At 46.5% G+C, this 142,415-nt stretch overlaps 7 protein-coding genes across 14 annotated transcripts in view; 5 read left to right on the top strand and 2 right to left on the bottom strand.

The window, feature by feature from the left end:
* The window catches only part of ALG8 (ALG8 alpha-1,3-glucosyltransferase), a 16,308-nt gene extending 326 nt beyond the window's left edge, over nucleotides 1-15,982 (top strand). Inside the window, exons 1-13 of one of the 3 annotated variants that reach the window (XM_083170216.1) lie at nucleotides 1-347; nucleotides 1,683-1,761; nucleotides 3,507-3,700; nucleotides 4,710-4,819; nucleotides 5,433-5,500; nucleotides 6,086-6,212; nucleotides 6,314-6,417; nucleotides 6,705-6,825; nucleotides 7,670-7,809; nucleotides 8,408-8,547; nucleotides 10,429-10,526; nucleotides 14,002-14,074; nucleotides 15,603-15,982. The exon at nucleotides 1-347 is cut by the window's left edge and continues 32 nt beyond it. In XM_083170216.1, the coding sequence (XP_083026342.1) occupies nucleotides 3,597-3,700; nucleotides 4,710-4,819; nucleotides 5,433-5,500; nucleotides 6,086-6,212; nucleotides 6,314-6,417; nucleotides 6,705-6,825; nucleotides 7,670-7,809; nucleotides 8,408-8,547; nucleotides 10,429-10,526; nucleotides 14,002-14,074; nucleotides 15,603-15,834 (1,317 nt within the window). In that variant the 5' untranslated portion in view covers nucleotides 1-347; nucleotides 1,683-1,761; nucleotides 3,507-3,596 and the 3' untranslated portion in view covers nucleotides 15,835-15,982. The remainder of the gene's footprint in view (nucleotides 348-1,682; nucleotides 1,762-3,506; nucleotides 3,701-4,709; nucleotides 4,820-5,432; nucleotides 5,501-6,085; nucleotides 6,213-6,313; nucleotides 6,418-6,704; nucleotides 6,826-7,669; nucleotides 7,810-8,407; nucleotides 8,548-10,428; nucleotides 10,527-14,001; nucleotides 14,075-15,602) is intronic. The other 2 variants (XR_014469823.1, XM_083170215.1) reach the window with 2 other exon arrangements.
* A 3,419-nt stretch (nucleotides 15,983-19,401) lies between these two features.
* NDUFC2 (NADH:ubiquinone oxidoreductase subunit C2) lies at nucleotides 19,402-23,242 on the top strand. The gene is made up of 3 exons (XM_083170213.1): nucleotides 19,402-19,603; nucleotides 20,795-20,938; nucleotides 23,059-23,242. The coding sequence occupies exons 1-3, from the start codon at nucleotides 19,465-19,467 to the stop codon at nucleotides 23,106-23,108; spliced, it is 333 nt and encodes a 110-aa protein (XP_083026339.1). The 5' UTR covers nucleotides 19,402-19,464; the 3' UTR covers nucleotides 23,109-23,242.
* A 4,348-nt stretch (nucleotides 23,243-27,590) lies between these two features.
* On the bottom strand, nucleotides 27,591-33,417 carry KCTD14 (potassium channel tetramerization domain containing 14). Its single transcript, XM_083170212.1, has 2 exons — nucleotides 32,926-33,417; nucleotides 27,591-29,246 (listed from the first exon to the last, which is right to left on the bottom strand). Exons 1-2 carry the CDS (start codon nucleotides 33,124-33,126, stop codon nucleotides 28,575-28,577), a joined length of 873 nt encoding a protein of 290 aa, XP_083026338.1. The 5' UTR covers nucleotides 33,127-33,417; the 3' UTR covers nucleotides 27,591-28,574.
* Nucleotides 33,418-40,311: 6,894 nt separating this feature from the next.
* On the top strand, nucleotides 40,312-69,415 carry INTS4 (integrator complex subunit 4). 2 transcript variants are annotated; one of them, XM_083170208.1, is made up of 23 exons: nucleotides 40,312-40,470; nucleotides 48,757-48,951; nucleotides 49,934-50,051; nucleotides 50,253-50,359; nucleotides 52,076-52,261; nucleotides 52,421-52,471; nucleotides 54,427-54,515; nucleotides 55,304-55,424; nucleotides 55,704-55,775; nucleotides 57,180-57,354; nucleotides 59,062-59,267; nucleotides 59,984-60,126; nucleotides 60,366-60,481; nucleotides 60,682-60,815; nucleotides 62,052-62,209; nucleotides 62,859-62,952; nucleotides 64,723-64,803; nucleotides 64,880-65,010; nucleotides 65,737-65,796; nucleotides 66,692-66,851; nucleotides 66,980-67,123; nucleotides 67,660-67,780; nucleotides 68,444-69,415. In XM_083170208.1, exons 1-23 carry the CDS (start codon nucleotides 40,417-40,419, stop codon nucleotides 68,635-68,637), a joined length of 2,910 nt encoding a protein of 969 aa, XP_083026334.1. In that variant the 5' UTR covers nucleotides 40,312-40,416; the 3' UTR covers nucleotides 68,638-69,415. The 2 variants fall into 2 exon arrangements, with proteins under 2 accessions (XP_083026334.1, XP_083026333.1); XM_083170207.1 differs by having other exon boundaries at nucleotides 40,335-40,470; nucleotides 48,754-48,951.
* A 1,701-nt stretch (nucleotides 69,416-71,116) lies between these two features.
* On the bottom strand, nucleotides 71,117-84,401 carry AAMDC (adipogenesis associated Mth938 domain containing). Of its 3 annotated transcripts, XM_083170210.1 has the most exons (5): nucleotides 83,770-83,794; nucleotides 82,741-82,809; nucleotides 76,660-76,797; nucleotides 73,762-73,857; nucleotides 71,117-72,702 (listed from the first exon to the last, which is right to left on the bottom strand). In XM_083170210.1, exons 3-5 carry the CDS (start codon nucleotides 76,783-76,785, stop codon nucleotides 72,562-72,564), a joined length of 363 nt encoding a protein of 120 aa, XP_083026336.1. In that variant the 5' UTR covers nucleotides 76,786-76,797; nucleotides 82,741-82,809; nucleotides 83,770-83,794; the 3' UTR covers nucleotides 71,117-72,561. The 3 variants fall into 3 exon arrangements, with proteins under 3 accessions (XP_083026336.1, XP_083026337.1, XP_083026335.1); XM_083170211.1 differs by lacking the exons at nucleotides 82,741-82,809; nucleotides 83,770-83,794 and adding an exon at nucleotides 84,380-84,401; XM_083170209.1 differs by lacking the exon at nucleotides 82,741-82,809 and having other exon boundaries at nucleotides 83,770-83,915.
* Nucleotides 84,204-126,716, top strand: RSF1 (remodeling and spacing factor 1). 3 transcript variants are annotated; one of them, XM_083170206.1, is made up of 16 exons: nucleotides 84,204-84,660; nucleotides 93,912-94,003; nucleotides 94,955-95,047; nucleotides 97,602-97,807; nucleotides 99,605-99,750; nucleotides 102,683-104,556; nucleotides 113,562-113,765; nucleotides 115,589-115,693; nucleotides 116,007-116,086; nucleotides 116,223-116,277; nucleotides 116,360-116,466; nucleotides 116,696-116,769; nucleotides 118,423-118,630; nucleotides 118,735-118,955; nucleotides 120,071-120,265; nucleotides 121,164-126,716. In XM_083170206.1, exons 1-16 carry the CDS (start codon nucleotides 84,474-84,476, stop codon nucleotides 121,733-121,735), a joined length of 4,419 nt encoding a protein of 1,472 aa, XP_083026332.1. In that variant the 5' UTR covers nucleotides 84,204-84,473; the 3' UTR covers nucleotides 121,736-126,716. The 3 variants fall into 3 exon arrangements, with proteins under 3 accessions (XP_083026332.1, XP_083026331.1, XP_083026330.1); XM_083170205.1 differs by having other exon boundaries at nucleotides 116,696-116,772; XM_083170204.1 differs by having other exon boundaries at nucleotides 116,696-116,775.
* Nucleotides 126,717-133,280: 6,564 nt separating this feature from the next.
* CLNS1A (chloride nucleotide-sensitive channel 1A) overlaps nucleotides 133,281-142,415 on the top strand; it is a 12,924-nt gene continuing 3,789 nt past the window's right edge. Inside the window, exons 1-5 of the mRNA XM_083170203.1 lie at nucleotides 133,281-133,479; nucleotides 134,218-134,354; nucleotides 136,264-136,398; nucleotides 137,801-137,911; nucleotides 140,907-141,080. Coding sequence (XP_083026329.1) covers nucleotides 133,352-133,479; nucleotides 134,218-134,354; nucleotides 136,264-136,398; nucleotides 137,801-137,911; nucleotides 140,907-141,080 — 685 coding nt within the window. The 5' untranslated portion in view covers nucleotides 133,281-133,351. The remainder of the gene's footprint in view (nucleotides 133,480-134,217; nucleotides 134,355-136,263; nucleotides 136,399-137,800; nucleotides 137,912-140,906; nucleotides 141,081-142,415) is intronic.

Here is a 142,415-nt window from a genome sequence, read left to right as displayed (position 1 = left end):
ACACAAGAGCCTGGGAGATTCTAGATGTCAGCTCTTTATTCTGCAAACAGCTTACGCTCATAAGGTGTCTGGGATAGCTGGGACTTGTAGTGGCACCTGGGAGATGCTGGACATATTTTGTCAACAGTTATGCTGATTGGCTGGCTGGGGGTGGAGCTATTCCGTGTGATGGAATTGGGATGCTATGGCTGCCATGCCAACAGGCCCTGCAGCCAGTGCGATAAGCTGAGCTGCTAACACTTCAGTATACTTACAGATGTAACCGTACCATATTATCTCTTTAAACAGGACACACCACGTAAGAATTACACAGGTTCTGTGGTTGATTTAAGCTAGGTGAAATGCAGGTATGAAGCCAGCCATAGAGCCTATGTAATTTATTTATTTATTAACAGTTATTTATATAGCGCACACATATTCCGCAGCGCTTTACAGAGAACCAGTCCCTGCCCCAGCGGAGCTTACAATCTATTTTCCCCACCACACACACAGACATTCTAGGGTTAATTTTGTTGGGAACCTATTAGCCTACCAGTGTATCTTTGGATTGTGTGAGGAAACCGGAGTATTCGGAGGAAACCCACTCAAACATGTGGAGAACATACAAACTCCGCACAGTTAGGGCCATGGTGGGAATCGAACCCATGACCTCAGCGCTGTGAGGCAGTAATGCTAACCGTAATTGACTATCAATGCTGCCAAAACATCGTTGTTCTGGACCTAGTGCTCGATGTTTTGGACATCGATAGGGGCGGTCTAAAAAGTTTTATGACATTGATGGCAAAAAAAAAAATTCCCTGTCGTGACGATGGCCATCCCTATCCTTCAGTCCATCTCCTACATAGCACTGGTCTGGGTCGCACAGTTTGCGGCACTGGGCAGCTGCAACTTATCGTATGCGGCCGGGTGTGTGCACGTGTGCAAAGAGATACTCAGTCATTGCATTCCTCCCAACATGACCCTTTGCTCTTTTTCTGGACTTCCCTCTTAATATATGATTGCTGACACCTGTTTTAAACAGTAAATAGGTAAGAAAGGTGTTACACCACAGGTGATAGCAATAATACATTAAGAGAGAAGTCCAGAAACAGAGCAATGTGTCCCTCCTGGAGAGGGTCATGTTGGGAGGTGTGCATTGGAGTATTTTTTTGTGTGACCCCCTAATAAAATGTATTGCCTGACATTCAGGTGCACAAAAGCAGACCCACCAGTTGCTTCCCAGCATCCTATGGTGCAGCGCGGCTGCATGGTGCGGTTGGCGTAAGACAGATTACAGTAAATGTTTTGTCTACAGTGCATGGAGTTGCTGGTTGCACATTTTAGAGTGTCCCAATCTATCTATATCCTTTTATTTGTTTTAAAGATTTATCAGTATAACAAAACTAGACATTTACCCCAGAATGGGCAACATTTATTATAGATACACTGCATATATTGCAGTATATAAATGTGACCACTGGTAGTTGTGAGGGCATTATAGTCATACCTCCCAACTTTGTATGCCCAGCACCTTTGGGGTGTTGCCTCGTGATGAGAGGGCGTGGCCTTCAAATTGCATCACCCGTGCGAGGCCACGCCCCGGTTTTGCTGCTGCTGCCCCTCTGCCATGCGCACAGCGCCTATTCACTGCTGCCCCCCTCCCCCTTTAAAAAAAAAAAATAATCTATCATTTTAAATTCTAGTCATTCAACAGACTTTGAAGTGCATCGGAATTGGCTGGCAATCACCCACAGTCTGCCCGTATCCAGGTGGTACTATGAGGTAAGCACCCTTATTTTCTTGGTTGTATGTTGCCATGAACTCTGTCCAGCTTATCCTGGAATGTCAGGGGCTCTGTGTCTGGTGGTTTGGGATAAATTGTCCCGCCAGCCATCTTCTGCACCATCCTTCATCAGAAGCTCCTGTTTACACTCCATTCTGCATTCAGTGGGACATCTTTGGTGCAGTCCCCGGTGATCTCGCCGTTCTCCTGTATCATGGTGGTATCACACTCAGAATGCCCATTATTTTGCTGGTTACGTTCCGTCTTTGATACATAAACTAGTAATCATTCTAGCACCCTGCATATTCCAAAACCCATGCAGTTCCTCTTCCCTGTCTGGGGTGTCGCTATCTGCTGCAGTGCCTCTAGCAGGTGTGGATTATTAGAAAAATGGTGCCTAGATAGACCAGGCATGTCCAAACTGTGGCCCTCCAGCTGTTGTAAAACTACACATCCCAGCATGCCTTGCCATAGATATAGCATTCCCTCATAGCAAAACTGTGGCAAGGCATGATGGGACTTGTAGTTTCACAACAGCTTGAGGGCCGCAGTTTGGACATGCTTGAGATAGATATTCAATAGGTCTACACCAGAATGTCAAAATGTTGACACGGAAAAGATAGGCAGATGAAAGTCGACATGAGCTTTTCACATTTTTGGGTTGTCCATTTGACAACTGTTGACATGGACCCCCAATTAGTGTAACATATACCCTTGCATGGCTCACTGTGCTCCGGGCAAAGCAAAGAATATACTCCCTCTATGCTGACACGGATGGTGACGGAAGAACAGCCGTTTAAAATAAAAATAAACAAATTAATGGAAAAATCATGTCAACATTTTGACGTTGTCGACCTATTGCATATCCACATGTGGGGTAGACCTTTTGACTGTCTATCTAGACACTGTAAATCTATCAACCGGAACCGCTTCTAGCTGGGGTCAGTCCACTGTAGTTTTGGATGGTTGTCGAGGCCCCTCCCTCCGTGTATTCCATTCATAGAGTAAAGGTGGCCATACACACGCAGATTTATCTTCAGATCTGGCTGTTTGGAACAAAAACATGGTTATGGATGAGAGCAAATGACAGTTGACCATTTGCTTGGAAATGCAGGAAAACTGCCAAACTGTCACTCATCCATAACCATGTTTTTGTTCCAACCAGCCAGATGTGAAGATAAATCTTACTAGTGTATGGGCACCTTTAGGGTATGAGTACCTGTAAGGCTTAATCAAAACATGCTGAGCAGTAGCTGTGGGACCTTTATTTTATCTCATTGTCCTGCATCAGAACATGCTTGTCTGTTTATGGCAGCACAGTGGTTAGTATTACTGCTTCACAGCACTGGGGTCTTGAGTTTGATTTCCACCAGGGCTGTATCTGTGTGGAGTTTATATGTTCTTGTGTGTTCTCTGATAAATATGTGTTAGGGAATTTAGACTAAAGAAATCAGGGACTGATGTGTTGCCCTAGGACGGCAAATAAGCGTGTCCAAGATGGCTGCCTCACCCTCTCCAAAATATATAAATCGCTTTGATTCCATTTTTTTGTTATAATTGCCTTTTTCTTAGATATTTGCAGCATTTATAACTTCTTGGTTTATGTGTTATGTCTGAGTTCCAAAAATGTCATTTGATCTGTACATGCATAGAGAAGAACAGAACAGGTGAGCTCATGTTAATACTATTTGTATTGGGTCATGTGAATACGTAATTATACTGTATAATTATTGCTGATGCCCAGGTCACCTCTGAGTGGACGTTGGATTACCCCCCATTCTTCGCTTGGTTTGAGTGCGCCCTGTCTCATGTGGCTAAGTACTTTGATCCAGAAATGCTGAAAGTGGAGAATCTGAACTACGCCAGCCAAGCAACTGTCCTGTTCCAGAGGTTCTCTGTGATCCTCAGCGATCTGCTCTTCATCTACGCAGTTAGACAGTAAGCAGCCCCGAACCGGTGTATGTGGCTGGGGAGGTGACCAGTATAATGCTGATTACACCCGGGGTTGTGGGTCTGGGGAGGTGACCGGTATAATGCTGATTACACCCGGGGGTGTGGGGCTGGGGAGGTGACCGGTATAATGATGATTACACCTGGCGGTGTGGTGCTGGGGAGGTGACCTGTATAATGCTGATTACACCTGGCGGTGTGGGGCTGGGGAGGTGACCGGTATAATGATGATTACACCTGGCGGTGTGGGGCTGGGGAGGTGACCGGTATAATGATGATTACACCTGGCGGTGTGGGGCTTGGGGGGTGACCGGTATAATGATGATTACACCTGGCGGTGTGGGGCTGGGGAGGTGACCGGTATAATGATGATTACACCCGGGGGTGTGGGGCTGGGGAGGCGACCGGTATAATGCTGATTACACCCAGGGGTGTGGGGCTGGGGAGGTGACCGGTATAATGCTGATTACACCTGGCGGTGTGGGGCTGGGGAGGTGACCAGTATAATGATGATTACACCTGGCGGTGTGGGGCTGGGGAGGTGACCGGTATAATGCTGATTACACCCAGGGGTATGGGGCTGGGGAGATGACCGGTATAATGCTGATTACACCTCATGTAATCTGTCTGTCTCCCCTTCCTACTAGATTGTAACTCTTTAGAGCAGGGCCCTCTCCCCTCCTGTCGTCTATGCCCTCTTCTCTTCAGATTTCACTCACGGCTCTCTCATACTCAAACACTCAGTGACATCTTTGACCACCAGCCCCTAGTAGTACATATCAAGTCCTCACTACTTACATTAAAGCTGTAATGTGTATTGTACTGTGGCGCTCTTTACCTGTACTCTATTTCTAATATTTATGTACTGTAAGTTTTGTCTCCCTGTACTGTTCCTTTGTACGGCGCTGCGAAACACTTGCGGCACCTTATAAATAAAACAATAATAATATTTGTTTGTGGATGAGATAAGCTCTCAGTAATGTCTCTGTTTGTCCAGGTGCAGTCTGTATGTGGATGGCCGGAAGGATCGGAGGGATCTTCTGGAGAAACCGGCTTTTATCCTCGCTGTCCTGCTGCTCTGGAACTTTGGCTTACTCATCGTAGATCGTATCCTTCCTATGAGTCTGTTCTTTGTCAGCGCTCTACACAGAGGGTCTGACAAAGGGATCAAGGCCAGGGGGGAGTCTCTCACGGCCAATCAGTGCATAATTCTATCGTCATACTCCTCAGTTTTATTAACCAATCAAACTTCAGTTCCTTTATATCGATACAGAAACTGGGCACTTGTCATAGAAGTGTTCGATTCGATGTGTGTTACCATGCTCATCGGATCGGAACCTGTGAAATAGAACCCCCATCTTAGTAAATTCCCCCAATTTATAATTTTGTAGATGATAGCTGGGATTTGATTGGTTGCTAGAGCTAGAACACATTCACTTCTCTCTTGAAGCTTTGATAACATCCCCCCGCCCCCCCATATAAATCACACAGACGCTGTCCGGCAGAATAAATTAGGATAAAGGGAGAGTATAAGACACAATGGCCAGAGAAGCGTACCGGTGGTACAGTCAGTAACGGAGACTCTTATTGGATAGGATTATGGTGTGTTGGCTGGAATACTGGTAGGTATTGGAGGACAGTCTGCGTGTACCCGGCTGGATTCCATGTGGGCAGTCACTATGTCCAGGCAATCGGTCTGACATCCTCAATGAGCTCCCAGATATCCACTTCCAGTACAATGGGTTTCTCTCTGGCATCATGCTGCTGTCTATCGCCCGCATGTATCAGGTGAGAAAGAGGACTTCATTGTAAACCTTGGAGGTCATTCAGGCCTGTTCTGTCCTGCTGATGCGCATGTGCAGCCCAACTTGTGTAGGCGCTGGTCCGTTCACACAGGTTAGTGCGTGTGGGGGGGCGCTTGGCCGCTGTCTGAAGTTGCACCCATGGGAGCGCCCAGCAATTCATGGGCGTTCCCATGGAAATACGTTGGTGATGCAGGTGCCGGGGACAGGCAGCTGACGTCACCAGATGTCATCTGCCCGCCCTCTTTCCGTACAGGGAGCCCGCGGATCAAAGACCAGAGAGTGTCTTAGATCTGCAAGCTCTGGGGAGATCATTCTCTCCCCTTTGGCTGCATGCAAGGGGAGGATTTCTCATACACATCACCTCACATGGCACCGAGGGTATTCGCCGTTTGGGCGGGCAGCGTTAAGCCTCTCGCTAAGCGGCGTATGACCTTTGCGTTGAGAGCGTTACTGAATCAGGCCCCAGGTGTGCACCAGGCTTTAATCATTCCATCGGATGTATAAAATAATTGATTTGTTGTAACAACGCCAAAGACTTCTCTGCTCACTGTCCGTCCTTTCCCGGCAGAGGAGACACCTGGAGAGCGCCTTACTCTTCGCCGTCCTGCTGAACTTCAAGCACATCTACCTGTACATCGCTCCAGCGTACGGCATCTACTTACTGCGGTCTTACTGCTTCACGGGCAGTCACCCAGGTCCGTCTTCCGATGAATGTTACAGATAGTGTGACACAGGAGCTTGTAGGTCCTTATGTAATGGAATAAGGTTCCGGAGTGACCATGTTTCTTGTCCGCAGATGGATCTTTGCGTTGGAGAAGTTTCAGCCTCCTGCGACTCTTCTATCTGGCCGCCATAGTATTACTGGTGTTTGCTGTCTCCTTTGGACCTTTTGTGTATATGGTTTGTTCTGTTTTACTTTTATCAGTCACACCTTTCAATGCTTGTGTATTTTCAATATAAAGTCCATATTATAACAGAACAGTTTTATAAAATAGATCTATATTTATGGGCGGTAAATCGCCATAACGAGGCCTCCTCTGATTGCTCAGATCTAGTCACCCGCGTGCGTTCTGCCAAATGTTGTGGTGAAGCGGAATCAGCCGGTGAATGGAAATATTTGCTGTGATCATTGGAACTGATGAAAGAGTACGGTCTCTTATTTCCCATATATATTTGTTTTCTTGTAGGAACAAATACCACAAGTCCTTTCTCGTCTTTTCCCCTTCAAGAGAGGCCTGTGTCATGCCTACTGGGCTCCTAACTTCTGGTCTTTGTACAACGCAGCGGACAAGGCTGTCTCCATAATAGGTAATGGCGCTACATGTCCTCATGTCTTCTGTGTTCTGAGCATGTGACACTGAAATGTGAATGGTTTCAAAATGTTAGCAAATACCCCTTGTTTATTATAACACTCTGTACCGGTTACATAAGTTACAGTTTGCTTTTTTTGCCTGGGGTTTCACTCTCTGCTCTGTTTCTACTAGCACACGCTGGTCTGTATCTCTGAGATACAGACCACAGTGTGTTAGAAGCATGGTGGCAGAGAGTGGCACCCCAGGCAAGAGGAACTGCACAGGTTTAAGCATGAATTGGTCATTACATGTCCTATTGCTTTGCTGCGTGTTGACTTCTTTAGAACAACTTTGGAGATGTCTCTTACAGAAGGCTTGAATCAGTGGCTGGCTTGTTGTCTCCTAGTTAACAGAAATGTCTTCTAAATGTCAGACTCTAAAATAGGTGCATAAGCAGCGATCCTACTTTTATCTCAGAGACCTTTTTTATGCAATATGGATCTGTTCAGACTTTGGGGAATAATAATAATAATGCCAGTCTGCTCATTACATCATATTGTATGTCATGTGACTGTGGTTACTATGGTAATCTCCTAATAACTGACAAACTGTAAACCATTAAAAGCAGCTTGAAGAAAAATATCAAGGAAAAGAAAACTTTGTCTTTTAGGTGATAACCAGTCAATGTTTTATAGACAAATTAAAAAAATGCAGCTTAATTGTCCTTTCAATGAGTTTCGGCTAAAGAAGCTGCTTGCTCATGGAAAGTTGTAATAAACTATAAATGATGGGTTTTTTTTTTTTATAGTTTATTCAATTTATAAAGAGCTTTGAACATTGTGACGTCTTGTTACCTGCAGGTGTAAATATGAAACTGCTAAACGTGACTGCACTTCGCACAGGATCGATGACGGGGGGTTTGGTTCAGGAGTTTGAACACAGCGTCCTACCATCAGTCCCACCCATGGCGACATTAATCTGTACCCTTCTCTCCATAATGGTAAATGAAACCGGATGCAGTGCCAGATTACATTGCTGCAAGGAAGGAGGTTGTTCTAAAAGCTGTGGGGGGGGGGTTAATTTTGCCATGTCTTGCTCATTAACATTCTAGGTACGTATATGAGGAATCTCAGATTATTTCCTTAAAATCATATTAGGGGGTATTCAATTAGCCGCAATCGGTGCAAAAAAAAAAACTGATGTGGCTATCGCACCCAATTTTGGATTACGGAGGCTGTGAGCACTCCCAATTCCCGCGTTATCCAATTGCAAAAACAAAATGGGTGATTGCTAAGTGCTTTTCTTTTTCTTTTTTTCAATGTTCACATATAGTACTGTGCAAAAGTTGTACCAAGCATCTTGGAGAACCAACCACAGATCTCCTGTGGATGTTGGCTAGTTAATATCAGAAACCGTGTATATGACCAATCGTGTTATATGGGATAGGGCTTATTAACATATACCTACCCACAATTCCTAGAGGCAGGATTTGTTTTATTTAAGTGGGTTGATCAGAGGATCGGGGGGTTTGTCCACAATGCACCTAGGGCTGACGGAGGCCTTGGTGCTCAGTGTGACTGTCTATCGTTCCCTTCCAGCCATCTGTTCTCTGTCTGTGGTTTAGACCCCAAGGCCCCCAAAGCTTCCTGCGCTGTCTGGTCCTCTGCGCCCTTGGCTCCTTCATGTTTGGCTGGCACGTCCACGAGAAAGCCATTCTTCTGGCAATTCTTCCCTTAAGGTGAGGAAATATATTTGTATTATTATACTTTATTATGCAGATCTTGCCATTTTACCTATAGATTACATGATCAGAATGCATCTGTCAAAGGGAAACCACCTATTTCGTGTGTTCTAGATCAGCGCTCGACCTTTTCCACCCTGTTAAATGCCTTGTATGTGCGTTATTATGCCAAATAGATGTAGGGATGGCCATCGTTGCCTTTGCCATCGATAGCAAAAATGCAACAGACCATCGATAGTGTATTTCTAGTCAATGGATGACCATCAATGTTTTTACATATCGATGGTCATCCATTTTCTTTGATTGGCCTGTGGGCCAATCAAAATGTGGGGGCGGAGCTAACTTCTGTGTCCTGGCTCCTTAGTGAAAAAGCAAAAACGAAACTATTCGTTTAAGCTTGACATCGATGGCGGGAAACCATCTGGTTCTCCCCCATCGATGGCAAAACTATTCGACATCGGCCATAAACCATCGATGATTTCTAATCATCGATGGCCATCCCTAAATAGATGCACAAGCAGCTTCTCCTGAATAAATTGATATGCAGCATTCCTATATTCTGTATGTTCTTACAAGTGTTGTGCTATACAGTGTTTCCCAGCCAATTGGGGCTGATTCAGGATCATTCGCAGCAATCTGAATTCGGCCCCTGCACATGTGCAAACCCATAGATGGTCGATGGGCATGAGAGGACATGTGTTCTCGTTACCAAGGGGAATGGTCGAGAGGGGGGGCATTCGGACAGGCATCGTTAAGCTACTTGCTAATAAGCGAAGGCGAGCGATAATGAATTACCCCGATTATTTGTAATGCAGATACAGTCCCAATAAGACAAAAAATACAGTTCTGCTGCATATCATTGTATGCAGCTGTGTGTGCTTAACAAATAATCCCGGGATCCTGCCGATCCCGGGATTGGCCACCTTTGACCTGTATGTGCCATCAAGCATGGATGTGGTACACGAGCTCTACATTCAGAATGTCACTGCAAATGTTGACACATGCATGTCAACAATACTATTTAAATGTATTTTGGTGAGAGGGTATCAACATGCATACTTACTGTGAGGCGTATGAAAATGGGCCTGAATGCTGTGCTGCTAATTTTTTAAGCCCTGCGATCAGGTATACACCGCCAGGGTGAAATTCCACCCAGTGCAAGCCTGCGATTTACTTGGCTCAGCTTGGCTCGGCGATTAGCTACAAATCCATCCGCAATCCGCTCACCATGTAATGATTTCCCAGTGTGCAGTGTGTGTGTAGCCCAGGACTTACTCGGCAGCTGCGATAGATCGGGGCCGGAGTTGACGTCACATGACTTGCCCTCACACACCTGGCCATGCCTGCATATTACCTAAAACTCCCAGATAACAGCCGCTCACCATGTAATGATCCCCCAGTGTGTGCAGTCTGTGCGTAGCCCAGGACTTGATCAGTGGCTGTGATCGAATCAGGCTGATCAGGGGGCGGAGCTGACATCACATGACTTCCCCTCATACACCTGGCCACGCCTGCGTATTCCCTGACACTCCCAGATAACAGCCGCTCACCATGTAATGATTCCCCAGTGTGTGTGTGTAGTCCGGAGCTGATTTCAAACGCCTGGGGATGTATGCGTTTTCCCTGACACTCCCAGAAAACGGACAGATACCACCCACAAATGCAGACTTCCTGTCAACTTGCATAAGGCCAGGGACAAAATAGGTGGCAGGATTTTATCGCAGGATTGTTTGGCGCATACGTACGGCCCGTTAATGGCCCGGCCTGTGAATTCACAGTCTGAATAAGGCCCGGTGTTGCTGCCACCGCTAGCTTGGAATGTGGCATCATGTGAGCAGTATTGTTACTGCAAAAATACTGAGTTTGTGTATTTTGCAGCATCCTCGCAGTGAGCAGTGCAAAGGATGCTGGGATATATCTGATTCTGACTACAGCCGGACACTTCTCCCTCTTCCCTCTGCTGTTCACAGTTCAAGGTAAAATTAGGCACATTATCCAGCCTAGATCCAGCCTGCGTTACCCTTTCTCCTCCATGCTTTTGTTTAACATAATACAAATTTATTGGTAGACTAAGTAAAGGGGTCAACTTGTGGTAGTGAGACAAGTCCCATGCAAACAGGCACCAGTTGCTAGTGCAGTGCAAGAAGGAGTCTAGTGTTCATTCTAGAACCCGCTATCTTTGAAAGCCCATGCAGTTCCTCTTCCCTGCCTGGGGTGTCGCTGTCTGCTGTGGTGTTTCTAGCACAGGTCTGGTTTGCATATCAGTGCAGATACACAGACCACACTGTGTTTGAAGCACTACAGCAGACAGCGACACCCCAGGCAGGGAAGAGGAACTGCGTGGGGTTTCAAAGATAGCAGGTGCTAGAATGAACACTAGGGGCGAAATGTAATGGTTTTTTTGCGTTTTTTTCCGCAAAATATGCTGTTTTCGGGCATTTCCAGAAAATCGCATATTTTATAGGGTGCGATTCGCGGCAAAAAATCACACTTTTTGCCGCGAAATCGTACATATTGAAGTGGTGATTTTTAGTCACACTTCAATTCGCATCCAGATGTTTTCCCATTGGAAAGCATCTAACACGCACACGTAATAGGGTGCAATTTTTGGTAAAGGTCACCAAAAATCGCAAAAAAAATTAGACCAGGTTCTGGCTGGCGATTTTGACAGAACCATGGACAGATCATTGTGATCTGTCCATGGTTCTGTCCAAAAAAAAGGGTTAAAAATAAAAAATGGAAAAAATAATGCGTGGGGTCCCCACTCCTGAGCATAACCAGCCCCGGGCTGAAAGAGCCGGTCCTGGTTTCATAAAATCACAGAAACAAGCAAGTCGGGGTTCTGTGTATTTTAAAAAACCAGCACCAGGCTCAAGGGCCGGTCCTGGTTCCCAAAATACGGGGGACAAAATGACTAGGGGTCCCCCGTATTTCAAGAAGCAGCACCGGGCCCAACCAGCCAGCAGGGTAATGCCACAGCCGGGGGGAGACTTTTTATACAAGTCCCCCCGGCCAAAGCATTGTCCCCCTGACCGGTCAGCATGGGCAGGGGTCCTGGGGAAGTGGGGACCCCCCCAAAGAAGGGGTCCCCCCCCCCCTCCAGAACTTACCTGCCTATGCTGAATCCCGGGGCTGTCCTCAATGCCCCTTGGCGGTGGGCACCGAGCTGATGATTGTGTAAAAAATAGAGAAAAACTATTGTATACTGCTGTGGAACTATGAGTCCCAGCAAGCCTGCACCACATGCAGGGACTTGGAGAACCACAAGTCCCAGCATGTGGGGCAATAAAGGGCCCGCTGGGACTTGTAGTCCCACAGTAGCACAAATAGTTAAATAAATACACAAACACACGTACAGTACAACTTTATTACACACGGAGCCCATTCATCCAATACATACCTATGTTGCCACGAAGGATCAGTCCCCTTGTCCAGTAGAATCCACTGGGGTGCCTGTGGAGATAAAACATACTCAGACGTCTTCAGCGCTTCTCCGGGTGCCCTGCAGCACTGTAATCACGGTCCAGTGTTGTATTGACATCTGGGGCTCTGCCCCCAGACCGGGACTTAGCCCCGCCCACCAGCCAATGATGGTCCAGCATGGGGGTTTTCCTGGACCATGATTGGCTGGTGGGCGGGGCTAAGTCCAGGTCTGGGGGCGGAGCCCCAGATGTCAACACAACACTGGTTTTATAAAATACACAGAACCCCGACTTGCTTGTTTCTGTGATTTTTATGAAACCAGGACCTGCTCTTTCAGCCCGGGGCTGGTTATGCTCAGGAGGGGGGACCCCACGCCGTTTTTTCCCCGTTTTTTTTTAAACTCAAAATCGCATGTTTTAAAATGCGCACATTTACATGAGTAAAAATCGCCCAAAATCGCACCATATATCACTTTTTTTGCCACAAATTTGCATCTCATTACATATGCGAAATCACGGAAAAAATAGCAATTTTTTTTTTTAATGTGCGATTTTTTTTTCTTACGAAAAAAAAACGCACCCTATTACATTTCGCCCCAGGAGTCCATGGGGCCTGCAGCTAGGACAGCACTGCTCAGCCACATAACTGCCATCAGGTACTTGCTGTATGCATGTCTGGATGGACCAGGCCCAACAACGCAGGTCTCCACTGCTGTGCTGCCGGGGACCCTGCTCCTCCCACTATATATGTCAAAGTCTGGGGTATTCTGCTGCCTCCATTCTTCTCCTCACATCGTATCGATGCCCCTGTCACATGCAGCCCTGTCCTTATTGACACTGATCACTTATCTCCTAATATACTCTGTGCTGCTGGGGACCCTGCTCCTCCCACTCTATCACGCTCAGTCTGTGGCTTCCTGCTGCCCCCATTCCCCTCCTCACATCATGCCACTGCCCCTGTCACATGCAGCCCTGTCCTCACTCATCTCCTTATATACTCTGTGCTGTAAATTTACAATCATTCCTTTATTAAACTCATCTGTTTAGGAACGTTTGGTGTATTTTTGAAGACATTTTCTCTTCGGTATTACAAAGCTTCCATGTGTGCTGGATTTGTGTTTTTCGATGGTGTAATCATCCGGATTTGCCAGCAGCCAAATTCTGTTTAACATGAAGTTCACACGCACCAGTTAGATCCGCGCAGTGCTTCTTTGTGTAAATGTTAATGAAAAAAAAAAAATATATATATATATATATATATATATATATATATATAATTTATTTATTTTTAACGCCGTGGTTATATGGTTATTAAGCTTAATCAGCCCTTGGATCTTTGAGCCGATCCTGGATCTAAGAATATTTAAATAAGCAACAATGGGCTCCTGGACTGGTCCTGGTTCCAAAAATACGGGGTGGAATAAAGAAGTTAGGGGTCCCCCCTCTTTTTTATTTTAAACCAGCACCATGCTCCAATAGCCAGGGAGGTAGAGCCAGAGCTGGGGTACACGTTTATACTGGACCCCTGTGGTCGTAGTATTACTCAATCAGCCCTGGCTGGGATCTGGGATTCCCTTGGGAGTGAGGACCCCCTTTGCACTTACAGAGCTAATTGTAGCCTACTGACTACACTGAGATGTGAGATCACACCCCCCCCCCCCCCCCCCCCCCCATAATATGTAAGGTCTCCACCATTATCATTACTAGATTGTAAGCTCCTCCGAGCAGGGCCCTCTTCCCTCCTGTCATCTGAGCCCTCTTCTCTTCACATTTCACTCACAGCTCTCCCATACTCACACCCAGCGTCCATCTTTGGCCACCAGCCCCTAGTAGTATGCTGATCAAGTCCTCACTACTTATATTTAAGCTGTAATGTGTATTGAACTGTGGCGCTCTTTACCTGTACTCTATTTCTGTTATTTATTCAATGTAATTCAAATTATGTCTCCCTGTACTGTTCCTTTGTACGGCGCTGCGAAACACTAGTGGCGCCTTATAAATAAAATAATAATTTCCTCTTTCTCTTTAGAGTTACCTATTAAGATTTTGCTGATGGGGATATTTACAGTGTTCAGCTGGAGCTCCCTGAAGGCGCTGCACAGGTAACCGGGACCAATCACATTATGTCTTATTGTGTACACCGACCCTTCCTATTCATATCACGTGGGCAGGATGGGGGTATAGAGGAGGGCAGGGTGAGAGTATGGGGTATAGAGGAGGGCAGGATGAGGGTATGGGGTATAGAGGAGGGCAGGGTCAGAGTATGTGGTATAGAGGAGTGCAGGGTTGAGGGTATGCGGTGTACATGAGGGCAGGGGAAGGGTATGCGGTGTAGAGGAGGGGAGGGTATGGTGTATGTGGTATAAAGGAGGGTATGTTGTGTAGAGGAGGGCAGAGGGATGGTATGCGATAGAGAAGAGGGCAGGGTGAGGGCATGTGGTATAGAGGAGGGCAAGGTGAGGGTATGCAGTGTAGGCTATACAGGAGGGCAGGGGGAGGGTATGCGGTATAGAGGAGTGCAGGGTATGCGGTACAGAGGAGGGCAGGGGGAGGGTATGCGGTACAGAGGAGGGCAGGGGGAGGGTATGCGGTACAGAGGAGGGCAGGGGGAGGGTATGCGGTACAGAGGAGGGCAGGGGGAGGGTATGCGGTACAGAGGAGGGCAGGGGGAGGGTATGCGGTATAGAGGAGGGCAGGGGGAGGGTATGCGGTGTAGAGGAGTGCAGGGTATGCAGTATAGAGGAGGGCAGGGGGAGGGTATGCGGTATAGAGGAGGGCAGGGGGAGGGTATGCAGTGTAGAGGAGTGCAGGGGGAGGGTATGCGGTATAGAGGAGGGCAGGGAATGCGGTATAGTGGGGGCAGGTTGAGGGTATGCGGTGTAGAGGAGGGCAGGGAATGCGGTATAGAGGAGGGTATGGGGTATAGAGGAGGGCAGGGAATGCGGTATAGTGGGGGGCAGGGGAAGGGTATGCGGTATAGAGGAGGGTATGGATTTATATGGTATAGAGGAGGGCATGGATTTATGTGATATAGAAGAGGGAGGGTATGTGGTATAGAGGAGGGCAGGGGGAGGGTATGTGGTATAGAGGAGGGTATGAGGTGTAGGGGAGGGTTATGCGGTGTAGAGGAGGGTATGAGGGGGGTATGCAGTAAAGAGGAGGGTATGAGGGGGAGTATAGAGGAGGGCAGGGGGAGGGTATGCGGTATAGCAGGAATAGGGAAACTTTGGCCCTCCAGCTGTTGTTGAGCTACACATCCCAGCATGCCCTGCAACCATTTTAGCATGACCAAATAGGAAAGCTGTAACAGGGCATGCTGGGATGTTTAGTTCAACGACAGCTGGAGGGCCAAAGGTTCCCCATCCCTGCGGTATAGGCTATGGATCAGAAACATGGTGAGATCCCGTCTGTAGAGACAGAGAAGGCACTAGACACCCAGAAGCAGATTCAGGCTTCTATTCAGTCTCATATACGTGCGGTGAGCATGAAACGTACGTCTGACATGACGCATTGTTGCCATTTATTTTTCCATAAGTTTTTAGTTTATTTCATGTTAAACAATTTATACATTGAGGGTGTTACCCAGTCTGTTAGTATTCAGCTTTTGTATTCTGCCCCTATGTATTGCAGGAGAGAGGGCCGGTTACTTAGCGGCCTGGAAACGCTGTACCTGTGTGGGCTGCTGCCCCTGGAGCTGATGTGCGAGATCATTTACCCACTGACCCGCTGGCAGCAGCGCCTGCCCTTCATTCCCCTGATGCTGACCTCTGTATACTGCGCACTGGGCGTCGGCTACACATGGATCAGACTGTACATGTCGGCACTTACAGTAGCCACAGCGGCCCGCAGGAAGCATCAGTGAGGATACATGCCATCCTTACACCGGGAATACTGCTGGGCAACCAAACCAAGACAAGCCTTCAGGATACAGACTTGTACAGAAATGTATTTTTATACAGCGTATAATCCGTTTTTGTATATAAAAATCACTTTACCGGTGAGAACTGTCATTCATTGGAGTGTTCCGTGTCTTGTCATCTCTTAGGGATCGTCCGTTGTCACGGCAACTGAATGCGTAAAGGAAATCTAAAACCCCTTTAGCTTTTAATCTGCAATAATAATTTTACTTTTATGGTGCTCTTTTTCCAATAGGCTTAACAGATAGAATGAATGTAAGACAGTACAGGAACAGTGAAGGCCAGAAAACTTTTTCCTAAACAATACTTAAGTGAATTAATGAAATGCTTGAGTAAACAGGAAAGTCTTGAGCCGCCAGGTGATGTCTTGTGCTCAGTAACTCCCCCTACTGACAGCATTGTATTGACAATGATACACAGACGGTACATGGGCTGCAGTGAGATTGTGCCATGCTTGCCTGACGGTGTCCATACAGAAAGCTACTGATCCCCGTACAGCTTTGTCTCAGTCACTGTACTCCACTGAGTTTTATGCTGACCATTTCTTGTCTAGGGACCTTTTACTGTTCACAGTACATAACCCACCAGGGCTGCTGCCCTATCCAGAGCCCCAGTGATCCCAACGGAAGGGATAAGGAACACCAGATTAGGGGGTCGGAGGTGGCTTTATGACAGCAGGATCACTTTGGTGAGGTGGGCACAATGATAAACTGCCTAAGCATATGAATGGTCCTGATGCTGTGCTTTTTGAGTCTAAAAACAAATCCTTGTATTCTCATACGCCTGTTTGATGCTGCTGCTGCTGTATATATGTGGTTCCTAAACTGTGCTGCAGGGTGCTGTCTCTTTTCCGTAACATAGGTGACTAGATCAGATTAGCTGGACTAGGGAAGCAAGTGCCTCAAAACAGGGGTGTGGTCTCACAGGAAGGGGCATGGCCAAACAATAGTACCCCCAATTCAAATTACACCACACAGTAGCATAACCTTATTCACATTGCACCACACAGTAGAGCCTCTTATTCACATAATATGCCATAATGTGAGTATATCTCTGCATCTGACTGTGCAAGGACTGAGACACCCTGTAATACAGGATGTTGTGTATATATAGATCCCAGCATCAGTCACACCATTCCTATGGCACGTGCAGGTTCTTCATCCATGTTTGGCTGCCTGTGTGACAAGCTGCAACCTGCTGTGTAAGCAATCAAATATACCTAAAACCTAAACCGTTAGGGTGCCTCGAGGATCGCGTTTTTGCCGATGTATGTCCTGAGAACAGATTGCTGGATCCTGTGAGCTTCGCCTCATACCAGATATCCTTCGGCGGGATACGGTCATTAGGGCTACACTAAGTAGGTAGACAAGCATTGAGTCGACACCACTAGGTCGACAGGCAGCAACGTCGACATGGGTCTTGGTTGACTTAAGCATTAGGTCGACAGTCAAAAGATGGGAGAATAAAATAGTGTGCCAAGCGCAGCGAGGCACCGTGCCCGAAGTATTGCGAGCGATGCAATGCACTTCAAACTGTGTCCATGTCGACTATGTCGACATTCGGGTAAAAAAACAGTGAAAAAACCATGTCTACCTTTTGACTGTCGACCTTGCCCATATCGACCTAATGCTTGTGATGACCTAATTACCTACTGTCATGTCGACAAGCCATCGATTGTTTGTGTTAGTACATGGTCAGTTGGCACTAGGGATGCCAATCCCGGGGGGGAATTTTTTCAATCCTGGAATTTGGGATTGAAAAATGCCCAATCCCAGGATTGGCTTCCCTAATAAAAAAACTGCCCTCATATTTACCTTTATGGAGCGGGCGGAGAGCTGTGCGGGCGGGTGGCTGTGAGCCCGGAACAGGGGAGTTGGGAGCCTAGCCGGGTAGCTGTTCTGCTGGATGTGCAGCTGGGCCAGGGAGCTGTGGGCAGCTAGAGCGGCTGTTTGGCCTGCGCAGCGTGACCTCGGACCATCAAGCTGGGCAGAGCTGCATGCCAGGCATCGGGATCAGCTGGGCAGCGTCTAAGCAAGAGCTCAGGCACTGCCCCGGCATTAGACTGCTCATGAGCGGTCTAATCCCGAAAACCTGGGATAGAAATCCCCGTATTTTTGGGGCCAAATCACGGGATCCTGCTGATCCTGGGATTGGCCACCCTAGTTGGCACCTGCATAGGCCTAAATTGCATTAATGATTCGCCACTGGGCTCTGCCATTGATATTATACCATTCATTGACCTCATGACTACAGTTACAATGATTCACATTGCTAGTGCGTGAGAGAGTAGGGACATAGATGGGAATGAATATGTAACAGCTGCATTATATCATTGGCATAACAGCGATTTGTACCATTTGATGGCCACCAAGACAGGAAAGCTGCATTAAATGGAATAAAAAAACCATGGAAAATAACACATCAACTACAGATGTTCATCTTTAGGCATGCCAGGGACTTTACTCGCCACGGGCCAAAACCCTCAGTTACCAAACCATGGCCATTGCTTGTGTGTAAGGACTCTGAGGGGATTCCAGACAAGAGGTTACCGGGAAGACCAAACCACGATCCAACCCTAACTCTGTTGTCTCCCCAGTGGTTGTTTGACGCATGCAGTGCTAGACTTCACCTATAGCAGCCTAGTCCAAAGGACCGAGTTAGGCCTGCCCCAACCCCGATGCCAACAGGTCTTATGTAGGAAAACGCATCAATCGAAACTGAGAGATGGACAAAAGGATAACTGACTGAAACCCGTAAAAAGGGTACATAAGGAGAGGGATAGCAGCAGCAGAGCTCTGCTACACCTGGTAATCTGGTTGCCCTGGAGCTACCGGTACATGAGGAGAGGGATAGGAGCAGCAGAGCCCTGCTACACCTGGTAATCCGGCTGCCCTGGAGCTGCTGGTACATAAGGAGGAGGGGAACTTCCTCATCTTCGCGGCCAACGCTACTTCAGTCATGTTAGCTGCTATATTCACCCACCATTGTCCCCCGCTACGTAAGGCTTTTCGGGAGGGAACCGTAACAAATCCTGTGTCCACTCCACCCTCCTGTATCTACGCCACAATCTATTACCTTTAGTAAAGTTGTGGCGAGCAAGCCACCGAGCCCGAAGCGTGACGAGCGGACGATGATGCTATGTAAGTTCCGCAGCATAAGCGGTGGTCACAAAGATGAGGAAGTACCGGAGGAGGATAGAAGTAGCGGAGATCTGCTACACCTGGTAATCCAGCTGCCCTGAGACTGCTAGTACATTAGTAGGAGGACAGGAGCAGCTAGCTGGGAATTACAGAGATCTCCCCATGTAATAACCTTGTAGTACATAGGCCTGGATGTGATAACCTGCTGCCTGGCCAGATCAAGATCATGGATGCTGCAGTGACTGACCCGGTTGACAGGCTGGGAGTGGGAATGATGTGCCAGATAATGTAACAATGAGGAGAATGAGCAGTGAATGGTCACAGGGTACTGGAGGCGGAACCTTCGTGCAAAGAAGCGTTTCCAGGGGACGGGGATAATCGGAACACCAGTGCGTCGCAGATTAGTGTCCCCCGGTGTCCTTGGGAACTGCAGCTATGGGGCTGATGCCGGACGAGTCTCGGGGGTTGCCGCCCCCAAACCTGGTGAACCGGGGCACGGTGTATCTGGGTTTCGTGGGCTACATAAGCGCCATCCTCCACAACGCCATCAACCGCTACCCTGTGCTCAAGGCCGGTGAGAGTCACCCGCTCCCCATTATTTTATATCCTTCATCCCCAATCCTTATTATACCCCCTCCTCCCATCCCAATCCTTATTATACCCCCTCCCTCCTTATCATACCCCCTCCTCCCATCCCAATCCCCATTATATACCACGTCAACCGCTCAATCCTGTCCCTAAAATGGGTCTCTGCACACTATTGGGGTGTTTTTCAGAAAAAAGATACCTCAATCATGTTCTTCCGGGCTGTCATCAACATCAATAACCCTGGCACATCTCACCCTGTCGTGACAATACACCTGTCCTGACCCACCCCCCTCCCCCCTCCTTCTGTGTCCCCCAATATGCTTAATGAGTGAGTTACCTCTCAGCATTACATTATTCCCCCGGTGGTAAAAACAACAACCCTGACCACACTGGCTAAGGGCAGAGAAAGCTGTGGAGAACACCCCCCCCCCCCCCCCCCCCCAAAAAAAAAAAAAAATGTATACATTGTTATACTTCTCTTCCTTATTATGTTCTTATTTATTACCAGTAACTTACATAGTAGTTAAGGCTGAATAAAAACTTATGTCCATCAAGTTCAACCATTGATGCACACTTTTGGCAGCACTTTACACAGAATATTTGGCCATTCGCATCAGTAATAGAAAGCTTACAATGTATGGGGTAATTGTATTAAAGCGGCATCTCTTTACTGAGGTGAAGCGGAAACCGTCAGCTGCCAGAGAGGGAGAGTTAAAATGTCCCCCTCTTGCGGTGCCGGTCAGCGCTTCAGCCTGGAGCTGATGTGCCGTGTGTCTCACTCCCGAGTGCCCTGCTATCACAAGATCTCCCTCGCACAGCCCGGAGCTGATGTGCTGTGTGTATCACTCCTCAGTGCCGTACTATAGCAAGATCTCCCTCGCACAGCCTAGAGCTGATGTGCCATGTGTCTCTCTCCCCAGTGCCCTGCTATCGCGAGATCTCCCTCACACAGCCCGGAGCTGATGTGCTGTGTGTCTCCCTCGCTAGTGCCCTACTATGGTGAGATCTCCTGCACACAGCCTGGAGCTGCAGCAGTCACCACAGTGGCTTTCCACGGCGCAATGACTATCCATTTATGTGTCACTAATAAAATGTATTTGTAAATCCTATTAATAAGCTGTAAAGTGATGATTTGTCACTCTGCTAATGGTTATACCCCCCTTTCCACCCACACTAGGTGTGCATCGCCAGTTACTGTACACGACTATTGGTGTGTTTGTTGGGTACCACATGGTGAAGTATGAACAGTACAAAAACGCAAAGCGAGATCGGGAACTGTTTCAGTACATGAGGCAACATCCAGAGCTGTTTCCACAGGAAGGTACGTTGGATGGAACGTGGGGCGATAAAGGGGAAGATGCACGCACGTCCGTTGTTCTGCCAATTTCAGTTCAGTACCTGGATATTAGTCATGTGACACCAGGATGTGTTTGGAGCCGTTTTATCAGGCATTAGTATGTACACATGGTGCCGGTCCAGGGGCCGCCAATCTCTGTTCAACATCGGCGGTTGTTGGGGTGCCGGCATCTGCTGGCAGGGAGGTAGGGCCAGAGGTAATAGAAATAGACTGTGCATTTACTTATCGACTCTTTCGATCCATTTAAATAGATAAATGTTCATATATATGTATGTACATGTATACAAAGCTTTGAATGTGTTCACGCATATGCGTATATGTCTCTCTTTCCCTCTCCTCAGCCCCCCTCCCTCTCCCTTTAACCAACTTTCATGGTTTTGTATTAATACTGTATTGATCATAAAATACAAAATTAATGGCCACGTGGAATAGTAACTAGCATTATACCCATATTGAGTGTCTTTTTATGTTCTCTCTAATTTCCCAAATACGCTTTCTCAATCATGTATATTGTACTCTAACTTACTATGCATATTGCTAATGCTAAGATGTTATACCTGGTCATTCTCAATAAAAACCTATTGATATAAAAAAAAAGAAATAGACTGTGTACGATTCCAATGCCACGGGGCCACAAATCGGTATTGGGTACTGCGTAGCACGGTGCAACTATATAGTAAAAATCGACAGTGCTAATCACACCGTGTGTACACAGCATTAGAATTCTACACTGTCACGGCAAATAGCCTCTCTCAGCATGCCAGGTCCTGGGAAAGTTGGCTGTGTCCAGCGATGTTCTGTCTCAAAATGTCTCTTATTCGCATATTTAAAACAACTGGGAGCAACAAACTACAATGCTCTAATCAATTTGATGTGTGACATTTGTACATTTTGCGACTGAGGGGTGGATTTATTAAGCTTGGTGAAGTGAAAAACTGTCTGTTTTTTTTTTATCACCGGCTAATCAGCTCTTACCTGTCATTTTTCAAACCAAGCCTGTAGCTTCACAGGTAGGAGCTGATTGGCCGGTGATAAAAACCAGACAGTTTATCACTTCACTGAGCTTAATAAACCCCTGAATCTGTTGTGCCATGACACAGAGATTGCGGCTTGTTCTCACACAGAGTTCCGTTGAGCTTCTTCTGTGATTTTGTACGTGTGTAACACCAACGCTTGGGCGGGTAAGAGCCTGGCACCTGTAGAACGCTATGAGCTGCTTTCCACTGCGTCTGTAATGCAAATAAGACCTAAAAAAATGCATAGAACAGCAGGTATGCTACTAGTCACGGGGTGTTTGTCATATGGCGTACCGACAGTCCAGTTAGTGAATACGCATCTGTGTGCACAACCTACAATACTATGTACACCAGTGAATTCAAACTGTATGTCTGGGCACCCTGGGGTGCTTGAAGGCCCTCACTGCTGTGCCTCGGGTTAGTGGTCCAAGAGCGAAACAAATTATGGTCAAAGTGATAGGCAAAATCAGTGCTGGGGGCTGTCAATCATAGCACACGTACACCCCCACATTCCTGGCCCTAAGGATGACAAGTAAGCACAGTTTAATGTTTTGTTTTCAAAATTACAGTAACATTTTTATCCTAGGGCCGGCGTGAAAAGAATAACTGTAATTTAAGACAGTTATGGAACCCCTGATGTATCGTGATTAGTAGTGTTCATTATAGCACCCTGCACCTTTCAAAATCTGTGCTGTTCTTATTTCCTGCCTGCATGCAGTGTCGCTGTCTGCTTTGGTGCGTCTAGTGCAGTTTGGTCTGTATTGAGATACAGTCCAGACTGTGCTAGAAAGCCCACAGCAGACAGCAACACCCCAGGCAGGACAGAGGAACTGCACCGATTTTGAAAGATGCAGGGCGCCAGAATGAACACTAGTGTATGTAAGTGTAGATGCCTGCCGGGTCCCTGGTGCCGCCAGTATTGGTGGTGAAGGGCATCATCAAGTGTGTATGGAGCTTAAGGTTCTTCATAGCTAGGGTTAATCTGCTTGTTCTCTGACCTGTCTGTTATATTCCCTCTGCTTCTCTTATTCAAAATTTTTCTCTATTTTTTTTTTTTTCTTCTTTTAGAAAAACGAACATTTGCGGAAATTACTGAAAAATTTTACCCGGTCCGCTGAACTTCTGGCTCCCATACTGTCTAGTTACCCGACCAGAATATACTTTGTTCTTCGTTGAAGAAGCTGCATGTTCTCATCGCCTATGTGAAATATTTCTTTATCCTGCATAAACACAATAAATTAATTCACTTTGACTGTTGGTATTTGTAACAGGAACGCGGAATGGAATCAGGAAGTGGGTGTGTACAAACCGTGGTAATCTGCTGCAGGAGTTTGTAGCAGACTTCTGGAGTATAGGCTGTTATATAATGTGCGGGCATTAGTGTGTTTGTTCTTTAAAGCAAAAGTGTCTGACCATTGCTGTGTAACTATTGAGGCCTTTTGCAACTGAAGAAGTCCTCAGGCTCATATGGGCTAATTCAGACCTGATCCCATCAGGCAGCCTCCGCCCCTGTGCGCATTTGCGAAGGCGATCGCAATTGTGCAAAGAGGGATAAATTAATTAGATCATCAAATTAATATCCCCCTCCCCTGTGGGCCGTGTACGCTGATGCTTGTTAGGTGCTGTGATGGATGTGGGGAGATCAGGACTGGTGATGGCATCAGTGTCCCTTCCTCCTAACGACTGCGAGCCGTCTTCAGACACTCCCAGAAAACACAGGCGCGCCACCCACAAACGTCCATTGGCTGTCAATCAGCTAGCGTATGGCCTGCAATCACAGGTCGTCACTGGCTGTGATTGTACACGGAGGTCTCATACATGCGCACTGCAGACAGGATGCATCCACGGTTCTATAATAATCGCTAGAGCTGCTAAGGGGCCCTTTTATCAATGGTTGCGTTTACAATGTGATGCGGGCGGAATATTACCACCCAGGATCGCATTGTAAAATGCAATCCTGATGGCAGGCTGTATCATCCCTTGCTTGTAGTAACAGCGATTTGAAAGGAGCCCATCACTGCAATGTGGTGTGTAGCCCATAGGCTACAATGGGCTAACCCCATCTCAGAATGGCGGTAGCCATGGGGTGTGCTGCGCTGCTGCCCGGTGTTGATGCAACAGGCTGCTTCACTTCCCCCCCCCAGAAACCTATGGGGGAGGTGGCGGTGCGGGAGGCATCACAGCAGCGATCGGAGATTCCTAGTGTTCACGCTAGGCTGTTTTAGCAGGGCACTGCGCCCTGCCCAATTTTTAAAGGGCAAAATGTGCCCTAAACCTCTAGCATCGCCTGGCTAAAAAAGCCTGCTGCCTGTCCCCGCCGGTGTGCACGGAGAAGCCTAGCACCGCCTTAGATGCCCGGTGCTTCCATGGCAGTGACTTTGGTGAGGCCAGGCCGGCCCCCTTTCGTGATGGTAGCGGCCAGACCCGCCCCTTTTTTGTGACGGCGGCGGCTGGGTCCGCCCCCCTTATGTTGCCCCCGTGCATCACCGCCCTGCCCTGCCCAGTTCCTAAAAGGAACACTAGATTCCTGCTGCGGTCCCTCCTGATACATTCGGGGGATACTTAATATTAGCGGCTACCCCCGAAAATGGGTGTTTTTCGGAGATTTAGCCGCAAATATTGCTTGATAAATGCGGCCCTAAGTCTGATGCGGCCCTAAGTCTGATTCGGCCCCATAGCCCAGCGCATATTGCAGTGAAACACCCTGTACATTTTATTAGTGACTTGCAGGCCGATCCTTGGGTCACTGCATGGAATGCAATGAACCAATTGGAATTCAGCATCTCAGGGTTTCTGGCCTAGGGTCATTGAGGAGGCGTTGGGCCCAGTGTAATGTTCTCATACCTGAGATGGTTTTATGCAGCATATGATCAGTATGGCAGCACACACAGGTGGAAGCCATACAGGGACGTGGCTTGTCTTGTTATAGGCTTTTTTTATCACACGTCATTCATGCAGAGTGCCAGCTCTTCTGTTTGGCTGTTATACTATTAGCTTATAGTCTGCAAAAAAACCCCAACAACTATATATTACCTGTGGGCTGAAGCATGATTCATATATTTGACACTACTTCTATCATTTTTCTTTATATTGTTTCCTATGTAGCTGTCATCAGGCATCGGAGCTCAGTGTAAAGTGCCAGGTGTTCTGGTTCCAGTTTACTGAGGCAGAAAGGTATCCAGACCAAGATCTCTTTCCACAGGTGCATTGAATGCTTTATACCACACTGTGATGGGGCCTACACACGGGGAGATTTGCTGAGCATACAGCAGGGGTGGGGAACCTTTTTGGGGTCAAGGGCCGTTCGCATTGGTGAAAAATGCCTCGCGGGCCATATATATATATAAAAAAAAAAAAACACTTACAAATTCACCTGTGGCAGCCGTCCCACGCTCCGGCGGCTGCCGCAGTTTGAGAGTTGCTGGTCTGTGTGGTGCGACGGCTGTGCAGGGAGTAAAGGGTACTTATGTAATATCTGGGCTTCCGTTTTTCTTATGAGACCGCGGGGCTCGCTGCGCTCACCACACTTCAAGCACGGTGGCTCGCCGCACTATATAAAATCAACTCTGCGTAGTTGGATAGTAGGGGTATGAAAAAATGGGGTGCATTTAACATGGGAGCCCAGATAATACATAAGTACCGAGTAAAGTATAGGGGAAATCTCGCGAGAGGTCAGTAGCTCTCACGAGATTTCCCCGGTACTTGACTCCCTCCGCAGCCGCCGGGAGGGTGGGCGGGCCGGACAGACCGGCTGCAGGGGCCGTATCTGTCAGTCAGTGTTCTCCGGTGAGAACACTGGCCCTGACTGGTGATTATAGCTATATATACACAGCATGCTGGATATTATTCGCTATAGCCCCTACACATGGAGCAATGTAGTTAGATTGCTTAGAAAATACCCTCAAATTGCACCGTGTGTAGACCCCATTGCTCATCCACCTCAGTCTCCCCAGCCATGCTTGAAAAGGGCTGTGCTTCAGGTGTCTAGAGGCCACGCCCACTGCATCAACTTTATTGTCAAAGTGATCTGAGGGAGTATTTATCAGCGGGATAACTGATAATGGGAAGAGAATACCAAACAGCTCCAGTCATTTTTCGCTAGTAGAAGGTAAACTACAGGGACAAGTTAAATATGTAGACAACAAATTTGCTGTCACAATTCATCTGCTAGAGCATGGGTCTTCAACCTATGGCCCTCCAGATGTTGTGAAACTACATGTTCCAACATGCATTGCCACATTTTTTCCTATAAGAGCATGCCAAAAACCCTCAGGGCATGCTGGGATATGTAGTTCCACAACATCTGAAGGGCCACAGGTTGAAGACCTGTGCGCTAGAGGATATAGCAGACATTGTCAGGTGAAAGAATTGCCAATAATGAGAAATTTACAATGAAGGCATCCAGGCCTGCGTGCCTGGGTTTTTAGTAATCTCAGAATGAGACCCCGACAGAAGCTGTAGCACGTTTCCACCATCATGCTGCAGCTAAGAACTACAGAAGTCAGCACAGTTTCCCAACCATCCTAGTTCTGCACCAACCTGAATCAGTCCCTCCATTTACTTCTCACATCTGTTTTATTCCATAATTTGCGCATTGATTCCTGTGAGGTGACCGATCCGAGGCCATTTTTTCGATCCTGGAATTCGAGATTTAAAAAACTCAATCCCAGGATTAGCCTTCTGACAGTGGAGCGGGTGGAAAGATGAGGGACACACAACAAAGAGAGTGTGCGGTGGATGCAGGGGGGAGGTGCGTGGCAGTGCAGCATGACCTCTAACATCACGCTGCACACTCACACAGCATGTTTTCTGGGAACCTCCTGAGCTGAGTGCTGCCGTAAAAAAATCCCAGGTTTGAAGGCTCACATCCCAGCTAAAAGTGCCCCAAATCCAGGGATCCCACCCATCCTGGGATTGGCATCCCTGCTTCCTAGTATACCGTCTTCATTAACAGTCAACATCAACAGCAATGTCCCACATTAATGGCCAAAATGTAACAGTGCAGTGCTTTTATTGGCTGTATTCTGCTAGTAAACGCAGTGCTATTTTAGACTTTAATCATAAATATGATTGGAAGCAGACCCTTGGTAAATGGGGGCATGTCCAAACTATGGCCCTCCAGCTGTTGTGAAACTACAAGTCCCATCATGCCTTGCCACAGTTTTGCTATTAGTGAATGCTGATACTATTGCAAGGCATGCTGGGATGTGTAGTCTCACAACAGCTGGAGGGCCACAGTTTGGACATGATTCCTAGAATATCAAAAGGTATGTAGTACATTAGCTTTACACTACTCAAATACGAAGGTTTATTTTTGTCTGTGTATGACACCTATGGGGGATGTGACTGCTGGTGGGGCAGGAGGAATTGGACATTCCGGATGCGGTCCCTCCATGATACATGTGGGGAGGGGGGGTTAACTTATAATTTGCTTCGGGAAATTTGTGTTTCTGCAAATATTCAATAGTAAATGGCCCCCATAAACCTAAAGGAACCACACATTGCGCATCCCAAACCCAGACAAGGGATTGCTGCATCTACAAAATGGCAGAGACAACATGTTTGAAAAAGAAAAAAAAAATCTTTATTAAAATAAAATATTAATTTGCAACAACAAAAAAATACATTTATTTTGTGTGTAAAAGGGACACTATAATCTTATGTGAAATAAAAGGGAAAGAAGGAGCGAGAGAAGACATACATTGACGCACACAAGTTGTAATATAGAGTTTGTGAGGTAGATATATATAGAAGTGACTGTATACAGAACCCTGGAGCAGATGTAGTATTATGTCTGGTAAAGCGGATAATAAACCAGCCAATCAACTCTCATTTTTCAAACACAGCTGATTGGCTGGTGCATTGTAACTTTCCACTTTACCAGGCTTAATACATCAGCCTCATAGCAGTACATTTACTTAGGTGGAAGTTCTATTAATGCTAGGCTGCGCATCCAGTAGTGTGCGAGCGCTTCGCTGTACAGCTATGTGCCCGCAAAATATTGTGTTCGCATCGCGGGGGGGGAGGGACCCGGTGTGTGGGGCGGCCTTGTACTGTGTTGGGCCGCCCCCTGCTGCATTTATCAAAATGACAGCTCCTGCTGAATCAAGCCCTAGGTTCAGAAACCTAGGAACGTTTTTTTTTTTTATTATTTATTAAGTGGCCCCAAATTACTCTAAAATCACTTTTTTTTTTTTTTTTAAGAGCCCCAAATTTGTTTATTTAAATTGGAAAAAAAAATAGCTATCATTAATGGAATGGAATAATCCATCCATTTTAAACCCTCCCTTAAAAAAAAAAATACCCGCAGATTTTGGAGGGAAAAATGGTTGCGGCCATATTCAAATGCCTCATAGCAACCAACTAGATTTTTACCTTCGAACACCAAGGTAGTAGCCAACAGGTGATTGGTTGATGAGAATTTAGGTGTACACAAAGAATCTTTTTGAGTTATTATAAATAAAATATAGGTTAGCCTCTGAGCTGCTGATGTTCTTCGTAGGGTGGCGCCACGTTCTGCAGAAAGTGGTATGATCTATATCTGGCTTCCCCTCCTCAGGAAACCTTCTCCGTTCCCTTCATATTTACCACCACGTGAATAAAAACTTGTAAAAAAAGTCATAGGACTTAAATCTAAATCCTTTGTCGGCCACATGATTCATGAAGGACACCTTGTAGCCTTTGTCCTCTATGTCCACCCTAATACAGTCCAGGAGGTCAGAGATTCCCGGCGACGCCTTCCAAGGCCCAAACTTGACCACGGACTCCTTGTCCATGTCGAGTGTGTTCAGGGCGTCGTGACACTTGGACGCGTCCTCCTCAGTCCTCACAACGCACACAATGACGTTGGAGTAGCGCGACGCCACCACCTCCGCCCTGGCAATACGGATCATCACCTCGATGTTCTCGCTGTAGTTGGGCACTCGCGCCAGGAACTGCTTCCTCCCAACCTGTTCTCCGAAGATCTGAGGTGTCTCCTCCAACTTCTTCACCAGGGGCTGGATCTCGTAGAACAGGGCCTCCTTGTAGACCTCCTGGATGCACTGAGTGGGCACTTGGCCACTGCGCAGGTACTCCAGGATGGGCGCAAAATGCTTCCCCTCTCTGTCAATGAAGTACCTCCCGGCAGAATCCGTGCGGAGCTTCGGCTGCCCGTTGAACATATCAAACAGTTTGGACCCCTGGTACTTCTTGAGCGTTGCCAGCGTTGTGGTATAGACATCGCCGCCGATATTTAGCTGCACGATGGGGGATAGCTGCAAGGAAGATGGAGAAAATCAGACGTTAACCCCAGGATTCTCATCCAAATAGTCATTTATATTACACACCCAATCACAGCATTTACCAAATTAATTGTTTTAGGTTTAAGTTTGCCAGTTTCAGTAAAGGTTTTATATCACCTTGTTTATTTTCCTTGCCCCTTCATATAAAACAAAATTGCTCTATGACCAAGACTATCACCGGCATAGGGCATAGCTTTGGGAAAGATCCGAAACGGAAAGCCGGACAGGCTCCATTCATCACACTTGCACTGTCCACAGGCATGTCCAAACTATGGCCCTCCAGCTGTTGTGAAACTACAATCCCATCATGCCTTGCCACAGTTTTGCTATTAGGGAATGCTAAAACTATGGCAAGGCATGCTGGTCTGTGTAGTTTCACAACTGCTGGAGGGCCACAGTTTAGACATGTCTGCGGTGTAGACCATAGCAACTAGATTTGTGTCATTCATAGAATGATTTTTAGTCTGTAAGCTATTTTTTTTTAGATTGTGAGCTCTTGTGAATAGGAGACACATTGGAAAAATAAAATGATCCTATACATAAATCAAAAATTTCCCTACGATGCTTAAAATAATCTGTCTGGCATGGTCTGCTGGCACTTGTAGTTCCTCTGGAGAGCCACAGGTGGCATGCAGGAATGGGTGTAATTAACACTGTACGGAATGTTTCCTGCCAATAGAATGTTGCTTTTTATGTATTTACAGACTATTTTTCGCATTCTGTAGAAGTCATGCGTAACCTTGTATGGAGGGGACGCAGGTATCTCCGGTCTAGTATTACCCCGTCCCTTCCAAGTCCTTTAGACTATTTAACAAATAAGCATTTTTGCAAACATTACTAATACAAGGAAAACGTATTTTCCATTTCCACGAGAGGCAATGAATGACTGAGCGCCTCATTAAATGTACCATTGTGGTATACTCACGGGAAAAGCATTCAGCAAACAGTGCAGGGACATGTTACACAGAAACTGGGCCCCAACACAGTCGTGTAAGCCGTTCCTCAGTCACACCTCTGTACACGGAGTTATTCATTCCACACAATCTGCCAAATGGATTACTCACAGGGGATAAGGGCCCAATTCAGATCTAATCCCTGCTCTGCGAATTTGCGAAGTCCGGGGCACTACTACTAAACTGAGGGTGGCGGGCAGCAGGCAGGATTACATCTCCGTCGTGGCATCTCTCACTATGATGACGGTACTGGCTGTGGGTACCAGTATGCCACGGATTAATGTTTTTGTTGATGTTGCTACCCGCGGGTTTGCTGCTAGTGCCGGGGAGCAGGCTGCCTGTCAAGCATCAAAGCAGCAGTCAGGAAGTGCGCACATGTGCAGAAGAAGCTAACTAGATCACTCAAAGGTTCTTCTGTGCATGCGCGGCTATTCGATAACAGAAACTATCGCGAGTAGATGATAGAATACTTTATCGCCATCGATGGTTCCTGCTTAAAAAGCCATCAATGGAAACCATCGATGGGGGATGTGTCAATAGCCATCCCTAAACTGGAGTACCCGGAGGAAACCCACGCAAGCACAGGGAGAATATACAAACTCTGCGGAGATTGGGTCAAAGTGGGAATTGAACCCATGACCTCTTTAGATATAGTGGTGGGGGGGGGGGGGGGGGGCGCTGTCGGGGGCTTAACAGTCCTATTACTGCTACCAGCCAGCTACGCTCAGCAAACATTTTTGGGGGAGGGGGTAAATTATCCCGTAGAAGAGTTTCTCTAGCTGCGATAAGTGGCGACAGAAAGTAGGTCCGTACTTTTAAGAAGGCTCCAGTGCTTTAAATTGGTGACAGAATCCAAGGAAACTCATTATTCGGAAATTCGGCCCGACCAAGTTAATCAGGGCCATAGTGTGTAAGGTGCGTCCCATTATAAGTATAGCTACGAGACCCTATATTTAAAGATTTTTGCTGGAAGGAAAAGGGTGTGCACCTTACCACAGCAATTGGTACGCTGTTGCAAATCCGTTCTTTTGGCACCTGTTTCTCATTATATATTTGCAGCATATTCCATTAAATCTCTATACAGGACATATCGGTGCGGACGGTCACTTCACTCCGAACACATCGCAGTGGGTCAATCTGGATACACACCAGCGCCATTATCACTTACAGTACTGTAATGCGATATTAGTTTGAAATATCACACTGCAAATGTGGTTATTGATAAATGGGCCCCTATGTATGACTGTATATCGCAGTCACACACAATTTAGTACTGCTGCAAAAAACTCTGCTCTGCTGTAAGTATTCGGTTCTTGTGTAGTTTCATGGCGTCGTGCTACTTCCGGGTTCTACGCTCGCCAAACTATCTAAAATAAAGTAACTTAATTCCATGCCAACGTGGATAGTTCATACCCCCACTATCCATGTTGGCATGGAGTTGATTTTAGATAGCGTAGCGAGCCACCGAGCCCGCAGCGTGGGCGAGCGAAGCGAACCCCGCAAGGGGACTCAGACGCACGGCGCCATGAAACTACACAAGTACCGAGTATTCTTACACTCACCAACTGCAGGCGCACACGGTGGAAGGTTATGGGGGAGAAATCAGCGCAGTTTACCCTCTTGGTAAATTGTGAGATGCAGAAATAATTTGAGTTTATCTCAGTGTCGCAAATAAACCCCTTAATCACCAAATAACAGTTTGAGGGTTCAGTTTAGGGATGGGGAACCTTTGACCCTCCAGCTGTTGAACTGCACCTCCCAGCATGCCCTGCTACAGTTTTGCTATTTGGCCATACTACGACTGTTGCAGGGCATGCTGGGATGTGTAGTTCAACAACAGCTGTAGAGCCGAAGGTTCCCCATCCCTGGTTTAGGTCAAAGTATGCCACATGTGATGCTCCAGCTGTTGTAAAACTACAAGTCCCATGCACCTGTGGAGGTGAAGTAAGCGTGCAGATGTTGTACATTCAGAGTATGAGGATGCTCTCAGTAATTCATTCAATGCTTAGGCCACAATACCGACGTCCTACAAACCCAAATCTCTGCCATCACATTGTTACAGGTCTCTACCCTCATTTTACCACCCAATCACAGCAGTTAGGAGATGAATGTAACAGCCATCATACAGTACTAAATGGCTGGGGTACTACAGCTTCCAGCATGCCTAGGATGAATTGTCCTTGGTACAGCTTCCTGCCTATGGAGCTGATGTATTATACCGGTTGTCTGACTGGTGGAAAGAGGGCGAAAGTCACAAGAGCTTACAATCTAAAATATTTATACAGAGTACACTGCTTGCTACTGGCATACTGTAGCCTTCAAACAATATGAATAATAATAAAGTCATATATTATTAATAATATCTCTACTGGTGAGTGTGTGTGTGTAATATCTCTACTGGATAGTGTTTGTGTGTAATAAATATATTACACACACACACACACACACACACACACACACACACACACACACACACACACACACACACACACACACACACACACACACACACACACACACCAGCTACAGTAGGGTGTCACTGTCACACACAAACACACACACTGCTGTACTAGTATATAATGTGACATCTACAGTGTCACACATTCCCTATCTGTCCCCCTACTAGCAGGTGCAGGGTCCCTCCTGCCGCCGGGGGCCCCCAGTGAGGGGAGGTGAGCCCCACGGGCACTTATACTCACACTCTGCAGGGCGCTGGTCACCTGTTTGCCCGCACTCTTATGCTCAATGACGCTCATGCTGTCGCTGCTTCTAAGTTGCCGGGTCACAGAGCCCGCAGGAGGCTTCTTCTGCAGGGTCCCTACCTCAGCAGCCGGCCCTCCCGGCCCCACCTCAGCCGGCCCCGCCCTCTCCTGACAGGTGTATGCGGGGCGTGGCCTCATCCAGCGGATGTGCTGTCACTGGCTGGCTGGCTAATACATTGTATTACTGTGCTGCTGCTGCTGCTGCTGCTGCATCATTCAGTGAGTGTGACTGGCTGGGGAGACTGCAGCTGGCTGTGTATAATGTCTGGTGCAGGTATATATAACTGTATATACCCCTCCCCTCTATGCATCTCTCCTGAGCCCAACACCCATTGGACCTTATTCAGGTCCGTTCGTTCGGACCCCTTCATTCGCAAGGGGTCCAATGGTGTGTGTCTGCACATGTGCAGAAGTAGGGTGCGTGCAGCCATGGCGAAGAGATTTCTGCCAGGTGCACGTACCCAAGGCTGCAGCAAAGGGGCAGCGGCGGATAGTCGACTCGTGCCCATGGGAACGCCCAGCGGTTCATGGGCGTTCTGTGCTGTGACGTCAGTGCCGGGGGCGGGCAGCTGACATCACTGGATGTCAGCTGCCCGCCCACTTCCTCCCGAGGGTGCGCGATATGCGTGCACGTTCCACATCATTCGATGGTCAGCGACCATCGAATGATGTGGGTGTTCACCCACAGGCTGTGAATGATCCATTTGCAGGCCCTGTGTGGGAACACACGCTGCAAGGGAGGGCGGATGGCCCGGCATTCACAGGACGGGGTTTGGTGGACTCGCAAGGCTGTGTGGCCTCAATGAGGGGGGTGTGGCTTCGCAGTTGGACCCATGCCAGGAGATTATTGATAGACTGCGCATGAGTACATCCCGTCGTATGCATGTGCCAGGCTGTCCTGCGTAAAAAGCCTGACACTTTTTTTAAATCTATGGCCTTTTGCAAGGTGATTGACAGGAAGCTGGCATTGGTGGGTGGTAGCATACCGTTTTCTGGGGGTGCCATGAAAACACAGGCGTGCCCAGGCGTTTTAGGGGAAGGCGTGTGAAGTGCGCTCCGGCCCCTAACAGCCTGTTTCTATCGCAGCCGCTGAGTAAATCCTCAGCTACGCACAGACTGCGCACGCTGGGGAAGAACTGGATGGTAAGCGATTCGCAGGATTGCACGGGGGCAGATTTTTTTTTTTAATTATTCAATAATGGCCTACAATGAATGCTATTTTAAAGTGTCTCACCATTGGATCTGCTACTAGCGCTAGGGCTGTTGAGCCTGGCTAGACGTTGGACCTGAGAGGGTTAAAGGGCATACTTAGTACATTTTGTAGGATACGCCCACGTTTTGTCGGACCAATGGCAAATTCGAAGCATTTCCCGGATCTGAGAATAATGGAACACAACTGAAATCTCCAGAGATGTTCCTATCTGGCTGTGACGTATGGGTATAAATGGGGCATATCTCCTATGGTTCCAGTTCCCTCTGCTGTATCAGGGAAAGCAATATGCCCACGCCTGCCTGCATCAGTACAGTTTTCTCATAGATGCAATAGACAGTAACAGCAATGAGTCCCCTCTGGGTGTCAGTGAGTATTACTGAGTATGTCGTCTCTCTAACCTGATTTTCTGCATGGACCAGACTGCCAGCTCCTACATGTTGGAATGCACCAAGCGATGCTTAACTGCTACTTTGCACCAGGTGTCATTGAGGAGATGGAAAGTTCCATACGTGTTGCGGGAGTTATCATTATTGGCAGGTAGACACAGCAGCTGCAGGAGGGACTAATCTGGATATTATTGTCCCCATACCAAAAGCTATTATCTAAAGCCTGATACACATTAGGTAATCCCTAGGGCCGGTTTAAGGTCTGTGGGGGCCCTGGACAACAAGATTGTGCCCCCCCCCCCAGTCTGGGACAGAGGTGACGCAAATACCGCTACTAGTTTCCATCTGCCGCAGGGACCCCGCCGCTGACTGCCCAGCCACCTGCCCAGCGATGCCGCCCCTGCTGCCTGCCAACCACCCGCCAATGTCGCAGCAGTGCCGGTGTGGGGTCCCCGGGGCGACCGCCCCTGACGCCTTTGGTTAATTGGTATTCCTGGTGCATACACACAGGAAAGGGTGTGACGGTGGAGGGAGCGGGGGCCATGCTGTAGCCACAGAGAGAAGGGGTCGTTAATGATGCGCAGTCATTTGATCATCGCTTGATCGTAAATTCGCTGATTAGTGATCTATACTGAATTAGGTATATTTGGAAGTTCACATGTATCAACATTTTCCGTGTCCACCTATTGCTCGGAGCAATTTTTTACGTGTTGACCTTTTTTGATGTCGACATAGACATTGTCAACCTAATATACCCCACCCAAGGCTACTGATGAGGATGGCCTTGGCTGAGTATCTGTGTCGGCAGCCATCGCTTCTCCATTAAGTAACAGGTACACAACCGGCAGCGGTGATTATATAAATTCCTGTAATTTCCTGGAAAGCGAAACTGGAATCCCCAGTTCAGGTGCAGATAATCTGTGTAACTGCTATTGTATCTCCTGATTTACACCATGAAGGGATAGACAGCCGTACATATGATCCTATCACACGCTCCCTTGCCCTGAACGCCCTCTGACTTTTTACCGCTTACCCCTTACTCCATTTTAAACGTGACATCGGGAGAAAACATTATCTACTCCTGACTCACCTAGTCTGACTCAGCTCTCAAAGAACTCATGCTGCACAGAGTTGAACATGGAACCTAGAACTCAGAGATAAGATTTCATGTCAGCTTGTTAATGCCTCAGGAATCTATAGTGTTTACTTTAAGGGCCTTGTCATCCACTGCGTTACAGCGTAGATGTGTAAACACTGTCACCTGTGTCACTTACTCTGTCCTGGAAGGTAGGAAATAGATGGCCAATACTGAGAAGTAATGCACTAGGCACTAGTGATGTCACAGAGGGGCCCCTGAATCAATAATCGCATCCACAATGCGATCTGAGTGTTAGCCCCAGGAATCCACTGGGATGTAACACTGAATTCCCTCAGTGACAGGCAACCCATCCCTGCAATGAGTGACAGCGGGACTCCTGCGCAGTCCTACTGACCACACATGTGCAGCGGCCATTGCCGGGGGGTCCTGGAGGGGGGCCCCTTTTCCGATGGTCCTGTGCAGACCCACTGTGCGATTGCCTTCAGTGAGTATCAAACTCCCTGAGGCATTGGCATTGTTGAGTGAGGTAATGGGCGGGCAGGGGGCTGGGAAACGCCCAGCGCGTCCATGCCTGCGTGAGGGCGGCAGCTGACATCACATGACAGCGTCACATGACGTCTTCGTATCAGGTGATAACTGCATAGACACAGGCCGAGCGTATTTGCCAACATGTTATGCAATAGTAATGCAACTAATTTCACATGTATCATGTGCATTTCATCTGGGGTTCACGTTGGCATATGCTGGCAATTCCCCACAGAACAATCTTCTTATGGACAGCCCTGGTATAAGGTATTATAACACATCATCCACAGAGATTGAAGCTATTTTTCACTCTCAGAAATCTGTCAATTCCCCAGTGACAGTGTGTACACGACCAACCTGGAGACTCCAGGTAAATAGGTTTCTGAGTGTCAATAGTCCGCCCTGTGGTTTGCAGACCGGTTTACGTTACACCCATCGGAAAGACAACTATTGGAAGCAGTTACAAACTCTCCCGCGCAGCTTTCTATGACTACACAAGACAAAAATATACGCTGGAATGCAGGGCGTGTTGTTATGCGAAAGTTTGATATGTGTCCCTATCAGCAGATGTCAAGGGCGTAACTAGATATTTGTAGGCCCCATAGCAAAAGTTGATAAGGGCTCTTATATAGCAACCAATGGTAATAAATGCATATTACACATGTAACTTAAAATACAGAAGATGGGCCCCCTTCAACTCTGGGCCCCTGCTTACGTGGTTAAAGTGATTTCCGTTCAAGTTTCTGGGCATGTAGCTGAGGTGCTGAGTTCATGGCATACAGGGCAGGCATTAAGCAGGACTTAAGGCCTAACTACCCCAGCTGGGTTACCTAGATTCAGGGACAAAAAATTTTGCCCACAAAACGTCCACACCCATTGGCGTATATATAATGGGTGCTGGGTCTGTAAAGGGTGCACCACACACATGGGGGCCAACACCACAAACCATGCACCCATAATTATATTTTCCTATCTGGAGTACCGTGATGGCTGGAAAACACTGTGGCAGCCATTTTCCTGGTGATTTTCGCATGCACACTAGAAAAGTCACGAGGAATGTGGCACGGCGCCATTCTTTCGGTGACCCTCGCATGCACAAAATTGGCGATATCCCCTGGAATTATGTAGAGAGCACCACAGCAGTCCCCTCAGAACGTTATGTCTATCACTTTTCAGCAGCCAAATTTGTCTTAACTTGAAACTACATGGCAGTGGCATTGTCTTTTGGCACTGGAAGCTCTCCTACTAATCACATTAGTGGTTAGTAGTACTGTAGGTGGTTATCCCGGGGGGTCCCAAACATTAGGGGCCCCCACACTCTCCCCCTGAATCACACATGCCGCTGGTACTGAAATCAGATCATGGTTCAGTTGTGTCTCCGATTTACCCACTACACAGCCGCTGCTGAAGTCACTGTCAGCCTCTCACGGGATTTCCGTCACCGCTGTGGCCGCTGGGATTTCTGTAACATCCAGGAGGTGGAGCCATTTCACTCAGTCTCAGCTCCTTCCTCAGCGCCGGTCGGCAGTGTGTGACTGGCTGGCAGAGGGCTTTGAGCTGTGTGGTGCCGGACATCAGGGACGGATTGGGATGGAAAACCAGCCCAGGAAATTTCTGAAAGCAGCCCTAACGGAGGCGGAGTCTGTGGAGGTGGCGGGACACTCCCTTCTCATAGGGCCTAAGTCCGAGGCAACTGATTTTATGCTAATGCTGTTACACAGCCCTTCCTTAGGGATGCAGGCGTTCACTATACCGATGCCAGCATCCCAAATACCGCCGGAAGACTAGCGTCGGAATCCTGGCAACAATTAGGTGTTGGTGCCGGAAACCCAACTGCCAGGATGCCAAATGTAAGTATGTTGAGGAAGGGTGTGGGGTTAGGTTTAGGCACTAGGAGGTAGGCAACAACTTTGGGTTCGGTTGCAGGGGGATAAGGTTGAAGCTATGCTGTGGGTGTTTGGGGTGGGGTGGTGGCGGTTAGGCTGTGGGGAGGGAGGGTTGGGGGAGATAAGTATACTTACCTGACCACTGTCAGGATTCTTCACTACGCCGGGTGTTTTCAGGGATTTAGCAGCAAATATTAAATGATAAATGGGCCTCAAAGTGAGAGATTTGGGGTGAGTTTTCCCAATTTGTTAAAGCGGTAATCAATTATATGGAGAAAAAAAACTATCTGGGACCCCCTAGAGGGCAGTAGTGGCGCTGTGACAGGAGCTGTTCTAACCAGCAGGAAATGGGACAGTCAATCTCAAGAACTCAGAAGAAAAAAAAATATTGGTAGTGGTGCTTGATCATTTAAAATATGGTAAATAATCCTACCAAATCAATTGGACTGATTTTACAAAAATAAATACATCTAATAAAAATACATTTAATACACACAGATGTGACCAATCAATAATATGTAAATTGAGAGCACTACCCCCATAATAATCTTCAGCTTTACATCATTCTGGAACCGATCTGGTCCAGCCCTAGATGCCCTTTTTGTGCCTTCCATCTTCAGGGGTAGAACCTTCCTCCACCTGATTTAATTCCAACCCCCAAGCATATCCTCCATGGTGCACTGGATTCCTTGTTTGGACCAGCCTGAAATACCAACCTTAGGAGTCGAACAGAAGTGCGGGACTGCATATTCTTCATTGGTGGACGGTAATCAATACTACCCTATTCAATTGTCCATTCAGGCACACCATATACACCAAAGGGGACTTAATAGGAACAGACAGCTCCCTTATTATACTCATACCTCCCAACTTCCTCATCATCTGAAGAGGGACACTCGCGTGGCGTAGCCAAAAAGGAGGTGTGGAATATGCAAATGAAGGTTCTGTCTGACCGTGCCCCCATTTTCCGCCCTCTGCGGCGCTGAAAAGACTCACAACTGCACCCCCCTCGAGGGACACTGCCAGCCCCGGGTGGGGGGCGGGTCCATCCCAAAAAAAGGGATGGTCCTAAGAAAAACGGAACGGTTGGGAGGTATGTAACATACTCACCAGGAACTGTGTTCTCAATTTGCATATTATTGATTGGTCACATCTATATGTATTAAATGTATTTTTATTAAATGTATTTATTTTTGTAAAATAATTCCAATTGTTTTTTTTTAGGATTATTTGCCATATTTTAAATGATCAAGTGCTGCTACCAATTTTTCTTTTTCATATGCCAACATCCACCTGGTTTTTCTATGTAAATGATTGCTGCTTTAATAAAATGAGAAAACTCTCCCAAAAAATGCCTTAATCCGGCCCTGCCTCTACAAGACCTTCTCTTGTGTGCATCTCTGCTGCATCCATCCATAGTGAGATCCAGGGTGATATTTAATAGAATGAGAGATTCAGAAAGTGAGAGATTTGGTAAGAAATCTTCAGTTTTTTTAAAGCGGCAATCATTTACACTGCAAAATCAAACTGGTTTTGCAGTGTAAATGATTGCCGCTTTAAAAAAACTGGAGATTTCTTGCCAAATCTCTCACTTTCTGAATCTCTCATCCTATTAAATCTCACCCATAATGTCAGAAGCTTTTGCAAAGTCTAGGGCACTGGCAGTGTTAGGGAACTTTTGGCATGCCAGCTGTTGTCGAACTACACATCCCAGCATGCCCTGTTACAGTTTTGATATTTGGCCATGCTGGGATGTGTAGCTCAACAACTACAACTGGAGTGCCAAAGGTTTCCCATCACTGGTCTAGGGGCTACATTTATGAGGTGGTGGCTTTTGCAAACTGCAGCATCCCAGAAAGTGGCTTTGAGTTGACTAGGACATTTAAAGCAGGCATAATAACCTCAGACATTATGCTGCGCTTTGCCCTAGTGGCTCTATAAAGTTGCATGGCAAACCCTACAAAAAAAATAAATAAAAAAAATCTAGTTATATTGCACCAGACAAAGGTGCCATATAACTAGAATTCCCATGCGAGCGTACAGAACTGAATAAGGTACACATCACAGGTCTATATTTATATTATGGTCACCATGGTAACAAGGCGGACCGCTGCTAGAACGGGCGCTCCTTACGAGTGTCACTTCTCTATGGTCATTGGTCACCTCTACAGTGATTACGTTTAAAATGTGGTGTTTTTTTTTTGCATTTTTTTTTTGTTCCAACTAACTTTATTGATTCACTCATTTGTTTCTCTCGAGTACTGCGTGTGCCGGCGGTATTGTGGTGTGGTGGCCGCAGAGGGCCAAACCACGCACACCATGGCTGCCCACCTGAAGAAACGCGTTTATGAGGAGTTTACCAAAGTGGTTCAGGTGAGAGAAACCTGAGTGTCTGTGTGCAGCAGTGGGCTGTAGCTCGGGTTTTCAGACGTCTGGCTTCCACAGCGCAGGCCGACTTCCACCATGCCCGTGCGAGGGGTTAGGAAAGTCCGGGGACTGTGTTGAGGCCTACACACACTCTTTACTCTGTATCATGTACTGTACCAATAAAAGGTCTCACAAACATTAACGCCATCCATCCCTTTCTCAGGCCTCACTGCCTAGCTAAGAATAGGTACCTTTGTTAATATGACAACTGGTTCTCCAGAGGTTGGGGAACTACAGGTCCCAGCATGCTGTGACAGAGTCTGTGGTGGCATGCTCTGGATGTGAGATACCTCATGCATTAGACACTACTAGAAGCACTATCTAGAGGCTGTGCTTAATAAGGCAGTGTGTGGAACTACAGGTGCCAGCATGCCAGTCCATCAAAGGACCTGGGCAGAATGGCGGCACAGTGGTTAGTCATCTAATCTGTGTGGAGTTTGTACCTTCTTACCATGATTGAGGTTCCTCCAGCTGCTCCTGTTAAATTGTGAGAAAAATAATAATAAGTGTAAGCTCTCCCCCGGCACAGGGACAGATATAGGACCTTATTCTGGTCAGTTCGTTGCCCCCCCCCGATCATACACGCATATGTAAGGTTGCTCAGAGCAATATGCGTGTGCTATATAAATACACTTGGTCCTTCTAGTCTGCCATTTATTTTATGCCTTGTGGGAAAACTCAACCCTATTTGATCCTGAGCTCTTTGTAAGGCTTTTCATGTGCCTATGCCATGCATGTTTAAATGGGATCCAGATGATAGGTCAATGTAAGCAAAAGGTTGAAATGGTTAACGTGGGTTTTTCTCTTTCAATGGTCCTGGTGACACAGCTCAACACTGGGATGTAGGAGGGTCCGAAGGAGCCAGGCACCTATCCTAAAGCTTTAGAGGGTAGGCTCCTCCCCTACTGCATCCCTGGACTCTTCAGTTCGTGTTAGGTGCCCACTGGAGTGGGTGCTATTCTAAAGGGCTGCAGGAGCAGCCGAAGAATTAGAGTAGTTAGGGGATTTTTATTATTTTATTAACTATTACCCTAGCTAGGTAGGCACAGTGTGAGGATTTTCATAGTGAATCCTCACACTGCTAGCGCAGCAGGAGCTGACAGAAGCGCGTCCTGTCAGCTCTCTGTGCACAGGGTAGACTCTGTCTGGTCTCCCTGTGCTGCGCTTACAGCCTCTATTAAGAGGCTGCCTGGGCTCCGGAGTAGCCTGAAACCGGCTCCACATTTAGGTGGGGATCATGGGGGACAGGCGCTCCGTGATGGCGGCGGCCATTTTATGCGGAGCTTACACGCTGAGCTCCTGACTGAGAGGACAGCAGCGCTGTGACAGGCATGTTCCAAGTGGTCCCCATTTGAGGGGGAGATACTGGAACAAGGAAATCCTACCTAAGGAGCGGCTAGCTGGGGGTGGTTGGCGCCAAAAGGTCACGGACCCCGCAGCAGCAGGGACTTTGGTCTCTTCCTTCACTCTGACTTTGGCGCCTTTCAGAACGCTTGCAGCGGAGCTGAGCTGGCTTATTGATCCTGGCAGAGTGACTTGGATTTCCTGGGCATCGCTTCCCCGCAGTTGAAACCTACAGACAGCTAAGTGATTGGGTGCATTGACTTTGTATAAACGCTTGTACAATTGTTTGCACTGTGTATATTGAGATATATATATATACGCTTCACTTGCATCATGTCTGAGCATCAGGCTGTGGTTTTGGGGGAGGGAGCCCTTAGTGCACTGAGCGCGTGCAATGTTTGCACACAAAAGTTTGTCCCTGAGCAGATGGCCAAGGGGGGCTTATGTATTACTTGCGCTGATGTGAGACCCATGGGCAGTGAACACCATAGGGGAGAGCAGAGTGAACCTGCGTGGGCCAGTGCCCTAGGCAGGTCGGTAAACGCTTTGGTGCAGCTTCTGGACAGGCAGAGTGATGTGCTGGTAGAATCACAGAGACCTATGCCATCATCTCAGCAGTCGTCTGGCTCCTTACCTCTTACCCAGGCAGATCCTGCACTTATTCAGGTGATGCAGGATACTGCTAAGGGGATCAACAGATTCAGTGAAATACTGGACAAAATGGATGAGGTTACAGGGACCCCTAAAAGGTCTTATGCTATGCCTAATGTGTTAGAGGAAGAGGAAGGAGAGTATACTGACACACCCTGGGACCAGGGTGATGATTTTGAAGAGACCTCTGCTGCTGGTATAGAGGATCTTATTGTGGCTGTAAAACAGGCGTTAAAACTGTCTGTTGAGGATAAGACCCCTGTTAAGGGTGTTTTTAAGCGACAGCGAAAGGAGGCTGTTACTTTTCCCTCAGATGAGGGGTTACAGGAACTATTGGAAGGGGCTTGGAAAACCCCAGATAAGAGGCTACAGATGCCTAAAAGATTCCTTAGTCTGTACCCCATGCCGGAGTCTCATTCTGAACTCTGGGAAAAGGTGCCTGTTGTGGATGCTTCTGTGGCACGCTTATCAAAAGCTACGGTATTACCTGTACAGGGTGGTGCAGCTTTTAAAGATGCTGTGGATAAAAAGCTAGAGGGAAACCTCAAGGCTATTTTTGAAGGGGTGGGGTTTACCCTGCGTCCCCTTATTGCTTCAGCCTGGGTCTCTAAGGCCATTATAGAGTGGGCTGGTGAGCTATGCACCATGCTGCAGGCTGACTACGGTGCTTTGCTGGTAGCAGAAAAGATTAAGGCCGCTGCAGAATATGCGGTGGAAGCAGAGGAGGAAGCTCTTAAAATGGCTACCAGAGTATCCACAGTCTCCATAAATGCCAGGAGGGTACTCTGGCTTAAGGCCTGGGAAGCGGACAATGAGTCCAAAAAGGCCTTAGAAATGTTAGCTTTCAAGGGAAAGTTACTTTTTGGTTCTGAGCTTGAGGAGATTATAAAACAAGCCACAGGCGGCAAGAGTACGTTTCTGCCGGCCTCCTCAACAAAGCAGTCATCCAGATTTGCTGCTTTTAGGCCGTCCTTTCGGCCCTCCCCTAGAGGTGGTGCGTCCTTTCGGGGACAATCGTTCAGGGGAAAGTTCCAGAACTCCAGGGGCAAATCCCAAAGGTCCAAGTTTGGCTCTTTCAATAAGAAGCCTGCCTCTAAAGGAGAGGAAAAACCCTCCGCATGACTGCCAGGGGATCAGCCCGGCAGGGATAAAGGTGGGGGGGCGTCTTACACACTTCAGAGACGCTTGGGCTTCTCTAGACCAGGATACCTGGGTCTTAGAGATTATTACCCAGGGTTACAAAATCCCTTTCAGAGGGCGGACTCCAAAGAGGTTCATCCCCACACCCATACCAAAGCAGGCGCTCCTGCGCACAGCTCTTATGAGAGCGGCTCATTCCCTTTTGGAAAAAGGGGTGGTAGTCCCGGTTCCCAGGGCAGAGTGGAAGAAAGGATTTTACTCCACGCTGTTCCTGGTGCCCAAACCAGACGGGTCTTTCAGACCAATACTAAATTTGAAGTCCTTAAATGTTCACCTTTGGGTAGACCATTTCAAAATGGAGTCTTTGGGAACTGTACTCCTGAGTCTGGACCAGGGAGAATTTCTGGCGTCCATGGATGTCCAGGACGCATATCTGCACGTTCCCATTCACCCGGAACATCAGATGCTGTTGAGATTTGCCATAGGAGACCTGCATTTACAGTTCCGGGCGTTACCCTTTGGCCTAGCAACCGCGCCAAGGGTATTTACAAAAATAATGTCTGTGATGGCGGCAGTGCTGAGGCTCAGGGGAATCACAGTAATACCCTATTTGGACGATCTCCTGTTCAAAGCAGAATCAGCAACACTGCTTCAAAGTCATTTAAAAGAGGCCATCAGTTTTTTGCAGGCTCACGGCTGGATTTTAAACTTACAAAAATCTCAGTTGGTACCATCACAGAGGATCCAGTTCTTGGGAGTCATACTGGATACCCATCTCCATCGGGTATTCCTCCCGGAGATAAAGGCCAGGGACCTGGTCAATCTAGTTCAGGAGATCCTCAGTGCTCCGAGCTTGTCAGTATGGAGGTGCCTCAAACTCCTGGGGAAAATGGTGGCGTCATTCGAAACGCTTCAATTTGCCAGGTTCCACTCTCGAGTATTCCAATGGAACATTTTGTCAGCCTGGTCAGGAAACACTTTGACCATGAAGACGGAGTTGATAGTGCTGTCCGCAGACACTCGGGACTCCTTGAAATGGTGGACAGAGGTAGATTCCCTTCAGTGGGGTCGGTCATTACAGACCTGGGACTGGTTGATAGTAACTACCGATGCCAGTCTCAGGGGCTGGGGGGCAGTAGCCCTGGATCTCAGGCTGCAGGGCCTGTGGACGGCAGAGGAATCAGCGTTGCCAATCAACATCTTGGAGCTGAGAGCTGTCTGGAAAGTGATTTCCTTGGCGGGAGACAGGTTAAGGAACTCCCCCTTGAGGATTCAGACCGACAATGCCACAGCTGTGGCGTATCTGAATCACCAGGGAGGTACACGCAGCAGATTGGCCATGTGGGAGGTGTCCAGAATCTTTCTATGGGCGGAACAGAATGTTCCTGCAGTATCGGCTATATTCATTCCAGGAGTGGAGAATATAGAAGCAGACTTCCTGAGCAGGGAGGAGCTCAAGGAAGGAGAATGGAGCCTACACCCTCAGGTGTTTCACCAGATCACTGCAATGTGGGGAACTCCGGATTTGGACCTAATGGCATCCAGGTTCAACCATCAGGTGCCCAGGTTCTATGCCAGAACGAGAGATCCGCTAGCAGAGGCAGTGGATGCCATGACTACCCATTGGCAGGGAGATCTTCTTTATGCATTCCCTCCTATTCCGATGTTAGCAAGACTGTTAAAGAGGGTACAGGACCAGAAGGTCCCGGTGATCCTTGTGGCCCCAGATTGGCCAAGGAGGTCTTGGTATTCGAGGCTTCAGAGGTTATCAGTGGATTCATGGCGTCTACCTCTGAGACCAGACCTGTTAAGACAAGGCCCATTCAATCATCTGGATTCCGATCGATTGATTTTGACGGCTTGGTTATTGAAACCGCCATTTTGAAAAAGAAAGGATTTTCTGACGCAGTAGTGCAGACTATGATAAAAGCCAGAAAGGCTGTTTCTTCTGCAAATTATTATAGAGTCTGGAAGACTTATATTAGATGGTGTGAGAGGCAAAAAGCTCACACATCTCACTTCAAATTATCAAAAATGTTGGATTTTTTACAAGATGGATTTTCTTCGGGCCTAAGCCTTCAGTCGTTGAAGGTGCAGATTTCGGCCTTGTCCATCTATTTTCAAAAAAGAATTGCCATTTTACCGGAGATTCAAACTTTTTTACAAGGGGTATCCAAACTGAAACCCCCTTACAAGCAACCAGTAGCACCTTGGGACCTGTCACTGGTTTTGGATTGCCTTCAGAAGGCACCTTTTGAGCCTTTGAGGTCGGCTGACTTTAAGTTTCTCACGTGGAAGTTAGTGTTTTTGTTAGCAGTAGCATCTGCTAAGAGGGTGTCTGAGTTGGGAGCCTTGTCATGCAAATCTCCCTTCTTAATCTTTCACGATGACAGGGCTGTTCTGAGAACAGTGCCGCAATTTTTACCGAAGGTAGTCTCTGCCTTCCATTTAAATCAGGAGATAGTTCTACCTGTGTTTCAACCCCCAGAGGGTTCCAAGAAAAGGGACAAGTTGAAGACTTTGGATGTTGTGCGTGCCTTACGCATATATGTGGACAGAGTGAAGAGTGTTAGAAAGACTGACACTTTATTGGTATTGTATGACGTACATAAAATTGGTTGGCCTGCATCTAAGCAGACCATTGCTAGGTGGTTGCGATCTGTGATAGCTTTTGCATACACCAAAGTGGGTAGGCCTGTACCGGCCAGAATTAATGCGCATACCACCAGGTCAGTTGCTACCTCTTGGGCGGTCCGACATGGGGCCACAGCGGAGCAGGTTTGCAGAGCTGCCACTTGGTCATCTGTTCACACATTTGCCAAATTCTATAGATTCCATGAGTTCGCGTCGGAGGACGCATCATTCGGGCGAGCAGTGCTGAGAGCTGCAGACCTGAGCGTACCCTCCCAAAGGACCGGCTCTGGAACGTCCCAGTGTTGAGCTGTGTCACCAGGACCATTGAAAGAGAAAAAGGGATTTTTGTAAGAACTTACCGTTCGAATCCCTTTCTCTGATATGGTCCTGGTGACACAGCGATCCCTCCCTTACGCTCAGTAAGTATGCCAGAATTTCATGATGTTCATGTTAAAATGGTTAAAAGTTAACAGTTTCTGTTATAAGATGTGCATATAATATGTGCAGGCGTTTGTACTGAGTTAATGTATTCCAGTGGCTTTGAAAGTTGAACTGAAGAGTCCAGGGATGCAGTAGGGGAGGAGCCTACCCTCTAAAGCTTTAGGATAGGTGCCTGGCTCCTTCGGACCCTCCTACATCCCAGTGTTGAGCTGTGTCACCAGGACCATATCAGAGAAAGGGATTCGAACGGTAAGTTCTTACAAAAATCCCTTTTTCATAACTTTTTTTTTTTTTTTTTTAAATGACCATCCACGTGTACTATGATAGGGAACAGTAAAATGTGCAGTGATAGTGGAGCATGGCACCTTGCCCAAAGCATGGCCAAAGAGAGTGCACTAACTAATGGTTTAAATGTACAAATTCAAACAAAAAACATGTGAAAAACTCATGCTGACCATTTCCTTGTTGATGTTTTGCCTGTATTGACCTCTTGCCATGTCACCAGTGTGTAGGATGACCTAATTACTGTGGACCCTATGATTCACACCCATTTAAAATGACTGTACTGTCTTAATTACCTCTACCACCTCTGGGATGTGGATCAGTTGGTCACCAGCAAGTTGTTCGACAGTCATTAGGTTGACATGTGTCTAGGTCGACATGAGTCTAGGTCAACATGCGTTAGGTCCACCGGGTCATAAGGTCGAAATGGGTTTTTTCACTGTTTTCTTGACACGAATGTCGAGACAGTTGACATGGACATAGGTTAAAGTGCACCACGTCCCCTCACATGGCTCGCTGCCTTCGCCATGCTTTGGGCACTATTTTGTTCTCCCACTACACCCTAGTGGATGGTAGGGCATGTAATACCGCCTGTCGGCACATGTTGGCTAAAAAAAACTGTGAAAAACCCCATGTCGACCTTTTGACTGTTGACCTAACCCATGTCGACCTAATGACCCTGTCAACCTTCCTGCATGTCATCCTAGACTCATGTCAACCTTCCTGCGTGTCCACCTAAATCCATGTCGACCTAATGACTGTCTAGCAACTTGCTGGTGACCCAATGACCGTATCCCCACCTCTGACGGGCAGCTTTTCCACCTATCCTCTACCCATTCAACAAGTGATGGCTAACTTTGGCCCACCAGCATGCATCCCAGCATGCCCTGCTACCGTTTTGCTATTTGGCCAAGCTAAAGCTGATGTGTAGGGCATGCTGGGGTGCATAGTTCAGCAACAGCTGGCATGCCAAAATCAGCCATCACTGGACTAGTCATTATTACAGCCCTGGTTGTTTATCGCTATTAGATTTGAGCTATCCACACTATTGCCATCAATGGTGATAATGCAAACAACCATCAATGGTTGCATGCTATGTGATGTATGACAATCAGTGGTTTTAACTATCGATGGCCATCCCTTTTATTTGACTGACTAGCCCGTGGGTCAATGAGAACCTGGGTGCGGGGCTTTACTGGTGTTGACGGCGGAGCTATGCTTTGACATCGATGGCGGCAAACCATCTGGTTCTCCCCATCGGTGGCAAAACTATTCTACATCGCTCATAAACCATCAATGATTTTGAATTGTCGATGGCCATTCCTACTTCTTATATGGAGTTTCAAAATAAGTGTTTTCCATTGAGGTTTAATTCCAACTGTAGACTTTTCAGCTATAGGGCCAGATTCTCTAAGCTTCAAAAGGGATAAAATGGAATGTGATAAACAGCCAGCCAATCAGCTCCTACCTGCCATGTCACAGGGTGTGTTTGAAAAATGTCAGGCAGGACCTGATTGGCTGGCTGTTTATCACTCTCTATTTTATCACTTTTGAAGCTTAGAGAATCTGGCCCATAGAATTAATTAGTTGGTGACACTTTCCAGCCAGTGACCTAACTATGTAATAGGAAATTCTAGAAAGATAGTGGTTGTGAAACAAAGCATTGTCCTAACTCTCCGTATCCCGACGTAATTGAACTAATAATACATTCTATTATGTGTTTGCCCCTCGGCACAGCAGCAGCCATTCGAGGAACTCTCAGCGAAAAAGCTGCGGCTGACGAAACCGAGCAAGTCGGCAACTCTTCACATCGACTTGTGCAAGGCAACGTCACCGGCGGATGCCCTACAGTATCTCCTGCAGTTCGCACGCAAGCCTGTAGAGGCAGAGAGCGTGGAAGGGGTCGTAAGGATACTGCTAGAGTATTATTACAAGGTTTGAGAAAATGTAGAACTTGCTGCAAAATATAATTATGCAATACTCTCATCTATATGCTGTATGTGTGCGGCTTTGATCTCAGGTTTGAATGCAAGCACAATGCAGTTTGCATTGAGTTTGTATGTACTCCCTTTGCTGGCAGAAATGTCTTCCTGTAGCCCCAAGTTGTACAGGTAGAGTATTAGCTGCTGTTTGTGTATTTTTAGAAAGGTCGTTGGTGTGTGGCCTCCATTGGGTCAGTGTGTTGTGGCTGTTTGTACAGCACTGAGGTATATATATAACAGTAATGGGGGCAGATGGACTAAGCCTGAGAGAGAGAGAGATACTACCAACCAATCAGCTCATAACTGTCACTTGTGCAAACCCAGCTTGTAGGCTTGGGCCACACACAGCCAATCAGCAGGAGCCGCTTGGCCGCAAGGGTCCTTCACACATTAGCAGGGCCGCAACTTCCATGTCCTACTGCAAGCATGCTGCGGTAGGACTGGATGGTTGGACGGCCTAATTTTGGGAAGAACACGCCCCCCTCTGCCCGCAAAGATAGGTGCGTGGTCCCAGCGAACAGTTTGTTTGCCGTAGGTGCACGCACCCAGCGCATGCGCAAAACCAAAACATTGGCCACGTGGGAATGCATACGGTCTTACAACGTACCTGAACAAGGTGCTAAATCAGTCGGCAGTGGCCAGATCCTGTTCTGCAGGATCCGGCCACACCGCTGTGTGTGACCCTTGTGGCCAATCGGGTCTCACTGAACGGGACCTGCTTGGCTGCTATGTGTGGCCCAGCACGTAGAGTTAGGAGATGATTGGCTGGCACTGTTTTCACTCTGCACAGCTTAGTACATCTCCCCTTTATATAATAATAATAATAATGTGCTCCTTGCATGCAATAGGGGGCTTTCAGGGGCCACACTTAAGCATCAGAGGTGCTATATAATCCCATTATCCTGAGCTAAATATGGGTTTTTCTGTTTCTATAGGAGAATGAAACGTCTGTGCGGCTGAAAATAGCATCATTGCTGGGTTTGTTAACCAAGACGGCCGGATTCTGCCCGGACTCCATAGTGGACGACGTGATTAATGCTCTTCAGAATGAAAGCAAGTAGCTAATCCCAGTATTGTGTTGTGTGGATGGTGACCATTATGGCTTCTAGCACATGTGCGGTATGCATATCAGGGCTGAAATACAGACCACACTGTGCTAGAAGCACCACAGCAGAAAGCGACACCCTTCGCAGGAAAGAGGTACATGGGAATAATCCCATTTTCAGGGCATTCATTTTGCTGTTCTCTCTTCAGAGTCCCATCAGGTACTGGCTCAGCTGCTGGACACTTTGGTAGAGGTGGGAATTAAGCTGCTGGACAATGCACCGATCCGGATGAAACTGGTGGACGTGGCGTACAAGGTACCGGGAGCTGAAATGATGCACACGTGTATAGGTCGCTGTATGTAATATGATAAACTTGGGATGTGAATGCAAAAAAACACTGAGAGAGATTCCATTGCTTTTTAAGTGGCAATATTAATGGATGCCTGACAGAGCAGTTTAATTGTTGCTTCTTTCGGGCGTGAATTCCTCAGAAACCCACATTCCTGCTAGGAGAATCCTGAAGAGAAATGTCTGAAAAGTCTGGCTTTTTGGCGACCAGATTTCACTTTTCGTATAGTGCCCATTAAGCTGGATACACACTGGGCGATATATCATCAACGATATGGATTATATCGTTCACGGTAAATAGCGCAATTCACATTTTGTACCAACTATAGTTTATACTAACTATATCGCTAATGCCCCCCCCTGTCCGTACATGTAGTTCAATCTGACACTATTGTCAGCGACTGCATGTACAAAGTGGGTGAGGTCAGTGTGTATGCACTATGGGGGGTATTTTGGTTCACTCTTTCTGATAAATTCCTTCTTAGATGGACAAAACCATGTGCACTGCAGGGGGGCAGATGTAAAATGTGCAGAGAGAATTAGATTTGGGTGAGTTATTTTGTTTCTGTGCAGGGTAAATGCTGGCTGCTTTATTTTTACACTGCAATATAGATCTCACTTGAAGTAAAACCCCACCCAAATCTAATTCTCTCTGCACATGTTACATCTGCCCCACCTGCAGTGCACATGGTTCTGTCCATTTAAGAAGGAACTTGTCAAAAAGAGTGAACCAAAAGAACCCCCTGTATCTCCCGCCACACTGCGATATGCTTAACAATATTGGTGGTGGTGGGGATCGCTAAGTGTGTACCCAGCTTTAGTTTCGATGGATTTACTCTAAATTAGAATAAATGGGCACCCAAAGCAATTCAATTGCACTGCCGGGCACCCATTATCACAGCCGAAAACAATTGAATTGAGATGAGATCCTCCAGTGGTTGAGATTTCTATAGTATCATTCTGAACGGGAAAGAGAATCCAGGAGACTGAATTTGTCCGCTGCCCACACAGATGGAGTGTAATCTGGGACTCGGACAAGACACTGGGTACATTGCATGCCCTCTGTGGATGGCATGCTCTTTTGTTTGTTAAGGTGGCAATATTTTAGTAGATTTCCATGCCTTTTGGTCACTTAACATGCGATTGCGGTGATAAATCGCATCAAAAGCATCCAAATCGATTGTGATTGACAGCAGGTTCAATGTGATGCTTGGTCCTGGGCGCATTACACTGGGGCCGCGGGTCGCACTGGCTGAAGAAGCGATCTGTCAGATCACAACCAATCCGAGTAGGCTTTACTGGGATCAATTTGAATATATCATATGCAAAATTTCTCAAGGGTGTATTGTGTGCGACCTCCCCTGAGGGGAGAAGTTGCACAAGTGTGTGGGCACCTACAGAAACAGGAACCTCAGTGCCCAGATTATTTCCCAAGGGTATTCTTTGAATGTGCTCTACTGAATGATTCCTTTTCAAAGGGGTTTTCAAGTTGGAACTGTAGGAGCACTGAGCCGTCCTGTTAGTTGGGAAAGGAAGATGCTGTTTGGAATCATTTTTTAAGGGGTCAGATGGCCACGTTTGTAAGTGAGGAGTAAAGCGATGATTCTGGTAACAATGACTCTTCAGTAAGTGATTGACTTTTCTCAAGAGAACAATTTGTCTCTCACCCTGTTCCGCACTCAGAACCTGTCAGACACCTGTCACGGAGTCAGGAACAAGTGCCTGCAGCTCCTTGGCTGCCTTGGGGCCACAGACAAAAGTGCTGCAAGCGAGACAGAGATAACAGTGACCAAGGACGTACAGAACATTATTGGCGATTACTTCAATGATCAGGACCCGCGTGTCCGGACAGCTGCTATAAAAGCCATGGTAGGTGCTTTTCCCATGTTGTACATAACCTTCTTTTCATGAGTTCATCTCCAGGTGGCCAATACCTTGTGGTTTGGTTGCATAGATGCAGATGAACTCTCTTCTTGCCTATACTTACCCCACGTCATGTAATGTTACAGCGATGCTGTCTTTGTTCAGTTACAGCTCCACGAGAGAGGCCTGAAGTTACAGCAAGCCATGTACAGCCAGGTATTGTCACCAGCCATACAGATGTTTGGTCCAGGGGTGTGATGTATCAATGTTCTGCCAGATCTAACGATGAGGACAGGGACGGATGGAAGGCATTGTGTCTAATCACAGGACAGAGAGTGATGCTGGGTTGTGCTGTGATATCCTTCTTATGCAGGCGGCTGCACACAATGTACATGGGGCCTGATTCAGGCGTGATTGTTAGAGTTGCAGATGACTGCAGTAGATAGCCGCGTCCCAAACAAAAGAAGTGTGTCCTGTGTAAAATGGATCGCTATCCACTCAACATCCATACGCAATTCACAAAAGGATTTTGCAGTCTGTGCAATTGGTAGTAAAGCCAGCCATACATCTACATATTGATTGTCAGATCTGGCTGGTTGGAACAAAAACCCGGTAGTAGCTGAATTACTTTTTGGCAGTTGTTCAGCTTTTCAAAGCAAATGGTCAACTGTCATTTGCTCTCATCCATTACCAGGTTTTAGTTCCAACCAGCCAGATCTGACGATCAATATGTAGATGTATGGCCGGCTTCAGTCAGATCCTTCCACAAATCTGCAACTGAGACAGGCCGATCGAGGCCAGTGCTGATGTCACAGACCCTCCTCAACGCCTGGGCGCGTCTGCTTTTTTCTGACACTCCCAGGAAACATCCAGATACCACCCCCAAACGCCGGCTTCCTGCCAGTCAACCTCCGGCCGCTTTGCGATTACGATCCATATGCATATTCTGTCGCTATTCCCACTCACCCACGCATAATGTGTATGGTATGCATGCGCAGTAATTCTATAGTCAATCGATCTGCAAATCAACCCTGAATCAGGCCCATAGTCTTGCAACATGCAGAATTAAAAAATGTTTGGAAATATATTTACTAATACATTTAAAAAAAATATAAACTTCTTATAAAAGTCAAAGCTGTCGCGTCTTATGAAATGTTAAATGATACTAAATACAAAAGTAGGCATGTTGTGTATTTATTAATATTGTCACTTTAAATCCAGCGTCTGAAACTATAAAAGACAGACGTTAGCTTTGACGAGCGTTGCTTGGTAAATTTACTACTTGGTAGCCATAGAGGCATACACAGGACAAGCAGTAGAATATAGTTCTCTGCTCCAAAGAGCTTGCATACAGTCCCCAGCGTCTTCCTTACTGCACAACTGGTTACACGAAAATAACATCTGTAAAATATTTGTGCGCCTCAAGTCTATACATCTGCTCAGCTGAAATTGTAGAACTGACATGTAACTATGGTAACTGCACAACTTGTACCGTAAAGGTGCCCATACACTGCTGCAATGTCTCGCAGCAGTGTACGGACACCCGATACCCTGCGAGCCGCCCGGGACCAATTTGTTGCGATGGATCGCATGCGTCCCTGCTTCCCGCCAGTCTCGCCGATAGGAGGGAGGTCCGAGGTTGGGTGGTCAGACGGCCAGCAGGTCCGACCACCCGACGCAGGTCCGACGCATTGGACCCGACGGCATGTCAGGGACAGCCGATTTGGTCCGATTTAACGGCCCGATTGGTCGCAATCGGACCAAATCGGCTCAGTGTATGGGGACTTTTAGACTTTTTTTTTAACTGATTCTTCTACCGTCCTATCTGGAGCATATGGCACAAGGAGCAAGCACTAATTGGTTAAGAAATGAAAAATATGCTTAACCCCTCTCTAAGCCAGACCTCAATCTTCTTATTTAGTGCCTGTGAGTCTTTGATATGGAATGCAGCATGTTTGCTTTGCTCACCCTTTTAGCCTCATCCACTGACGGTCTACTTGCATGTCGTTCCTGCTGGTCAGAATAGAAGTAAATGTGCTACAACGATCCCCGTAGATAATGGTACAGCGCTATTTGGGATCCTGGCCTCACAATAGGATGTCTTAGCCCGTAGTGTGTTGTCTGTCTCCTTCCTGACGTAAGAATATTATGTCCTGGCTTCCCATGTGCAGGCTTGTAAACTACTGTCCGATGACTACGAACAAGTCCGCAGCGTCGCCGTGGAGCTGATCTGGGTTTTAAGTCAACTGTACCGGGAAAGGTAATTGTGTTCTGAGGAATGTATTTTATCTATTGTATGCATGAGTAATGGTGCCCCCAATGTGAGGAGCGAACACAACTGCGGTTTGCATTCTAAACCACTGGCTCATCAGAAGCTGTCATCTGTTTCTATAGAAACTTATATTTCATGTAAATAATAATCTGGAAATTTGTTGTTTCTAAAAAAAAATGCTTTTTACAATTTATGATCATTCTGTAACTCTGCTTGTTCAGTAGGGGGAATATTGCGCTTAGCTGCTTGTTATTGTAATGCCGCACTCCTCCAGTAGAGGCAGTATTGCACATAGCTGCTTTGTATGCTATAACCCTGCTCCTCCAGTAGGAGGAGTATTGCATACAGACCCTTGTGGGTCCAGTATGATTTACAGATGGTCAGAATACCGACCACCATTGACCAATGGTCAAATTTCATGTGTCTATGTTGACATAAATACATATGGACACCGTATAACTATGCCGCGTCCCGTCGCCCGGCGCACTATTTTATAGTCTAACCCTATGCCGACTTGGATCGTGGCGTAAGAACAATTCGGTTTTAAAGAAAAAAAAAGAATGAAAAAGCTGATTTATCCTTTTCGATCAGTCGACATTTTAATGGTTGGCATTTTGAACATGTTGGCATTTTGACAGTGTCGGCATTTTGACCATCAGTCAATAGTGGTTGGTTATTTGACCCGTTGGTAAATTGACGGCATCCCCTGCTTGTTATCTTGTCATTCCCAGAGGTCTTTCCAGGATGTTACATGTGTTTTTTTTATCTATTTTCAGCATTGTTCCTATTCCATCCTCCAATGAGGAGATCCGCATGGTGGATGATGCCTTTGGGAAAGTCTGTCACATGGTCAGCGATGGATCATGGGTGGTCAGGGTACAGGCCTGCAAACTTTTGGTGAGCTATCAGTCAATGATATTGCAGACTAAGTGGGAGAGGTATGAAACAGGGAAAAGTAGAACCAATCAACTTTGAAGTAACACTTGTCATGATACATAGCAGCTGATTGGTTGGTTTTCACTGCCTGGTATTCTTCTTTGAACATTCATGTAAATCATGTTAATTATCAGTTTGATTTAGCTGTAACATCTATGTGGTTTGCTGGAGAGGTTGCGTCTGTTAAGTGTGTGGTTTTTTTTTGTATACCTCCTGAAATTGTACTATCTTGCATTGTAGGGGTCCATGCAGCAAGTCAGCCCTCACTTTTTGGAGCAGACCCTCGACAAGAAACTAATGTCCGACCTGCGGGTAAGTGAATCTTGCTTCATACGAGTGACTAGTTTAAAGCCCGTCAAGTGACAGCTTATGCAATATACCTCCAATCTCCCTCTCTCCATATCCATCAATTTTAAAACAGATCAGTGTTCCTGCAAAATATTGCTTTCATTTTCTGTTAAGAGCAATTTGTTCTGTCAACTGGCCTCTAGAGATCACTGGCGGTACTTCACCTCATAGAGGTGAGGAGTTAGCCTTATGTATATGAATGATGACCGTACCAGGGCAATCCTGCACCCTGTGCTGGCTCACACTGCTTACAGAACATGTGACATCACGCAGAGGGGTGTGTGCCAGGAGCAGCTGGTTACCTGGGCAACGACTGGTTCCTAAAGTGACTCCACAAAATGCGTCTCCAGTTAGTAGGGTGCAGCTCTATTCTCTGCCCCACACATTCTTGACAAGACTGGCACCACTTGTCCTTGTGCCTTTGGTGGCGATATGAGTTGCCCACCGACATATTGATACCAAGCTTACTGCTTTAAATGAAACTATAAAATAATGTCAAATGAGTTCTTCTGGTTCATATAAACTTATTGTATGTCTTTATTAATGTAGATGCCATATAAGTCATTAGACAGATCAAAATCTGGTCAGTTCAGGCTCTGATAACTGACTTAGTGTGTAAGTAAGGGAATGTCTGTTTGTATAGAGCCCTTATATTACGCTATGATAGAGGTTAGATACTGCAGCAGATGTAGACGTCGCCGCCTGACTTAGCCAAGTAGTCTTTCTCCTTGTGTAATCCCTTATAACCAAATTCTTGCGTTTAGCACCAGATTTCCTGTACAGCTATCAGATTTTATAGTGCCGGTTGATGTTTCCAAGTATAATCCGGGAGATCAGGGGAATGTGCTCCTGGGTCACCCCACAGCTTTATCTCACTGTCACAGGAAAACTTAGTGATGTCATCATGTGATGTCATTAGAGTCAGAAGTCCTCGAGGAAACCAGAGATTGCTAAACTGATATCACATTCATGGCATTACTATCTGATCCATGCTAACACAGAACTTGTAGTAACCACAGTTACGCTTACTAATACATATAGATTTCATGTCATCCGTAATAAAAATAATGTTGCTGTATTGGATTTATAAATGCGTCTCTCGGTTGTAAATTATACAATTTGTTCTCTTTTTTTTTTTTGGACTTGCCAGAAAGTTTATACCACATCATTGTTGGATATTCGTAATTAACGCAATGGTTCTCAAATCTTCAGGGAATCACGGCACCCTAGGTTATCCGCTTTTATTCACGCCCCCCCTAGGCCAAAAGTTATCTATTGGTAAATCCAGAAAAATTATTAAATGACGTCTGTATTGGTAAGGCAGCGACATCTGAGATTTTATACCTCTTGCTGTTTCCCTTCATGTAGAGAAAAAGAACGGCGCACGAGCGAGCGAAAGAGCTGTACAGCTCCGGAGAGTTTTCCAGCGGCAGGAAGTGGGGCGATGACGCCCCGCGGGAGGAGCTGGACACCGAAGCTGTGAACTTGATCGAGTCGGGGGCTTGTGGAGCTTTCGTTCATGGCCTGGAAGACGAGATGTATGGTAGGTTGACCCTTTTTGCAGGTTTACATAATCTGGTGATCACACTGAATGATTTACACCCTTAACACTGTGGTTATAATCCATGGTATCAAATACACCCTAGTAATAATTCGACACATCGGGGCTGGTACAGAGTTGAATGTAATCCTGCTGGTGCATATAGGTCTGAATTAATGCTGGACACAGTTTTCTCAATTGATTTTTTAATCAAGTGTAAATAAATAAATATATCACAATACAATAAACACAAAAAAAATATCAAAATAATAATAATGAAAAATAAAAACAATAAGAAATATATAATATATTATATTGCTCGTGTATACTATACTAAGGTGGCCACCTATCATTCACAATAGCAAGTGATTAATTTAGTTAATTTATTATGCGTATACTTGGAATATTTATTGCAGGCCATGTATATGCATATAATCATACAAAATATATGTTAATGTGCACAAATATTAAAAATCTGCATAAAATGTTCCCCAAAGTGATATCTTCCACTTTGTATGTATAGGGAAGAATGTTCCAATCAATGAGCCAGATCCTATTCAAATAGAGTCCAAAAATAATCTGTAGATCTGAACCTCCACTATTGTGCGCGATACTCACAGATTCCAATGATGACAAATAGTAAATGGCAGTGTTGATGCAGGGAGGCAGGAGGGCTATTTTGTGTAAAGTTCACTGCCCTCCGTTCTGCTACCCGCTGATGTGCTTGGTGAAGGTGAGGTGCCAGGAAAGATGACCAACCTGAATCCAGCAGTTGTAGTCAGTCCAGTACTGCCGCGTCTCTCACACGCGGCGGTAGGTGGTCTCACGTCCGGCTTGTGCAGGCACCTGTACAACTCACAGAGCCGCGTCTCTCGCCCGCCGCTCTGCCGTCAGCGGCGCTTAAACAGTGCGTGTCCGTGCAAGCGTATGTGAAGGCTCCGTGCGTCTACCAATGTAGACAAGGTGTGAGGCGCATCAAAGGGGTTTTTTTTGTTTCTGGCTCAAAGATCTCCTTATCTCCAGGGGTGCCGGACCTACCAACGCGTTTCGCTCTGGCATGAGCTTTTTCAAAGAGTATCCATATTGCGGGCTTTCCACCCTAATATACCTGGCACCTTATTAGAGTTGTAATCCTATTGGGTCATATTAAATTCACACAGTTGTTTCAAATACCGAATTCATTTCGTCTCTGTGCAGAAGTTTTTTAATTAGCATTGTAATCACACGAACAGCATTATATATACACATACACTGTTAATTACATCATCCTCCAGGAGAGAGCAAATCTATAACTATTGCAAATATAAAGATGTCAATAATCTATAATTCCGATGTCTGCATTGTCTCTATTGATTAAAGAAAAAAATATTTATTTAAAAATACAAATAAATATCTGCGTCTACTGGGGCTAGGACTTCCAACCTCAAATCTTCACATTCTAGCATTGACCGCTACACTATACGTGCAATGTGTATAATTTATCTAGCATACTAAAGTCTTTTTATTTTTACAATGATACAATGTTTTGTAAATTGTTTCCCGCTAATTGAACTTTTTGTTTATTTCTAAAACCTTGTAATAAAAATACTGAGTGAACAGAAAAGACCTATGAAAGTATTGTCCATGTCTGGCTGCTCCTATGTCCTCTGGCTGTGGGGAAGCCACTGGAGCCTTGCTCCCTTTAATATCGCTTTTCTCCTGTCCCTCCAGAGGTGAGGATCGCAGCGGTGGAATCGCTGTGCCAGCTGGCGCGCTCCTCCCGGCCCTTTGCGGAGAAATGTCTGGACTTCCTGGTGGACATGTTCAATGACGAGATAGAAGAGGTGCGGCTGCAGTCTATCCACACCATGCGCAAGATCTCGGACAATATAACCCTGCGGGAGGATCAGCTGGACACCATCCTGGCTGTGCTGGAGGTGAGCGAGGGCACCGAGGTTTCTCTCGGCTTCTGAGCTTTCTTTTAGAATTGTAGGGTTGCTACATTCTTGTCCATGCTTGACCATAGGTGGCTTAATTAATACCTCAGTCAATTGTGTTTATCGATCTGTGCTCAAGCATGGATGCCCTTTAAAACTTGGGCAGTAAGGGGTATATTTACTTAAGTGTGGGTTTTTAGAACTGGAGATGTTGCCTCTAGCAACCAATGGTCGCCAACCATCGAATGATTTCTCTTCCCTTGAGAAATAAGTCAGTCTAGACTGACCCTTATTTCCTTTGGAGTCCACCGAAGACAGGGCCAGGTGCTGTCATGTGATGTCATCCGCCCGCCCTGAGCACACATCGGCCTGCCTGCATTCCCAGGTGAACGCCCGGCGGTTTCACGGGGAAGCTCATAAAATGCTCATTTCCCTGGTCTGGGCCGATGTCCACACCCTCCCTCCCCCACTGAAGTCGTTTGCACAGGGGGTCTGCACATGCGCGAAGAACATGTGTGCGCATGCACAGACCCCCAACATTGCGACGGGGCTTAATTCGCCCGAGCCAACGAGTATCAGGCTGTTAGTGCTCAGTGCAGAGAGGCTTACAGGTTTATACTTTACACCCCCCCCTCCTATCTCTGTGCTCAGCAGTCAGGGGCGCCAGAATGCAGAGTCCCCGGATCTCACTAACGCTCAGTCTCTTTCCTTTGTAGGACTCTTCCCGGGACATTCGGGAAGCCTTACACGAATTGATCTGCTGCACAAACGTATCCACTAAAGAATGCATCCACCTCGCCCTGGTGGAGCTTCTCAAGAACCTCTCCAAGTACCCCACGGACCGGGAGTCCATCTGGAAGTAAGTATCGCACATTCAACCTAATGTGGTGCACATTTATCTAAATTTCACTAAAATGTGCAATTTAGGGGCAAGTGAGGGGAAGCGTGAACACATTTATCAGGATCCCTTTCATTCTCCTGTTGTAGCCCCTAGATTACTTCCAGCAGGCCCTGTTGTAGTTGTGTCCTACATAAGAGGTTAGATGACTGTTCTCGGCCTTTCCGCTCCGTCTCACAATAACGTGTCTCACCCGGCAGATGTTTGAAGTTCCTGGGTTGCAGGCACCCCACCTTGGTGCTGTCCCTGGTTCCTGAGCTCCTGAGCACCCACCCGTTCTTCGATACACCAGAGCCAAACATGGATGATCCAGCGTGTATCCTTTCAATATGTGTCCAGCCGGGCTCTCTCTGTGTTCTGCAAAGAGGTCTTGGCAAGTGCCAGGGGTCCAGCCGATTCCAGAAGATCGTGTTGTAGTTCAGCGATGTCACAGGCCGTATTGCCCAGCGCTGGCTGTGTGTTTTTTTGTTTTTTTTTCTGTTTTTGTAAAGACGCGACCTTAACTCTGTATACCAGATATAGCAGTTTTGGTTCTGATTTTCAATGCAGCAAAGACCTGCCCAACCATGCCCGCCCTGTTCTCCGATCACACGTTCCGCCACTATGCCTATCTGCGGGACAGCCTCTCGCACCTGGTTCCAGCTCTGAGTGTAAGTCTGTAGAGAAGGTCTCTGCTCACGCACTGATTATAGGGGGTAAGAGCAGGGCCGGTGCCACCACTAGGCAGGTCTAGGCATTTGCCTAGGGCACCAGCCACTGGAGGGTGGCAGTTCGCCCCTCGCCCCCTGTGCAAAGTTGGTACCTGTTGCGCCGTCTGGGCAGGGGGGTCCATGCTTGCGTCTGACAGGAGCCTGCAGTGGTGTCCTTGCCGCACGGGTACCTGCGGCGCTGTGTATAAAGCTGGCGGCGGTGGGGGTCCCTGCAGTGAATAAGAAATAGCTAGCACTATCCGCCGGGCTATGCGGCGGCGCGGGAAGCGCTGCCGGGTTTGAAAACACTGGCCGCACGCTGATTGGCTGAGATTCAGCCAATCAGCGTGCGGCCAGTGTTTTTCAAAACAGAAGCGCTTCCCGCGCTGCCGCATATCGCTAGTTATTTCTTATTCACTGCAGGGACCCCCCGCTGCCGCCAGCTTTATACACAGCGCCGCAGGTACCCGCACGGCAAGGACACCACTACAGGCTCCTGTCAGACGCAAGCATGGACCCCCCTGCCCGCTTCCCAGACGGCACAACAGATACCCCCCGGCACCGGGGCGCCCCCACCCCGACTCGCCTGGGGCGCTCCGGTGCCTTGCACCGGCCCTGGGTAAGAGCAGTGCTCTACAGTGTTAGAATGCCATGTAAAAGCCTTTAAGCTTGGAGGCAATCTAGCTCAGAGGTAAATGGTGATTAAGTGCCCTTCGGGACCCCTGATCACTAATTAGAAATGTTGGGTAAGCAATCTCAGGGAAATGCTCTCCCCATTGGATCATAATCTTATATGTGGCAAGAAGCCACAGTGCCCTCTAATGGTAGAATTTGTGTATTTGAGCATTTTAAATTGGCAAGACCTGTTGGGGTTGGTAGTTCCACAACAGCTGCAAACCCACAAGTGGCCCACCTCTGGCCAAAGGGCTGCCCAAGCAAGATGTATGGTCATCCTAACCCAGCGGTTCTCAACTCCCCAGTCCCCAAGTACCACCAACAGGTCGTGTTTTGTGGATGTCTCTAATCGTGTCTATTGCTGGATCAGTAATGGTCCCACCTCCGTCCACAGACCAAAATCCTCAGAACATGACCTGTTGGAAAAACGCGAGGGTTGAGTTTAACAACTTCTGGTGTCAACCACTCCCGAGGGTCTGATTTGATGTCTGCATGTCCCTGACCTGCCCTTCTTCCCTGTAGCTGCCAGGTGTGAAGTGGTCGTGGATTCCGGATCTGGAACGCGAGTCTCCTCATGAGGATCCATCCCAGCAGTTCCTGCAGAACAGTTTGGAGAGGATCCATAGTTTGCAGAACCTGGGCACCCAGGGGACACAGGAACTTCTGGAGTTCACCATCCGGTAATCAGAGCTTCTGTCTCACTGGGGCTTTGGGGGGTGGGGGACTGGAGGCTGATAATGGTCCCGTGCTGCAGACTCTATTGTTCTATTGAAGATGGGGTGTTGCTATGGGCAACCAGTCAGATTGCTATAGACAACATCATATCTTCAATAGAACTCCCTTAGTAAATGGACCCCACAGTGTAGCTGTATATAGTGGAAAGTAATTATTCCTAAAAGGAAATGGCATTCTTGGAATTGTATTATTTGATGCTGTAAGTGGCCCTGCTGCCCATATGACACGAGGGGCTGATTTATAACTTCTTTCCATTTGGGATAGAGCAGGCACAGCCAAACTATGACCCTCCAGCTGTTGTGAAACTACAAGTCCCATCATGCCTTGCCACAGTTTTGCTATTAGGGAATGCTACAACTATGGCAAGGCATGCTGGGATGTATAGTTTCACAACAGCTGGAGGGCCACAGTTTGACCATGCCTGGAGTAACGGTGGGATATTTCATGGGTTGCCCACTTTATTTGTAGGAAGCACAAGGGGACCATTAAAATATTTCTAAAATAATTGACGCTATTGCCCCTCTACTGAGAGAACTATTTGGTAATGAGGCAGAATGCGCTGACTCTGGATAATGTCATGTATATGTTCTCCAGGGACCTGCTGAGAATTGGGGAGCTGCAGTCTGAGCTGGCTGGCATGGCGCATTTCTCCGCCACCTACCTGCGGTGTCACTTGCTCCTCGTCAAGGTTGGTGTCTCTCTCCACCCGTGTGCATATAATGACAAGGCGTTCCATCTTACATCTTACAAAACCCTTGTTTTCTTTTATTCTTTACTGTCACGGACCTACCGGTCGCTTCTCCAGATACGTGAATCTGGAGACGGGGTTATAAATATAGGGTACTCTGCCACCAGCAAAAGCTTGGTATAGCACTTCTGCTGCGCAAGGTGCACTTTAGTTCGCACCTGAACACACAATACAACATAGAAAAACAGGTTGGCGTAAGTAGCACTAGGCGTTGATTCATAAGAGCACAGAATCAGAACTGACATGTCATTTATTTAATTCAGAGCTTTAGTTACAAAGATGATTAAGTATATTTCAAGAATACACGCAGAGTAGTACAATCTCAAATGAAAATAAAAGAAGATAAAAATTCAGAAGCCTAACTCACACACAAGTATAGCAGTCTGCTGTGGGGGGGGTTTCTCAAATTAAAAGTATGGTGCATCTTCAGCATGAATAGCTGATTCCCCCAAATAATGGGCATAGATCCTGGAGGGAGAAGGGTAGATATACCTCACTACCTCATCTCCCATCTTCCGGAGTTTTAACCAGCTCAATGCTGGACACTTTAATGAATTTCCCCTCACTCCTAAGTAATTGATTCTGTACATGAGAGGGGAGAGTAGTTCAGGGAGAAATCCCATTCTCCTTCTCATGACCCCTGTGGTCAGTCATGGTGGTTCTCTGGCCATTAAGTGTTTTTATAATTTATGACTCATAACACAGGCTAGGTTCCAGGCACACAGTGTGGTAATCTCTCCGTTATGTCCACAGTACTTACAATCTTCAGAGGGAAATGGGAGGTAGTCCCCCCAACAGCCACCCCCCCCCACAGCCCTCTTTGGGTCACAGTAAGTTCCCAAGAAATAACATTTATAACACACAATAGGAGACGTTATCATTTTTGGGATCCAATCAGGTGATGGATCGTGACACTTACATTTTGTTTTCCAACAACTACTGCTGTACGTAGGGTCTGTAATATTCGGTAATAAGACGGCAACGGGAAGCAAGTAACTGTTCTACTTCACTGAAGGTATACCCCCGGACCATCTAGCTGGGGCCTTTGAGTCAATGTACACCATAATAGTTATAGACCTTATTCTGGGGTGTAAGTATGCCCGGTGGACTATACTTCCTTCATGTTAGAAAGTACAGTAACAACCAAAAACCACAGCTTTGTGCTTCACATCGATCAGCTGTCGGGTCTTTTACGACTATGTTCCTGGTTTATGTGCGATCTTTCTACTGCTCTTGGCCAAACATGATAAAAAGACAGGCAAATTACATTTCCCAGCCACTATTGGGCATGTATATGCTAATTTAGGGAGGGGTTAAGGGGACTCCATGCTGTCTGAGACAGGATTGCAAGCCTCCCCGGTTACTTGTTGCAAGCCTTGTTCTCGAGCCTGCAGTAAACACGCGTTTCGCTAGCCTACTCCATGCAGTCTGAGACAGTATTCCAAGCCGCACTGGTTATTTGCTGCAAGCCATGTTCTCGAGCCTGCGGTAAACACGCGTTTCGCCAGCCTACTCCATGCAGTCTGATACAGGATTGCAAGCCGCCCTGGTTATTTGCTGCAAGCCATGTTCTCTAGCCTGCGGGAAACATGCGTTTCACCATCCTCCCATACTGTTCAGTTGAACCCCCTCCCTCACTTGACACGCTCTTAGCCTGAGCTGGCGATCCCATCACTCTGTGGTTGATATGTGTATCTGTGTGGTTTTCAGGCACTGAATGAGAAGTTATGGAGTCTGGCGGCCCCTCTGTATGTGAAGCAGAACTCTCTGACCGCTGCAGCCGTGAAACAGGTGTGTAATGCGGTGTCCTCATATTCAGATAATGGGTTGAATGTTTCGGTTTATCAACTCTCTGCTTTTACTCCAGATCCTGGAAGATACATACAAGATGGAGTTCATGTACAGCGGCCTGGAGAACAGACAAGTGGCCATTATACATCACATGAGATTACAGGCCAATGCTCTGCAGCTCCTGATAACCGCTCGGACCACTAAAGGGTGAGATTCCACCGGGAGCGGTTCCCAGAGGAAGGGGGGGGGGGGGGGCTATTTTCGAGGCATGATATGCCTTATAAGCGGGACTGGCAATTGTCCTCAGCATTATAAGCGGGACTGGCAATTGTCCTGGTATCAGATTGTGAAGTCAAGGTAATGAGATTAATGATTACATGGGGATAGTAAAGTAAAGTATGAAAAAACACACCTTTAAAAAAAAAAAAAAAAAAAAAAAAAACATGAAAAACTCGTGTTGACCTAATGACCACCATTAGGTCAACACGAGTTTTTCATGTTTTTTTTTTTTTTTTTTAAAGGTGTGTTTTTTCATACTTTACTATCCAAGTGGGCATAGAGTGAGAATATAATAGTGTGCCGAGTGCAGCGGTACACTTATACGGTGTCCACGTCGACATATGTCAACACAGACACAAAAAAAAAACTTATGCATGTCGACCTAGTGACTGGTGACCTTAATTTTGTCAACACTATGACCCATACCCATTTACATGACACCAGATCGGTCACCTATGCACTATGGAGGCGGCCAGGAGGAATGGCCCAATAGCCAGATGACCAGTTTGCTAGTGGTCTGCCAGGCGTCTGCCCCATGAATCCTGCGTGCAGGTGGCCGCTCTGATTAAAGAAATAAAATACATTGTATTGGAAACGTTAAAGTTCCTGTTGTATTTCTCTGCTCATCCCCTGCTGTACCTGTTATTTGTGCAGCTTGGAGCCGCTGTTCAGCCTGTGCGAGCAGTTTCTGCAGGAGGTGGATTTCTTCCAGAGGTGAGTGCCCTCCTGTCCGGCTGTTAGTATTATATGTGATGGATAACTGGCGATTGTTCCCCTGTTCTACCCTCAGCCATCAGAGAGAACCTGCCACGCACTAACTGATTCTGCCATTACGTGTGTATGTGCAGCTCTTGGTTGTCCAATCTCAGACAGATCATCTGCAGGTGGAAGTTGCGACCGGGTGATGACTGGCTGCCACAGCTGATTGGCTGACCGTAATAAAACATTACCTATGGATCTGGCTGTGTACCGTATCAGCATATGCCTTACGTACTGAGCTGTTACTGTATCCAAGCACATCTATTCCTGTTGCCTGCTGGAGTAAGGTGTCCTTGGGAAGCTCTCCTGGATGCATCTTAAGGCCCCCATACACATGCGATTTTGGCCGATTTTCACCTGATTCTGATGGATCGGGCCGAGAAATCGGGTGAAGTCGGCCCAAATCGCATTGACATGCCATCCAATCCGATACGTGGTCCTATGTGTATCAGAGTCGGAGGTCGGAAATTCCTGCACATCTGATCTCCGACCCTGACCTCCTCCCTGTATCGGGGAACGGGGTCGCTGAAGGACTACACATGACGTATCACGCGCTGTCCTGCTGCCGAGACAGTCCTAGGCAGCTCAAGTGGGATCAGATGGACATACACTGCTGGGACCTCTCGCAGTAGTCTATGGTCGCCCTTACATTCGCCGGCCACATTTTATGGCAAAACTTTCTTAGTCTTCCTGTTTATGCGAGGAGTCACCAAGGTGCATGTAATATACATATAAATAAGCATTGGTATGCTATTACATTATACAGATCTGATGGACTTTGTCACTGTACTGTATATTGCTGTGCTCATTTAAATGATCAGCGTTCCGTCTTGTGTCCAACCCCCTCCAGGTGTTTCATCTCTGAGCTCCCCCATATGCAGGACAGCTTTGTGGACAAGCTGTTGGATCTTATGCCCCGTCTCGTGAACTCCAAACCCTTAGAAATGGTGAAAATCCTTCAGACCACCCTACGGCAGAGCAGCTTCCTCCGTCTGACCCTCCCAGAGCAGGTAACACCCTAATAATGATGTTGCAGCGTTTATGCGGCACATTGCCACCTGTTGCTTATATTCCTGAGTATTTGTATATGTATGTATGTATGTATGGGGGATGTGATATTTCAGCTCTCGCTCTGCAGATCCACCGAGCCTCTGCGCACATCATTGAGCCGGCTGAGGAGTCCGATAACCCCATCCGGTTCACATCCGGTTTGATTGTAGCTTTGGATGTCGACGCCACGTTGGAGAGTGTTCAGGATCCACAGAACACTGTCAAGGTTCAGGTATGTACCTTTTTAGTTTGCTCATGGGAACCTACATTATCTGTGTTGAGAACAATAAAGTTTTGTTTGTTCTTTTATTTAACCGATGTGCCTTCGAGATGTCACTGTTCCTAATGAATAGATTGCATTGGTATGAATTACACTGTAAGCCCAATAAATGGTTGCCAGTACTAGGAAGCAAGGGGTACACTATATATCAGGGGAGGCATAAGAAAGGATGGTGTCTGTGTGCACACTGTGGGTTAGATGTATGATGCAATGATAAGGGAAAAGTGGCCCATGGCCACCAATCAGATTCTCTGTATTATTTTATATAATGCAAATTATAGATGTTACTTCCGTGCTGATTGGTTGTCATGGCATTGAAGCAGAAGTGCTGATGCGGGACTCTGGAGAGGCTAGTAATGAATCGTGGGTGCAGGCTGTATATATGAGGAGGCCTGTGTATGGGACGTCAGTCTGTCTGGAAGGTATTTATAGAGATTGAGGTTTCCTAAATTGCTCATCGGATGGCGTTTTTCTCCATTGTTATCCAGGTTGTGTATCCCGATGGGCAGGTCCAGATTATCCACCCTAAACCAGCGGACTTCCGTAATCCTGGTCCCGGGAGACACCGTCTGATCACGCAGGTTTACATCTCACATACAGCATGGACAGGTAATCGGTGGAGGGCATGATGTAAGGATGTGATGTATGTAGGCTAGAGCCTATAGGAGCTTATTATTACATATATGGAGGGCAGTATAGGTAGAACACGGATTAGAGGGAGGCAGAGTGCTGGTATAATGATTGGGGGGGGGGAGCATAATATAGGTATGATCATTAGAGATAGGCACAGTGCTGATATAATGAATGGGGGGGAGCATAATATAGGTAGGATCATTAGAGGCACAATGCTGGTATAATGAATGGGGGGGGGAGGAGCATAATATAGGTATGATCATTAGAGATAGGCACAGTGCTGGTATAATGAATGGGGGGGAAACATAATATAGGTATGATCATTAGAGAGAGGCACAGTGCAGAAATAACCAATGGAGATTACACTGTACAGGTATAACCAATGGAGGGGTCTCCATGCAGATATAATCACTGGAGAGGGTATGATACTATGTATATATAATTTGTAGGGTATGGTCTGTTGGCATTGTGTTGGGCATTTTACCAGCCTAACCCCGTCCTACCCCTGATGACCAGAGGTAAGTAGCTAATGTTCTGTGCAGCTGGGTAACATGAATAGATCGAGGTGATTCTATGTGTTGTGTACGTTCCGCATCGGCTGGAGCTGATATGTCCTGTGTCTCCTGTCCCCCCTCACAGACCCCTGCCATATTGAAGTCAGTCTCCTCCTCGCCTACAGCTCCAGCAGAAGCAAAATATTAAACCCATCATCCAAACCCTCCTGGGGCGAGAGCATGGAGGCTTTGCCCGTCACAGAGAGTAGCATAGAGGGCACTATTCCCTTCAGCAAACCCGTTAAAGTCTTCCTGATGCCCAAACCTGCCAGGCGGTGACCTATAGGACATGGTGAGCGAGGAGTGGGGTAACCTGGGAACGGACAGAGACTTACCCATCACCTACACACCAGGGGTTCTCGTCTACAGGACGCCTGGGTAGATAGTCTGCAGCAATGCTTCCGGAAACTAGAAAGGCTCCCAGGCCGGCGGACGTTCAGAAGGAGCCAAGAGGCCGCTGTCAACGCGTTTCACCCAATTCCTCCTAATCATTAAGAACCATTCCTGTAGTTACATAAACTTTTGAGGTTCTCTCACGGTAACATTGGCACTGAAAAGGGTTAAGCATTCTCCTTATGACATGAGTGAGGTAGTAGTGATTTCACAGGCTGCAAGGCCTACTCACAAAATGGCGGCATTTATTGTGGCTAGGGAATGTAGAGACTGAGGGTAAGTGTAAATACAGCAATGCCTAAAGTCATGTTCTGATCTGTACAGTGATGGAAGAACACTCAGCGCTGATTATGGTTGATAATTTATTTGAATTTCTAATGTAATATCGATTTTACGACTTTCCAGTAAAAACGTCTTTCTATCTGGTCTGTCCGCAGTCCTGTGTCCCCGCACGGCCTATTCTGTTGCAGATGGGGACTGCAGGCTATTGGTGTTATATGTATATAGATAACTGGTTTCCTCTTTGCCTGCCCAGCTGTGGGCGCCGGAGGCTTCATGCAGGACGATTCATCCTTTTGTAGCACTGTTTCATAAAGTATTTTTTTTTTATTAATTACGTGCTTACCATTATCCATACTATCCATAATAAAAAATACAAAATGTACAGGTAGTCAAGTTATTTCTGAATGGCTGGAAGTGGTTTGCCATGAGGCAGCTCTAGAAATGTTCCCTTTTCATGTGCAGAGGTCCTGGTACCAAGGGGATCACATGACACATTGGGCAGTATTCAATGAGCATTTTGGCGATGTGCAGCGAATCCTGTTTAGGATTCGCTGCACATTCGCCACTGCTCGCCGCGTTCCGGAGCCTCGCCAGCTCCAGTATTCAACGAGTCAGGAGCTCGCTGCCCCTGACCGGCGAATTTTAACTCCTGCGGCGAACGCCGCAGGGAGCCTGAGGACGGCGGCAGTCAGGGAGATGGAAGTCTCCCTGCCTGCCCCAGAACGTTTGTGGGGGGGAGGTGGGCTCCCCGGGTGCCAGGCAGCACAGGCTGCCCCCCGGGGGTGCCAGCAGGGGACCGTGTATATTCACTACGCCCGATCATGCATATGTAATGATCGGGTGCAGTGAATATATGAATATCTAATGAGCGGCTCGGCTCCCGGCCCCCTGCTGGCTGGTCTATGTAAAAAAAAATAATATATATATATATTTTTTAAAATTAAATATATATTCATGCGCTTACAGCACATGAATAAAAATAGCATGCCCCTCCTCAGAATAAAATTCCTGATTTTTTGACACCAAATGTAAAAAACAAAACACTTTATTTTAAAAGCTCACATTCCACTTCACCATAAAAAGTTAGCGATTGCTACTCGTTGAATCATGGCGAAAAAAACCTTGGAATGTATTCGCCATCTGGTCATTGAATAGGGTGATTCACCGTTTTAGTCAAAAATTCGCCTTACAGCACAAAATCGCCATAAAAATCTGCCGAATCAGCCTCATTGAATACCGCCCATTGTGTAATTAAAGGATTACTGAACTGGAGGATTGGCATGAAGAACTGGATGAATTGTAGTATAGGGTTTATTATAGTCACATGCAGCATATACACCCCAGAACTGTTGGAGTCCTCCATCGAGCTAGATAGGCTAGCCTTCTCTCTAAGCGAACTGCTCAATCACTCATCCAGGCCATGGTGAATGTCCCCTACTCTTTCCTATTCGCTTGCAGTTCATGGATGTCACAAGGCATCAGTACCAATCAGCCTGCTTGGCATAGAACTCGGACACAGGCTCCACTGATTCAGGAAACACCAAATATAAATGTTGTATAATTAACATGTAGTTAAAACGCTGTCAGCATGTTCAATAAGACAATATGAGAAACAATGACTGTGCACAGAGCAGTTTAGGCACTAGGGGACAGTGTTACGTTAAGAGAGCGAGAGGGGAGGTTAAACGAGGCTGAAACTAGGATTGTTGTCACCAGGGCCAAGGCAAACACCTCCCGCTCTGGTTGTCTCCGAATCGGGAACAGAAAAGGCCTCTTCACACTCATCATGACGGCACAGCTTCCCGGGCACCGCAGGGAATCAGCCCATGACAGGCCAGGAACTAGTGCCCGGCTTAGGAGGAGAGGGTCTACCTGCCACCTCTTCTCTGGCAGCCATGCATGATTTAATCAGTGACATGTGCCACAGATCAATGTGGATCTGATGGCCAAATCAATGATTACACAGGTGTTATATATTTAATGCCCCATTCCTGCTGCAACACTGAGTTGTAGGAATTAGTGACATACACTCCTCAGCTAGACACAGGATTGTTCCACTGCAATAATACACACAGCTAGTCTCTTACTAACACCATTTACCATTATGTTTATTCACTACATCCAACTACAACTGTGCTGCACAGAGTCATTTCTGGAATAAGAGCGGCTGCATTGCACCTGGATTAGGCCACATTTTCCATGTAATTTAGTGCATTTGTGTCTTCCCTTGACTTATATACATTCATGATACAAACCAAATATAGCTTTTTTGTTTTTGTTTACTAAGGCACCACAAAAGCAGTACTGCCTTGTACAGGGGTAGACATCTCGCGGTACTTGTTTCCTAGCCCGACCACCCCGATTTCCATCGGGGTGGTCGTGTCGGAAAAATCGCGTCGATCGCATGCGATTTGGTCGCATGCGATGCAATGACCCGATTTTTTTATTGAATCAAATGTGAATAGGGTCCCTGGGACCCGATTTTACATTTGATTCAATGTAAAATATTCCCTAGACCCCCAATTTTACAGCGTAAACCCCACCCCACGATTGACGTGAACCCGAAAAGTGGCGAGCGCAGCGACCTTTTCATTCCCCTACTATCCACGTCGGCGTGGAGTTGAGAATATATAGTGTGGCGAGCCCCGCGAGGGGACGAGTATAACTTCACAGGTATACGCGGGGCTCGCCACGCTTCGGGCTCGGTGGCACAAGACCGACGCGATGCTCCCGATTTCAATGTTAAAAAATATTTTAACATTGAAGCCTATGGCAAAATCGCGGGCATCGCGTCAGGGCCAATGTTAATGGTCGCGACCGACGCGATGCCCGCGATTTTCCCTTTGCCGGCAAAATGGACCTGATTTCAAAGGAAATCGGGTCCATCGCGGCCATCGTGTACCTTAACTTAAAGGTAAACGATGGCCGCGATTGTGGCCGTTCTAGGAAACAAGTACCCATCTCGCAGTGCCACTGACTTTTATAGTGTATATATATATATACCGGCCACTGTATGGGGGCAAGTCACTGAGCCACAAGGGTGTGGTTATATGCATAAATCAGCTGTTCTGGCATCTGAGTAACAGACGTGTAAAGTTTTTAATGCAAACCCTCCCACAGAAGCACATCCCACTATAACTGACCCGGCTGTGCCTATCCCAACAGCCAGAATCACTAGATGATTTCACCAGACTGAATTTGGCAAAATGTGGAGACAACTCCCCGATTCTCCCACTGCTAAGGCCACGTTACCAGCCTCTGTCAGCCAGCTAATATAAGGCTCCGCAGCACGGAGGAATATCACCGCCTCTGAGATAGGGCTGGGTCAATATTATTTACAGTTTTGATTACTTATAATCAGCATCAGATTACTCCTAAATAATAATAATTGTAGCAATAGGCACAAATCCTGCTTTCTTCATCTATGCGTAAACACGTAATTTGTTAGGACTAGAGGAGACGTCCATTCCCTTTAACACGGCTGACCGTCCGGGGTCGCTGCTCGTTGAGGTTAACCGCTGCCGGAGTTTAGCAGGTGGAATGGAAAACTCCTCCCACTCTGACTCCTTGTGCTGCCAGACTGTTGTACTCCGCCACCGCCTTCTCCGTCCGGAGGACCCGCACGTCAATGGCGTGGGACTGGACATACTCCAACGTGGAAGCTGGGACCTAGGTGTAGGAATTAAAAGAAGTACATATACAATAAAGACAAATAAAACTATGACTCCGCATTATCTAGCGGAGGTCATCTACCCAAGCCATTCCCGAATCAGCTGCGCCCGCAACAGAGGAGCTGACACTCGCTGTGTTTGGTGAAAGGTTTGCAGTAACAATAATACAACAGATGAGTGGACGTTTATGGACCACTGATATTAAACAGTGATCAATGTGGATTATATTGTGATATAGGGGGGAGATGTGCTAAACCAGGCATTGGGAGTCGTTGGCCCTCCAGCTGTTGAACTACTGATAGAGTTTTGCTATTTGGCCATGCTAAAACTTGCAGGGCATGCTGGGATGTGTAGTTCAACAACCACTGGAGGGTCAAAGGTTCCCCATCCCTGCACTAAGCCTTGGCGAGAGCTAAAGCCCCAGCTTTATCCCATCAGCCTGTCACATTACATTACAGGCCGCATTTGAAAAGAATCTTTGAATCTATGGGGGACACAGACTTTAGCACTGGGTATAAGAGGTGAGCCGGGCATCAAACCATTAACAAAGGACCTCCAGTGCCGTGCTTATTCACATATAATATTTTAATAAAAACTATTAACATGAAATAATCACCATTGTTACAAAAAGTGTGTACAGTGGAATACGTTAAATATGATAAAATTGGAGAGACGTCAGAAAGCAGAGACAGAAGTCGATAATAAAACTTGTAATGGACCTCAGCCTGGGAGTGCTTAGCAGGGTGGACTCCCAACTCCCACCCCAGCTTATTACCCTGAAATTGACACTCCCTTCCATCCACTAAAATCTCCAGAGACTGGGCCGGGGTTAGGTGTAAATGGGCATCCTGGATATCCAGGAAGCCTCAGCAACAGAAAGAACTGTAGCTGATGATATATAGAGAGGGATGAGAAGCACAGAATGAAGCCAGCTCGTATCCTTCACATGTGTTACAGATGAGGAACCCAGCAGTATTCTCCCTCTACCCTAGTGGCTATTGCCTCAACAGGAGACCCCCAGGGCAATATTAGCCTGAGACCATAGAGAAAATCTCACCTGCAGTGCCTCAGACATGCCACAGCCAATCACCAGAGTCCTCACATCCTTCTTCACAATCTCCTCCAGGTCTGCTGGTTGGACACCAGGACAGTGCTGGTAAATAGAGACAAGGGTGGTGGAAGAACCGGCTCTCGTGAGGTGACCTGCACATATCGCATTTTATATCAAATAAACAATTCCTTTTGCAGAGCGAGATCAGCGTGGTTATTATGTGTATTGTATTTTTACAGAAGGGTAAATAGTAGTCCCGGTACTTGTGTATTATCACGGCGCCCGTCGCATCGCATACCACTAATTAAGGTATGCGATGGACCCGATTTGAGGCTTTTGCCGGGATGAGTGTACAATTTTAATATCGCATCGCATGCCATTATAATGGCATGCGATGCAACGCGATTTCAATGTTAAATGCCCACCCAGACCCGATTTTTAATTGTATCCCCACCCTGATGGGTAATGACAATGTTAAATGCCCCCCCCATTGTTAACACCAACCCGAAGCGTGGTGAGCGCAGCGCGCCGGTACGCGTCCTCCGACCTTTTCATACCCCCACTATCCACGTTGGCGTGGAGTTGATTTTATTTAGTGTGGCAAGCGCAGCGAGCCACCGAGCCCGAAGCGTGGCGAGCGCACGCGGATTACTTCACAAATATTACGCATGCGCTCGCCACGCTTCGGGCTCAATGGCTCGCTGCGCTCGCCACACTATATAAGATCAACTCCACGCCGACGTGGATAGTGGGGGTATGAAAAGGTTGGAGGACGTGTACCGCTGCGCTCGCCGCGCTTCGGGTTGGTGTTGAGAGTGGGGTGGCGTTAACAATGGGGGGGCATTTAACATTGTCATTACCCATCAGGGTGGGTGTACAATGTAAAATCGGGTCTGGGTGCCTGTACAATTAAAAATCGGGTATAATCGTGTCTCAACGCATGCGTTCATATGGCATTCACGCAATTTTGTGGTTGTACAATGCCCTGCGATGGAAATGAGGGCGCCGTGATAATACACAAGTACCGTAGTCCCTGTACTAGCTGGCACGGGACCCCATAGCGGTCCTTATGGGCTGTATTCAATGCGGCCGGCAAGGGGGTTAAATGGGGGGGGGGGATCGCCGAAAACAAGTGACCCTCACCGTTTAGGGGGACAGGCTGCCCAGTGACCCCGGCGGCTATCAGGGGGAGAGGCTGCCCAGTGACACAGGAGCACAGTGTGACAGGCTACCCAGAAACACTGAAGCGCATTGACCCCGGGGAGTGTCAGGGGGACAAACTGCTCAGAGACACTAGAGCGCAGTGACGGACGGACGGGGGGGGGGGGGGGGGGGGGTAGACTGGCCATATGAAATAGACTATACCCAGAAATGTTGTGGCTGAGAGAGGGGGTGGTACTGCAGAACCTTCCTCCAGGCCTGTAAATTGGTTCAGCACTGTGGAACAGCCAGCGGTTAATTTGTTTCGGGGCTGCTGACAGTATTGCGCCAGTGTGACATCTGAAGATGGAACAAGAAGCGTTACAGCGTGGAAGCAGAAAGCTAATGACCACAGTAGTACAGCAGGGAGGATGTGATAAATAGGCCACAAGTCCGGCTCTGCAGAGAGCACACAGCTTGTTAGAGAACCCCGTGGGGCTTATCTGCCCCCTCCCTCCATCCCTGGCAGGAAAACAGACCTGCGGGGCCGGAACAGCAGCAATAACTCTCCTGACCACACACACGATGCCGGCAGCCAGCAAACCTGCCAGTGTGCAGAATGGGATACAGAGGCCAGACTGCAGACAAGGCCCTGGGCCTAGGTGTCATGGCAGGGTGGCAGCTGAAGCACAGATCTCTGCCATGGTCGGAGTGGCATAGGCCAGAGTGGCACCTTTTTCCAGAGAGAAAAGACAAACTGTAAAAATAGGGCCTCCCCCTTGTAATGTGCCAGTTCCTGAGGCAATAGGGTCTCCCACAGCTAGATGGCAAACGTATGTTAAAAATCAGGGCTGGCAAAACACAGATCCATCTAGACCAAGCCTGTCCAACCTGCGGGCCCTCCAGCTGTTGCAAAACTACAAGTCCCAGCATGCTTTGCCACAGTTTTGCTATTAGGGAATGCTAAAACTGTGGCAAGGCATGCTGGGATGTGTAGTTTCATAACAGCTGGAGGGCCGCAGGTTGGCTACATCCAAGGAGACAGGACTCCAGTACGATCGGGTACACAGGGACCAGGAGGAGATGGGCGAGTCAGTCTTATATAAAGGCGAGAGTTAGGGGTAAATTTACTAACGCATCTTAAAATGAAAGTGGGGATGTTGCCCATGGCAACCAGATTCTGTCTTTCATTTTCTAGGATGTAATAGAGAACTGATAGACAGTATCTGATTGATTGCTATGGGCAACATCACCTCTTCGTTTTTAGAAGTTTTATTACATTTACCTCATAAAATCTGACCGAAGGACCAGGTTAGACTGCAGTAACGTGTAGCAATATATGCTACCCAGTAGGACCTCTAGTATCTATCCATCTGTCCAGTAGGACCTCTAGTATCTGTCTCCTCCAAGGCGGCGGCCATTTTGGAGGGATATTTTTCATATGGACGGCCAGAACCATTGGAATTCTGCAGAGGCCATGCACCCCCACAGTGCCGGCTCCCCCAAGCCACCGCTTGGGCTGCAGTGCCATTGTTACGCTACTGAGAGCTCACTGAATGCAGACTGGTATAATGTTTGGGAGTACTGAGAATTTAGGGCCTGGCAGTATTTGCAAATTTCAGGACATTTGCCTCTATGGCTTTCCAATGCTCAGCAACCACAGGCCTGAAGAGCGCAGATCCAAGTGCATGCTGGGAAAGGCAGGCTCAGTCAGGTTTGCAGTCCCTCTCTAGGTCACCACCTGCTCTCACTGTAATATCTTACATTGGTTCCAGTCTCTCTCCAGTCCCAGGTTCGGCTTCCTCCTGGCCAGACCTTGCAATCTTTATAAACCTGTCCTCCGACACTCATACTCCCCCAGGAGACGCTGGTGATTGCTGGAGAAGACATCCTGTGCACTCCCTGCAGTAGCAAACACAAGTGGTATACAGAATTAGAACCCAAGTGACCGGCTGTGTGATCCCAAACACATAGGGAAATGGGACCAGTGATCCAGCACCACCAATAACTGTGCCACCCTCAGCACTAAGACTATGGTACTTTTCAGCATATTCAGAGGGATAGCTGTCTTTATTTTCTAGTATTGCAGATACTGTTCTGTTTGAGTGCATATGCAGCCAGGGGTGGGCCACATTCCAGCTGGCATCTTATTGAGGTACGAATTTGCAATGTACAAAAAAACACTAAATGCCCTAACCTGGATTTTAGACAAAACAATTGAATAACTCCAGTAAGTTCCCACAGAACAAGTGAATTGCTTCAAAGACTCCATTTCCCCAGTTGGCCTTGCTCCTATATCCCACAGAACAGTGCCCTACTCTTATATCCCACTGCACAGTTCCCTGCTCCTATACCCAGCCTCAGTGCCCTGCCTTGCTCCCATACCCCACCACACAGCGATTTGCATTGTGACTTCCAGTGTGTACTCGGGAAATTCCTGTTTGTGGTGACAGAAACATAGAATGTGACGGCAGATAGGAACCATTTGGTCCATATAGTCTGCCTTTTTACCAATATTGTTACCTCAAATCCTACTTAATCCTTAGGGGGAAATTTACTAAGATGTGTATTCTACTTCACATGTGACGTTGCTATGGGCAAACAATCAGAATCTACTTATTTATTTAGCACCCTCTAGAACCCGGGTGTCAAACACAAGGCCCGCGGGCCAAATCCGGCCCGCCAGACCTCGTCATGTGGCCCGCGCAGCCGCCGCCACCCACCCCCGCCTGGCGCCGATTACATTACTGCGGGAAGCCATCACAGTGTGAGTGTCACATCACATTCAGTGACACTCACATGACGACTCGAGACTGAGAGACATACCTAACAACGTGAGGAAGCCGGGTGACAGTCACTCCGCCGCGGCGCTCGCTGGGAGGAGGAGGGAGGCAGGACAGTGGACACAGACTTGTTAGTGTCACTGTGTGACGTGCCCGACTCCTCCTGCGGGCAGCGGCTACGGCGCTGCCATGTGTGACACACGCCTGCCTGACAGCAGTGCCAGTGACACCGCAACGTGCATGCTGCTGCGGCTGCCTGTCGGACTTGGATGCCGGCCCGGCGGTGAGCTGCCTCCTGCCTGTGGTGCCGCGCCGCGCAGCAGTGGCATCAGTTGGTTCAGTATATTTACTGTAAGTTCGGCAGTGGGGTGGGCACAGTTGTGTTGTCTCATGTTGTCCAGTCCAGAGTCCGTGGCCGGGCAGGCAGAGAGCCAGGCCAGCAGCACACAGCCGCAGCCTGAGCCCACAAATCTGCAGTGCGGCTGCCTGTGTCCAGGGTCATTATCATTATCTGTCCCACTGTCACCACCAGTCCAGAACTCTAGCGAGAGTCCTGCGAACCCAGAGGCCCAGGTCACCTGCTGGGCGATATCTGACGTCACGTCACTGTGCCCTGTCCCAGGCCCCCAGCCAATCTCCCTGCTAGTTATTACTTACATTATTACAAAAAACAGTAATAAGTGAATGCAGTGACAATAATTTATGATAATAAAGAGTGGACACATAGTCCTACAGATACAACCGGCCCTTTGAGGATGACCAAATTGCTGATGCGGCCCCCGATGAATTTGAGTTTGACACCCCTGCTCTAGAAGATAGTAGACAGGATCGGATTGGTTGCCCATAGCATAGTTCTTTGTAAGAATATTCTTACTCAAATTTACCTGAACCTCCCTCCTCAGTGTCAGTGCATGTCCTCGTATTCTAATACTTCCCTTCAAGAATGATTTCCTCCTGTAGTTTGGTAAAACTCCCTGATAAGTGGAGCACCTTCTCTGCTCTAAAGTATACATATTAAGATCTTTTAGTCTTTCCTGTTACATTTTGTGATGTAGGCCATGTACTATTTCAGTTGCCCTTCTTTGTACAGTCTCTAATGTATTTATATCCTTCTGGAGATATGGCCTCCAGAACTGAACACAATACTCTAGATGAGGTCGTACCAATGACCTATACAGTGACATTATTACTTCTTTCTACTGCTGATACCTCTCCCTATGCAACCAAGCATCTGACTTGCCTTCTTCATTGTTTTATATTGCTTCCCTGCCTTATGACACCTGAATTAGTGACACCTAGATGTCTCTCCTACTTAGTAGTTTCCAATATAGTGCCATTAATACTACATTTAGCTTTTGGATATTGAAGACCCAAGTGCATGATTTTGGATTTTTTTTGGCTGTAAACTGTAGCTACCACGTTCTTGACCATTCCTCTAGTCTACCTGGAACAACCACCATTTGTTTTATGTCTCCTGGTGTGTCTACGCTGTTGCATAACTTGGTGCTATGTGCAACAGAAAAGCCAACTTTATCCTTAATGCCATTTGCAAAGTCACCAATAAAGATTGAAACCCTGGGGTACTCCAATGGTAACATTTCCCCTGTATAGAGAGTGCACTCCATCTACTAAAACTCCTTTTTTCCATCCTGCAACCCAGGTTCTTGTCCATTCATCTGACTTAGAATCCAATTATTCTAGTTAACCGTGTGGGACAGTGCCAAAATGTCGTACGAAAGTCTAGATATGCTACACCCGTGGCTTCCCCCCCCATAATCCATTACTTTTGTCACGCAGTCACATTCCATCCTGGGAGCTCACATCCCAGGCCCCTGGAGAAGGGGATTGTGCATCACGTACAGTGTAATGGTTAGCATTACGGCCTCACAGCGCTGAGGTCATGGGCTCTATTCCCACCATGGCTCTAACTGTGCGGAGTTTGTATATTCTCCCCGTGCTTGCGTGGGTTTCCTCCGGGTACTCCGGTTTCCTCCCACAATCCAAATATATACTGGTAGGTCAATTGGCCCCCAACAAAATGAACCCTAGAATGTCTGTGTGCGCGTGTACATGTGGTAGGGAATATACATTGTAAGCTCCACTGGGGCAGGGACTGATGTGAATGTTCAGATATTCTCTGTACAGCGCTGTGGATTATGTGTGCGCTATATAAGAAACTGATAATAAATAAATAAGTACTGGCACCATAACCCTTCAGCACCAGGGGTAGTTTGCTCACGCAAGACCAGGTCTGGCCAAGCCTTGGCTCTCCAGCTGTTGTGAAACTAGACATCCCAGCATGCCACAGGTTTAGCATACCCAATATCAAAACTGTGGCAAAGCATGCTGGGACTTGCAGTTTAACAAAAGCTGGCGAGTCACAGGTTGGCCAGGCCTGCGCAAGACGATGGTCACCAGTGACCACTGCAATGTGAATTTCACTGTCACATTGTCAAACATGTGCAGCATTCATCCCTACAGATCCACAGCTGGCATGGAAAACATGACCTGTTGGTAGATATCAAAGACCGGGGTTGTCTGCCTATGCCCAAAAACACACCCTTTTGTAACATACATTTATTTGATGTCCCTGTCCATTTTAGAATTGGGAGTCCTTGCCCTCAGATGGGCAGACTAAATGCTGCTGAGGGCTGTAAGCATGGACAATGTATAGTAGTTATGGGCTCACAGAAATGCAGTCCTGTTGCCATGGGGTGGATCATCAATGGGTGACAATTACGACCAGCAGGTGCTTGTGGTTACTGTGGCGAGTCTAAGGGCCCCCTTACACTTGTCAACTTATTGTCTCAACAAATTGAACCTGATTGACTCGAGATTTATCCTATGTGCAGGAGGTTCAATCTCTTCCAATCTCTTGGTTATACCCAATGGCACAGGATTGTGGATTGTGTCCTACACATCAGGCACATAAGATTTTGTCAGACGGCACATCAGATTTTGTCAGATAAATTGACTCAAATTGGATGAAATCTCACAAGTGTAAAGGCCCCCATACACTAGGGCGACCTGAGCTTCCCCGGCTGCTCCCCGGGGGAGCTTGATTAGATGGCACTTGATGTGCCATTTTTTACATGTGATAAATCGTCTCGATTTATCACATGTAAAAAACCCGGGGGGGGGGCCTACAGAGCAGGGCTGCTGGTGGGAGCAGGGGGGGCTGGGGACGCTGCGGGGGACACAGGCGGCATAGAGCCGGGCAGAGGGAGCCGGGAGCTGTCAGTGCTAGAAAAAAAAGCCTATACAATGAATGGGCAGCCTTTGATTGGCTGAGCGCTCTCTCAGCCAATTGCTGACTGGCTGAGAGAGCGCTCAACCAATCACAGGCCGCCCATTCATTGTATGGGCTTTTTTTTTTTATTCAGTACTGACAGCTCCCGGCTCCCCCTGCCCGGCTCTATGCCGCCTGTGTCCCCCGGAGCGTCCCCAGCCCCCCCTGCTCCCTCCACCGCCGCGCCGCCCCACTAGGTCCCAAGTCGGGTGGTTGGACGTGCAGCAGGTCCGACCACCCGACGCAGATCAGATGCGCACGGGACCGCGCATCGGATCTGAGGGGACATCAAAACTAGCCGATTTTGGTCCGATTTCGGCCAGATCCGACTGATCTGGCCGAAATCTGACCAAAATTGGCTAGTGTATGGGGGCCTTAAGGGGCCCTTTAGTCTACTACGATTGGTGCATCATTGTGTGTGTGTGTGTGCGCAACCCTCCCGGTCCACCCACTACACAATCCAGCAGTGATTAACATCACAACTGGGCGTGTGCATGTAAATACCCAGCCAGTTGTGATGCAAGACAATTGATTGGGCAGCGTGTATGCAGAACACTGCCCGATTCATCAGCCGATATATCGATAGGTCTGTACCCAGCCTAAAGGTGTCCACAGACTGATAGATATCGGATCCAATTTGCTTTGAAATCCAGGACACCTCTGATCATGACCACACAGAACGATTGGGTAAATGATCAGAGGGTTTACCTAATGGTTCAGTGGGGCCATGATCAGGAGTAGTCGGTGGTCTGCTGCTCCGCACCCCTGTGGCATGGAGAGAGAGGGAGGGCGGCAGGAGATCTGAAATTAATAGGGATGCCGCTGATTGGATGAGAGAGCTCTCCGCCAATCAGCAGCCACTCTATTTATTTCAAATCTCCTGCTAGCAGTGACAGGCGGACAGAGGTGTAGATACCAATAACAGGACATGCCAATTTTTCATCATGCCTACACATTGAACGATGTGACCATGATCTTGAACGACCCGGGGGCATCCGCATCGTGTTGTCCTCAAGCCAGTCAGAAACAGCCATAATCTTACCAAGTGTGGGCACCTTAATGGTCTAATGTCTATTTGCAGCAGCACTTTGATATTGGTAAGCACTTTGCAGCATACCAGATACCTATTGGAGTGAAATACAACTGATGTTTGTATATTTTATTTAGTTAATATGCCCCTGGCCTGAATTCCAACTCTATTCAATAATGACATTGTCCAGATATAGGCCCTGCGCGTGCGATTCGTTCGGATACGTGCGAATGTATATCCAAACGAGTCAACCGGAATAACCCCCACAGTCTATTTTGTTACGTACGACTTATCCCTTCAGAAAACCCACACAGGTGTATGGCCAGGGTTATGCCAAAGGCAGATGAATAAGAGACTAAAATCCAAGCAAAACCTTTATTTTCAATCGGTAACAAGGAAGCCAGGAGACTACTGTAGCTTCACTCTTCAGCGCTGCCTGACAGTACAAGGGTAAAATTAACAAATGTGTTCATGGTTTGATTGGGAGATGTACATAAACCCACTTGTTCACGTATGATGGCAGGACAGCTGCGCGGGATGTGTCCTTTGTGATCACAAGCAATGACCCCAAGCTGCAGCCTACGCAAGTCAACTCAATTTTGTGGGGTGGAGGGGACAGGGTCTGTACCTTGGGGCATAGATTTCCTGGCCATCCTGCTTGGATCCTCAAGTTACATCGGTTAGATGATCAGTTACACAAAATATCCCCCCCCCCCCCCCCTTTGTTGCAGCCGATTACATACCTGTACAAGTGATCTTGCAACTAGATCGTATGGTGACAGAACCGAGGTTCACGCGGAGGAATTTGTGGCCTACATACAATACACATACATTGTCATGGCCAGATACATTCCTATAAGCGGAACTCTGCACAATACATCACTGCTTGCTGCCGCACAGCGTCGCCTGTGTACAATGTGTACTTGGCCAGGGAGCGGTGTTTGGAGCAGAGATTATAAATGACTTCTATTCACAGTAGTGTTTTGTGTACAGCAGTGATGGGCAACAGGTAAATCCACCCCACCTTTCACCTTATGTAAAAGACCAGCTAATACAGCATTATAGATTGTCTCTAATGTGGTTTCCTAAACTTCATCATTGCCTTCCAGGTTTTAAGGATGGCCTTACATGGGCCCAGATGCTTAACGTTTTGAGCGCCAAGTGAAAGTGTCAAAATAGGTATGAAAATCGCCTAACACTTTTTTAACGCAATGTTTTTAATTTGAATGGATATAACAAATGTGAGCGACGCTGGCATTTTTCGCAGATATCAGAGATGGTGGCTCTCAAAGGGTTAATTAATGTTAACTTAGTAGCCAATCAATGCAACGGTGCTCAAGCATGGGTATTCGTTAAACCTGAAGGGTTGGCAAAACGTAATGGATTTTTTTTATTCGCCATGGCTTTTAATAGTATTAAGGCTAGGGGACTACTCATTACAGGGACACAGTATATTACATTACACAGGGCATATAAATAGAAGGTGTGACAGTTGGAGGCTGCCTTGTAGCAATGATTTACTGAGGCACTCCAGCAATTGTGGAACTACAAATCCCAGCACACAGAGCTGTGGGAGCCACAAGCGACCTACTGGCCCCCATGACATAAGTACTACAGAGGCTTTGGGGCATTTCCCCTGCCGCCATGTCATGGCCAGATTTGTATGGACACATACTGTAGTCACAGGCAGGGACCATCTGAGGACATCTTCCCTGCCAACTAATAAGCACAAATACCCCAACAACCACCCTCTCCTCCCCCAGCGCTCTCACCTAAGATCAGCCTCCACCACCCACCGCTCATCTACGTCACCGCAGCGCTGACACTGGTATTTATACACCGTCTCATGCTCTCCTATTGGCTAGCAGGGCTTCGGACCCGCCCCCTCCCTGACAGCGGATGGGAGGCGGGAGTGGAGCGCGCTTCAAATAGATCTACAGTGGCTGGCTGGCCGCGGCGACACGAGGCAGCAGCCCACATGCGGGATGTCGCCGTGACCGGCTCCCACCGAGAAAGCCGTTCGCGGGTGACGACGCATCGACCGAAAAGCGGATAAATAACGCATGTTATTTGTCAGACAGAAAAAACAATAAAGTTGATTGAGGAGAAAAAAAAAAAAGTAACGCGAGCCTCTTTGTTGTGCTCGGCGCGCCCCGCCTCCTGCGCGCGGTGATGCTAGAGGGGCGTGGCCTCGGAGAGGAAGGGGAGGTGGCTAGAGCGGTCCCTCTCCGGGTGCATTGTGGGATATGGGCTCTGCTCAGGAGGCGGAGGAGGAGGTGTAACTCACCTGGTGGGGGCCGCATCACGCTCTCTCTGCCCCCCCCACCCTATTCCCGGGACCAGCAGATACCCCCCTTGCGCGAGGCCGCGCCTCCAACTGACCGTGCTCGCTCTGGAGGAGGCCCGGGGGGGCCGCGCGCATCTCCCCCCTTTCCTCCCCCTCCACGCGCAGCTCCCGCCCTCCTCGAGCTCCAAGATGGCGGAGGATGGAGCGGAGGCTCCGGCGCCCTCGGTGGTCGCCCCGGCGGTGGCCCCCAGTCCGGCTAGAACATGGCCGGACTTCGCCGTGGTGTGCTCCTTCCTGGAGCGGTACGGTGCTGCGCTGGACCTGCCCGAGCTGACGTTCCCGGAGCTGGAAGAGGCGCTAGAGGAGAGCGGAGCAGGTGAGGGGGAGGATGGAGGAGGAGGAGCAGCGGGGCCGGGGCGGCTTGTTATGGGGAGGAGGAGAGGGAGACATGCTGACTGGGGGGGATGTAGTCACACACAGGGGGAGACCTGGCCGCCATACTGCCCCCCCCTCTCCTGTCCTCATGATCCCGAACAACTTAATTTTCCCTTTACTGCCCTATCCATGACTGCCTCCCCCTGACAACCTTATCTTCCCTATCCCTGTCTGTGCCTCCCTCAGACAACCTTATCTTCCCTATCCCTGTCTGTGCCTCCCTCAGACAACCTGATCTTCCCTATCCCTGTCTGTGCCTCCCTCAGACAACCTGATCTTCCCTATCCCTGTCTGTGCCTCCCTCAGACAACCTGATCTTCCCTATCCCTGTCTGTGCCTCCCTCAGACAACCTGATCTTCCCTATCCCTGTCTGTGCCTCCCTCAGACAACCTGATCTTCCCTATCCTTGTCTGTGCCTCCCTCAGACAACCTGATCTTCCCTATCCCTGTCTGTGCCTCCATCAGACAACCTTATCTTCCCTATCCCTGTCTGTGCCTCCATCAGACAACCTTATCTTCCCTATCCCTGTCTGTGCCTCCCTCAGACAACCTTATCTTCCCTATCCCTGTCTGTGCCTCCCTCAGACAACCTTATCTTCCCTATGCCTGTCTGTGCCTCCCTCAGACAACCATATCTTCCCTATGCCTGTCTGTGCCTCCCTCAGACAACCTTATCTTCCCTATGCCTGTCTGTGCCTCCCTCAGACAACCATATCTTCCCTATGCCTGTCTGTGCCTCCCTCAGACAACCTTATCTTCCCTATGCCTGTCTGTGCCTCCCTCAGACAACCTTATCTTCCCTATCCCTGTCTGTGCCTCTCTCTGACAACCTAATCTTCCCTATCCCTGTCTGTGCCTCCCCCAGACAACATTATCTTCTCTATATCTGACATTGCCTCCCCCAGACAACATTCTCTTCACTATATCTGACTGTGCCTCCCTCTGACAACTTCATCTTCCCTATATCCCCTATGCCTGACTGCTTCCCTATACCTGACTGTGCCTCCCTCTGACAACTTCATCTTCCCTATAGCCCCTATGCCTGACTGTGCCTCCCTCTGACAACTTCATCTTCCCTATAGCCCCTATGCCTGACTGTGCCTCCCTCTGACAACTTCATCTTCCCTATGCCTGACTGTGCCTCCCTCTGACAACTTCATCTTCTCTATATCTGACATTGCCTCCCCCAGACAACATTCTCTTAACTATATCTGACTGTGCCTCCCTCTGACAACTTCATCTTCCCTATATCCCCTATGCCTGACTGCTTCCCTATACCTGACTGTGCCTCCCTCTGACAACTTCATCTTCCCTATAGCCCCTATGCCTGACTGTGCCTCCCTCTGACAACTTCATCTTCCCTATGCCTGACTGTGCCTCCCTCTGACAACTTCATCTTCCCTATATCCCCTATATCCCCTATGCCTGACTGTGCCTCCTTCTGACAACTTCATCTTCCCTATAGCCCCTATCCCTGACTGTGCCTCCCTCTGACAACTTCATCTTCCCTATGCCTGACTGTGCCTCCCTCTGACAACTTCATCTTCCCTTTACCTGACTGTGCCTCCCTCTGACAACTTCATCTTCCCTATAGTCCCTATGCCTGACTTTGACTTCCTCTGACAACTTCATCTTCCCTATAGCCCCTGTGCCTGACTGTTTCTCCCTCTGACAACTTTGTCTTCCCTATGCCTGACTGTGACTCCCTCTAACAACTTAATCTTTATAGCCCCTATGCCTGACTGTGACTCCCTCTGACAACTTCATCTTTATAGCCCCTGTGCCTGACTGTTTCTCCCTCTGACAACTTCGTCTTCCCTATGCCTCACTGTGACTCCCTCTGACAACTTCATCTTTATAGCCCATATGCCTGACTGTGACTCCCTCTGACAACTTCATATTGCCTATAGCCCCCTATGCCTGACTGTGCCGCCCTCTGACAACTTCATATTCCCTATACCCCCCTTTCTCTGACTGTGCTTCCCTCTGACATAATTATATTTTACCCCTTCATATAGGGACAATCTTCTATTCCTGACTTTGCCACCCACCATCTTATCAATCCTTTCAGCTCTGAATGACTTGTGCCTCTCATCCCTTGATTGTGTGCTCCTGACCGACCATTCTGTCTGGCTGATCTATGCGTCATAATCCTTTTCATATCCTTCTATCCCAACTCTGATTGATCGTGTTTCCCTGAGCACCGCACTCCAGCATTGTAGTGGACCCGTCGCCTCTTTACTAACTCAGCTGCGTGTAGCTGGCTGGCCCCCTTTCTCTAGCTTCTGGTCTGAGGTCTCCATGGGTAGTCATTATAGGCAATATGTACAGACTGATTGGCTATGCCAACCTGGCATGATCCCTAGATAAGTGACTGTCTGTGGCTTTGTTATGGCCACCCAGTCTGTGAGCGAGGGTCTGCTTGGTGGCCTTTGCTGCTTTTAAGCTTTTTATAGTCTACAAATAACAAGAAGTGAAACAAAGTTTTCAATATTGCTACAATGTGATTTATTTTGTTAAATAGTAAATAGATTTTGTATTTGTTTATAAATAACCAGCAGCTAAAGCTGGTTACACACTAAACATTGTGTAGTTCCTGTAGCAGAATAATTAGGTTAAGGCTGGGCACACACCTGACATATATGTTGTAGAAGCTGCCTGACATATAGCGGTCATCATTGCCTTTGCCATCGAGTGCAACTGACCATCGATGGTACATAACTATGCAATCTAACTCATCATAACTATCAATGTTTTTACATATAGATGGTCATCACTTTTCTCTGACTGATTGGCCTGTGGGCCAATCAGAATATGGGGGCGTGGCTTCACGGGTGTCCTGGGCGGAGCTATACTCCATGTCCCAGGAAAACAAAAGTATTTGTTTAAGCTTGACATCGATGGTGGGACACCATCTGGTTCTCCCCCATCGATGGCTAAACTATTCAACATCGGTCATAAACCATCAATGTTTTCGAATCATTGATGATCGATTGCCATCCCTAGTCATCGCTGTCCATGCACACTGGGCATAATAGCCCAGTATGTATGGACCTTTAAGCTGTGTTGCAGGGCAGACGTGATAGGTCTGTGAATGATGTTTAAACACATCGCTGGTATACACCTGCCGACAAACCCACAATATATCGGTCAATGTGTATCACCCATAAGACAACTCTTTGTGGAAGGTTTATTGAAAAATGTAAATGAAAAAAATAAATTGTCACTTTCCAGCTACCATTTAAAATAAGGCAATTGTCATAAGCTGTTAAGGAAGTGAGGTTCTGTTGTCATCCCTTTTCTATATGGTAGCATTGGATGTAAAGGGTTCAATTCAAACAAGGTTTCTTAAAGTCAATGCAGTTATTATGCGTGGTCACATGACCGGACCTGTTTATCAAATATCATAAATGAGCTAAAAATGACTTTTACCTGTTCCTGCAGTCATACAGTTATGCATTATTCTTCACCCAAATAGCTATAGTTTTGCACAATGGCGGTAACTCACCTGTCCGCGAAGGCTCTCTGCATGGATGTAACGCCGTTAGCTTTCCTCACATTACATAGAGTTGTGTAAAGAAATGTTAAAGAATGTGTGTACCAGAATATTGCACCAGTGCGTCACTCTGAATTGCCCACTATAGGGGGATTTGAATTAAAATTCAATTCAAAGTGATGTGCCGCAGGCATTGCGCTGATAGCCAACTGTACACAATCTGCGGATTACAATGGCCGACAAGATTCACCTTGATTCTCTGAGGGTTTCGCTGGAATTTTTTTTGTCAGTGGGCTAAATGTGTGTTCTAGTTGCCAGATTGCGACAATTGCATTGAATTGCACATGTAATATTAGTCTCTTGGAATTCTTTATGGAAGGGAACATGGCTTAGGGTAATTTGGAGAGTTTAATTTACCATAATTGCTGAAACTGTGCAATGAAGCAGCGCACTAGGCAACATCCATTAGAAGTATATGCGAGAGAATACGTACATTGCAGCAAAATACGTAGGAGGACACTGGATTCTTAGGAGGCGATTTAGTTATTGGTTGGGAATTCAGCTCCTATGGTATGTGGCCGGGAGCTATTCAATTACTTCCAGTGATGGGTGGTTTTTTTTTTTGTCTGATTGCCTGAGATTAGCTGCGTTAAGAAGCATCTCCCGTGCTAAGTGCTGGGTAAGCTGCCGTTATGGCATGCCTCGCGGTCAGCCCAAGAGCCCTAGCATACACTGTGTTGTGAGCAGAAATCCATGGTGCAGAATCAGGGCTGGTCACGCAAATAAATTGAATTAAGGTGCCCATACACGGTGCAATGCGGGAATGTGCTGCACATACTTTTTGTACTGCCTGTGGATCGCATCGCATGCGTCACATGCAAAACACATGCGTTGTGATCCAGCCCATAATGGGTGCGATCATCGCTCTGTGTATGGGCACCTTAACTCCTGGGCACTTTAGATGGGAGCTAGATTCATTTGAACATTGATTCCAGTTGCCAATTTGAAACTATCAGATTTTGACAAACCACCAGTTGGTAAATATCCCACCGTCTCATTTCCCCTCTTTCAGGACACTTGTAAGTTACAGATAAATTCAGTAACCAGATTATTTGGGGGGGGGGGGGGGGGGGGGGGAATAGTCACCAGTAGGAGCTGACAATGACTCGTCACGCTGTTGTGGTATGTCACAGTGATACCTTTCAGATGTCTTCCTATAAATCAATGCCAATGAGCTGTGTGCGCCTGATCTATAACATAGGATTCATGGTGATTGGCTGAGCCCACAATAACCTGCTGTCATGACTCTCCCAGTGGCAGAACCTCTAATGGTGTATGTTCTAGCATGATATAGAGAAGGCAAGTCCAAACTGTGGCCCGCCAGCTGTTGGGAAACTACACATCCCAGAATGCTTTGCAATAGTTTTAGCCTTCCCGAATAGCAAAACTGTGGCAAGGCATGATGGGATCTGTAGTTTTACAATAGCTGGCAGGCAATCACTAGGTCGACCACTATTGGTAGACAGTGACTAGGTCGACACCTAAGAATGGTCGACATATCATAGGTCAACAATGACAGGAGGTCAACACAAGCTGAAGGTTCAACATGTACATGGCCTACACTCAAAAAGTTGTCACCACTTTTTCATTTTGTTGTTTTTTCTTTTAGACCCCACTTGGTTCATACTTTACTATCCAAGTGGGCATAGAGGGAGAAAATAGTGTGCCCGAAGCATGGCGAGTCATGTGAGGGGATGCGGTACACTTATACCATGTCCATGTCGACATTTGTCAACGTAGACACCAAAAAAAAAAAAAAGGAAAATTGTGTCGACCGTGTACATGTCGACACTAAGCTTACCAATCTTAGGTGTTAACCTAGTGACTGTCGACCAATTACCCCAGAAACAATTTAGTTGGGGGGTTGTATGTCTCATGGGACAAAAATGATTTTTTTATTTTTATTCATTGCAATCTGCTTCAGTTTTTAAAAAAATATAAAATATCTAAAGTCAATTATCTTACATATGGGGCCTACACACGCGGACATTTGCTGAGCGCTCAGCAGGCTCGCTTGGCACACACACACCTCTGCACAGCAATGTGTCAGCGGTGTGTGCTGAGCGATCTGCCAGGGCTCTTCAGGATGAACAATGAACTAGATTTATTCAGCATGCTGCATATTAATCACCGGGCGGTGCCGCACATCCCTATCGCTATGGTCCCAACACGCAGCAATGTACGGGCATTTACTCATCAATTTCGTTGGATCGCTTAAAAAATGCCCTGAAATCGCCCCATGTGTAGGTCCCATTAGTTCTTTCCGGGCCCATTAACTGTATCTTTTACCCCTTTCACACCAGAAATGCAGAGGCCTACTCGGGAATTAAATTCCAGGGACAAGCAGGGACATTCCCGGGTTGGGACCCATTCATACATGCTTTTGAAGCAGTGACAACCCAGGTCGGCACATTTCACACTGAACCCGGGATGACCCTGTATTTCTATGAGAATAGCATTGAAAATGGCCATTTTTAGGCTCACATTAGATTATTGATTATTAATAATTAAGACACAAAACATTTGTTGTGTTTCAACCTCTGTTTACTTGTATAAAACTAATTAAAGGCTTATGGAAGCATCTTCCCCTCTAATGATTAATAGCTCTCTCATTTGTCCAAGACATGGCACACATTGCAGGCTTTCAGGGGTTAAAATGCACTTCTGGGGCCTGTGGTGCCACAGAACATGCTCAGTGTCTCCCTGCAGGCTGTATGCTGCCTCTGGGCGTGTCTGTGAGTGTCCACCACAACAGGAAGTTGCCCTGCTAGAAAATCAGCACTAGCAGAGGCAACACTGGAAGCAGGGACATGTCCCTGCACCTTTCACACCAGCCAGTAACCCTGCTACCTAGCCGGGATGAATTGCCGGCAAATTAACCTGGGAATTGGTTCCTGGAACCTTTTCACACCAGCTCTAGTCCCGGGTAGTTCCCGGACCCAACCCGGTAATTTAGGCTGGTGTGAGAGTCCTTGGAGAAAGCTTAGCAACAGCTCTCAGGGATGGGTGGGTTGGACATGTTATAGTCCTGCAATGCCACATGAGGAGTGAAATCCAAGGCTTCTGCCAAGCAGTATGGAGGTGTAGAGTTCTCCAGTGCATGCAGCAAGGTATATTTCACAGCTCCCGAGAAAAGGGCATGCAGATAAAGGAAGCTAAATGTAATCACCCGCAAACTACAAGCATCGCCAGAAGTGGCAATGATATAAAAGGCAACCCAGGTTAGGTGCGGAGTTAACCCCTGGGTGTCCCGCTCAGAGCAATACAGTATTCCCCCCCTTGCTGTACACTCCACATAAAATGCAGAAAGGGCAGGTTTTCCTTCATGATGCGTCCAATCCGGTCCTGGCAGCTCCTCAGCCTGTGAGAAGTGCTCCCTTGGGGCCTGGTGCACGGGGTAAACCCTGCTAATTGGTAAGCACAGATCATTCATTACCTGAAGGTTTTTTTTTATTGGACATGCCGCTTAGTTTACATCTAGAAATTGTTATATATGTCCAATCCTCCTGATGGGGGTGTGGATTATTAGGTCGACAGGGAACGGGAAAAAGGTTTTTGTTGTCTGTGACATTTGACGTCACGGACACCATATTAGTGTGCACTGCGTTCGCCAGGCATCGGGCCTCGCTGTGATCGGCGCATGATTGTATTCTCCCTCTATGCCCACTCAGATTGTGAAGTGAGAACAAGGCGTTTAAGAAAAACAATCACAAAAATCTTTTGTCCATGTTGACCTTTAGTCTATGTGTCGAACTATTCCCTGTCAACCTATCACCAGGATATCTCCTGATCATTGTTCAGTCGACTCCCTGAGGTTTATTTTTTATAACCCTTATGAACAGTGTCTTATATATAGAGCAGCAGATTCCGTTGCACTTTACAACTGGAAACAGTGATACAACACACTGATTATTTACAGACATAAAGGTAGGAGGGCCCTGCTCGCAAGCTTATAAATCTATACCCTTGTTATCCCACATGGAAAAATTTAGATTTTCGAAAAGTGTGAGGGCAATTCAGGATGTATTCTGTAGTAAGAATTGTGTAGTACATTTCTAGCTAGGGGTCCCATAGACAGACATGTATTTCCTATGCAAATTACTTTAGTACTAGTGTGCGGAATTCTACGCAAAATATTCTGCCACGGATTTGCTGGCAGGAAATGCTCAAATGGTGGCAGGAGCATGCTGGGATGCGTAGTGCCACAGTCCGTGGCACACCCCTGTGACAGATCTAGAAATGGTGATTCTACAAAGATCTTGGAAATATTAATCTTATGCATGGTCCCAATGAGCCACGTGAGCTCTATGGTAGCTCTCTGCTCCTTTATCCTGACCCTATGCATTCCCTGTTCTTGAATTACCAATGAACAAAGGCCTGGTTGAGCCTCCCTTCATTAAGCAGCGCAGTGGAGAAATTGATCCGGTGGTTGTGTAATGCTCACACAGTCCTCTGAATGTAACCAGTGATCAGTGGCCCAGGCATTCCATGTTTGCACCTGTATATCGATATTACAGTAGGATCAGTACTGAATCTTTCATTTAGGGTATATATGCTGGGACCACCTAGCCGACAGACTCTGCCAAACAGATGGGCAGCTGTATGAGAGTATGTAAATGTGGAGGCCACTGGCATCAGGTTAGGTCGGTCTGCCTGACTGAGCCTTTGTTCTCACATACTGATCTAAAAGTACTGTCTAGATCAGTGGTTCCAAAGATTTTCTTGAATCGCGTCACCCTATATTATCAGAATTTTTTTCCGGTCACCAGTAGGATAAAAGTTTTCTATAGATAAAGTTGTTAACAAAAATTACATTACGTAAACTCTACCTACCCGTCATCCTCAATGTGGGAAGGCCCGTCCGCCGATGTCACGAATGTGGGCGGGCCCGCCGGCGTTTCTTTTGGGGGCGTGCCGTGCTTCCCCCGAGTGCTCCATTGAGCAGCAACAAAGACAGATGTGCCCTGTTTTAGCCTAGAGTGAACACTACGATTGTCTTCACGCTGTATGATTAGTTGCCACGAACACAGGGGCCATAAGTAATATGATTTAGTCCTGGTCCGCCAAGGCAAGGCAAGGGCCCCGCAGTACCCTAGGGTGCATAGGAGCACAGTTCTGGAACCACTAGTTATGACATAATTTTTCTTCCAGCAATATAAAAAAAATCTATATAATACATTTATTCTTGTAAACATCCTCCTCTAATTGTGGTAAAGGATGTTACACTCTGTAGTTCAGTTTGTAGACTTCTGGCGACAGACAATGTATTAGCGACGTGTGATTTCAGTACATTGTTGTGTGCGCCTGGTGTGTTACACAGCTACTGGCAGCACGCTGACTGGAGAGGTCTAGCCTACTCTACCGTGTACCAAGGAGGTTCTAACCAATTGGTATTCAGCACATCCACAATCTATTGCATGCTTACTAGTGACACATCTTGCAACCACTCCGCAGAATGGTGCCAGCTGACCCAATCTATCTGTGATGGCAGATTTGCATCAGTTGGCAGCAGTATAAAGAGCTTCAAAGAGTTAGGAGCCAGCAGTCCTATTTTCTGCACGTTAGCGGCTTGGCTCTGGGTCTTGGGCGCTTCTGTATCTAGGAAACCATGTTTATCATCCTGTTCTCATTGCAGTATCCAAGGCACTGGTTGAGCTCCACCTGAAGCTGATGAGAAAAATCGGGAAGTCCGTCACATTTGACAGATGGGAAAAATACTTAGTCAAGGTACGATGTGTGTGACTGAGTGTGCTCAGTGTGAGATGCCTAGTTGTGGGGGACACTTACCTTGCATGAAGCATTAGAAGTAACACCTGCAGCATTGTGTAGCGTAAGGGACTATACAATAGGTGTATCAGAGCATACGCACCACACACCAAGTATTACATTAACAACTAAGCGGGGGCAAAGGCTGGACAACTGAATCCAGCAGGTGCATGCCGTGGTGAGTTACCTGAAGGTGTCTATGCAGTACTCTGTGACCCTGTACCCAATTTCTGGGCGTGTAAATGCTGTTGGAGTCATCCAGTTATGGATAGTACGAGGGAGGAGGGCCCTGCCTGTAAGAACTTACTTACTAAAGATTGTAAGCATGTGCCATTCATTACTAGCAGTGATGTCTGGTCTACCAATGGTATGAGGAACCTGGACTCTCATCTCTATGGCCCCCGCCTCAGTGTTACGTTCTGTGTGTATAGAACATTACCACAGTATGCCATCATGTGCAATATGGAGACAGCACCTCTGACACCAGTGTCCGGATTTATGTCCTGTTGCTTTATTATTTCTCCTTTAGCTGCTTCACATCGCTGCCAGCCAATGGGTGAGGTATGGGACGCAGTTTTGTAATCCTGAATTGTATACACTAAGGGTGATAGGAAAATGTTTGTAATGGGATTTAGCTTTTGGGGTCTCACCCCAACTCCATTCTCTTTGGTTCCGGTTCAAGTGCAGTGAGGGGAATTTTGTACGTAAGTTTGGGTATTTCAGTGATAGTAATTATACTGACCATGTAATCATTGTATAGTGGAGGTGTATCTACTAAGTACCATAACTTATGGCACAATACAAAGTTCACCATATCCAATAGTTCTACTTAAATCTGTATATGAAAATGTTTTTGTGCATTTCCAAACTTCATCAGGACTAGGACTGACCGTTTGGTGTCTGTATGTATAGATTTGTCAGGACTACAACAGCACGTGGGCCTGGGAGATGGAAAAGAAGGGGTACCAGGAGATGAGCGTGGAGTGTAAAGTGGGATTGCTGAAGGTAATGTATGCGCTGTGAAAGCTGGCCTTGGTGCAATATTACTGGAACGTCTGTCAACGTGTGTTGGGATATTTTCCCCAGTATCTGTGTCTGGAGCTGGGTAGAAGCTGATAGTGGACCATGTGGAAGATACTACATCCAAAAGCCACATACTTGCCACAGTTTAGCCACTGCAGCAATATATAGCAAGAAACAAATTTAGGTATACCCACTGGCGAGACAGGAAACGACTTGCACTGGTGACAAGATGGTCAAAACTTAATATCTGAAACAACTCAGAGCACAAAAGAAGACCATAGTGCAATAATGTAAATGAAATCCTATTGCTTTAATTTTCACAGGCCACTTATGTGTGTTGTTAAAAAGAGCATGTAACAGGTCTCTGGTAGCGATGTGATGCAGCTGCTCGGGACCTAGATGGGCTCAATGAAAAATGCAATAGTGCAATCCTGTTGTTCCTAAGATTTGTACAATTTATTAATACACTCACAATTTAAAAATGATTAAAAGCATATCACCCAGATGGGTCAGTTGAACACGGATCAGCAGTGGTCCCTCAGATAAGGTGGTCCCCGGTGTCCGGTCCGTTTGATGGTGATGAGATGTTACATGCTCTTTTTAACAACACACATGTGAGTGGCCTGTGAAAATTAAAGCAATAGGATTTCATTTACATTATTGCACTATGGTCTTTTGTGCTCTGAGTTGTTTCAGATATTAAGTTTTGCCCATCTTGTCGCCAGTGCAAGTTGTTTCCTGTCTCGCCAGTGGGTATACCTAAATTTGTTTCTTGCTATGTATTTTTAAAGCTATTTGTGGTGAAAGCTTTCTTTTGTTATTACCCTGGGCTGAGATTGTTTGTGCGCTGTGGATATCAGATACCCTCTTTTCCTAACTGCAGCAATATAGATACTAGGAAGAAGGTGCTGTATTTTGAGTTCCACTTATAACACACATGAAGTTGCGTCTACACAGCCCAAAGCTTTTAGGCTGTGACTACACATTGCGTTTTAGCAGGATGCAGCATGCTTGTGTATATATATCCTTTTGCTAAAACGCAATGTGTAGACACAAGAAGCTGCATCCTGCTAAACAGGATCCTGTTCAACTGCATCCTGCTGAGACGCAATGTGTAGGCACCAGAAGCTGGATCCTGTTCAACTGCATCCTGCTAAGACGCCGAATAAAGGGATTCTATCTAAGAAGCTGGATCCTGTTCAACTGCATCCTGCTAAGACGCAATGGGCGGTATACCTGAGATCCCTTTTTAGGATTCGCTGCACATTCGCCACGTTCCGGAGCCGGCGGGCTCCGGTATTCAACGTGTCAGGGGCTCGCTGCCCCTGACTGGCGAATATGAGCTCCTGCGGCGATTGCCGCAGGGAGCCTGAGGACGGTGCCAGGCAGAGAGATGGTAGTCTCTCTGCCTGCCCCAGAACTTTGTGGGGGGTAGGTGGGCTCCCCGGGTGCCAGGCAGCACATGCTGCCCCCCGGGGGTGCCAGCAGGGGAGCGTATATTCACTACACACGATCGTAACGATCGGGTGCAGTGAATATATGAATATGTAATGAGCGGCTCGGCTCCGGCGCCCCCTGCTGGATGCTGTGTAAAAAAAAAATATATATATATTTTTTTAAATTAAATATATATTCATGTGCTTACAGCACATGAATAAAAATAGCATGCCCCTCCTCAGAATAAAATTCCTGATTTTTTGACACCAAATGTAAAAAACAAAACACTTTATTTTAAAAGTTCACATTCCACTTCACCATAAAAAGATAGCGATTGCTACTCGGTGAATCATGGTGAAAAAAACCTTGACATGTATTCGCCATGTGGTCATTGAATAGGGTGATTCACCGTTTTAGTCAGAAATTCGCCAAACAGCACAAATTCGCCATAAAAACATGGCGAATCAGGCTCATTGAATACCGCCCCATGTGTAGGTACAAGAAGCTGGATCCTGTTCAACTGCATCCTGCTAAGAGGCAATGTGTAGACACAGCCTAAAAGCTATGGGACCATTCTATGTAAGTGATAGGTAACTCTTGTTACAGTTTGAACCCTCATTCACATAGGTTTGGCTGATGTTGACCACAGAACGGAGAATACATTAAATGATTTGTCTTCATTTTATATTGATACACAGAATGAGTGTCTCGATTGGCTGTTTACTCATGAATAGTGATTTTCCCTATTAGCCCTGAGTCCGCTGTGAGTGTGAGACTAGCATGCTGTCATGTAGAGTGACATAGTATACAGTGGTAAAGTTATTTCCATCAATAAATAATGTCCACCTTCAAGATAAGGAGAGGTCCTCATATGCCTTGATACATGGTTGTCCTCTGTTACATCCAGTAACGGTTTGTATGGTGGACATTTAGGTAAAGTGGATAAACTGCAGCGTTTGGTGGTGTGGAATTAGATGTTCATGCTGACTTAATCTATCTAGTCTGAGATGGAATAATCTGTGTTTGGAGCCTGGGACGCTTGCTGTACCTCCCTGGGGGAAGGCTGGAGGCGCCATACTTAAATCTCTTCTCCTTCCAGCATTTGTGTGAGTGTCAGTTTGATGACAATCTGAAGTTTAAAAACGCCATCAATGAAGAGGATGCTGACGCCATGCGTTTACAGCCAGTAGGGCGGGATAAGGACGGCCTCATGTACTGGTATCAACTGGATCAGGATCACAACATCCGCATGTACATTGAGGAGCAGGATGACCAAGATGGCTCCACATGGAAGTGCATAGTCAGGTCAGTGTTCATAAGAAGGTGCTGGAGAGCGTACTAGTAAGGTATGGCGGTGATCAGAGATGAGGTTCTGTGAGGCAGTATTGTGAAAGGACAGCGTTTCTGGAGGCTTTGTAGGTGATGAGAAGCCGTTAGATTAGGATTCTAGAGGATAGGTGGAGCCAGTCTCTATACCCCAGCATGCCTAGCATGGTTAATGTGGATTTAGTGCCTGATGGAGCCAGGTTCTTGTTTCCAGCTGCTGTGCAGTCTGGGGATTTAGCTTTTTATTAGGTAGCGCTGGGTCATTTAATGTTGGACAATAGCAGAGAGTGAGCAGCAGATTTTGATGCTGCCAGAGCAGAGGTGCTCAGGGAGTAATGCAGAGGGCATGGTACCGAGCCATGTGGGACTCGAAACAGATAGATGAAGGAAGGATGTTCCAGAGGTACAGATGCTGTATACTATAGGATCTAAACTGAATGGAGTAAGTCCTTTAGCACTGTGAGCTGCAGCTGCGGCCTTCATTTGAACTGATAGGTCTGGTTCAAGGAGAGAACACAACTTTTATGTAGTTGTACGGAAGTGGTCAAGCATTTGAAAGCATTAAAGGGAATACGTTCTAGGTCCTTGATGGCTAACCTTGACACTCCAGCTGTTGATCTACACATCCCAGCATGCTCTGCTTCAGTTTTACTATTGGCCATGCTAAATCTGATGCAGAGCATGCTGGGATGTGTAGTTCAACAACAGCTGAAGTGTTAAGGTTAGCCACCAAGGACCTAGGTGGTGTAACTGTGCGTTTCCCTGCCCTGAATGCGTGTGTTCTGCTTCAATTATCAAAATAGTGAAGTGATATAAAATGGTGCAAACACCAATATTAGTCATCTATTTTAGTCTGTAGTGTAAGTTTTTTATATACACAATGAGATACTCGGGAAGAATGAAGCTGGGTACACAACATGCGATTTTCACTAACGATATGCACAATAGCAATCTGGTTAACAATTTGCGCTCCCGTCTGCCATTAAAGGCCCCCATACACTATGCGACCTCTCTGAGGGGAGAAGTCGCATCTGATCACCCTTGAGCATACATTTAGGATACATTGCATGCGGTCCTGTTGCATGTGATGTGTCGCACGCGATCCCGTTCCCTGCTGCCATGAGAAGAGTCCAACTTCGAGGTCAGAAGTGCAGCACGTCCGACCTCCGACTCAGTGCGCATCGGATTGAATGTCATTCGCATGCAATTTGGGCTGATTTCCACCTATTTCCAGACCCGATCTGCCGGATTCAGGTGAAATCGGGCCCATATCGCAAAGTGTCTTGGAGCCTTTACAATAACACCTGTCATCTGAACATGCAGTGAAATCTGACAATATTGTCACCGACTGCATGATTGGCAGGGGTCCCGGTGACGGCACGGAACAGTATCCTTCAGTGTTTTAAGAGCATATCTTTCGTTTCGCGGCACTGCCGCTATTGCGAGGTTGTGTACGGGGCTTAAGAATTCCACAACAAATAATGGTATTTACGTACGTAACTGTAAAATCCAATTGTCAAGTCCATATTTCTCTAGCAGGTTGACAATCCCTGGTCATGAACGGAAGCAGTTACAGGAAGGGGTTAATAGCTAATTTCCCCGTCACCTATGCCAGTGTCCGCTCCTATCTGGATGCGCGTTCCCGGTTTCATTCAACTTTGTCCTCGGTTTATGCGCGTACAGCATTGATGCTTTAATTGCCTCTATAAATCTCCTTGTTGTGCTGTGATTTTCATTAGGCTTAATTACCTGTTCACTTGGCTTTTCCCGTTGTAGGACCAGGAACGAGCTGGCAGAAACCCTGGAATTGCTAAAAGCACAAATAGACCCGGCGTTACTGAAGAAATCCGAGCCGCAGGAAAGTTCATCTCAAGAGAGTCCCAATCTGGAGAACGAAGACATCAAAAAAGAAGAAAACGAAGGTAGGTCTTTACCTGTCCTTTTGGTCTCCGTACCCCAGAACTTAAATAGGAAGCTGCGTTAACAATTCTACTTCTCCATTCTGATGCTTGATACCCCCTCCCTTGAAATCTGTTGGCGATAGCCCCAATTGGGAGTGAGTTGTCTTCACATTGCTGCCTATGGTAGCATTCATTTGTTAGTTTTATGTTTGTTTTTTGCTGTTGAAGCCAGAGGCTCCCAAACGCGCTCCGCAAGGCCCCCTAAGGCTTCTAGTTTTAATTACATCCATGCTGGACAACCGATAACTTCTGTACCCCAGTTAATATGATTTAACCTTCTGTGCTGAGCCACAGATATGCTTAAAACCCGAGCTGTTGATGTAAGTATGTAACAGGGGTTGTGGGTTCAGTGTGGTCCTGTGAGATGCCTGAAGCAAGAGCTAAGCGCAGTCCCCCCATACACGATTCATTCAACGGTATCACTCAAACGATCTGTCACAGTGGTTCCCAACCCTGGTCCTCAAGGACCCCCAACACTGCACGTTTTCCAGGTCACCCGGCAGGAGCACAGGTGCACTCATTATTCAGACACATTTGTCACTTGTGATTCTGTGTGGAGACCTGGAAAACGTATCTTCAGTGATGTCACCCGGCCCAGAACATGCGGTCTATGATCATCAAAATTTGACTGCATATTCAAATGACCGGGGGGGGGGGGGGGGATTAGGTCAACAATGGGGAGGTTGACTGTCAAAAGGTCGACATGAATTTTTCACGTTTTTTTTTGTCCTGAATTTTGTTGTAAGTCGACATGGACACCATATCCGTGTACAACGTTCCCTCGCTGAGCTCGCCATGCTTCGGGCGCACTATTATATTCTCCCTCCATGCCCTAGTGGATGGTAGGCTATGAAATACCACCTGTTTTGGGGGGGGGGGGGAGTGAAAAACTCCTGTCGGCCTTTTGACTGACTGTTGGGGATATGGTCACTGGGACGACATGCAGCAGTCAAAAGGTCGCATGGGGTTTTTCACATTTTTTTGAGCTGACGTGCGGACAGGCGGTAATTCATGCCCTACCATCCACTAGGGCAGGGCTGGGCAACACCGGCCCTCCAGATGTTTATGAACTACACATCCCAGAATGCCTTGCATCAGTTTCAGCATGGCCACTTAGCAAAACTAATGCAAAGCATCCTGGGATGTGTAGTTCATTAACATCTGGAGGGCCGGTGTTGCCCAGCCCTGCACTAGGGGGTGGTGGGAGAATAAAAGTGTGCCGAGCGCAGCAGTGCTACGTTCCAGTGTCCATAACGACTGCGTAGAAGTTTGGGACAAAACCAATGTGAAAACCCCCATGTCGATCTACAGTCATGTTGACCTTTAATGCATGTCGACCTAATGGTTTTGACCTAATGCTTGTCGACCATCCTGCTCTCTACCCAATGATCCGTACCTGACTGTTGACCTTACCATTGCCAACTTAACCCTTTCAAGTCCAAGATCTAGTCAGGCTCAGCAGCCCTAGCGCTAGTAGCAGTTCCAATGATGAGCCGCTTTACAATAACAACCTTTAACATTGTTCAATATTCAGTGTATACCATTTTTGAATAAAGAAAAAGAAACGGTTCAATTAAACCAGACTATTTGAATTGGAAAAAAAAAAATTGGACAGCAAAAGGTTAATGCTTGTCGACCTTCCGACCCTTTCAACCTATTTATGCGTTGACCTAAGCCCTTTCTACCTTTAGTGGTTGACCTAATGTATGTCAATCTTCAGTCGATTTAGGAAACGTATCCCGAGCATATCGCTTAATAAATATAAGTTTTATTGTTAAATAGTTATATAAAATCAAATAAAAATGTTGTATAAAAAAAAAAAAAGATTATAATTCCTATATAAGGTAAGGTCACTGATAAATAAAAATGTTTCCTTGGCGATTTTCACACCAATTTTGACAAATTCACTCGGCACTGAAAGGGTTAATAAACTGTTGTACTATAACTACATATTGCATTGCTCGTGAATCCTTTAAAAAAAATTCCATTATGTAAACATATAGAAAGAACAAATTTGAAACTAAACCGCGTAGCTATTAAAGCAAAACAACCAGAAGGAAAGTTATAATAAAATCCACCACACAAGTATAGAATGTGATGTATCCAGGTGTGAAGATGCGTAATTGGACTTCACCCACCTGGCCCATATACGTTCAAATTTATGTGCACGAGGTACATAAAGCGCTCATGTTCCACGGTTGTATACACTAGTGCAGGGGTTCTCAAACTGTGGATCCTGAACTTCTCAACATGGGGTCACGACTCCATGTTGCTGACCATCAGGCTAATGACTTTTCTAATCTCAGTCAGTGATTGAAGGAGTCTGAAACATCTGTTTAATTGTCTGTTTGTTTAGACTCCTCAATGCTGCCATATATGTGCTATATGCTGACCACACATGTGATGTGATGACCTTCTGCAGTAACTTGATGGGGTCCTGTAATTATTTTTATTTTCCGATGGGGTCCCAGAGCAAAATAGTTTGAGGACCCCTGCACTAGTGCAACCCACATGGCTATGTTTTACTACTAATGAATTGAGATGGCTACTGCACTTCTGCACTTGCTTGTAAAACGATTGGTCACCCCCTTTGAATGCAATTTGTATCCTTTGCCTTTAATAGTCTCGCTAGATGGTAATGGATGTCTAAGGCGGCGTATTCTGACTTGTGTGTTTACATCTTCTGCTATGCTGAATGCTTGAACACTTAAACTATATATTATTAATAGCGAGTTGATGAGGAATTTTTTTTAAATCCCCCACACTAGCAGTTCTGCTACGAAGAGCAAAGTATAACCTGCTCTCGGTCAGTAGTGGTCAGCCCTGCGGTGTATTAATTAGCCCTGCGGTGTATTGTGATTTGACTTTGACATTGTTCTCCTTCTGTTTGTAGAGAAGCCCGTAGACGGCGCTAACGCAGCGGACATAAAAGAGAAGACCGATGCAGTGGAAAAGCCCACAAGCCCTTGCCCGGCCGAAAACGGCGGCAGCATTAAAACCGATGGCGAGAAGCCTTTGAAAACGGCCAGTGAAATAAAAACGGAACCCGTCTCAGATGTGAAGGAAGAGACGCAAACTGCCAAAGAAGAAAAGGACTCCTTCAAGGAAAACGTGAAGCCAGTTATAGTGGAGAATAAAGAGGAAAAGACGGAGCCAAAAGACTTAAAGGAACCGAAAGGGAACTCCGACAAGGCTCCACCACCCCAGGAGCCTGAACGCTCAGAGATCTCTGTCATTGTCAAACGCACTGAAGAACATGTAGAAAAATCCGTAGAGGACACGGGGAAGATGAAGAACGACCAGCAGGCTAAGATCCCATTGAAAAAACGGGAGCTCAAGCTGACCGAGGATTTTGACAGCCAAGTTAAAACATCGCTGTGCAAGTCCAAGACTCCCACAAAAGAGCTGCTACAGAAAGAGGAAGGAAAACAAGACGACGACGGTACAAAGACTTCTGTGGGGCCTTGTACAGCTGCCGATGGGAAGCAGCTGGTGAATGGTGATTTAAACAGCGACAAAACACACAAGATTCAGGATCACACAGAGAATAGTTCCATTCCAACAAGGGAATCTGTGATTGGCTCAACGAAGGATGAAAGTCGCAAAATAAATGAGCGAAATCCCAGCGTCATCAAAAGTTTACAAGAAGTTAAAGAGAACGGCAAAAAAAGTCTGGCGAGTTTAAGCAGTGCCCCGATCATCCCACCGCTTGAAGAGTCCTCTCAGAAAACTTCCATCAAGCTAGTTCATTGTGAAGCTGGCTTGGAGAAAAGCGGTGCAGAAGCCAAAGGAGTAGAAGGGAAAAAGGAAGAATCGGTTTCGGAGTGCGATAAAGAAAAAAGTCATGTCAAGGGAGATGCGGGTCAAGAGTCTGTGGAGAAGCCTGAGGTTCCTGATAAAACGGTCAAGGTATCTCCTACAGATCTCAGCAGCGTGAAGGAAGGATCTGGAAAACCAGAGGAATCCATCTCAGAGAGACACTGTAAGGATGACGAGCCAGGTACAGATAGCCGGAAAGAGGAGTCTGAATCAAAGACAGAAGCTGGAAAAAGAAAAGGAAACGCAACTGCTCGAAGGAGATTTCCGATGTCAAAAAGGACTTCCCTGAAGAATTCAACGCTGAAGCCTGACAAACCCAGTAAAAATAAAGAAGACAATGAAGTAAGAGAGGAACCCGAGGTGCCTAACGATAAAGTTGAAGAAAATAAAAAAGTTCCTGACGATACTGCAGTGTTAGCAAAGAAATCCGTTACTCTGAGGAGCAAACGTAAGGAAAAGGCCTCTGCGAAGGAAGGCAACGCCTCAGAGCCATCAGAATCCAAAGGTGCGAAGAATGACAAAGTGGATGGGACTGCATCGACGGAACAGGAGAAGACCTCGGAAAAACCGTCTCTGGTTTCAAGAAATAAACACAAGTTAAAGTCTGTGCCAGAAGACGAGAACAGTGGCCCCGAGAGCAAAGAAATGACCTCCGAAAGACAGAAGGATGGTCTTAAGCTGACCATCAGGATCTCCAACAAGAGGAGGAGGACAGAATTGCCTGTGGAGAACATCGCTGTGGAGGAGACTGATGATGCAGAGACTGAGGAAAACATCGGGATGAGGCTGAGGCGGTCTCCTCGGATCTCCCGACCTTCTGCCAGAGTAACGGAAGTCAAACCGCAGAAGCCAGAGAAAAAGGAGAGCGATGAAGAGGAGCTACCTGAACCACCAAAAGTGGAAAAGGAGAGAAAAGCTGAAAGGGATCCAAGCCAGAAAATAAAGAAGGTACATTACCCTGACACTTTACCCAGGAGTTCAACTTCAGAATAGTACTGTGTGCGCTGAATTCGGTCATGATGAGGGGGATTCTGCTGAAAGCAGTACTTTGCATCAACCCCCAGCAGCACCGAGTAAATAAGGAGATGAGAGCTGTGTGAGGACAGGACATGTGACAGGGCCAGTGACATGTTAGGAGGAGAGGAATGGGGGCAGCAGGAAGCTACAGACCAAGGGGTAAATTTACTAACATGAGTTCTATTAAAGATGGGATGTTGCCCATAGCAACCACATCTGGTTGCTACGGGCAACATCTAATTTTAGCGGGAAAGAACTGGTAACAAAAGAATCAGGAAGGGGCGCAGAATCTAGAGCTGGGTTGCAAAAAAAAGCTGCAGTACAAACAAAAAGGGGGCGTCGCTCCCCAACAATGAAATGCAAAAAAGGAAAACGGGTGGATTGCGCTAACTTTACAGATGGAAATCTAGTATTAGATTTCCATCTGTAAAGTTAGCGCAGTCCACCCGTTCTCCTTTTAACCCCTTCCCGACATTTGACGTACATTTACGTCATGGTCGGGAAGCACTTCCCGACACATGGCGTAAATGTACGTCATGGATTTAAACTGTCACCGCGTCTATAGACGCGGTGACAGTTTCAACATGTCTGCTGTCCCTGACAGCAGACATGTCCGTGCATGCCCCGGGGGGGCTGCGATGCCGCCCCCCCGTCGGCGATCGCTGTGATTGGCTGTTCAGTGTGAACAGCCATTCACAGCGTTTTCCTGTGTCACCGGCGAATAACGTTCGCCGGTGACACGGGATCAGAGGTGATTGGTGCTGTAAAGTACAGCACCAATCACCGCGGGGTGTAAGGGTGACACTGGTGTCACCCCACCTCACCCCGCCCGCCCCCAAAGGCCGTGATTGGTCCGTCGGACCGACGGACCAATCACAGCCAAGGAGGGAGATTTAAACTAACGGTGACTGCACTGCAGACGCCATTCCGGTCTGGAAAGCGTGCAGTGCGGTCACCGTACCCCCCTGCCGCCATACTGACCAGAAATACTTGCTGCAATACTTACCTGATCGCTGCTGATTGCTGATTGCTTCCTGGATCCTGGATCCTGTGCTTTAATTGTGCCATACTGTGATATTGTGCTGCTGCACTGTATTAGTATTAGCTAGATAGATAGAGAGATAGATAGAGATAGATAGAGAGAGAGAGATAGAGAGAGATAGAAAGAGAGAGATAGAGAGAGATAGAGAGAGAGATAGTGTCAGAGAGTGCTATATTTTGTGCTGCTGCAGTGTGATATAGTTATAGATAGAGAGAGAGAGATAGAGAGAGAGAGATAGAGAGAGAGGCCTACTGACAGAGTGCTATATTTTGTGCTGCTGCAGTGTGATAGTTATAGAGAGATAGAGAGAGAGAGATAGAGAGAGATAGTGACAGATTGTGCTATATATTTTTTATATAACTGACTGCTGCCCCCTCCTTTTGTGCTGATCAGTATAAATTAACTGATCAGTAACTTTTTGGGGGCGCAGGTTTTTTTTTATATATAGATATACCTGTGAGTGCTGCTGCTGCAGTGTCATAGAGTGTTAGATAGTGTTAGATAGTGAGAGATAGAGAGAGATAGTGATAGAGAGTGCTAAATTTTGTGTCTGCTGTCCCCGCCTTTTGTGCTGATCACTATATCTGAGGTGATCAGCAACTTTTTTGGGGGTACAGAGGTTTTTTTTTTTTTTATATATACCTGTCAGTTGCACCAAAGGTTGTGCACCTGCTGCACCTCACTGGTAATCAGTGTCGCATCACTGATCACCTTTTTTTTTGTGTGTGTGCTGTGGGGTATTTTTTTAATTTTTTTTTTTACACACACTGTGATTTTGTGGGTGTCCTGTGGCCGCTGTGCGCTGATCAGTGACGTACATCACTGATCATCTTTTTCGGCACAGGGTTGATCTATTTTTATTTTTTTTTTGATCAAATTCCTGTTGCCTTTGAGCGCTGTTCAGTGACAGACGTTACTGACCAACATCTGTGCTCAATTTTTGGCGCAGGACCTTTTTTTTTTTTAACCCCTTCCTTTTTTTTTTTTTTAACCCCTTCAATTTTTTTTTTTTTTAACCCCTTCATTTTTTTTTTTTTTATTGGTATAAAGCATTTTTTTTTTTTTCTGCACCACATACACACTACACACTACATACCCCCCGGATTGAAATAAAGTTTGTGCCCCCCCCTACACTATACACGTGTTGAAACATTTCACTACCGGTAACACAAAAATAAAAATGGCATCCCAAATGTCCTCCCAAATGTCCTCCCAAATGTCCTCCCAATCATCCAGGAGAATGTATTCAGTGGAGGAGGCATATGCCATGCTTGCTTCTGACTCTGACACAGGCAGTGATGCAAGCGGGGAATTTGAAGGATTTGCCTTAAGCTCCTCTTCCTCCTCTGCTGATGAGGGACCCCCTCAAAGACGCCCCCGTAGATCAGCTGAGATTCCCCCCCCAATAATTGATCTAGTATGGACCCCACCACCAGACAATTTTGAGCCCCAGGTTCCTGAGTTTTTGGCCATGCCAGGAATCCAATTTGATTCCACAGGTCTCAGAGAAATTGACTTTTTCAAATTATTTTTCTCTGATGATTTTATAAATTTAATGGTGGACCAAACTAATTTATATGCCCAGCAGTTTATTGCTCAAAACCCCACGTCATCATTTGCTAGGTGGACCCCTGTAGATGCAGTAGAGATGATGACGTTTTGGGGTCTGGTGTTTCATATGGGCATAGTAAAAAAGCCAGAAATTAGGCAATATTGGAGTACAGATGTTCTGTACAGTACTCCATTTTACCGTATGGCCATGCCCCGGACTCGATTTGAGACAATTCTTAAATTTATACATTACACCGATAATGCACAGTGCCCACCCAGAGATGATCCCACCTTTGACCGGCTATTCAAAGTCAGGCCGGTCATTGATCATTTCAGTGCCAAATTTGAAGAGGTGTACATCCCTGAAAAATTTATTTGTATCGACGAGTCCCTTATACATTTTAAAGGAAGGGTTAAATTCCGCCAGTACCTTCCCAGTAAGAGGGCAAGGTATGGCATAAAAATGTATAAGCTGTGTGAAAGCACCTCAGGGTACACCCACAGGTTTAGGGTTTATGAAGGGAAGGATTCAAGAATTCAACCGCCAGAATGCCCCCCCTCCCTCGTAGGTGTTAGTGGGAAAATTGTCTGGGATTTAGTGCACCCCTTCCTGGATAAAGGTTATCACCTCTATGTGGATAACTTTTACACCAGCATCCCCCTGTTTAAGGCCCTTGGTTCAAGAGGTACAGCAGCTTGCGGTACTGTGCGCAAGAACCAAAGAGGCCTCCCAAAAACGCACATTGCCCAAGTAATGAGAAGGGGTGAAAGCAGGGGAATATGCACCGAAAATATGTTGTTGGTCAAATATAAGGACAAGAGGGATGTCCTTATACTGACAACAATTCACGGAGACAGTACCACCTCCGTCCCTGTACGAGGTACCAGTACCCACACCTCCAAACCTAATTGTATCCTGGATTACAATAGGTACATGGGCGGAGTGGATCTTTCAGATCAGGTACTGAAGCCGTACAGTGCCCTGCGGAAAACAAAAATCTGGTACAAGAAGGTGGCCGTGTATATCATCCAGATGGCACTGTATAACGCTTACGTGCTATTCCGTTCTACCGGCCAGAGGGGGACATTTATGCACTTTCAAGAGGAAGTCATAAAGGGCCTAATATTTGGGAACCAGCAGGCAGAGGGCCCCAGTACTTCTAGTACTGGCCCCCGTATTGTACCAGGGCAGCATTTTCCTGATGAAATCCCCTCCACTGGAAAAAAGGGCAGGACACAAAAAAGGTGCAAAGTTTGCTATAAAAAGGGAATAAGAAAGCAAACTATTTTCCAGTGTGACACTTGCCCCGACAAACCCGGCCTATGTATAAAGGAGTGTTTTAAAATATACCACACATCTATGGAATATTAGGTTCATCATTTCACCGTGCTTCGGGGGTCTTGCTAATGCCACATAGCACCCACCATTCATTCCACCAGAATCTGAGCCGCAAAATCCAAAAATCACTCCTTCCCTTCTGAGTCCTGCCATGCACCCAACTGGTATTTTTTGGTCACATGTGAGGCATTGCCGTACTCGGGAGATATTGGGGCACAGATTTTGGGGTGCTTTTTCTCCTTCATTCCTTGTGAAAATGAAAAATTTTGAGCCAGAACTGCATTTTTGTGTAAAAAAATGTAATTTTTCATGTTCACTGCCCAGTTTTATCAAAATTGGTGAAACCCCTGGGGGTTTGAAATGTACACTATACCCCTAGATGAATTCCCTGAGGGGTGTAGTTTGCAAAATGGGGTCACTTGTGGGGGGGGTCCACTGTATTGGTGCTTGGGGGGTCTTGCTAATGCGACATAGCACCCACCATCATTCCACCAGAATTTGTGCTGCAAACTCCAAATATCACTCCTTCCCTTCTGAGTCCTGCCACTTTTTGGTCACACATGAGGCATTGCCGTACTCGGGAGAAATTGGGGCACAGATTTTGGGGTGCTTTTTCTCCTTCATACCTTCTGAAAATGAAATATTTTGAGCCAGAACTGCATTTTTGTGTAAAAAAATGTAATTTTTCATTTTCACTGCCCACTTGTATCAAAATTGGTGAAACCCCTGGGGGTTTGAAATGTACACTATACCCCTAGATGAATTCCCTGAGGGGTGTAGTTTGCAAAATGGGGTGACTTGTGGGGGGGTTCCACTGTATTGGTGCAACATAGCACCCACCATTCATTCCACCAGAATCTGTGCTGCAAAATCCAAAAATCACTCCTTCCCTTCTGAGTCCTGCCATGCACCCAACTGGTATTTTTTGGTCACATGTGAGGCATTGCCGTACTCGGGAGAAATTGGGGCACAGATTTTGGGGTGCTTTTTCTCCTTCATACCTTCTGAAAATGAAAAATTTTGAGCCAGAACTGCATTTTTGTGTAAAAAATGTAATTTTTCTTTTTCACTGCCCACTTGTATCAAAATTGGTGAAACCCCTGGGGGTTTTAAATGTACACTATACCCCTAGATGAATTCCCTGAGGGGTGTAGTTTGCAAAATGGGGTGACTTGTGGGGGGGTTCCACTGTATTGGTGCTTGGGGGGTCTTGCTAATGCGACATAGCACCCACCAAAATTCCACCAGAATCTGAGCTGCAAAATCCAAAAATCACTCCTTCCCTTTTGAGTCCTGCCATGCACCCAACTGGTATTTTTTGGTCACATGTGAGGCATTGCCGTACTCGGGAGAAATTGGGGCACAGATTTTGGGGTGCTTTTTCTCCTTCATATCTTCTGAAAATGAAAAATTTTGAGCCAGAACTGCATTTTTGTGTAAAAAATGTAATTTTTCATGTTCACTGCCCACTTGTATCAAAATTGGTGAAACCCCTGGGGGTTTTAAATGTACACTATACCCCTAGATGAATTCCCTGAGGGGTGTAGTTTGCAAAATGGGGTGACTTGTGGGGGGGTTCCACTGTATTGGTGCTTGGGGGGTCTTGCTAATGCGACATAGCACCCACCAAAATTCCACCAGAATCTGAGCCGCAAAATCCAAAAATCACTCCTTCCGTTCTGAGTCCTGCCATGCACCCAACTGGTATTTTTTGGTCACATGTGAGGCATTGCCGTACTCGGGAGAAATTGGGGCACAGATTTTGGGGTGCTTTTTCTCCTTCATACCTTCTGAAAATGAAAAATTTTGAGCCAGAACTGCATTTTTGTGTAAAAAAATGTAATTTTTCATTTTCACTGCCCACTTGTATCAAAATTGGTGAAACCCCTGGGGGTTTGAAATGTACACTATACCCCTAGATGAATTCCCTGAGGGGTGTAGTTTGCAAAATGGGGTGACTTGTGGGGGGGTTCCACTGTATTGGTGCTTGGGGGGTCTTGCTAATGCGACATAGCACCCACCAAAATTCCACCAGAATCTGAGCTGCAAAATCCAAAAATCACTCCTTCCCTTTTGAGTCCTGCCATGCACCCAACTGGTATTTTTTGGTCACATGTGAGGCATTGCCGTACTCGGGAGAAATTGGGGCACAGATTTTGGGGTGCTTTTTCTCCTTCATATCTTCTGAAAATGAAAAATTTTGAGCCAGAACTGCATTTTTGTGTAAAAAATGTAATTTTTCATGTTCACTGCCCACTTGTATCAAAATTGGTGAAACCCCTGGGGGTTTTAAATGTACACTATACCCCTAGATGAATTCCCTGAGGGGTGTAGTTTGCAAAATGGGGTGACTTGTGGGGGGGTTCCACTGTATTGGTGCTTGGGGGGTCTTGCTAATGCGACATAGCACCCACCAAAATTCCACCAGAATCTGAGCCGCAAAATCCAAAAATCACTCCTTCCGTTCTGAGTCCTGCCATGCACCCAACTGGTATTTTTTGGTCACATGTGAGGCATTGCCGTACTCGGAAGAAATTGGGGCACATATTTTGGGGTGCTTTTTCTCCTTCATACCTTCTGAAAATGAAAAATTGTGAGCCAGAACTGCATTTTTGTGTAAAAAAATGTAATTTTTCATTTTCACTGCCCACTTGTATCAAAATTGGTGAAACCCCTGGGGGTTTGAAATGTACACTATACCCCTAGATGAATTCCCTGAGGGGTGTAGTTTGCAAAATGGGGTGACTTGTGGGGGGGTTCCACTGTATTGGTGCAACATAGCACCCACCATTCATTCCACCAGAATCTGTGCTGCAAAATCCAAAAATCACTCCTTCCCTTCTGAGTCCTGCCATGCACCCAACTGGTATTTTTTGGTCACATGTGAGGCATTGCCGTACTCGGGAGAAATTGGGGCACAGATTTTGGGGTGCTTTTTCTCCTTCATACCTTCTGAAAATGAAAAATTTTGAGCCAGAACTGCATTTTTGTGTAAAAAAATGTAATTTTTCATTTTCACTGCCCACTTGTATCAAAATTGGTGAAACCCCTGGGGGTTTGAAATGTACACTATACCCCTAGATGAATTCCCTGAGGGGTGTAGTTTTCAAAATGGGGTGACTTGTGGGGGGGTTCCACTGTATTGGTGCTTGGGGGGTCTTGCTAATGCGACATAGCACCCACCAAAATTCCACCAGAATCTGAGCTGCAAAATCCAAAAATCACTCCTTCCCTTTTGAGTCCTGCCATGCACCCAACTGGTATTTTTTGGTCACATGTGAGGCATTGCCGTACTCGGGAGAAATTGGGGCACAGATTTTGGGGTGCTTTGTCTCCTTCATACCTTCTGAAAATGACAAATTTGGAGCCAGAACTGCATTTTTGTGTAAAAAAAATAATTTTTCATTTTCACTGCCCAGTTGTACCACAATTGGTGAAACCCCTGCGGGTTTGAAATGTACACTATACCCCTAGATGAATTCCCTGAGGGGTGTAGTTTGCAAAATGGGGTCACTTGTGGGGGGGTTCCTAACTTTTAGCATGTTATGGTGCCTAGAAACCTACATGGTGCCTAAAAAATAATCTCATAAAAAGGAGGCTCCAAAATCAAGTAGGTGCTCCTTCTATTATGAAGCCTGTGGTTTGGTCACCGTGCACACTAGGGCCACATATAGGATATTTATGAAAACAAAAGAATTGGGGGAATCAATTTTTAGTCACATTTCTCTAGTAAAATGTACTGTGTTCCTTAGAAAAATGTATTAAAATTGCAAATCTGCAAAAAAAAAGAAATTTTGAAATTTCACCTACACTTTGTTTTAATTCCTGTGAAACACCTAAAGGGTTAACAAACTTCCAAAATGCTGTTTTGAATACTGTGAGGGGTGCAGTTTTTGAAATGGCATCATTTATGGGGGTGTCTCACATACAAGTCCCTCAAAGTCACATCAGAACTGAACTGGTCCCTAAAAAAATCAGTGTTTGAAATTTTCTTGAAAAATTGAGAATTTGCTATTCATATTGTAAGCCTCCTAGTGTCCAAAAAAATTAAAAGGAAGTTGAAATAATGATGTCAACATAAAGTAGACATATGGTCTATGTTAGTTATTCACTATTTTGAGTGGTAAGATTATTTGTCTCACAAGCAGAAAATTTAACATTTTGCAAATCGCTAAATTTTCCATTTTTTCACGATATTTTGGTATTTTTCACAAAAAAACACAGACCGTATCGACGAAAATTTACCACTAACTTGAAGTACAATGTGTCACGAAAAAACAATCTCAAAATCACTGGGATAAGTAAAAGCAAAAAAAAGTTATCCCCACTTAAGTGAGACATGTCAGATTTGAAAAAAATGGCTCTGTCAGGAACGCAAAAACTAGCTCTGTCAGGAAGGGGTTAACATCTCATCTTATTTAATTTTCCCCAGAGAGTTTTATATAGTGGGAGGAGCAGGGTCCCCAGCAGCACAGAGTATATCAGGAGAGGAGTGATGTGTCAGTGAGGACAGGGCTGCATGTGACAGGGGCAGTGACATGATGTGAGGAGGGGAATGGGGGCAGCAGGAAGCCAAAGACAGGGTTATATAGTTGAAGGCACTGAGACCACAACAGTGTGGTGCAGTGATATGAAGCTCCTGTCACAATGCGGCAGTAATATTGTAGGAAAATTGATGTTATAGATTTAAGTTGCTTAATGTTATGACCCAGTGTTGTTATACATCATAAAATACAGCATAACCAAGTCATTGCTGCAGGTTGTTGGGTAGTTGGATGTACACAAACCTTTGCATTGCGGATTTACCTAGAACTTATTTATTTCGACTTGTCCAAATTTTCTATAAAGGTTTATCTTAAGTATTTATGTTCAATAGAATGTTACCAGAAGTATCGGAAAACCTAGCCCTGGAAACGTGGATTATTGACTGCCACCAGTGATGGCACAGCTACTAACATTACGTGGCATGCCCATATATAAAGTGCTTCTTTATGACCTTTGCAGAAACCCCGGCAGAGGAGAAGGGCACGCTGGACCAACTTCCGGTCACGCCGCAGGCGCAAATCCTCTAGTGAGGAGGAAACGGAGGAGTCCGATAGCGAGGAGGATTCAGAGGAGGGTTCTGAAAATGAAGAAAAGGAGGACGGTGTACCTGGGGAAGACGATGAACCCTGCAAGAAGTGTAGCCTTCCCAACCACCCCGAGCTGGTCAGTCCTGTCACTCATCCATCACACCACCATATCACAGGCTTCCTACTCACCTCCTCTACAGGCACCTCAGGGGAAATCCACTAAGATGGGAACTCGATTAAAGGTGGGACATTGCCCATAGCAACCAATCATTCTACATATTTGTTTAGCGCTTTGTAGAAGATAATAAATAGGATCTGATTGGTTTCTATTGGCAACGTCCCATCTTCAATAGAACTCCCATCTTAGTAAATTTACCCCTTGCTGTTTGCAAATGGGCAGCAAATAAGGTTTACCATAGATAATAGCTTGTTTTACAGGCCGGAACACACTCTGCTGTATAATTCTACTTGGTCTATGGCACAGGTTCTCAAACTCGGTCCTCGGGACCCCACACAGTGCATGTTTTGCAGGTCTCCTCACAGTATCAAGTGAAATAATTAGCTCCACCTGTGATCTTTTTAAAATGTGTCAGTGAGTAATGAGCGCACCTCACGTGAACTGTGTGGGGGACCGAGTTTGAGAACCACTGGTCTATGATATAAACTTAAGAATTCAAAACCGGTTGGCGTAATATGCACAAGGAACCGGTTTATCTTTTAACCCTTTGAGTGCCAACAGCTCTGAGAGATGTGCAAAATATCTGCTAAAGATGCCAGCGTCGCTCACATTTGTTGAAAAAAAAAAATGTAGATAATAAAATTACATTTCCCATATAATGTAACATTACAGGTCGTTATGATGGATGAAAATGTTGGCTTGGCAAATTCACTTGGCACTCGAAGGGTTAATCAAATCCTGTGTCTTTATAAATCACACAGCTATATACGGGGAATGTGCGCTATTGTATTTAAGTCACTAAGGTGTTATGTGACCATATAACCGCAAAACATCCTTGCAGGCCTGGTATATGTATACAGGTTCTGCTAATCCAGGGGAGTTTTGAGGGCACAGATTAAATCGGGACTTAAGTGATGTCATTGAGGGCTGGGCTGTATGTGACAGGGGAAGTGATAGGATGTGAGGAGAGGAATTCAGGCATCAGGAAGCCACAGACTGAGAGTTATATAGTGGGAGGAGCAGGGTCCTCAGCAGCACAGAGTATATAAGGAGCTGAGTGATGTGTCAGTAAGGACAGGGCTGCATGTGACGGGGAGTGACATGATGTGAGGAGGGGAATGGGGGCAGCTGGAAGCTACAGGCTGAGTTATGTAGTGGGAGGAGCAGGGTGCCCCAGCAGCACAGAGTATATAAGGAGATGAGTGATGTGTCAGTAAGGACAGGGCTGTATGTGACGGGAAGTGATAGAATGTGAGGAGGGGAATTCAGGAAGCCACAGACTGAGAGTTATATAGTGGGAGGAGCAGGGTCCTCAGCAGCACAGAGTATATCAGGAGATAAGGGATGTCTTGGTGAGGACATTGCTGCATGGGGCAGTGACATGATGTGAGGAGGGGAATGGAGGCAGCAGGAAGCCACAGACTGAGAGTTATAAAGTGGGAGGAGCAGGGTCCTCAGCAGCACAGAATATATCAGGAGATAAGGGATGTCTTAGTGAGGACATTGCTGCATGAGGCAGTGACGTGACGTGAGGAGGGGAATGGAGGCAGCAGGAAGCCACAGACTGAGGGGTTTATTGTTAAGAATGATTTGTGTTTATGCCAAATGCAGCTAGTAAAAGCATTGCACTTTTTGGATTCCGTGCAAATATGATGTATATTATTTGGCGAAATATTGTAGTGTGCATTTTTCATATTAACACTGTATGTATAGGCAAAGTGTTAAAGGCCCCAAAACAGATGCTTGTTTTCTTTCTTCAATATTGTGTTTGGTAATTGCAGATTTTGCTGTGTGACTCGTGTGATAGCGGATATCATACAGCCTGCCTCCGGCCGCCCCTGATGATCATTCCCGATGGAGAGTGGTTCTGTCCTCCTTGCCAACATGTAAGAATCGGGTTATATGTATTATTGTAGAGTCGTGGCTAGAAGGGAGTGTATACCTAGAAGACTTAATGGCACTTGACTTTTATCAATTTCTTTTGGGAAAAACCCCCTTTGAAGTGGTCATATTGTTTGAATCGATCACACGAGGTTCATACCTGCATCCAGTTAGTCTGTTTTATCGCTGCGAATCCTGGTTGAGTCCGTTCAGTGCAGCGGTTGTGTCTGATTGCTTGACGATGTAAAAACTGGTGCATCAACTGTCAGCGACAGGCAACAATACTGGCTGATCTGTTTGATTTTTCTTTATCAACAGAAATTACTGTGCGAGAAGCTTGAGGAGCAGTTACAGAATCTAGACGTCGTTCTGAAGAAGAAAGAGCGGGCAGAGAGAAGGTAACGTTCTTTTAGAGCACATACTATCGGGTTGTATGCAGGTCGTTCTAGTTTATGGCCATCTGTAGATTGCTCTTGTTCGCTGGAACTGCATCCGCCCGGCAGATTTACCTAATTGCGCTTTCTCCATCCTCAGGAAAGAACGGTTGGTTTACGTTGGAATCAGTATTGAGAACATTATTCCTACACAAGTACGTCTTCACTAATCCTGGTCTTACCACAGGGCCAATATTGTACGCTGGCGTCTTTGTAACGGACCGTTCATTGTTGCAGGAAACCGAGGAAGTGCCAGAAGTAAAAGAGAAGGAGGAAAAGAAGAAGAAAAAACCCAAGCCACTGGAAAGGCGGTCGACGAGAGCCAGAAAATTCATCAGCTACAGGTGGGCACAGTCATGCGGGTACAGCCATGTTAGTAGCGGGCACGCTAGCATATACCGTAGGATACTAGAACCTTCCTCTGGCTGCTAGAGAGAGGACAAAGTAAAACAGAGCAGGATCTTAAAAAAACGGTGTCCCCATTGCAGTGCTCGTCTGTAATGTGGGATCCGCTGCTCATGTGCTGTACTTCAATTGCTGAAATTCTGGATATTCTAACCACTGTTTTTGTAGGTTCGATGAATTTGATGAGGCGATAGATGAAGCCATAGAGGATGACATCAGAGATGCAGATGGCGTGGGTGGTGGTGGTGGTGAGGTTTTTTTTTTAATGTTTTTAATTATGTTTAAATTTTTATACACCTCAGGTTGAGAGTTTATTTCTGAATTAGTCACAGAGTTTATCTTTTACTTCAGTTGTTTTATTCTATGTTGTGTTTTGCTGGTGGTCTGAGCACTAGGAGAACCTAGCGATGCACAGGTGTGGTTCAGTAGGTTGACACATTTTACCTTTTTGGTGTTGATGTTGACATCGGAACTTGTGGACCCCCAATTAGTGTACTGCATAACTCCCCATGCTTCTGGTTTCGAGACACTTTACCGTTCACAATGGATTGATAAAATTTGAAAAATCAACTCCTTAAAAATGCGTTTCTACCTTTTCACCATGCCAACCCTGTATATGTGGACCTATATTGTTACCGCGCAGTACCAGAGTCCAGTGAGCATGTGCGTTGGCGGCAGCACTGCACATAGGGCCTTATTCTGGTTATTGCGGTCAGTTCCGACTTCTTTTGGAAATGACCGAACGCCTCGCACGCCCACAGGTCGTCCGCATCCCTTCGGACGGACTTGCTAAGAAGAGGGGAGTGTCTTCGGACTGCATCCAAACGTGCGTGTGCGGTGGGAACACAAAGATTCTGCACGGTCTTACTGAGTCCGAACTGACGGGAAGCTGCATTTAGATTTGGTTAACAGAGTTCTGTCCATTGCTTGCAGTGTAAATGAGGGTCAGATAGCAACAATCCAGTCGTGTTTGCAGCATATATTCTAGTATTTTGTAATGGGCCATTTAGCCAGCAATGCTTCCAATTGAACCTGTAAAAAGAGTGTAATTAATCAGTAATGAGTAGAGGAGTGGATTGTATTGTGGTCAGCTGAGAGTGTTTAAGGTGCGGGCGTACTAATTGGGCGATCCGAATGCCTAGCGCATGAACCAGTGCTCTCCGAGAACTGAAACTTGCTTAGTTCGCTTGCACTCGGTGTCCGGTCCTAATGCACGCCTACCACTGTTCGTGCACGCCCAGATTTACGCCCAGTTTTGCCTACTTGGAAACCGCGCCCTTGTGTACGCCCATGTTATGCCCATATTTCCCGAGGGAGTTCGGTGCACATTTCTAGACAGTATTGGTGAGAACGAGTGCGCAGACACTACGTTGCACATGTGCATTGCGTTGCCTACGCATGCGCAGATAGCTAAAAAGCGCCCCCCTAAAGAATTCGGAACGGACCGCACCAAGCAGAATAAGGCCCTTAGAGGCAGGAAAATGGAGCATTTTTCGTTCTGGGCATAGTGTCAGGGTGGACCCGCCATTTTCCCTGTGATTTTGTGCAAGGCTGTTGCCACAGATGAGCGTGCCCACTGCCCTCTGGTACAGTGCTGCTGGTTTGGGACTCCAGAGTAGTAAGTATTCACCAGCATGAGGAGATGTGCTGAGTGTTCTGATCGAAGAGAAGCAAAAAAAACAATAAAAACCTTCCACTTACAACTATTAAGTAATAGCGACACTAAATATAGGCTTAGTAAATGTCACAGCGCTATTATTTTGGCGCAGAGCTTACTACATATTTAGCTATGTACCATTTGCTTTCAATGGTGAAGCATACATTGAATTGTACGTACCTTTTTTTTTTTCTATCGTTGTCAAACATTTGCTTTAGTTTTTATTCTTTGTTTGAAGGTGGCGGCCATGGAAAGGATATGGCGAACATCACTGGTCACCGCGGCAAAGACATATCCACCATCTTGGAAAGTGAGAAACCACCAGAGGTTAAACGGCCTCAAAGGGCCGTCACGCGGCGCAAAAAACGGAGGCGATTAAACGACCTGGACAGTGACAGCAATGCGGATGAAGAGGAGAGTGAAGACGAGTTCCAGATAAGTGAAGGGTCAGTGATCTACGAACGCATTGCTGTGGTCTTATTACGGTACAGAACACATGACCTCTTTGTTCTTTCGTCCTCCGGTAACCTGCGCTCTTCCCTCACCCCAGCTCTCAGGATGAATTTGTTGTGTCGGAAGAAAACCCAGATGAAAGCGACGACCAGCAGTCTATCGACAGTGACTTCGGCGCTCGCCGGCCGCGGAGGCACTACAAGCGGCCAATGAGGAAGAGTAGGCGACTGAAGAGGCGGTCAGTGAGGAGGAAGTACTCTGACGACGACGACGATGATGATGAAGATGACGAATCCGAAGAGGATGAGCAAGCAACTGGTGAGATTCTTGAGCTTATCTAAACTAGTGCTGGGTGTATACTCTGCACAATGTGTGTACCCGGCGAGATCGTTAGCGCCCGGACCCTGCGGTGGAGCTGGCATCGGATAGTATATACAACCTTGCCGATGTCGGGAGCGACAGCGAGGGAAGGTAATGGCGCCGTCGCTGGCAACGTCTATTTAGGCGCTTATTTTGTATGAATAATTCAAGCTGCAGAATATCTATACGCTTGCAATTTGCATATTTATATGGTGTCCAATCAGTATTCTTCAAACACTAATTATGCGCTAATTTTAAGGCTGGTATGCATAGATCAGTGATGGCTAACCTTGACACTCCAGCTGTTGATCTACACATCCCAGCATGCCCTGCATCAGTTTTAGCGTGGCCAAATAGTAAAACTGTAGCAGGGCATGCTGGGATGTGTAGTTCACAACAGCTGGAGTGTTAAGGTTAGCCATCACTGGCATAGATGCACACAACAATTAATAAATAATGTACATAGTTGATGTGGTTGAAAATATACATAAGCTCATCCTATATTTGTTCTCCCACGATGTAAATGTCCAGGATGAGGTCACTACCGAACTGTCATAAGCCAGAATCCCTGACAACCCACAACGGCTGTCCAACAGCAATAGAGAAGTTATTCTATTTCATTTGACCATTAATACTCCCTAGTTCATGAATAAAAACAAATTGGGATATAAACGGACACATTCAAAATATTTTTTTCAGTTATAGGAGAGGTGGATCAATTAAAAATTCCGGGAAAAAAAATAAGAAAATGACAAAAGAAAATAGATCAAAATAATTAAATGATCATAATTCCTTTGCAAAGCTGTACATTGAAATCGATTAGTTCCCAATACTCATTTTCTTTCATGCAAGTGATATCCCCTTAGTGAATGTGCTCATTTAATTACTGTCACCGAATACTATCAATCACCGATATTGTTCAGTGACTTCACGGGGTCCGCGGCTGCATCGTTACCAACATTGAGCTCACACTAGACCTCTTAAAAGACCCCTTCTGAGCGATGTGTCTCACAAAGCCTGTAGTTAGCCTGTGTGATTGTAGCTGTGCCATCTGGCATTTTATGTCCCTGCAGAGACAGAACAGAGTAGTGATTACAGCGACGATTACCTGGACGCCAGGAGGAGGAGGTCACGGAGAAATCCGAAGCGACAGGTCAACTACAAGGAGGATTCTGAGAGTGACGGCTCGCAGAAAGGAGCTCGCCGGGGACGGGGGAAGGAGATGAGACGAGTACTTAAACGTAGATTCTCCAGCTCTGAAAGTAATGGTGCGTTCCAGTCTTAGTTCTTTTTTTTATCATCCGCAAGATATGCGTTCTTTAATGGGATTGCAAATATGAGTACAGTCGATCCATTTTTTTTTTTTTATATCAATTATTAGCGTTTAAAATTCATAAACCTAAAGCATTTAAAACACGTGGGGTCATACAGACCTGATCGCTGGGCTGCAGGTTTTGCAGGCTGGGCGATTATGGAATGACTGAGCATGCGTTACAGATCCAGCGATAGTCCAGCGTCCGAATCCTCACGTTGGAGAGGAGAACCGGTATAAAGTCTGGGTTGGACATGGAACTTTCCTTCTGGAACGGTCACGGCGAAGGAGAGGAGAAATAAAGACTGTCCTATATTCTTAATCAGCCTCTCTGTGCTCTTCAATATTAAGACATTGCTGCATATTCTACTGCGCTTCTAGCAATCAGCCCTCACCTGACCCACCTGGTTTACTGCCACAACCTTCCCCATTATTATAGCCCTGATCAAGACCTTCACCCTTCTCACTCCCAGTGGATGGGGATAGGATTATTTTACCTACATTTCTGCCATCCAGTACTGCTTGTCCCACTAGCATCACGACCGGGTATTATGCCGGGCGCGTGACGTCATCGGAAGGTGGGGAATGGGGCGCCACTGGGGAGATAAGAGAATCTCCCAACGGCGGCTTTTACATTGCAGTGAACTGTACTGCATCGAGCTGGGTTACCGGTTTCCACTGTTCCTGGACCCTGGAGCATCCCGGGTTTAACCCAGGTTGGATTGTCAGAGCAGTCGGGAAAAAAAAACTGATTTTGCGTGTCCCCATGCAAAATCCCGGGTTATTTTTGCTAGTGGTAATGGGGTATAAATCCTTTATAAGACTTCATTGTAATTACCAATTTACCTTTTCAGAGAGCGACTCTTCCCGAGCCTCCAATGCCAAAAATCCTCGCAACGCAAGGAAGACCTTGCTGAGGAAGCGGATCAGAAGTTCAGATGATGACCCCTCTGAGGAAGAGGAGAAGGAGAAACCCGTCCGGAAGCGGCTGAATCGCATCGAGACGGATGATGAGGAGGAGGAGGAAGAGAAGAGGGAGGAGGCCAAGGTATCCAGCGACAAAAAGACTCCCCCAGAGGATAAGCCCCCTGTGTCCAGCACCATCCCAGAGAGCACTAAAAAGCCTTGTTATCGGATAGAGAGTGATGACGAAGACTTTGAAACTGTTACAAAAGACAGCCCATTGGACTACAGCTTGGTGGAATTGCCTTCCACGAACGGGCAAAGCCCAGAAAAAACGATTGAAACTTTAATTGGGAAACCAAGCGAAAAAAGTCAGACTTCTAAAGACGCTTCAGCCGCAGTCAGCCAGGCTTCCAATGGGACAGGTGGCGGCCAGGAAGCGGCAGCGCCGGAGGAAGACGAGGATGAGCTGCTGCGAGTGACTGACCTTGTGGATTATGTCTGTAACAGTGAACAGTTATAAGGCTCCACCTCTTCCATTTTTGTGCTAATTTATTCCACAGTAGCTCATACCAGCGGGCCAGTTATACAGAGCAGTTTTTTCCCTCCTGGAAAGTCCTCGTCACTACAGATTTTACCTTTTTTATATAGAAGCGAACGTTTGACCAGTCATGCAGTCTTTCTGTAAAGTGACCAGTTTTTGAACTCTCAAAAGATCATTTCTGTACATTATTATTATTTTTTTTTTTTTTTTTATAATTTTCTCTCATTGCATTTGTGGTCATGCGTAATTTCACTGACTGAAACCACCTTTTTAGAATGAAAGTTCCTCTGGAAATTTGTGAATCGGGTGGGGGAGAGCGTCATGCATTCCAAATAGCCCCAGTCAATACACAATTATTTTTACTTTAGGGAGCAGAATCCAAACATGGGGGACAAAAAGGGGGAGGGAGAGTAAAAAAAAGGGGCGTAAGCACTTGATGCTTTTAGCTTTTTTTCATATGAGATATATATTCTATTTAAAGAATCAGTACTTAGGTGCGATACACAGTCAGTTATAAATAAAAATTACCAACTACTTTACTGTTGCTTTGTGAGTCTTAGCTATATGGTTGGTTGCCCCGTTTTATTTTTTTATTATTTTTTTTTTTTGTATACGTAGTCTAGATTTCACAGTGACCACAAGATGTATATTTAACCACTTCTGTGTCAGAAGGCCCCTATAACACATTATGTCGCAACTTGCTGCTGTCATTTCTAAACTTGATCCAGAAAAAAAAAAAAAAGCCTCTCTTGGTTTTTCTTTTTGTTTTATCCTTGCGCGTGTAAAGATCGGGAAGACGAGTGTGTTGTGTTACACGGAGTGTCCTTTTTATATTGGTATGTCGGTCGTAGTATGAGGGTTTAGCCTGCCTTCGGTTGTGGGAGGGTTTACTAGTACCTGTATTTTGGAGGGTGAACGCTCGCTGACTACTCACTGTTATTTAGTGCTGGCCGTTCGTGAGTGCGTCACTTAATAAATAGCGTCAGGAAAGAAACAGTATTAGCTTCCTCACATGGGTGGAGATTTATCAAAACTATGAGAGAGATTAGCGGCCATTTTTTAAACACAGGCACAGATGTACCAAGCCTTGGGAAGGAAGATAAAGCACCAGCCAATCAGCCTCTACAGGCTGTGGGGTAGATGTATCATAGGGGTGCCTATCGTGCCGCTGTAATACTTCCTGCTTTGCCTCATGAACGAGGTGAAGCAGGAAAGGATGCGGACACATCTTGTCAGCCGAAGCGGGGAGCACAAATCCCCCACCTCCAGCGATATCCCCTCCTGGAGACAGCGCATCTGTTCAGCCTGCCATGCTGGCTCTGCCTGCCTGCCTGGCTTTCTCGCTATTATCACGAGATATCGAGCGCAGGCTGGAGCCAGTGGCAGGGCTAGCGTTGTCCCTGCAATGGGAAGAGGAAAACGCGAACCCTGGGCTGGCGAGTAGGCTGGGGAGCTGCAAACGGTTGCTGTATGCCTAGGAGGCTGGCCATGCATCGCCATCACCGCTAATTGCTGGGGGGATGGAAGGGGACAGCCGAGCATTACTCGACATGCTGTCCTTAGTGCATGTTAGGTGCGCTGGTAATGCATATAAACATGCATTATTCCCCCAGTTAACTAGCGTTAAGTGCAACATATGGAAAATTACAATTAGGGGCTGTCTGGCTGGTACTTTATTTCCGTTATAACATCGGCGAGTGCACCTTTGATGGCTAACCTTGACACTCCAGCTGTTGTTGAACTACACATCCCAGCATGCTCTGCGTCAGATTTAGCATGGCCAAATAGCAAAACTGAAGCAGAGCATACTGGGATGTGTAGTTCAACAACAACTGGAGTGTCAATGTTGGCCATCAAGGCACTAGACTATACGACAGTCCGATCTGCCGGATCGGACAGCATATTGTCTAGTGCAGTGATAAGGAACCATGGCACTCCAGCTTTTTTTGAAACTACATGTTCCAGCATGCCCTGCAACCGTTTTAGAATAGCCAAATAGCAAAACTGTTGCAGGGCATGCTGGGATGTGTAGTTCAACAACAGCTGGAGTGCCGAGGTACTCAGTTATTGGTCTTATAGTGTGTACGCAGCTTTAGGATCTGATTGGTTGATACTTTATCTCCAGGCTTTGCTAAATCTCCACCCATGTTAAAAATGTGTTATCATTGGTTTCAATGGTGCCACACTGGATTCATTTGCACGTTTGTGAGAAAATCTGTAAAACCATCAGCATTAATATATTGTCAGTGATGAAGACCGGTTGGAATAAGAGTCGGTGGTCACTATTCTGTGGACATTTGAGAGAGTGCAAGGGGTTTCTGCACCACCCTCCTCTGTGATCGGCTTGTTTAGCCTGGTAATAAATGATCCCTCTTACACGGTCCGTTTGTAGCTGTATGAACCCAAGTATCTGGGCAGAAATGAAAGTGCTTCAAATTGAAGTTTGTAGAATCATGACTGAATATCTGTATGTTTGGTAATAGATGTAGAGTTTTAGGAATAGTTAGTGGCTGGTAAAGCCTTTTAATTGTGCGTTTTTAGTTCTAATGATTATCTTTAGTCCTGAGCGTTTAACGAGAGTGAACTGAAAGAAGTGGGTCTTCTAGTAATGGTTTTCTTATTTCTCTAACCATGGACAGCTGATGTATTTTTTATTATTCTAGAACCTCTCCCCACTTTAGCAGCCGTTTTAACTGTAATCAATGATCAGTGATTTTAATCCCAATCCGAAGTTTTTGTGTTCCGCCCGGCATCACCATATAACTGTAGGGGCTAGTTTTGGGCCATGTAGGAGGGGGAAGAACATCACAAATAAGAAACTTGGGTGCAAAGACTTTATATCATCTGCAGCCTACATTACGGAAGTCCTGTATTGTCACTCTCCACCTAAACGGGAATTTAGGCAAACGGGCAGCTCTCGCGTTCCAATGGATTATGGCAGAATGTTGACCTTTTAAGGGAAATCCAATGTCCGTATTGACACGTCTGTGTAGAAGGTACGAATTAAGCACAATGGCGTTTATGCTGACCTACCCAGAATCCTTTGTGTGTCCCCTTGTACCTAATAATTGTTCCCAAACTTTGCAGTAAACTAAACATGAAGTGGTTTTTGTATGATCTTGTGAACACCCAAATCACCCAATACAATCTGCAATGCAAACAGGAGAACTGTGTGATATGTGTATCATTGTACATGAACAACAAAGGAGAATGTTACTTCCATTTCTATCAAACCCAGATCAGTGCAGATAGGCCGCACATAGATAATATTCCCAGGTTAGGCCGTGCTGTTTTATATGGAGGCGCTGCTTATCTTGCTGGACAGAACAATGTTGAAATGACATCAGACCACAGTCCCTGTGTTGTATTGTTTTCATTCTTTCTTCTGCTCCGGAGGAGGACATTGCGGGATTAGAGGGGAGGCAGTTTGCCTTGGTTATCTGTGCCAAACCATGTCATGGAAAATATTCTGTACTAGTTACAAGAACTTCAAAATGACGGCTTCTGCAATATACTTTCACTTTGAAATTGTGACCGTTTCACTTTGAGCTGTGACAGTTTTTAGCCCGCAAAATCTCCACCCCACCCCAGTCCCTATCTGTTCCTACCTCCAATCTGTCTTCGCAGCTCCCTCTCTCCATAGCTAGCAAGTTTGAAACAGGCCAGTGTCCCTGCAAAAAATAGCTTTCACTTTCTGATATGACCTCTTTTAGCACACAAAGGAGTAATTTGGTCGGTCGAGTAGCCTCTATTGGTCAGTGGTGGTTCTTCAATTCATAGAGGCGAGGTCTACTTGGCCCTTTAAATAAATAATATATACTGACACCAGTGACATATTCATGTGGGTATGCTGTATAAAATTATTGAAAATTTGATTATTGTTTCCCCATTAGTGATATTAAATCAAATGTAAAATGATTTTGCAGCAGCCTGTTAGATTGTCTTCAGTCCTTTCATGGTTCCGCTGTACTGATTCATATTTACAACTAAGCTAAAATTTTTACATGTGAAAGGAAAAATAAGTAATTTGGTTTAACCCAGGCATGTCCAAACTATGCTGCACCCCCCCCCCCCCAGCTGTTGTGAAACTACACATCCCAGCATGCTTTGCAATAGTTTTAGCATTCCCTATTAGCAAAACTGTGGCAAGGCATGATGGGATCTGTAGTTTCACAACAGCTGGAGGGCCATCGTTTGGACATGCCTGGTTTTACCCAAATGCTCTGCTGCAGCATTAATTAACTTAATTGTGCATTGCCTCCTAGTAGTAGTCATGGCTGGATTGGCTCCTCCCAGCGCTTCTGGCTCAGTAAGTCTACCAGTGCTCTAATTGGCTGGCATGCTGTGGCGGGCCATGAGGTCACTCCCCCATGACTCTCTTTGCGAGCTGCGTTGAGCGGGCCCCAGTCCGTCCCTGGCTTTAGTAATAGCAGACAGACTAGCATTGCCTTCTCTTTATGTAGCCTATGTATTAATCTCTCTACATTTATTACACCAGCGGGGTTCTAAACAAATTATTCCGGGTTCCTCTACACCTTTACTCGTGCTGGAAGATTTAGTACAGGCTAAACACATCACTGTTTGGTATTCCGCTCCATCAGGTCAACCTGTAACAGTATTCATTTGAATTATTCATCTTGAATTCATAGTGTTTCCTGCAAGTGCCACAAGACTTGGGTCATTGACAAGTACTCGTGTTTTGTGAAATAGTTTCTTCCTCTTGTGTATGACTTCAGTGTATATTGTATCATGACCGTTTTTTGTACATTCGGGCTAAAACTTTTTTATATGTCCAGTTACTCTGCAATCCTCCCATCTAATTATCATGATGATTCCTATGCATTGCAACAACCCAAAGCTCCCCTCCTACAAATAATAAAATGGAAAGAATGATCAGAATAGACGCTATAATCTCGCCGGAGTGCGTTTTTTTGTTCATAAAAGTATTATTATTTTTTTGTCTAAAGAATATTTTATCGCAATGGCTGATGTTAGCGGGGAGAATTAACATATGAGGTTTATTAATTTTTTCCAGAGTATATTGTCCTACTTTAAAAGGAATATGAAATTTCCCAATTTGTATGCAGTTTATATATTCCATATGTCTGGCATATTCTATGGTACAGTATATATTGGAACGATGGTCAGACCGCAGTTGGCACCTGCATGCTAATAAAATTGCTACATCAAACATGTTGAAATGGAAGTTTTATCACGCCAACCGGTAATTAGAATGGATTCTACTTCTCTCTCTGAGGGGATAAATGTACTAAGATGGGATGTTGCCAGTAGCAACCAACAAGATTATATTGATTATCTTCTGGAACAGGCATGTCCAAACTGTGGCCCTCCAGCTGTTGTGAAGCTACACATCCCAGCATGCCTTGCCCTAGTTTTAGTATTCCCTAATGGCAAAACTGTTTCACAACCGCTGGAGGGCCGTAGTTTCGACATGCCTGTTCTAGAAGGCGCTAAATCAATAGTAGAATCTGATGGGTTGCAATGGACAGCATCCCATCTTCGATAGAACTCTGATCTTATTCAATAGAACTCTGTCCCCTAGAGCGACTGGTGTAAAGAAGACCTTGTGTAGCAGTTTTCAAGGCAATGTGGCAGTGGACAAAATATACAAAGAAAAAAAAAAGTCGGAAGGATAGGAATAGGGATGCCAATCCCGGGATTGAAAAATGCTCATCCCTAGTTAGCAGGCGTGTCCCCATACCCACCCCCACACTGGCCGACCCACACATTTAGTTACATTGGCGGGTGGCTGGGAGTGGAGCAAACAGCAGTGGGTGCGTGCACCTCCTCAGCAGCAGGAGAAGGGCAGGGGGCAGCAACAGAGTGTGCGCACACAGGAACAGGAGATGGCAGCAGAGTGGGCGGTGTGGACTGCACAGCGTGGCCTCTTAGTCAGGCTGCACGCTGGGGTTGGGAATAGTCTGGCCGCTGCCCGGCGTCAGACTGAGCAGTCTAATCCCGGACTTTTTAGGGCCAAATCCCGGGTTCCAGGGATTGGCAACCCTAGATAGGAAGTCTCACATCTTAGTGTGTCTTCTGCCATAATGCCACCTACACCCTGGAATGGGACTGGCCAAACTGGTCTTTGATATCTACCAACATATGTTTTCCAGACCACCAGTGGAACGGTAGAATGTGTGTTAGAAATGATCACAGCACATATTTGAAAATGTGGCAGTTAGTAATGACTGCACCTGTGCACCCGCTAGGTGGTCTGGTAAACATGGGCTGTTAGATTTCGAGGACTGATTTAACCAGCCCTGCTCTGAAATGCAAACATCACTGAGGCTATACTTCACGGCCTTCATCCTAGTGTCGCTGGTAAGCTTTTCTCACTGTGCCCTGGCACAAATTGACTAATGAGCCAGTTAAAATAAAGATACAGGGTTTTTTTTTTAAAACTTTGGTACTTGTTTCCTAGCACGGCCACAATCGCATTGATCTTGTGCCCTTAATAGTGGTATGCGATGGACCCGATTTCCCATTGAAATGCATTGAAAAGTTAAAAAATCGCGTCAGACGCGTCGCATGCGGCTAAATAAGCATTAAATGGTCCCGACGCGATGCCCCCGATTTCCCATAGGGAACAATGTTAAATGGCTCAATTTACCCAAATCAACAGGGAACAATGTTAAATGGTCCAGAAACCCCCCAAACCACCCCTGAACAGTGAAATGGCCCCCCAAAATTAGTTAACGCCACCCCACGATCAACGTGAACCCGAAGCGTGGCGAGCGCAGCGGTACGCGTCCTCCGACCTTTTCATACCCCCACTATCCACGTCAGCGTGGAGTTGAGAATAGAATAGTGTGGCGAGCGCAGCGAGCCACCGAGCCCGAAGCGTGGCGAGCGGACGCGGATACCTTCACAGGTAAACGCGTCCCCTCGCGGGCTTCACAGGTGTCCGCGTCGCCACGGACACCTGTGAAGCCCGCGAGGGGACGCGTATAACTGTGAAGGTATCCGCGTCCCCTCGCGGGGCTCGGTGGCTCGCTGCGCTCGCCACACTATTCTATTCTCAACTCCACGCCGACGTGGATAGTGGGGGTATGAAAAGGTCGGAGGACGCGTACCGCCGCCCCTCGCGGGCTCACGTTGATCGTGGGGTGGCGTTAACTAATTTTGGGGGGCCATTTCACTGTTCTGGGGTGTTTTGGGGGGTTTCTGGACCATTTAACATTGTTCCCTGTTCATTTGGGTAAATTGAGGCATTTAACATTGTTCCCTATGGGAAATCGGGGACATCGCGTCGGGACCATCGCATGCGATTTTTTTAGCACGCATGCGATGCGACCGATTAGATTTTTTTTACCTGCGATGCCCCCGATTAGAATCGGTGTGGCCGTGCTAGGAAACCAGTACCAAAACTTTATTAAAGCATCAGAGTTTAAAGACTGAAGGAGCTGCAGTATTTCTAAAAGTGCTCTGGGTACTTATGTAATATTTGGACTTCCGTTTTTCTTATGAGACCGCGTCCCCTCGCGGGGGCTCGCTGCGCTCGCCACGCTTCGGGCACGGTGGCTCGCTGCACTCGCCACACTATATAAAATCAACTCCATGCGTAGTTGGATAGTAGGGGTATGAAAAAATGGGGTGCATTTAAAATGGGAGTCCAGATAATACATAAGTACTGTGTTCTGCATTTTAGCAGGTTCCCCCAATAACAATCTGGTCTCCTACTATTCTGTATTCATTTGGGAATGACCATTTTTGCCCATTTTTTGGCTTTCTTAAAAGCAATCTACTCACAATAACACCTAAATGACCCACTTTAGGTCATATTTTGAGTAGATTGATTACTAATACCTTACTATCTTATACAGCAACTTGAACCCTGTCTCCCCATCACCAATAATTTATCCTATAATATAAGGAATTGGCAGACAAGCCAATAATATCGGTTGTGCATGGCCCATATTGATTGTACACACTGAACAATATCGATACATGATATTGCTTGGTGCCAGCACCGGGACCTGCTGAACATCCGGATCGTTTAGCAATACAGCCAAATATACCGGCAAGTTGAGCAGACATCAGTTCATCAACAATGCGCAGGAGCGTGCATCATTATCGATGTTGAGTGTACACATAAGAAGATAACACTCAGAAAACCCTTTCTGAGCGATATCCTTTACTATATCCTCTGGTGTGTTTGGGGTGTAAAGTATTAAATGCCACCAAGATTATCTGGAAAAGATCCAGTGTGGAACCACAACCAATATTACATGTTAGCAACCTGAGGTTAGAATAATAAGTGCATTATTCGCTACAGTTCTTATGATCTCCGATGTCTCAGCACATGATAAATTGGAGACAATACAATCTCCCTCCTTGGTAGAAACAAAATCATACCAAAATTAGAATTTGTCTCTAATAGAACTGACACAATTATTTAGAGAATCAAACCTGAACAGCCAAAGCACTGATAATAAAATTCAATCAATTCTACCTTGTTAGTAATTTCATCACTGAAGCCCCCACATATGGGGTGACCACGCATCGTGGTACGCCCTCGATCATGTTGAGTGTGGCTTTGTCTATTGTTTATAGGCAAAACCCTGCGATCTAGCGGGATAGATGGTGCAAGTACGGTCTTTCCTGCGGGCGATAGCGAGGCGTTGGATCACCATCACTGCAGGCCATACACCAGGAGTGATCAGTGCACCATTACTAAGCAATCTAGTCAGATGGACTGAAAATGTCCCTGCGTGTATGCCCCTTTACTTTACAAGCAATATGTATGTGTATAATTATTTATTTAGTTTCTTATATAGCGCAGCAGATTCCGTTGCGCTTTACAATTGTAGACAGTGATAAAACAAACTGAGTAACAGACAGACTTGGAGGAAGGAGGGCCCTGCTGCAAGCTTACAATCTATAGGGACATAGAAGGGAAACACAAGGACAAGCACCAGTAATAGCATAGCTTGTAGGTCCAGAAGGGAAGCTATATAATACATAAGTACCTCAGAGGGTTATGCGTGTGGTACTTAAATATGATAGGATTGCCTGAAGAGGTGAGTTTTCAGGGAACGCTTGAAGATTTGGATATATGGTATATGTTTTCCTTTTCTTGTATATTTCACTGCTTCCCTCTTTTCCAAATATTCAAATGGGAAAAAAATAAAATGTATTAAAACGTGAAGTTTCAACAACTCATTTGTGCACCTATCAAAGAGAACTCCTTTCTCTTGTCATATGTATCTGTACTCTTTAGTTGTTCAGGGCAGCACCCCCATCCTAACAAATACATTGAAAATAAACAATGGGGGGGAAAGACACACATGAGGGTGAAAGGAGGGGTAGTATACCCGAAGTAGGCTGTCCTTGGAAAAAAAAACATCCTGTCTAGACTAGAAGGAGGCGGGGATAACCCAGTGTTATGGCTGCCATGGGGATCGTAGAAGAAAATGTCGCTTAGCTAAATTGACCTGCATGTTTGGAAAATATCAATCATCGTTAACGATATTGAGTGTCCACACTAGACGATACTGAGAACAATATCGCTCAGAAGACCCTATCGCCCAGTGTGTATGGGGCTTTATAGTGTGGATCTAGCATTATTTGGAAATCTGCTGACCGAGTAACAATATAGCTTTCCCAAGTCAAAACATTTAGATGAAAATGATTCTTCTAAAGTCCTCTCCAAGCAACCCAACTGAAATATACTATGCAATTTTCCTTTAAAAGGCTAGTAAACAAAAAGGTGATTAAGTATATGGCGCTACCTATGCTGCAGGTCATCACTGTACTAAAACAGTGCTACATTCACCGGTGACAAAAATACCAAAACAGAATAGATATAGTACAGAAACGATGTCTTGCGCAGAAACAACACAGTGGACATCTTCTTTTGTCTTCAGAGAAGAAATCTTATCCTTGTCCAAACAATGGAATGTCTTCATGGAACGTGGCCCCCAAAAAGGAATTTAAGAACAAGGAGTCCGCAATGGTGAAATGGGAATCCCATAAGGATTTTTATAAAGATACCCCTATAGGTGACATACAATAGGGAAGACAGATGTCTCTCCCTATAGATTTATGCCACCAAAGAGAGCACTTGCAGGTGATGGTTACATATTGCTAACAGAAAAATTGTGGATAGTAGGCAATAAAGGTATCTTTTGAGGATAAGTGAATATTCGGTGCTTACGTATATCTTACATAGGAGATGGTGAATTGAAACCCATAAAGGTATCTTTAGCGGTAAGTAGTCGACAGAAAAGCAACTCTCTGATAGCACCTTATCTCGGAAGACAAAAGAAGTCCACTGTGTTCTTTCTGCACAAGACATTGTTTCTGTTAGGGTGGCCAATCCCGGGATCGGCAGGATCTGGCCCCTAAAATGCCGGGATTTCAATCCCGGGATTGAAGTTTCCAATCCCAGGATTTCGGCATTAGACTACGTATGCGCAGACTAATGCCAGGCAGTGTCTGAGCACCCTTCTTCCGTACCCGGCAGTGCGACTCTGTGCAGTGTGACGAGGTCTGAGGTCACTCTGCGCAGTCCGCCTGAGACGCCTTGATCCTGGGCACGCTGGTTACCCGCACCGTTCTCTCGCACCGGCTCCCGGAGAAAGACCCCGCCCACCCGGCTCCCGTCAACAGACCGCCCAACCACCCATCTGTCTCACGGTATCATCAGCCCGGCTGCACCCACACAGGTGAGTAAATATGCATGGCAACCGTGGAGTTTTTTATTATGGAAGCCAATCCTGGGACTCATGCCCTGAGAGTTTATGGTGTCAGCTGTGGTGGAACTACAAGTCCCAGCAAGCCACAACAGACCATAGTCACCAGACAATCTCAGCTACTAGAACCACCTCAGACCTTCCCTAATTCCTTCCTCTAGCTAGGCTAGTGGTGACCATCACCCATCGATCAAGGAACTTACCATCGATTAGGGATTGCCATCGATGATTCAAACTCATTGATGATTTATGGCCGATGTCGGATATTTTTTTTTTTTTGCCATTGATGGAGGAGAACCAGATGCTTTCCCTACATCGATGGCACAGCAGAAACAATGTTTATTTTTTTTTCAAGGTGCTGAAACACGGAGCATAGCCCCACCCCCACCTTCTGTTTGGCTCATGGGCCAGTCAGTCAAAGAAAATGGATGACCATCGATAGCTACAACTATCGATTGTTGTATATCACATAGTTTATTCTATTGATGGCATAACACACGGAGTGGGCATCAACAGTGTCCATCGATGGTTTACACGCCGATGGTCACCTATACCTCTAGATTTCTGTCAGAAATAGGGATGACCATCGGTAATTCAATATCCATCGATAAACATCTGTTGCATGTTATGCTAACATCGATATCGATGGTAGACGCGCCGATGCCATCCCCATTTATTATATGCCCAGTTTATTATCTCTGCAGTGAAGGCGGTTGCCATGGTTTCCATGGCTGCGCGGGAAATTGCGCCAGGCACTAGGCCGTCTTCCGCCCTCCGTCGTCACTTCCGGTAAGCGTGTGGGCGGAGCCTCCTTCGGCACGTTGTGTGTGTCACGTGGTGGCGCGGCTGTCTGTCACAGTCTCCACCTCCACCTCGCACAATGATGGCTGACAGGCTGCTCTCTTCCATCTCTCCCCCCGGGCACGGGGTCCGGCGGCTGCAGCCAGGAACTGAGGCGGTGATGAGCGGCCAGCGGCTGGGCACAGGCACCCTCTACATCAGCGACAGGTAGCGGCCATTATACCGGGAAACGGCATACTTCCCAACATGACCCTTTAAACAGGTTAATTGATAAGAAAGGTGTTTCACCACAGGTGATGGTGATCCTAATTTAAGAGGAAGTCCAGAAATAAAGTATTCTGTCCCTCCTGGAGAGGGTCATGTTGGTAGGTATGTTACTGCACTGTTCCCGGGAGATCTGACATATGGGGGGAGCCTGGGAAGCATAGTGACCATTACTGCGCTGTACCGGGAGAGCTGATGTATGGTGGAGCGCAGCTGGTGTCAGGGGGGTGAGTCTGAGCTGCACGGTACCCAGGACCTGACATGGGTGGAGCGCAGCTGGTGTCAGGGAATGAGCCTGGGCTGCCTATTGACTATTACTGCACTGTACCGGGAGAGCTGACATATGGGGGAGAGCAGCTGATGCCAGGGGATGAGCCTGGGAGCCTAGCGACCATTACTGCATTGTACCTGGGACTTGACACGGGAGAGTGCAGCTGGTGTCGGGATAAGATTTGGCTATCTAGTGACTATTAGTGCACTGTACCTGGGAGCTGACATGGGGAGAGCGCAGCTGGTATGGGGGATGAGCCTGGGCTGCCTAGTGATACCCTGGAGCTGACATGGGCCTACTGACTTAACATGTTGTGCTGGTAGGCCTGACAGGGGTGACACTGTTCCATTCCACTTGTATACAGTACCATATTACTCACCTCCATGCCTGCATCATTTCTTGTCTTTCAGCCAGTTGTCCTGGATTAATAGTTCTGGTCTCGGCTTTTCCTTGGAATACCCCTCGATCAGTCTGCACGCTATTTCCCGAGACACCGCAGCATATCCTGAGGAGCATCTCTATGTCATGGTGAACTCCAGGCTGGGAGGTAGGATGAGACTCGCCTAGCTGCTATAATGCATGTTACCAGCCTCTACGAAGCTGCTACGATATGCGCACACGTACTCGCGAGGCAAGGCGACTCGTAGCTAACTGCATCAGCCCCTGTGATTGGCTGCTAGCATCTGTACTACTCTAACCTTATTGGATCATGGACAGAATTTCTCATTCTAGTTCCGCTGGTCAGTAGAGCTGACAGTCCGAACCTAGATCCAATGCTCTACAGACTAGACTGTACTTGGAGAATCTGCTGTGCGTTATGTTTAACCTTTTGAGTGCCAACGTTGCTGCGAGATGTGCAAAGTACCCGCTAAAGATGCCAGCATCACTCACATCGACTGGTTTTTTTTTTTGGGTGCAATATTTAACTAAACTGACTCGGCTGTATTTATACTAAAAGAACAGTCACTGAGCAAGGCGGACGTTTTTAGCGGATGTTTTGCAGATCTCACAGCAACGTTGTCACTCAGGATGAAGGATCGCGGTGAAAAGTGGTGGAACCTTAATAGAATGTTTTTTTTCTTTTATGGTGACAAACTTGATCAAATTAAAATGTTCTTAATACCTGATATTCAGACATTAAATCCGTTATGGGCTCTTTCTGTATTAGGAGGCCGGGGACCTGATTCTGGTTTAAGAATAAATTAAGGGAAAGTAACTGAGCCTTTAGTAAGAGCAAATCACATGCTGTATTGCAGGGGAGGGAGGGCTGTATGGGGGAGGGGCACCTGTGACAGGCGGAGAGGGCTGTATGTGGGAGGGGTGCCTGTGTGACAGGCGGAGAGGGCTGTATGTGGGAGGGGCGCGGATTCAGTATGAAATCCTGGCGTTCGGAATCCCGACAAGGGGGAGGCGTGGATCACCCCCCCCCCCTTGCGGGCTCACTGCACTCGCCACGCAGCGAGCCCGGTGCCTCGCTGCGCTCGGCACGCTAATTTATTCTCCCTCCAGGGGTGTTGGGATTTCGGCGGTCGGGATTCTGAACGCCGGGATTTTTACTGTATCCCAGGGGCGCTTGTTTGACAGGCGGAGAGGGCTGTATGTGGGAGTGGCGCCTGTGTGACAGGCGGAGAGGGCTGTATGTGGGAGGGGCGCCTGTGTGACAGGCGGAGAGGGTTGTATGAGTGAGGGGCGCCTGTGTGACAGGCGGAGAGGGTTGTATGAGTGAGGGGCGCCTGTGTGACAGGCGGAAAGGGTTGTATGGGGGAGGGGCGCCTGTGTGACAGGCGGAGAGGGCTGTATGGGGGAGGGGCGCCTGTGTGACAGGCGGAGAGGGCTGTATGTGGGAGGGGCGCCTGTGTGACAGGCGGAGAGGGCTGTATGTGGGAGGGGCGCCTGTGTGACAGGCGGAGAGGGCTGTATGTGGGAGGGGCGCCTGTGTGACAGGCGGAGAGGGCTGTATGTGGGAGGGGCGCCTGTGTGACAGGCGGAGAGGGCTGTATGTGGGAGGGGCGCCTGTGTGACAGGCGGAGAGGGCTGTATGTGGGAGGGGCGCCTGTGTTTAGAATAAAACTGTCCAGAATTTGTGGGCTACATGCAAAAGCAGCCGGTATTTTCCCAGCATGCAAAAATATAATGTACATATTTGGCCCCTTTTGCATTGCAACATGCTTTGTCCTGTGCAGAACTCTTTATTCCTACATCACAATCAGCGCCCCGGGCTGCTATATCTACCACTGTTCTGTAAAGAACGCTTCCACTTTCAAATGTTGAAATAATAACCACAAATGTACATCTTTGTCGCACCACGTAATTGTCTGCACCTTTATATTAATAGCAGTTGTGCTGCTTTTGGGCTATTTGGATTGTCATTTACCCGGTGGAATTTAGGTTACCATTATATGATGCTACTTGTTCAAGAGAATGATGCACTTAATGCTTTACTGCAACTGTTCTAGATAATGATGGAAAGGAAGCAAAGATGAAAGCGGATGGGGAAGAGGAGAGCAGCGATGATGATGATGATGACGACGACGACGACGATGAGGAGCCAATCACAGAAGTCCGCTTTGTTCCTGAAGAGAAATCAGATTGTACGTTCAAATATTGCCAGAACCGGATTGTGTTGGCATATTTCCTATTGGTCTTTACAATATATAATTATGTTTAATGGGTGGGATGTAAGCATTGTGTAATATCCGCAATTGCATTGGTTCATAGTGTAATATTTCTGTATGTCTTGTGAAGGACAGCTTTTAAAAGGAATAGTTGGACAATGGGAGTAGTTGTAGACAAGCCAACGGGGCTAGATATGACAGGCTGGTATATAGTCATCATTCTATCACCCTGCATCTTTCATAACCCGCGCAGTTCCTCTTTTCTGCCTGGGGTGTCGTTGTCTGCTCTGATTCTTCTAGCACAATCTGGCCTGTATCATAGCACTGAGATATTGGTTTAATCGGGCAACACCCACGCGGATGCACAGAACTGATTCCTGCTGCGGCCATTTGTGCTGACTTACGTGTTCAGTCCTAGCGTATGGGGGGGGCTTGTCTCTAATGGGACTTCTGTACCCAGCAGATACTAATGACTGCTGTAAATTGATGTGTAGACTTATAGAAATATTTTGTTTATCAGATATAGTTAAAATGACAATATGGAGTGTTACTCATAATTAATTTCCCTTATTTATTACCAGCTATTTATATAGCACACACATTCTGCAGTGCTTTACAGATATTTGGCCATTCGCATCAGTCCCTGCCCCAGTTGAGCTTACAATCTATATTCCCTACCACATGTACACGCACACAGACATTATAGGGTTTATTTTTGTTGGGAGCCAACTTACCTACCTGTATATTTTTGGAATGTGGGAGGAAACCGGAGTACCCGGAGGAAACCCACGCAAGTACGGGGAGAATATACAAACTCCCCACAGTTAGGGCCATGGTGGGAATGGAACCCATGACCTCAGTGTGCTGAGGCAGTAATGCTAATGATCACACGTCTGTGCTGCCCTAGATCATCGTAATGGTTAGGGTTGTTCTTTTGCTGCTGTTTTGTGTATATATTTCCCTATAGGTCATTCTACGTGCACCTCCTGTAGGCTCCATATATGGTGGTCGTACCCAAAACTCAACAACCTTTGGAAGTAATTTCCCAGATGCTTTAATTACCATCTTCTATCCCATATTTATTATTTACAGTTTCTTACATAGCGCAGCAGATTCCGTTGCGCTTTACAATAGTAGACAGTGATAAAACAGACAGACTTGGTGGTAGGAGGGCCCAATACATGACCCAATACTTCCTTTTACTTTTACTGTGGGACTTTCCTAAATTTACCAGATGCCAAAATTAAGTAATTACACCATGTAGCTACTGCTACCATTTGTCAAATAGCTGCTGATTGTTCTTTGTGATTTTATTGCAATTTCCTAAAAAAAATAAAAAAAACTGTATATTTTAAGAAAAAAGTGCTTTTCATTTCAGTAGGAGATATGTTCACTGCAATGTGTGAGTGCCAGGCCCTGCACCCCGACATCGAGGATGAAGACTCTGATGACGACTTTGAAGGAGAGGAGTATGATGTGGAGGCACACGGTGGGTTACGTTTCCTCCTCACTGTCTGCTTCACCCTGCTCCAGAGGTTCCCAAACGCAGCCCTCAAGAAACCCCAACAGTCCAAGTATGTCCATGGCTCAGCACAGATTGTTAAATCAAATCCGCTCAGGTACTAATTAAGTTACCTGTGGCCAAGCATGGATAAACTTAACACGTTGACCGTTGGGCTTTATTAAGGGCTGTGTTTGGGAACATCTGCCACACTATCTAATAACATTATAGGTCTATCAGGGTAAGTCTGTTAACCCAAACACACAAAATCTGTATAGATGGCTGAATGACAGAGAGGAACTCTATTCTCTCCCAGCAGCTGCCTCTTGTAGTTCAAACATGTAAGAATGTTGATGAGTCTTCCCTTTAATTTGCATATTGTAGCCACTGGCACTGGGAAAACATGCTAAAATTTGAAATTTAGAACTTTGTTTCTCATCTGCCGTCTAATTCTACCATTCGGTTGATCTAGTCTGCCCCCACCTCCCTTTTTTTTTTTTTTTACCATAAATTGTTCTACTGTCTTATCCTCTACCACCTCTGATGGGAGGCTATTCCACTTGACTACTACCCTTTCTGTGAAGTCATTTCTCCTCAGATTTCCCCTGAACCATCTCCCAGTGTCACTGCATGTCCTCGTGTTCTAATTCTTCCCTTCATTTCCCTCCTGGACCTTGGTAAAACCCTTGATAGGTGACCGTTTCTATCATGTCCATCCTTTCTCTCCTCTGCTCATAACTATACATAATGAGTTTTTTAACTGGGAAGTGATAGAGAGATAGATAAAATAGATGTTGGCTTAGACTACTTTCAGTGTTTTTGTCAGATTTGCTGGATAAAGGGTAGTAAAACCGCTATCACTTGTTCACATTCCTCTGTGAATGGTTTTATTTATCGATCATAAAAGAAACCAATATCTTAGCCTTTATTCTGTTAGTCACCAATGTTTTTACCCTATTGGGAGACCTTTGTCTGCGATTAGCACTTATAGTGCGCGTGGGTTAGTTACGTCATAAACTTTTCCTCTTGGTGTGTTTTTTGTACGTTTATTTTACACTGCCGGTGATCGACCGGTTATTTCGCCTACATGTGTGTTGTTGCACAACTTTTGCACACTGCCTTCCTGTACTCGTTGTATATCACTCTGGGTATTTAGTCCCTTTGGGTTTGCTTCGGTTTTCCATGTGTAATGACCATGGTTTCTCTGCATGATGTGTAATGATTGGGCTATGTGATACTGGCTGCCCTGACTGCAGTATTGTGTCTCCTAGGACTTGTAGCCTCCAGATGTCATGCACCTTATCCTGTTTGCACAATTGGCTTACTGGGATGATCCAGCACAAGTCAGATTTGTGCCACGTTAGTCTCTGATCTCCTCACAACTGCTGTCTGTCCCCAGGTTCATGGTCTGGCTAGGCCAGTATTATGTAGGATACGTGTGACCAGCTCTGGTTAATCGTTGGTGTTCTGTATCTTGCATGCCATAAAGCAGGCTCAGTGGTAACACTAATCGCTCATCAAGGTGTTTGTATCAGTAAGATTAGGAATTGCTTTCCTGCAGGGCTAGAAAAGTTTTTCCACAATGTATTATTAATTTAAAAACCATGGAATCCTTAAGGAATCACATACACTGGATCAAGAAGTCTTGGGGGGGGGGGGGGGGGGGGGTTGGGGGATTAGCCATTCCCGCCGGGAAATCATTGAACAGGGATCCCAGCAGAACGGACCCGATTTTAGAAGCAGTCGGGCCCGTTCTTCCGAGAACGGCCTTGGATTGTCGACGATCGACGGCCTTATTTCGCGGCAACGCCCCCTTTTCAGTGTTCGGCAGGCGGGACATTGAATCTTGCTGGCCGAGAACGGGACAGGGTCACGGCTGTCAGGCCAGCCCCGACAGTCATGACACTGGATTTTTGGAGCAGGTCACAGCACACCAGGTACACAGCATAGGCAAGTATAGTTACAGCATTGCTGCATATAGGTAATCACAGCATAGTTCTCTCTTCAGAATGCTCCAGTGTTCCCTACACCCATCCTATCACCTGGGCAGCTAATCCACCATCAGGAACATTTACCCTCTACCCTGGAAACACTTTTATTAGGAAGCCACAGGTGCTGATAATCAGCCCAACCCTGATCACATCCATTTTCTTGCTGCTGCCTCTCTAAAACCTGGACTGGATCTCCCACATTACTGTCATGTGTGAAGATGCTGTCCCTGCCACTATATATATTTGTCTCAATCTCTCAGAAACCTTGTTTTAATGTTTTGTAATAACAATCCAAAGCTATGAGGCTGTAATTTTAACATGTTCTAATAAAACCATTTTTTACTACTTATTTATATTTACATCAAAATACATGTAGAAAGACTAAGCACATTAAAATGTACAAAGTGCATTTAGAGACCTCTCAATAGGACCGAAGGTTTTGAATTTCAATAAACCCGAAGGAGCTTAAACCAGGAGGCATTTTACAGTTTATTGAATGTTTCACCCTTTCAGATTGAGAATGTTTGTTGTGGTTTTCTGTCCTATTGGGTTGTTAGTGGAGGAGTCTGTGGATTCTTAGCTTGATGCGAGGCAGACTTAGCACCTCTCTGATCTGGCTCACCCTTCCTATAGATCTGTGTGTTGAATTTTACTGCATTAGTTTAGCGCCCTCAACTGAATACCACAAGCAACAACAATGGAGAATTATACCAGGGGGATTCCCTTATAACTGGCTTTTTTTTTTATTTTTTTTCGCTCCATACTAAAAATAGCTTTTTTTTTTTTTTTTTTTACTAAGCCGTTTTAATCCATCTGACGTGGCTTGCCTGCAATAAATGAACATTAAAAAAACTAAATGCTCCCAGAAAGCCTTTTATTCTATGACGTTGGGTTACACCGATCTCTGCTCTGTCACTGCAGACATTAATGGGCGTGTTTCGTTATGGTCGGACATTGTAACTAATAGAAGCATTTTACACCGTTTCTTCCAGAACGAGGGCAAGGAGACATCCCTAGCTTCTACACGTATGAGGAGGGCTTGTCCCGGCTCACCTCCGAAGGGCAGGCCACTCTGGAGAGGTTAGAGGGCATGTTGGCTAACTCTATTGCTAGTCAGCACACAATGGCCGGAGTACGGACTGAGGACTCCGCTCTGGAATATGAAGGTAATTATTATTCCTATTATATGACACTGACACGTTTTAACTTATGCTGCGTTCTCATTGCCGCCCCTGCAAAATCCCGGGTTTTTGTTGCCATGTTTTTGGCGGGGCATAGAGCGTCTCAGATCTACAGACCCCATTCATACTGCACCTTAGACCTGGGAAATTCCCGTGTCTGCCCCGTTCACTCTGCTTCCCCTGTTAGGCCTGCCATCAAGTGTGTGGTATCTAAGAGCAGCTTTGATTGGCTGTTTAAAAAGCAGCTTTGAGCAATGCAATGAACTTGCTTTTTTGCATTTTTTGAGAGATACCCGGGTCTAACCTGTTCACACTGCCATACACCCGTGTATTACCCAGGAAAAACTCTGCAAAAAACCTGTGTGTATTTCCCAGGGCATAACACCCGGGAATTTCACAAAGACCCTTTCACACGGAGACAGGACACAGGAATTTTTTTATTTTTTGGGTCATTCCCATGAATAACAGAAATTAAGCAGCGCTGTATATAGTGAGTTTAACACCTGTATGAAGGGATTGCCTGTTAATACATTTATTATTAACACAATATTAGTACAATAGACACAATATATTAAAAACATATAATAAAAAATATACATAGATATAAGAATTAATAACGCTTTTCTGGTCAGTAGGGGGATTTACTTGTAATGGTTTGTCCTCCTTTTAGATAAACAGGTTGTGGCAGTTGGCTTTGGCATATATAAAGTCTCACCACTTTGGATAAGGGATTATTTCCGGGTTTGGGTCCGTAGTCCTCACTATTCTGCGGGGGTGCAAATGCTGTAGGCAGGGCCGCTGGAGGAATTGCAAGGACCTTGTGGAGCTTCCCAACAGGTGGTGTCCTTTAGCAGGGTAAGACGGATTTGTTTGCTGGTCACCAATAGATGTTTTTTTCTCATGGAAGAGGAGGCCAAATAGGATCAATGCCAAAGTTCCTTTTGTACAAGATAAGGGTGTAGTAGTGTCCCTCCGACGCGTTTCGCTGAGTGTCAGCTTTTTCAAGGTGATGCTGCTATCGGGTTGTTTGGGGTTTTTATACCCTTACTTAATTGGTAACTACCCACAACTACTCAGGCAATCCCAGTAATTAATGAGTGTACATTGAAAACATGATCTTTAAACATTTTAGTGTGAACAGAAGACAAACATAAGGTGATCACTTTTAAACAATGTTAAAAACGAGTAAAAACAAGGGAGATTTTACTTACAGAATCTCCCTCGTTTTTAACATTGCAATTCCTCCAGCGGCCCTGCCTACAGCATTTGCACCCCCTCAGAATAGTGAGGACTACGGACCCAAACCCGGAAATAATCCCT

This window comes from Crinia signifera, chromosome 2 (genome assembly GCF_055691185.1).
Source record: "Crinia signifera chromosome 2, ASM5569118v1, whole genome shotgun sequence".
Lineage (NCBI taxonomy): Eukaryota > Metazoa > Chordata > Amphibia > Anura > Myobatrachidae > Crinia > Crinia signifera.
This window is presented reverse-complemented; position numbering and strand designations above follow the sequence as displayed.

Coding starts and splice junctions, on each gene's coding strand:
- INTS4 (XM_083170207.1), top strand. CDS start 40,417: ATGGCTGCCCACCTGAAGAAACGCGTTTATGAGGAGTTTACCAAAGTG. Junction 50,360..52,075: donor TGGTGGACGTGGCGTACAAG/GTACCGGGAGCT, acceptor TTCCGCACTCAG/AACCTGTCAGACACCTGTCA. Junction 59,268..59,983: donor CCATCCTGGCTGTGCTGGAG/GTGAGCGAGGGC, acceptor TTTCCTTTGTAG/GACTCTTCCCGGGACATTCG.
- RSF1 (XM_083170204.1), top strand. CDS start 84,474: ATGGCGGAGGATGGAGCGGAGGCTCCGGCGCCCTCGGTGGTCGCCCCG. Junction 84,661..93,911: donor GCTAGAGGAGAGCGGAGCAG/GTGAGGGGGAGG, acceptor TTCTCATTGCAG/TATCCAAGGCACTGGTTGAG. Junction 97,808..99,604: donor ACATGGAAGTGCATAGTCAG/GTCAGTGTTCAT, acceptor TTCCCGTTGTAG/GACCAGGAACGAGCTGGCAG.
- AAMDC (XM_083170211.1), bottom strand. CDS start 76,785: ATGTCTTCTCCAGCAATCACCAGCGTCTCCTGGGGGAGTATGAGTGTC. Junction 73,858..76,659: donor GGAGAGAGACTGGAACCAAT/GTAAGATATTAC, acceptor TCTATTTACCAG/CACTGTCCTGGTGTCCAACC. Junction 72,703..73,761: donor GCATGTCTGAGGCACTGCAG/GTGAGATTTTCT, acceptor TCCTACACCTAG/GTCCCAGCTTCCACGTTGGA.
- NDUFC2 (XM_083170213.1), top strand. CDS start 19,465: ATGGGGCTGATGCCGGACGAGTCTCGGGGGTTGCCGCCCCCAAACCTG. Junction 19,604..20,794: donor CTACCCTGTGCTCAAGGCCG/GTGAGAGTCACC, acceptor CACCCACACTAG/GTGTGCATCGCCAGTTACTG. Junction 20,939..23,058: donor AGAGCTGTTTCCACAGGAAG/GTACGTTGGATG, acceptor TTCTTCTTTTAG/AAAAACGAACATTTGCGGAA.
- KCTD14 (XM_083170212.1), bottom strand. CDS start 33,126: ATGAGGCCACGCCCCGCATACACCTGTCAGGAGAGGGCGGGGCCGGCT. Junction 29,247..32,925: donor TGACCAGCGCCCTGCAGAGT/GTGAGTATAAGT, acceptor TCTTCCTTGCAG/CTATCCCCCATCGTGCAGCT.